This window comes from Lampris incognitus, chromosome 16 (assembly GCF_029633865.1).
Source record: "Lampris incognitus isolate fLamInc1 chromosome 16, fLamInc1.hap2, whole genome shotgun sequence".
Classification (NCBI taxonomy): domain Eukaryota; kingdom Metazoa; phylum Chordata; class Actinopteri; order Lampriformes; family Lampridae; genus Lampris; species Lampris incognitus.
In genome coordinates, this window is record NC_079226.1 from 29,652,699 (window position 1) to 29,755,198 (window position 102,500).

Consider the following 102,500-nt stretch of genomic DNA (forward strand, 5'->3'; position numbering starts at 1 on the left):
TGGATGAACATATTTGAACAATAAACTATACCAGCGCCCGCCGCCCCACCCCCCATCCCGTTGTCTTCCATATCCTAGGCTGCTGGGTATAGACAGGGTGGTGGTCTACAATACAAGCTGTGGTCCCGACCTCGATCGCCTCCTGCATAGCTACAGGGACGAAGGCTTCGTGGAGGTGGTTCCTTGGCCCATTGACTGCCATCTCAAGCCGTCCCGAGGCTGGCTCCACTCCGAGCATGGGGGCGACCTGCATTACTATGGCCAACTGACCACACTCAATGAGTGCATATACAGATACATGGGCCGGGCACGCTACGTCCTGCTGAATGACATCGATGAGATTATTGCGCCGTACCAACACAGCGGCCTAGTTCCTCTAATGGATGTGCTCCAGCGGCAGAACCCACAAGTATGTGTGTGTGTGTGTGTGTGTTGGAGAGAGAACAAAAGAGAGAAAGAGAGCAGTTACACAACACGTGAACTTGATTTAATTCGCATAGCTGTTGTTTGTCCTACCATTTATTTTCATCTTCTGTTCTCCATCTGTTCGACTTGGATCCCTCCTCCTCGCAGGCAGGGGTGTTCCTCATTGAGAACCACATCTTTCCCAAGAAGCACTTCGAACCAAGCGGAAAGTTCCACCTGCCTCAGTGGGAAGGGGTGCCAGGCATTAATATTTTGGAGCACATCTACAGGGAGGAGCCTAACAGACAAATATACCACCCCTACAAGATGATCGTTCAGCCAAGGTAGGGGACTAGTCTGACCCGGGGCCAAGGGTCTTCAACAGGATTTCATTAGCCTCCTTTGAGAGTTGCATGAAAATGTTGTGGAGGACCAAGTGAATGTGCGCCTCTGTAGAGCTTTTGATAATTTATTCAGCCTGTCTAAAATCGTACACAGAAAATGTGGAAGTAGAAAAGAGAAGTAGAATTAGAGAATTTCAATAGACAACCAACCATTGTTTATGTAACACACGTATTGCATTAAAACACAACGAGCTTATATAGGAGCAGGTTAAACCACGGAAAGATGGGAAAAAATGAAAAGTCAACTGTTGGTACTTCAACCCTGAAATGAATATATATATATATATATATGTGTGTGTGTGTGTGTGTGTGTGTGTGTGTGTGTGTGTGTGTGTGTGTGTGTGTGTGTGTGTGTGTGTGTGTGTGTGTCATAGCGCGGTGGAGCAGACCTCGGTGCACTCGGTCCTCAAGCATTTTGGAGAAGCGTTCAGGGTTCCTCCGAGCGTCTGTCGGATCATTCACGTCCGCGTGGCCCTACAGGGGGACTTAACCTTACAGCAGCTGCACGTTGACACGCGACTGTGGGACTTCCACGAGGAGCTGGTGCCCGCCGTGGACAAGGCCCTGAGGAGGGCGGGGCTGTTGAAGTGAGAGACGGACAAAGTCTGATGGTGCTTTGGGACAGACATGGGGCTGGGACACCCTGCTGCACTTGGCCTCACACTGAGTCCAATCACAGCGCACCCATGCCAGGAAAACATCCATCGCAGGTGGGTGGTGGCGGCCTAAATCTGGAAAGAAGACGGATTGCAGCGGGAAGTTCGCGGGTTCGAAATTCCTGAGCTGCTTGTTGGGAAACGCTCCCGGTGGAGCGGCTCCGCGATCAGAGGTAAAAACGATGCGGAAGCACTGGCCAGTCCGCTAATGTATGTAATCTCTTCTCTTGTCTCTGTCTACAACTTCCCCCGGCCGTTTTCATGAATATTTACTGGAAAATCACGTTCACTCCACAACCAACCACCCCCTCAAACAATGGGCACATCGCAATCATAATCAGTCGAACCGCCGCCGCCCCTTTCCCCATCCACACCTCACGCGTGTACACAATTTTATCTGTAACAAGCAGATGTGTTGCACACTATAGGCTGTCTCTTGTACTCACCCTTCCACCCCTCCTCCCCCGCCCCCAATCTGTCTGCTGTTTCCTTTATTTGAACGGTGTAATGTCCTCTCCAGCTGGGTATGAGCCGGTAGGCAAAGAAGAGACTCCGACTCCTGAAACGTTGACGCAGCCAAATCATCGAACGGACGGCTTTGAGAGGGATCCCATACATATCACTCGGGCAAGTGTCCCCCCCCCCCACCTCCACTGCGTCTCAGCCGCTTGTTGAAAGGCCAATCTGGTTGAGTTACATAATCCCTGGGGAGGGTTAGGGATGAGATGACCGCGCATTCCAGCATGGAAACAGACATGGTGAAATAGCCTCAGGGTTCGACAGGCCGTTTCATCGGAACCAGTTTGAGAAACAACAGGGTTGGAAGTTAACGGCTGCCGCCCCGCCCACCAGAATTGACAGGTTCTATGTCCGGTAAAGAGTTGCAAACAACAGGCACGTATTGGTTTGTCTTGTCTGCTTGGGAAACCAGCGGCCTCTCGGCCTCCCATGAGTCGAATGCATCTCAACGTCTTGGGAGAGAGATGCCTCCTCCGTTGCTCTCCCTGAGCTTTCTTCCTATTTTTTCACCGTGTTAAAGTTTTTTTTTTTTAGGGAGTTGTTCCTTATCCGATGCGAGGGTCTAAGGACAGGATGTTGTGTTGCCGTTAAGCCCACTGAGGCACATTTGGCTATCCAAATAGAAATTGATTTGATTTGTTTTGATCAAATCCTGGTTTGAATCCCAGGTTTTGCTATGCGGTAACATCTCTAATTTTAGTCCCCCCCTCCCCCTCCAGCAGGTTTACAGTAATTGTTTTACGGTACATTACATTTGTATTAGATTCAGTCGTGTACTGTGTATCCTACTGAGTCTTGGTTGGACTGGATGATGGAAACCTGATGACTCTTCAGACTCTGGCAAAGCATGCAAGGAATTAATGCCCCCGTTGCTCCTTTAAATCCCAGCCGTGTGTAATCTGTACTAGATAGTTCGTTATCACACAAAGCCTTCTCAAAGCCTTTTCTTTTTTTTTTTTTCATGCAGCAAGCAAGACTGATTGTGCTTACCTTAAGTTTGTTAATAACCGAGCTCTGCATCCACCGTGAATAATATTTAATTCTTTTCTCCCCTGCTAACTCATGCGGTAAACTTCCTTAAACGGAAATTTCTATGTGAACGAAAACTAAGGGAACTGGGGGGGGGGGGTCTTTCTGTGAGAAATCAAAACATCACGTAGAAGGTATGACACATGCCCACACTTGCACAATGTGTGATACTTGAGTCCCACTATTCAGCTTTGTTCTCATTGAAATGTGTTTTTATCTTAATTGGGCTACCCTTTACCACATTTTTTAACAAGTTGTGAATACATAAAAAGGATATTGATGAAGTGAAATCAATGCAACGGATTAAGATTTTCAGTGCAGTTTCAAGAGAAACTGAAGTCTGCACTTCAGACTGTAGACTGCACACCGGGGAGAGATTGCAGGGATGATATAAGGATTGAAATCAAAGTTGGAATATAAATACAGTATGCACAGAAACTGAAATGTACGGTCAAAGCCTTGTCAGAGGGGTAATGTGTCATATTTCTGATCTTCTGAAGCATATCCAAGGGCGCAGATCTCACAACGTACTTCTCTGAACCGATATCAAGAAATAACCACAATCCTAAAGTTCTCTTTAGGGTAACTGATTCTATTATTAATGGTCCCTCCACTTTTCTTTTCTTTTTTTAACCTGATGTTGAGTATTCTGAAAAATGTCTTGCTTGTTTTATAAATAAGGTGGAGAATATCAGGTCCCAAATCCAGCCTGGCTCGTGCATTCATCCCATTCCCCAGGTTAATTCTGCCTCTTTTACCCAGTTTCAATCAATTACAATGTCAGTGTTCGAGGGTACAGTCTCCAATATGACCTCCTCCTCCTGCATCTTCGACATCATTCACACTAAGCTACTCAATGAGTTATTTTCAACTATTAACCCCGTTATTCTACAAATTCTTAATAATTCTCTGGCCTCTGGTTTTTTTCCAGACGGTTTTAAGCATGCGATTGTTCACCCATTTCTGAAGAAACCTAATTTAGATCCCCTGCCCTTAAGTAACTACAGACCAATCTCCAAATTATCTTTTTTATCTAAGGTTCTGAAGAGAGTATTTTCATCTCAATTGATTTCTTTTATGCACACTAATAGTGTTTTTAACAGTTTCCAGTCTGGTTTTAGAGCACTTCATAATACCGAGGCAGCTCTAGTTAAGGTCACTAATGACCTACTGCTGACTGCAGACAGAGGTGACTGCTCGACTTTAGTTCTTTTGGACTTAAGTGCTGCCTTTGACACAGTTGATCACAACATCCTCTTACATCGCTTAGTGATTTGGGTTGGCATCAAGGGCTACTTGGCTCTTAGTTCATTACGCTCTTACCTCACCAATATAACTTTTTCTGTTGTTCTTGGTAACTCTACTTCCTCGATGACTCAGTTGAGTTGTGGTGTCCCTCAAGGCTCAGTTCTTGGCCCCTCAGTTATACATGCCACTAAAACCCACAGATCCTAGTGCACTAGCAAATCTCACAACTTGCCTCTCTGACATTAAATTCTGGATGTCCGAGAATGTTCTTAAATTTAATGATGATAAGTCTGAGGTCATTCTGTTCAGTCCCACAAATTCCATCAGCCCTTTTGTTATTAATCATGGTCTGTCAGGTAGTCTTAAGCAGGCTGCTAGGAATCTTTGGGGGTAATAATAGATGCTAACCCCGGTTTTGATAATCAAATCAAACATGTTGTTCAGTCATGCTTTCTTCAGCTCTAGGTAATCTCCAAAATTAGATAATTTTTATAATTGTTATCAACTGCCGATCTGCAAAAGTTGCACATGCTTCTATCTATTCTCGGCTTGACTATTGTAATGCACTTTACTTGGGTGTCAGCAAGGGCTCTCTCCACCATCTGCAGTTCATACAAAATGCTGCTGCTCAGCTCATACTGAAAAAAAGAGGCATGACCATATCACTCCTGCACTTGCCTCCCTACACTGGCTCCCTGTTATATTTCAAATTGATTTTTTTTTAAAATTATTGCTCAATTTTAAGGCCTTAAACGGTCTTGCTCCTGCATAAATTTCTGATTTATTGACCTGGTATATGCCGTCTCAACCATTAAGATCCACATATGGAACCTGGCTGGTTATTCCTAAGTCTCGGTGTGTTACAAAGGGTGATCGAGGTTTTGTTGTTAGAACCCCCACACTGTGTCGTGAACACAGAGACTGGCGGACGCAAATGCAGGCAGGCAGACAGACAGTAACCAGTTCTCAGGGTCTTTAATTCGGTCCAAGGGTCAAAATCCAGAAAGGCAATCAGACACGCAGAGGTACAAAATCGGCAGGCAGAAGACTTCAAGAACCAGGCGGACTAACACACAGGCGACGGTGCCAAAACAGGAGACGGAGACTCGGAAACCAGGAACGAAACAGTCAGACACGGGGAAACTCTCTTACATGAACCGCTGGAATGCTGCTCTAGGAGACAAGACAATCTGGCACTGACACTCAGGGGAGCACTGGTCAAATACACACAGGAGGGAGGGGATAACAAGGCACAGGTGAAACACATAAGGGCGGGGACAGGTAGTCACATGGGGAACGGGACGTGAACACAGAGACAAGACTATCAAAATAAAACAGGAAACTGACAAATGACAGACTCTGACACTATGGACCTCTACTCCTACTGCACTAAGACAAACAAAATATCTACCTTCTTTTAAATCTCACCTTAAAACTTTTCTTTTTTTTGAAAGCGTTTACAAATGTTTGATATCTGTTTTTCTTTTTTTTCATACTGTTTTTATTTTGCTCTTACTCATTTGATCTTATTCTTATTTTTGCCTTGTCTGGTTTTATTTCTTTGTAAAGCACTTTGTAATATTGTTTTAGAGAAGTGTTATATAAATAAAGTTATTATTACAACTTGGAGGGAACTACAAACATGGAATTTTCTCAAGAGTGTTTTCTGGCAGGAGCATTAATAATATCACCAATGCATATCAAATTATCTGCTGTAAGGGGCATCCGGGTAGCATAGCGATCTATTCCATTGACTACCAACACGGGGATCGCCGGTTCGAATCCCCTGTTACCTCCGGCTTGGTTGGGCGTCCCTGCAGAAACAATTGGCCGTGTCTGCAGGTGGGAAGTGGGGAGCCGGATGTGGGTATGTGTCCTGGTTGCTGCACTAGCGCCTCCTCTGGTAGGTCGAGGGCGCCTGTTCAGTGGGGAGGGGGAACTGGGGGGAATAGTGTGATCCTCCCACGCTCTACGTCCCCCTGGCCAAACTCCTCACCGTCAGTTGAAAAGAAGCGGATGGCGACTCCACGTGTATCGGAGGAAGCATGTGGCAGTCTGCAACCCTCCCCGGTGGAGCAGCAACCGGGACGGCTCAGAAGAGTGGGGTAATTGGCCGGATACAATTGGGGAGAAAAAGGGGGTAAACATATATATATATGTGTGTGTGTATCTGTTATATATAACAGACACAGCCATTAATAACAGCTTAAATATATATATCAATGAATCACTTTTAGGCCATCACTATACATATTTACCTATTTCACAGAGACACACATCCACAAATCCAACATCATTCATTCTACGATCTGTCTACTCAAATGACAGGGCCACTCTACTACAGCTGTGAAACCTTACCTGAGGCTCCCCGTCTCTGTCCCTCTCTGCTGCTGCCCTCCACAGATTGTTTACCGTTGTTGTCTAATGGCACGATTGTTGAACATTTTTATCAGCCCGTCATTAATTTTCTATGAGGACTTTATCAACTAGTATTTGTAATATTACAGGGGTTTTCCTACTTTCAGTGGTGTTTTGAGCTTACAAAAGTGTCCTGATGTCCACCTCTTTCCTTTTCTGTCTGCCGTGTTTTGATAAACCCTGACCTGGCTGACACGCACACACACACACACACACACACACACACACACACACACACACACACACACACACACACACAGGATGCAGGTTAATTATGAAAATAATTAATATACTTCAACTTCACTACTACTACTACTACTAGTACTACTACTACTACTACTACTACTAGGGGTCACCATTAGGGGTCACACACAGCAATCATCTGTTTCCATTTCTTCCTGTCTTCTACATCTTCCTCTGTCACACCAGCCACCTGCATGTCCTCCCTCACCACATCCATAAGCCCCCTCTTTGGCCTTCCTCTTTTCCTCTTCTCTCTTCTTCCCACACTTCCTCTTCTCCTTTTCTTCCCTGGTAGCTATACTTTAACTTAACTCCAATATAACGTTGATATATGCCAAAATGGGCGGCACGGTGGCACAGTGGTTAGTGTGATTGTCTCACAGCAAGAAGTGTCCTGGGTTCGAGCCCTGGGGTAGTCCAACCTTGGGGGTTGTCCCGGTTTGTCCTCTGTGTGGAGTTTGCATGTTCTCCCTGTGTCTGTGTAGGTTTCCCCCGGATGCTCCGGTTTCCTCCCACAGTCCAAAGACATGTAGGTCAGGTGAATCAGCCATACTAAATTGTCCCTAGGTGTGTGTGTGTGTGTGTGTGTGTGTGTGTGTGTGTGTGTGTGTGTGTGTGTGTGTGTGTGTGTGTGTGTGTGTGTGTGTGTGTGTGTGTGTCCTGTGTGATGGCCTGGTGGCCTGTCCAGGCTGTCTCCCTACCTGCTGCCCAGTGACTGCTGAAATAGGCTCCAGCATCCCTGTGACCCTGACAGCAGGATAAGCAGTTCGGATAATGGATGGATGGATGGATGGATGGATGGATGGATGGATGGATGGATGGATGGATGGATGGATGGATGGATGGATGGATGGCTATGCCATAATGAGCAATGGGTTTTAATGTGGGCTACTGGAGGCTATGACATTAACATAAGTTCACAATAGCTGGCTAATGTGAGCTGGCACTCATTTAAATAGCTAAGTAAGCATTTATGTTAGCTAGACGATCGTTACCATGTAAGATGTAGCTCCTCCACATCCACGTTCAACACTCATCATCAGACACCAGAATGAGTCTCGGAATTTAAAATGTAATGTAACTACAATATACCTGTCTCACATAACAGCCTGTCTCTAATAAAGGCAGGGTGTGCTACGCTGTTCAAATGCCCAGGCTATTTTTGCCAGTTGTAAGGGTATAATCAATGTAACATTAGCGATCTGGCTAGGGATAAATTAATTCACTTGAGGAGGTAAACAGTCTGGTTACGTTTTTAACCCTTTTATTCAGTTGATGGGTAAACTTCATCTTTGCTTGAAAACTCAGAATCAAAATAAATCATGTTTTTTGGCCATGTAGGTTTGCACATACATGGACTTTGACTCCGGTTTTGTGGCTCTCAGTGTACTTGACATTGAATAACAACACTACAACACAGCAAACTTCAGATACTATATACACAAGGATTGACTTATACAGGTAAAATAAGAGGCGATAAAGTGCAATGGTGCAGAGAATATATCAAAGAGGCAGAAATGGATGTTCGCAGGTTACTAACATACATGCCTGAGATAGATGGACATGACAAAGTGTACCAGTATGTGTACAATGTACAGTACAGTATATATGAAATGGTTGGATTTACTTGATGATGTTAAGTGTTTCTTGTGAAGGACAGCCCATGGAAAGAAACTGTTTTTGTATATCTGGTTGTTTTGGGGTACAATGCCCTGTAGCGCCTTCCAGAGGGGAGGAGTTGGAACAGGTTATGACCAGGGTGTGATGGGTCTGAAGTGATGTTGCCTGCCCGTTTCCTGAGTCTGGAGGTGTATAAGTCCTGAATGGAGTGCAGGTTGGCACCAGTGATTTTCCCTGCAAACCTAACTGTCCTTGTAGTCTGTCCCTGTCCTGTTTGGTGGCCGAACCAAACCAGACATAGATGGATGTGCTGAGGACAGACTGGATTATTACAGGGTGGAACTGAATCAACAGTTCCTGAGGCATGTTGAACTTCCGGAGCTGGCGGAGAAAGTACATCCTCTGCTGGGCCTTTTTTGATGATTGTGTCCATCCATGTTGGATGCCCACCTTAGGTGCTGAGAGATTGTGGAACCCAGAAATCTGTAGATTTCCGCAGACACCATGCTGCTGAGTATGGTGAGGGGGGGGCAGTGTTGGGGGGCTCCTCCTGAAGTCCACTGTCATCTCCACAGTTTTGAGCATGTTCAGCTCCATGGTAGTTATGGTCGCACCAGAGGGCCAGCTGATCAACCTCCCATCTATATGCAGACCCGTCACCATCCCGGATGAGGCCAGTGATGGTTGTGCTGTCCGCAAACTTCAGGAGTTTAACAGATGGGTCTCCTGAGATGCAGTCATTTGTGTAGATGGAGAAAAGTAGAGGGGAGAGCACACATCCCTGGGGGGTGCCAGCGCTGATTGTCCGGGTGCTGGATGTGATTTTCCCCAACCTCACCAGCTGCCTCCTGTCTGTCAGAGATTTTTTTTAATCCACTGGCAGATGGGTGCTGGTACAATGAGCCAGGGGACAAAATTATATATAGGGCATCTGTCACAGGATTAGCCTGTGGTCCTAGTAGTCAGCAGATACAGCAGTGACTCGCTCACTGAGGACGCAACTCTGATGTGCTACAGAGATGCTACAGAGATGGAATCTGGGAAACATAGTCCAATAGCAAGCAAATGTATCAGGACGAAGTAAGCAGTTAACTTCATTTTCCAAATTCCCACTTCGTTTAGTACATGCAGTGGTTCAGGCCACTGAGCAGAATACTTAGGAGGGGGGGGCATAAACAAAACCTTAAAAAAGTGTTGTGTTTCTCTACCAGAAAGTTGATTCAGTTCATCTGGACCCAACGGTTGCTGAGAGAAATATTTCATCACCCATCCAAGTGACCTCTTCAGTCTCAACTGACAGCAGGTATCCCCACCCTTATAAACAACACAGCGACATAACGACTGCAACCAACAATTGGCTTTATGTGTAAATTGCTGTAACCATTAACTAGAGTTGCGATGGCCATGTGTACTATTCACAGAGGATTGGGGAATGGTTGCATCACAGCATTGTAAAATGGCAACAGATGTACTCTTAGTCCCCCCACCCCCGTTCAGGGATGGTCGTTCCCTCGTATCACAGATGGCCTCTTTAACTCCCCATTCAAACCAGTGTTCCTCCCTATCAAGGATGTGCACAACCTCATCCTTGAAAGTGTGGCCTGTAGGTGGGTGTAGACTGCGGAGTCCTGGCCTGATGCGGTAGCTCGTCTGTGCTGAGCCATCCTCTTGGATACCTGCAGTCAGTTGAGACTGAAGAAGTCACTTCGTTACAATGTTACAGTTTCATTTAGTAGACGCTTTTATCCAAAGCGACGTACATCTGAGAGTTAATATGACACAAGCAAGGATCTAGTCAGGGAGCGACGACGCAAGTAAGTGTCAAAAAACTAGGTTCAAGTCCGATGGGACACAGGTGTCAACAGGTAGTGCACGAAGGCAATGCATAGGGTGCATAGAAGCAACTTTTTTCTTTTGAATATTAATACCATCAGGTGTGGAGGTGTTCGAGAAAGAGCTGGGCCTTTAGCGTCTTCTTAAAGATGGAGAGGGATCCAGTGGATCGGATGGAGTTTGGTAACTCGTTCCACCACCGGGGAACTACAGAAGAGAAGAGTCTAGCTAGTGACTTTGGGACCCATTGTGGCGGAAGTGCCAGGCGCCTTGCATTGGCACAGCGTAGTGAGCGGGACTGAGTGTAGACCTGAATGAGGGAGTTCAGGTAGGCGGGAGCCGTTTTAGTTGCTGTTTTGTAATAATAATAATAATAATAATAATAATAATAATAATAATTTTATTTATATAGCACTTTTCTAAAACAATGCCACAAAGTGCTTCACAAAAAAACAAAAAAACAAAACAAAAAAAACCAGACAAGGCAAAAACAAGAGTAAGACTGAACAAGTAAGAGCAAAAACAGCATAAATAAAACAAATATCAAACATTTGTGAGCGAGCATTAAGGTTTTGGAATTTGATGCAACCGGGAGCCAGTGGAGGGATATGAACAGCGGCGCGACGTGTGTTGCTCTGGGTTGTTAAAGACCAGACGCGCTGCCGTGTTCTGGATCATTTGCAGAGGTTTGAAAGTGCATGCAGGGAGACCTGCCAGTAAGGAGTTGCAGTAGTCAAGTGTGTGATAAGAGCCTGTACCAGGAGTTGTCCTGCATGCTCAGGCAGGTAGGGTCTAATTTTCCTGATGCTGTAGGGCAAATCGGCCCAACTGAGCACTCGTGGCCACGAAGGTTCACGTGGCCTCGAGTGCTCAGCCGTGATGAGGGATGAAACGTTTCTCCTCAATAACCGTCGGGTCCAGATGAACTGATTCAACTTTGTAGTAGTTCCTTACCTGGATTATTGAGCATGCATCAAGGCGTTGTGTTTATCTGTGAATTATTTCACAAGTGGAGTCAGATTCTATTAAATACATATTTTAAATTATATAATGTATTTAGAAATAATTTATAGGAGGACAACTTCATGTTTTTTTTAGAAAGTCCCCTCCACCCCCCACTGCACCCAAGCATATGACTTGGAAATAGGACTTGGAAATATCAGCGGGGGTTTCTGACTGAGTGTGAAACAATGTAAATGACTCACTCACTGACTCTCTCTCTCTCTCTCTCTCTCTCACACACACACACACACACACTCACAAACACACACAAACACTCACTCCCCAGAGCGCTGCATTCAAAAACACAGGTGCTGGGCGTTTTCATTGCGGTTTTAAGGCCCTCTTGGGGAAGTACCAAGCCATGCATTTAGTTGGTATCTACTTTGATGAACACCAGTCAGCATTCGGGGAGAAGTGGCACATTGCATTTTCAAATGTCAGGAATGTTAACACACGTCATCTCCCTCGTGGGACTGCTGTGTGGTATACTGTAGCTCCGTGCCAGAGCTGTATCGTCTGTGGTTGGTGAGGGATAAGGTCAGTTTCCAGCGGCCAACAGACGAGAGGCCGTGAATTTGACTCTCACATACAGAACTACTTCATGTGTTGCCGTATGATCGCAGCTTGATTTGGTTTTTTTTCAAAACCCAAAACAGAATTGTGTATCTGACAACTCTGTTATAAGTAGAAAAAAAAACCCACATCTGGCCTGATCACTTCAGACTTGAAATTGTATGACCAGATCGATAAAATAACGTAGAAAAGGCCCCGATTTCAGCTTTAAAGCCCCAATACAGAATTTATCTAGTTGCAGAATTTATTTGGTATGGTTAAATGTTAATCCATTAAAAAAAAAGGATCCAGTGTAAATTAATTTTTAATCATCCAGGCAAGACATCAAGAGTTAAAATTCCACATTCAGTATTTAAGCAGAACAGCGTTCCAATATACTTTGAAATACATTAGACGTTAGCTTTGTTCAGAGGACGCCGAAGCACAGAGCTGACGGCACAAAGGCAACATGGCCGTTTCACCTTGTTTGTAGTTCTCCGTTTCAAGGGGAGGGACTGATCAGGAAAACCACGGCGTTCCGCTTTCAAACCTAACATGCAAATCAAACCAGTAAAACCCTACAAGCTGCAGAAAACAGGAAGGCACAACATTATTCCCTGCCCCCCCCCCCGGGGGGGGGCATTGTTATACTGAAGATTTCTTCTCCTCGGCATCCACCAGGCAATGCTGTAACACACGGCCTTCCTGTTTCCAGGCAACACTGGAAATATTGTTATAGTGTCCTGGACAACAGTGCTTCGGCCAGCAAGAACGGTACGGGACATGATCTGACACAGGAAACATCTGCCGCTAAAGTGCCTGGAAATCCATGGCCCCCGGCCCCTTCGTTTTGTCAGCGATGGCCGGGGTCACACTGTGCTCTGCTGGGCACTGCACTTACCCCACAGGAACCCTGATGGACTGTGTTGCATTGTCTGAGCGGTGCACCAATTAGCAAGATTAGCTAGACAGCATTTCATTTATGGAAGAAGGGCTATTATAAGAGTTGTCTAGAATGTGGTTTGACCTTTGTAATCAAGCTTGAATGTAAAAATAGTACTTGCAAAATGGAAACTATCTGAATGTGAACGAAAATAAAATCCTCATTATCCCACTCTTTTGAACATGTTCTCTCTCTCTCTCTCTCTCTCACACACACACACACACACACACACACACATAACCACACACACAAGCTAAGAAAAAAAAAAAGCTGTTTCCTTCCTCTATCCCATAACCCTTACATATTGGACTCAACCATGTTTAAAAAAACATCATCATTTGGAAACTATTTATTGAACATTTGCAACCAGTTATCAGTTAAATACAGGACTTTTGACTTCTCTCTCTACATCCCCAAACAACAGGGACTGACTCCACTTAGTTACACTCTGAGGGAATGTTATAGGACTTGGTAAGGCGCACACTGTGCTGGAAGTCTTTTGGCTTTCTGTCTTCTGATAAAGAGAAAAAGAAGTCAGAGGGTTGCATCCCAAAACGTCTTATGTTGCTTCCTCTCCTCTCCTCTGCCCCCTCACCCACAGCTGTATGCTGACAGCAGACAAAAGCGTGTTAACAAATGTAAGGTGGTTGCAGTTACTTTCATCTGTCCTACACAAACAGACCATGGCAAAAGGAGAAAAAAAAAAAAAAAAAAGAAGAGGCGTGGAGAGGAAACCAACAATGAATGCAGTCTCTGATGTGAAACCATGATTCAAAAGCTAAAAGTATAATGTTCAACATGAATATATTAGAAAAAAATGGCAATTAGTCTTTAATAAACACCTTGCCTCACCTACTCCCAACAAGACCAGGGTTATAAATTAAAACTGTCCAAATAAAATCAATCAACCAGACTTTGGGCCAATTCAGTTCCATTTCAAGACTGGAAAAATCCTCATCGAAAAAAACAAATGGCACTTTTCAGTCTCTTGAATTGGAAACTAAAATCTCGACTCGGAATCGAATGGAATTGACCCAACCCAACCCTAAAATCAACTCTAATTTACATATATGGGTCAGGTGCTCTTCAGCTGTCCACCGTCCTAGCGTCTCCCCCAGGGTGGGGGGTTGGGCTGTGGTCCTCCAGGGCTAGGCCACAGTTTTGAAGGTCTGCAGTATGAGGTTGGTTTGGTGAATCAGTCGGTTCGCACTGATGAAGACGTTTATCGCCCTGGAAACAAAGCACATCGAAACTCAATTAAAAAGCCAGAGTGGATTAGCTCTGAAACACACTGTTCAAACAACTGGCCGGTTGTTAGTGGCTGATATAGTGGAAAGGGGCCAAGCAAGTACAACCAGGACATTCAATGTCATACAGCGGGCCAATGCATAGATAACAGATGACTTGTCCAACCCATTCCAAACAATATTGCTGCTGTTTGCTTTCTGCTACGTGTTGCTGTTGCTATTTTTTTTTTATTAAAAGCCATCTCCCCTGTCGTTTGCCGCATTTTGCTTTAGTTCTGCTCAGTATGGGTACCCACAGGGAAAGGTTTTATTTTGCTCAGCACTTGCTTATTTATGCATGCCTCTTATGCTTAGCTTCCACAGCAGGGAGCACCTTAATTAAGTACAACAATAACAGTCAAGCCTGGCTATATTACCATTTCATGCATTAAATGAATGAGGTTATATATGATGCCAGTGATCTAAATCCTTTACATCTACACTGCATGGAGAATGCGTGTAATTAAAAAAATATTTGGACACTAAATTAGTCTGTGCTATATTCAAAGTTTCATATTTGCAATGTGTTGGTATGACATTAATGGAAAAAAAAAATCATCTTAGACCCCTTCCTGAGAAGGTCAAGTAAACAAGACTTAGCTGCACATAACAGCTGAGGTTACAAACAAGGAAAAGTCTGATTAGGTTTTTTGGCATTTCATTTTATGCTAGTTCCTTAAACATGCACAGCATTTACCTCTGCTCACCACACACCGAAAAAGTGGATCTCTTGTGTTAGCCAGGACAACCTCTAAGAGACAACTTCTCAATGATGAGCACCGTGAAGGTTAACCAAAGCTTAAACACTGTGACATGGGATGTTTTAGATTTACTCACTTTCCATCTTTGAAGTATGTTTTCAGGGTGTCACTGAAGCTTTTGGAGTACTTCACAAACTCTTTCTTCTGATGCTCCAGGGCCTTTAATACACAAACACACACAAGAACTATACTTTTAGCAAAATGTGATTAGACCGTGATTTCATTTATGTGTGCGTGTTTGTATACGTGTTTACTTACTCTGCGATTCTGGTACTGATACTTCTTAATGACGTTGTTGACTGTGTCCAGGAGCTCCTTGATTGCGCTGGCTATGTCTCTGCAGGGAATCAATAGCAGCACAAATCAGAACCCAAGCGTTCAACAACAAACACAGTGTTGATGTTGGGACGGCAAGGATGAATTAGCCAATGTCTGAAATGCTGTCTGGCAGGTATTTCTACCTATTTTAACTGTCACCTTTCACAATGGGTTTTTTTAGGGAGTTGTTCCTTATCTGATGCAAGGGTCTAAGGACAGGATGTTGTGTTGCTGTAAAGCCAATTGAGGCAAATTTGTAATTTGTGATATTGGGCTATATAAATAAAATTGACTCGACTTGACAATGGCAATGTATGGGACACAAGGTAATAATGTGCACAACACAGTGCAGTGGTAAGTAGGGTAGACCAGACCAGTTATAATGTCTGGTAATTTATTTATGACTGCCTTAAAGCTCACACTTCATTCCCAGATCAGCTTTTCAGTAATGGGTTTAGACTCCGTTCCTTTCTGAGCACCCTCCTACTCACTTGATGGTCTGTAGGAAGCGTACTCTGTCGTTGATTTCATCGGGGATCTTGCTGAGGATGTGTTTCAGAGCCCTGGCCTTCTCATTTAGGTCCTGGAACTCTTGCTCAGGCCTTTCAATCATGAACTCTGTGGGGATAGGGGAGGAGGAGGAGAAGATGGAGGAGGAGAAGGATGTTATCCTGCTTCATACTCAGCAACTCAATAACTCAGATAAATGTAAGGACATATTAAAGGACACAAAATACATCACAGTGGAGATAAATTATGACCCCAGCGCCGAATATCCCTGTATTCAGGACAAGCTGAGTGGAGCATGGACTACACGCAGACATCCTCATGCATGCACAAGGTGGCCCTCCACTGATGGAAAAATGCAATTACATGGAAAAGTCATAATGCGTGTTTAATACTCAACTGGTCTCAATAAATCATGTGTAAATTATGTATATCTTTATTTGATACAGTTGCAGTTATGGTATGATTGTTGATATGTAGAGATATGAATATGCCCATATGACATGTACAACACCTACTGAACAGGCCCAAAATTGATCCTGTGTCTCAGAAACACATTCATCCACAATCCACAATCATCCACTTCTACAAAAAAAAAAAAAAAAAAAACTCTCCACTGACAGACACACACACACACACACACACACACACACACACACACACACACACACACACACACACACACACACACACACACACACACACACACACACACACACACACACACTCACCTTCTACATCATCAGCTGCCATGCGCAGTAGGGATTCAGTGAAGTTGATCTGGACATTCTTCTTCTCCAGGATCTTCATTATAATGTCCTGAGTCAAGCCAGGATTCTCTCTCTCAGCCTGGCAAAACAACAAAGCAGCACATTCACCAAAAATTCAGCTCCATCACCCCATATCATATACCCTTATGTCAGTGTAGTGGGCATCCTCATAGCACTGACAGAAGTCCTCACCCTGAAGAGTGAAGACTGCAAAGGGAAATGCTGCATGAATGGAACTTTGTGTTATCTTTGGCTTGGATGTGACAGTGATGAGTACATAAGTTGAATGTGACAGCACACCTCAAAAACAGAGTGGGCTGACGGGAGATGAGGATTGTAGGAGTGTGCAGGCGCACCTCAGCCAACTGATGTGGTAAGAGAATTTGCGAGAGTCACCTGGCTTGCAAGGCAAATTGAGCCCCACAAACATTGCCTTTTAAGTGCAAACTTGAGTAAGTGTTGATAAAAAACTGTTATTTTAATGTGTACCCCTGGGTCATTTATAGTTATTCCTTACGTAGCATATTTCAAACACTAAGTTTATGAGATTCTTCATGAAGATCACAATAAAAGTGCATTAACAATATAATAAAATACTAAAAAGTATAAAAACAGAATAAAGAGAGAAAGCCTACAAACAGAACAATGTGATTACAAAAAAAAACTAAAATAAATATAACCAATAAATAGCCATGGTAAAAGATGGCTTAAGACGCAATTTAAAATCTCCAACTGAGCTGACAGCTCTTACGTAAGAGGAAGACACTATTCCAGGGCTTGGAAACCGCAACAGAAAATGCAAAGTCCTCTCTAGATTTTAACTTGCACCAAGGTACAGCCAAAAGCACTTGGTTGGAGAACCTAAGTGCTCTTGCTGAATATGGGATAAGCAAATCACAGATGTCATTAAGTTCATCACCATGTACAGCTATGTAAGAAAGTAAAAAAAATATATATCTTAGGATCAATTCTAAAATCTAAAAATCAACACAGGTAAGCCACTGGACTGATATGGGACATACATGATGCCCCCTGTCAATAACCTCACTGCTGCATTTTGGACTAGTTGAAGCTGATTGATGGTTGCTTAGCTTAGACAAGTGAAAAGGACATGTCCACAGGACATACAATATAGACCAAATGAAAAGAGACAAAGGCAACGACAAGTTTTTATGTATCTGGAAGGACACATAGGAGTGTATTTTTTGCTATTCCTTGGTTGAAACACACGGGACTGAAAATCAGCAAGACCTATGCTATGGTGTAGTTAAATTAAAGTTACAATGTGGTGTTAAGGTTAGAATTTCACAACTTGGGGCGTCCGGGTAGCGTAGCAGTCTATTCCGCTGCCTACCAACACGGGGATTGCCGGTTCGAATTCCTGTGTTACCACCGGCTTGGTTGGGCGTCCCTACAGGCACAACTAGCCATGTCTGCGGGAGGGAAGCCGGATGTGGGTATGTGTCCTGGTCGCTGCACAAGCGCCTCCTCTGGTCGGTTGGGGCGCCTGTTCGGGGGGGGGGGGACTGAGGGGAATAGCATGTCTTTTCTCTCTCTCTCTGAATAATGTCTTCTCCTTTCTCTTTTTCTGTGTGTGAATGGTGTCATGTGAGTCTCCCTTGTGTGCCCATGCAGTCAGTTCTCCTCCCAGGTCTCCGTGGTGATGGTGGTCGCTGCTTGGATTCTGCCTGGCATTCCCCTCATCAGATTTTCTTTTTATATATCTTATAAATCCATATAATTTTTTTTTACATGATGAGGCTGGTCATGTGGCTTGGGTCCTGGACTGTTCTGGTGGCATCCGGACACTGCTTGGCATCCTGCGCATCATATTCTTCATAAATTTTATAAGTCCATTATAATTCTGTTTATCCTCTTTCAATGTTGTATTGTGTAAATTATACAAAGACAACATACATTGCACGTTGTCCGTCTTGGGGAGAGATCCCTCCTCTGTTGCTCTCCCTGAGGTTTCTTCCTATTTTTTCTCCCTATTAAAGGGGTTTTCTTAGGGAGTTGGTTCTTATCTGATGATAGGGTCTAAGGACAGGCTGCTGTTAAGCCCACTGAGGCAAATTTGTAATTTGTGATATTGGGCTACACAAATAAAATTGACTTGACTTGATCTTCCCACGTGCTACGTCCCCTTGGCAAAACGCCTCACTGTCAGGTGAAAAGAAGCAGCTGGTGACTCCACATGTATCGGAGGAAGCATGTGGTAGCCTGCAGCCCTCCCCGGATTGGCAGAGGTGGTGGAGCAGTGACCGGGACAGCTCAAGAGAGCAGGGCGATTTGGCAAGGTACAATTGGGGAGAAACCCCCCCTCCCAAAAAAAAAAGAATTTCACAATTTGACAATTAGTCCATGTTATTAATTAGAACATGGTCAACAAAGCAGACTTAATTTGTAATGAATGATTTTCTTAAGTACTGTAAACTGTCATAACAAAGTTGTACAGTGCACAGGTATAAACGAGGTGTCAGCCAGGCTGACTGACCCTTCTGATCACCTCCCTGTAGTATGGATGATAATAAAGCTGCCTGTTTTATTATATGTTCTAACACAAAGGCTCAATAACAGTAGCGTGGAATTAGTACATGGGAAACCCATATTCAATATCCCAATTCAATCATATGAGTGTTTAAACGGGGGACAGGTTCAAAGAAATGGCTGGGACCAGATTCTGAAAGGCGTGACTGCAACTACCCATGTTTGATTCATTTCCATAAATTCAAATTTGCACTGGGTGATGAATGGCAGGCCATTGACCAATAAGTTGCAGATTTGACCACTGCATCAAACGATGTTTGTCTGTTGACAACTGTCTCTCCTGACAACGTGCCTTCAAGCAAGATTCTTAAAGGCAAATTCCAGTTTTTACAACCTGGGTTTTTATTTTATTTTTAAGGCAGCATGGTGGCGCAGTGGCTAGCGCAGTTGCCTCACAGCAAGAAAGTTCTGGGTTCAAGCCCTGGGGTAGTCCAACCTTGGGGGTCATCCCAGGTCATCCTGTGTGGAGTTTGCATGTTCTCCCCGTGTCTGCGTGGGTTTCCTCCGGGTGCTCCAGTTTCCTCCCACAGTCCAAAGACATGTAGGTCAGATGAATCGGCCATACTAAATTGCCCCTAGGTATGAATGTGTGTGTGTGTATATGTGTGTGTGGGCCCTGTGATGGCCTGGCAGCCTGTCCAGGGTGTCTCCCTGCCTGCCGCCCAATGACTGCTGGGATAGGTTCCAGGTTCGGATAATGGATGGATGGGTTTTATTTTCCTAGTTCTTGCCATTGGGTAAATCAGTTACAATATCATTTTTACTCACTGGCTTCATTTTGGAGATTTTGAACTCAGGGCAATCCCTAGACAAAGCCTTACAACAATGTCCTCTGAGGCAACTGAACACGAACCTTAAACCTGTTCTTTCAATTACAACAACAAAAAACCCTAGTACCCAAGAGTGTGAACATAATTTCCCATTATCTATGACTTCCAAATTCCACTGGCCAGGAAGTTAATCGATGAGAGGTACTACCTACAGTAAGTAAGATGGTCATTCCTGTAAACTGAACCAGGAAGTAGCTCAACAATGTGACTTCTAATTTGCACTTTTCCTTTGAATTCCAAATAAGTGGTTTAGAGATGGTAATAAATGGAATTATCCTTTAAGCACTGCAAACTCAATCATTACAAGTCACTCTGAATAATGCAGGTGTACTTCCCAGAAAAAGTACAATCTTGACTCAAGCACCCTGATCAGTGAATGGATTCATGAATAAGCTTACCTTTATGAAGGCTGCTCTGAGTGTCTGAGCTGCTGATAAGTTGATCCTCTCCAGCTAAAGAACATGCAGAATAAACACAACATCAGTGCAAAGCCTGGATGCACTTGCTTACTGACTTATGCTCAGAAATGCACCCTCTCTCTCTCTCTCTCTCTCTCTCTCTCTCTCTCTCACACACACACACACGTTGTATCTGTAATGTGTGTGGAAGAACAAAGAAATGTAAAACTTTATTTAGGGTTAGTTTTCTAGGTCTGAGAAGTAAATGTAAACATGAGACACATGATGTTAATGACCCTTCCAAACAGAATAAGAAAACATTGCAATCTGTCTCAAAATTACAGAGACTGGATTTTTGTTTCATCAATACCTTCATCCATACCAATACCTAGACCGGTCTAATTTTATTAAGGCATGTAATTAACAAGTAAGTAACAAGTATGTAACACGGTAAGTGATACGGGCCGGAATACACACATAATACAGGTGAAAAAAAAGGCTGTGAAAGTTACTGATATTGCCGACTGGGAGGGGAGTAAAACTATTAGTTTACTCCAATAATGATTGCATTACACAACTCTTACCTAATGCTGCCCGATTACTGCTCAAGAGTGTAAGACCAAACAAAATCCCACTTCATAGCACCACATACAAACAAGATACAACAAGAAGACAATTACTACTGAGATTTTTTTTTTTTACCTCATTGAAAACGGGATACATCACAGCATACAGCGTCATTGATACCATGGAGCTTGTCTCCGCTTCATTCTTCATCTCCTCCATTGTCATCCTCCAGGGAGGAGCAGCTCTCGGTGAAAAGATGCAGCGGAGGTAGACAGTAGCTCACACACACTCACACATACACTCACCCACTCACACACACTCGCTGGAAAAGGTCTCAAGCCCCAGAATGACAGAAGTCTGTGGGGGGGAAAGAAGAGCAAGAGAATTTATTTATGAAGAAATGGCTCGCTGTGCTCTTCTTTGCCTTGTTGCATGACATTTCTTTGGGCACCAGGCTACGTTTAGACTTTAGTAACAACTGTTAAAGCTGCTCTGGCTTTGCGATTACCAAACGATAGTGTCTTTGGCAATGGCTGAATGTATGTTTCTACTTTAACCAGAAATAATACACTCGTCCAACTTCGTAATTTTTATAGCGTACTGCGTTGACGTGTTAGCTGGCTTAACTGACTGGCAAGTTGGATGAAGTCAGTACAACATAACAGCGAGCAGACTAGCTAACTACTCATCTGGTTAGCGTAGTAGCTGGTGTAACGCTAGCTGACGTTAAATGTATTGTTAATGGTGACAGACTAAGTACTGTCATGATATTGGTATCGACACGGTGTGTGAAGTGCCAACATTTTAAGCAAATGCAGCTCACGGACGTACAACTGAGGCCTATGGACGATGTTAGCCTAGCCTACGTGCTAGCTAACGTCAATGTTAGATTTATATGCAATTACAGTTGAACTAAATCACGTCACCAACCAATCTGTGGAATATGTGTCACTCGATAGATGAGTGGAAAATATCTACCTATATCTGCCTTCGATTTGACTTCTTAAAGAGCCTCGTTACGCCGTCGATCGCCTTTCAGCAGCTATGTTTTCTTTACAACTTAAGGCGGAAGTTTTTCAGGACAAGCCTAGGCGACAGCTTCCGTTTGATGACGTAAGATACACCGTCCAATCAGAAGAGCGGTAACTGTTACGTAATATCGAAACTAATTCCACAAGCTATGCAAATGTTCGGGCTGTATTTATTTTACTGTAGCAGTTTTGTGATTGTTGGTGAGAATTTGAGCAAAACTTAATGAGTGGATAAAGACAAAAATAATGTTGATAAATTATGAAATTATCCCCAATCTGAAACCATTTGAGGTTGACCTCACATAACATCCATCCATCCATCCATTATCTGAACTGCTTATCCTGCTCTCAGGGACCTATTCCAGCAGTCATTGGACAGCAGGCAGGGAGACACCATCGACAGGCCGCCAGGCCATCACAGCCCCCCCCCCCCCACACACACACACACACACACACACACACTCATTCATACCTGGGGACAATTTTTTTAGTAGTCAGGTGAATTGGCCATTGACCACACAGTATGATAAAAAAGGGTTTTGAAGTTGATCACACGAGGAATCATATTGAAATGTTACAACCTTCTATTAATATCAATAAAAACATATTGGGCCCAATGTTTGCTGTGCTTCATCTGCTGCCTAAACCGTCTGCAAACCCAACAATAATTTTGTAATCAAATTTATGAAATGCAATGTTGAGGATGAGTTTTTTTTACTAGTTTTACTCATCTTTTTCAGATGAATGTGTTTTACAGTTTGCAGTGGTATCTTAAATTAGCCATCCAGCTTTTAAGCCCTATATTTGTCAGGGCAATGGATTCAGTCCTTATGCCAAGAGTTCATCCTATATCCCCGCTTCTATAAATTTCAATAAAACAAACAAAGGGACAGCACTGAAGCCTACTCACAGAAAGTTGGTTCAGTTCATCTGGACACAACAGTTGTTGAGAGAAATATTTCATCACTCATCCAAGTGACCTCTTCAGTCTCAACTGACTGCAGGTATCCCCACTCTTATAAACAACATAGTGGCATAACAACCAAAAACAACAATCCATTTCATATGCAAATTGCCGTGACCATTAACTAGAGTTACATTGGCCATGTGTACTATTCACAGAGGATTGGAGAATAGCTGCAGTCACAGCATTGTAAGATGGCGACAGATGTACTGTTAGTCACCCACCCCCCTCGGTTCAGGGGTGGTCGTTCCCTCTTCACACTGATGGCATCCTAAGAGTACATGATGACGAGTGATGAAACGTTTCTCCCAATAAACGTTGTTTCCAGATGAACTGATTCAACTTCCTGGTATTTTCTTACCTGGATTATTGAGCATGCATAAAGACATCAAAGCCTACTATTCTCAGGACATAGATCTCTGTATTTATTTGCTCAGTGTCTCTGTAGTTCTCAGTTGCACTGCATTACACTGTGGTATGAGACAAGTGTCTAATTTTCTCTATATTTTTGGAAGTATATAGTAGACATATTCTTAACCTTCCACTAATGTATTTAGTAATATAATGATAAAGCCTAGAGGCTGCTATCTGAAGCCCTCAAGCATGTCAGCAATTTACTGGTTAGCAAATCCCACATTAGATGATTGAATCTACCTGGCACAAGATTCTGGTAACATATTATCTCAGATTTATAGCAATTAATGATTTCAATATAACGATTTATGGATCAACGTAACTGTGGGCCCTGATATGGTGTAATTGCCTAGACTGGCTAAGTGTGTAAGGTTATCTTTCTGCCAAGACTGGATGGACAGACTTTGCCGTAGGCCATCGTTTGCCAACCTAACTTAGTTATTATTCATTTCATATTTTCTCTAACCATGAAACATCCTTAAGCCTAACAAACATAAATTACAATTAAAACAGGCTTGTTTTGGGTTTAAAAAAAGTTTTAATGAGATGGCCAAAAATAAACCAGTGTCTTTGGGGGTCTGGCACTCAAATCGTTGGAATTCTTCTTGCTCTTTTATTCTTTTATTTTCTTTTTATAGTCCAGCAGCAGCCATATAGTTGTGCAATCAAGAGGATGAGGAGATATAATTTGGCAAATTAATGCAAATTACTCTTTGGATAGAACAGAATCAGAAACCTGTTTGAAGCCATAGAAAATTAAAAAGATTGTTCTCAGAACATCTTTGCAGTCTCCTTCAATACTGTAAGGTAAATTCAGTATTTGCAGACGGCATTATGATGGAGTCATGAAATGTCTGGAAACAAGCTCAGACCTTGTAACTGTAAGAATTTTAGGAATGCTGATCTGAGACTGATAAAGTTATCAGTTGCTTGTCACGGGACCTGATGATTAGCTCAAAATCAGCATGTAGTTTTACCATGGCGCAGTGGGGTGTAGCCGTGGGCTTACAAACCAGTTATTCGGGTCAGGAAGTCAGACAGGCAGGCAGGCAGGCAGGCAGGCAGGTAGTAACTAGTTTGACAGATGTCTTTATGCATGCTCAATAGTTCAGGTAAGAAAATCAAAGGAAGTTGAAGGTAGTTTGACAAATATATTCAGTTATGCCCATACCAGCTTATGTGCTGGGTGAGCAACTTGTGAACCTGATCAGCTCCCTGTAATTGGGTGAACTAGGCAAATGCCAAATGCTGTGGTCATCCTGGCCTCATAAAAGGACATGTTTAAGGAAAGCTAATGATTTTTGTGTAGCCTATTTATTCCACCACCTCATCAGCTGTATACTCCTGTTGGTCTGTACAGATTCGGTGTTTGTTTAGATGGTAGGGTGGCATCGGGGGGTCCAGGTGGTCTCGGACACCCGTGGTCACCCCTTATACCCGCCCTTGTGTCACAGCTTTTATGATGTGGGTCTAACTCATATTGCCCGATCTGCCACATCTACCTGTGTATATCAAAACAATACCAAAAGTGGCTCATGAATCACAGAAACAACGATATGGGCCCCCGAAGCTTCAGCCATTTTCTTTTTCCAGAGAACTTAGCAAACTGCTGCCACCAGCAACAAATCCCACAAGGATCCCCCTTGAGACAAAGGAGACGTTTAACCAACAAAGATCTTTAGACAACCATTGGTAGGTTTTTGTTTTTGTAATCTTGCTCAATATGGCCATCACTGGGCGAGAGGATGACTCTCTTGGAGAACTAGTGCACATCCATAGGGAATTATTAGACTAGCTGTATAAAGTAAACCTTTAACAATTATGTCTTGTTAAATGATAAATAGAATAAAATCGATCAGAACGAAGAGAGATAAGACCGGATGTGCCACTTCCTCTTAACGCTGAGGTTTGGGTCGGTCCATACCATGGATGTACTATAGACGTCCATACTGGGCAACTCAAGCGTAACGCGTTTCTCGCTTTGGTCGCAGTCACACGTCGTGTCAGTATGAACAGGAGGTCTGCGCACGTCTTGTTTCCGGGGCACTGATGAAATTCGAGTCCGGGTTAAAGGCTCGAGAAAGAAATATACGTATTTTGATACTCTCTCTCTCTCTCTCTCTCTCTCTCTCTCTCTCTCTGTCTACCCCGTGGCGCGTATCATTATTGAATTGGTGTAGGATTTTAAACTGACGTTCCGCGTGTTCACAAGGTCATTTAAAATATCTTTTTCAACGTCCGTGTCTCAACAGATGGCCGCTGTAGACACTCCTCTCACAGACCCGGGGTGTTGTGTGTGTGTGTGTACTAGCAGTAGCAGCAGGGTGTCGGGAAATCAGCCCGAATCTACGAGACATCAGCGTCGTTCGCTGCTGCTGTTGCGTAAGGGCACATGTTCGCCTCGGCAGCTTGTGTGAGGAACCGGCGCGGCTGAGTGAGGAGCACCGACGGCAGATATCTGGCGATTTTCCTGACTTATACCAATTTAAACCGTCAGCGAAACACACCGACTTCATTTTAAGTTAAGAAATCTTCCGACGTCAGACACGGGGGTGAGTAGATTTCTCCTTCTTCTTCTTTTTTTTTCATCCATTTTCTTCCCCGTGAGCATTTTTTCTTTTGTTTTTTTTTGTTTGTTTTTTTGTTGTTACCTCATTTTGCTCCGTGACCTCGACGTGGCGAATCACGGATGCCACAGTTCGCCGTGTGTAACATTTGATCGGTGTATTATGGACGTTTCCAGGTGCTCCTGCTTCCCATACGAAACGCGTACCACCTCCTCCATCCGCTCGTATGACGACCGGTGAAGTGCGCCGGTGGAAATGCAATAATGACCATGTCAAAGGACTGCACACAGAATGCGTAGGCGGAATAAATTCATTCTCGTAAACACCGATTCGTGTCTCTGTCCTCCTCCCCCTTAGCCAGACTGCAGCCATGTCGGAGCACATTCAGATCAGCAGTCCTAATGTGAGGTACGCAGAAACGCACATTGAGGCTCGGTATTCGTACCAAACCACAGCAGTACACAGAAAAGGGGATATAATTACTGTAAGTCAGATTTTATTTTATTTTATTTTTTACTTTTACCAAAAACTCTGGTGTACACACCACCCCACACGTTGGCAGTACGATTATATATTAATCCACAAAATTTCCCTCTTCCCAATCTTGCTGTGGATCAAGGTGACCCCCTCCACCTGTGAGCTGACATTCCGCACCCAGAGATGCGTGCCCCGGCTTGGTGTGATGCTGGTGGGATGGGGAGGCAACAACGGGACCACTGTCACAGCGGCTGTACTGGCCAACAAACTGGGCCTCACCTGGAGGACCAAGACTGGGGAGAAGGTGAGTGGCACAGGTGCATGCACACAGCTTTGTCTCCCTGTATTTGTCGGGACCCTTCATTGACCTACATTCGAGCCCTAACCTTAACCCTTACTGTAGTTTTAACGTAATGCTAATTCTAACCATAATCCTAAACACAAATCCTAACTCTTGGAAATTGTGGGGATCATCAAAATGTCCCAGGTTAGCACATATGTCCCCACTTGATGAATAGTCGCACACAATACACACCAACGCACACCAACAATGAATGTTAGCCTGTTATTCACTGTTTCCAGTGTCAATTTTGATATGCCGCAAGCATTTGCTGTGTTTGGTTCGCTGTGGAAGATGGCCTGAGATAATTTGGGAAGCTGCCATTAGGGAGCTTACAGGGCGCTAACAGAGGAGCATCTTGCCCCATTTTCTAAATATACTCTCCATCCCCTGATACAATGGCAAAGGGATGAAGCTTCATTATAACAATGATGTGCTGACAGGTTCAGCAGACTGTTAAGAGCTTTGCTGACTGGCCCAGCAACTGTGGGACATAACCTTATAAGGCCGTTCATTCTCACCTCTCTGTCAGATCCTGTCATGTCCCTTTTTTTTCTCATACCTTTGATTCACCTAACACATTGTGTTACTAAATATAATTGAACATACAGCCAGGGATTATTAAATTTTGAAGAGAATGATTGTACAATTCTTTTTCTTCCTCTCTCCTCCGCATTCTTTAGAAGGCGAACTATTTCGGCTCCCTCCTGCAGGCATCTACTGTTTGTCTGGGAATGGGACCGGATGGAGAGGTCAACGTGCCTTTCCGTGACCTCTTACCCATGGTGCAGCCTGATGATATTATCTTTGACGGTACGCTTGATCCTAGACAGCAAGGTTAAAGGTCTGACCTCTCACTAAGAAACTGTGCAGGATTATTGTGTGTGTGTGTTTGGGGGGATGGGAGGTCAGCATGATTTTTAAAAAAATAGATTGAAAGTTAGCCCAGGCTGGCTATTGGGACCAAGCGGTTGCCCTGTAGTTGCCCTTCTCAACACACACACACACACACACACACACACTCTCACTCTCACTCTCTCTCTCAAGGAGACAGCCAGGGGATCTATGTATGTTGTGGAATGTCTTTATGTGTTGACTGTAAGCGTTCATTCTTTGGGACAGGTTAAAGAACATTTTACTTATGAATGAGTTTGCAGAGAAGTATTTGTAAAGTTAGCACATTTTGTATGGACAATGAGAGGTTGAAAAGTGACATAGCACTGAGTTGCGGGTATATGTGTGTGTTCACATGTGTCCTCATGTGCATTTACTTATGTATGCCTGTATTCATCTGCACATGTATTGCTGTTAGGATGGGACATCTCATCAATGGACCTCGGCCAGGCAATGGAGCGAGCGCAAGTACTTGACTGGACATTACAAGAGAAGCTCCGCCCTCATATGAGCTGCCTAAAACCCAGATCCTCTATCTACATCCCAGAATTCATAGCTGCTAACCAACAGAGTCGGGCTGACAACGTCCTGACAGGGACCACGGCAGAGCAAGTAGGTCAACTGACCAGCAAAGCTTAAAAGGCAGAGGGGGCAGTCTATTTCGTTGCCTATCAACACGGGGATCCCGGTTCGAATTCCCGTGTTACCTCCGGCTTGGTCGGGCATCCTTACAGACACAATTGGCCATGTCTGCGGGTGGGAAGCCGGATGTGTGTATGTGTCCTGGTCGCGACACTAGCACTTCCTCTGGTCAGTCGGGGTGCCTGTTTGGGGGGGAGGGGGAACTGGGGGGAGTAGTGTGATTCTCCCACGTGCAACATCCCCCTGGGGAAACTCCTCACTCAGGTGAAAAGAAGCGGCTGGCGACTCCACATGTATTGGAGGAGGCATGTGGTAGTCTGCAGCCCTCCCCAGCTCAGCAGAGGGGGTGGAGCAGCAACCGAGACTGTTCGAAAGAGTGTGGTAATTGACCAAGTACAGTTGGGGAGAAAAGGGGAAAAATCCAAAGGAAAAAAAAGCTTAAAAGACGGAGATGCACCACCTTTTAACAGTCCCTCCTCCTCATGAAATTAAACGACGTATTGGTGTCTGAAAGTGATTTCTGTGTCGATGAATGAAGGGTTAATGCTTCTGCTATGGTGCTCCAGGTAGACCAACTCAGAGCTGATATCAGGGACTTCCGTCAGTCAAGTGGTGTAGATAAAGTCATCGTCTTGTGGACTGCCAACACCGAGCGCTTCTGTGATATTATACCCGGGGTCAATGACACCGCCCAGAACCTACTAGCTGCCATCCAGGTAAGGGAAGGGATGGGTGAGAAAGGTTTGAGTGTGAAAAGGTTTATTCAGGGTTCAGCTGAAAGCAAAGGTTTTGTTTAGTGACGTATGGATGCAGTAGTCACAAAACTCGTCTTTCTCTTGGAAAGGTGCAGTTTAAAGGGATCATTTCATTGACAAGTTCTGATTTAGTAGAATTGGCCAGTAAATAGTGTTGTAGGGTGTAGCATAATCTGTATTTGTGAAATCAATTTAAACTGTGTTTTGATGTCCTGCGGCTAAGGGTTACCCATTCAACTTCCAACTCTAAATCACACTGTGTGATTATAAACCTTTAAAGACTAAAAGATACATCCTTTACACTTTACAAGGCACATTCAAAGGCCACAGTGACTATGAACCACATTGCTATCACTAATCTCAATTGAGGAGTACAAAACTATGATTTGCTCTTGTTGGTGCTGGTGGTTATTTTATATTTAGTCTACATTATACATCTACTATTGTCTATTTCACAAATATATTGTCTTCCGAGAGTTATGCAATTGTAAACAATCACTGCAGTCCATTGTATACTTGTACAACAGAGATGATGAGAAGACTGCCACAGACAATGTAAAGCCTTATGAGCCAGGTTATGCACATGGCGCTGTGACTGTCTTGCAAAGTAACAATAATATCTATACTGTACAATGATGAAATGTTGTGTCGCAATGAAGATCTCATTTTTGAATTTGCAGTCTGGTGCAGAGGTTTCTCCCTCCACTCTTTTTGCCGTGGCCAGCATATTGGAGGGCTGTGCCTACATCAACGGCTCCCCGCAAAACACCTTCGTTCCCGGGGCTGTAGAGCTGGCTGTGCAGCAAGGAGTGTTCATCGGTGGAGACGACTTCAAGTCAGGTCAGACCAAGATCAAGTCAGTACTGGTGGACTTCCTGGTCAGCGCAGGCATCAAGGTGAGAGGGAGGGATAATCTGAAGGAGGAAAGAAGGAAGGAAGAACACTAACCAAATGATTTGACACTGATCCCACCGGATCAGACCTTTGACTTATGATCACATACGTATGTTTGTATTATGCATAAAACTATATGAGAGTCAGTTTGCAGTAATTGAGCGGAGGTCAGTGAGGTTTGCTGTTGTGTATATGTGGAAGGTTCTCTCAGCCAGAACCAGGATTGTGCTGAGATTTTAATAGGTCTCTTTCGGCATGACAAATAAAACTGACATTAAAAGTGTGAAATCTTAGTGGGCGTCTGGGTGGTGTGGTGGTGTATTCTGTTGCCTACCAACATGGGGATCGCAGTTCGAATCCCCGAGTTACCTCCAGCTTGGTCAGGTGTCCCTACAGACACAATTGGCCGTGTCTGCGGGTGGGAAGTCGGATGTGGGTATGTGGCCTGGTCGCTGCACTAGCACATCTTCTGGTCGGTCTGGGGGGAATAGCGTGATCCTCCTACATGCTATGTGCCCCTGGTGAAACTCCTCACTGTCAGGTGAAAAGAAGCGGCTGGCGACTCCACATGTATCGGAGGAGGCATGTTGTCATCTGCAGCCCTCCCCGGATCGGCAGAGGGGCTGGAGCAGTGACTGGGACAGCTCGGGTAATTGAATGGGGTAATTGGCCAAGTACAATTGGAGAAAAGGGGGGAAAAAATCCCCTCCCCCCAAAAAAAGTGAAATCTTAATCTCTATAAGCAATATCAGCGAGCATGTTGATTGACAATTCCACGTGCAAGCATTTTCAAATGTTAATATTCTTTATCACACGATGAAGCCGGCAGAGTGAATAATTTTATATTTAAAAGTGTTTCCTATGGAATACTTGTCTGATTTCTCCCTGTGACGGTGCATTTGGATGATTTAAAGATAAGAGTCCACACACACCCACACACTTTTTTTTTTACATTTTCTGAATAAAAGAGATTCTAAATGAGCTGCCTGTCTCCATGACAGCCAACCTCCATTGTCAGCTACAATCACCTTGGCAACAATGATGGGAAGAACCTGTCGGCTCCGCTGCAGTTCCGCTCCAAGGAGATCTCCAAAAGCAACGTGGTGGATGACATGGTCCAGTCCAACCCCATACTGTACCAGCCCGGAGAGAAACCTGACCACTGTGTACGTGTGTGTGTGTGTGTGTGTGTGTGTGTGTGTGTGTGTGTGTGTGTGTGTGTGAGAGAGAGAGTTAGCTAGAACAGGTAACACAACTTCTACAACACAAGAGTCAGACCTGATCGCTCAGCTTTATGTTGTTAAGTCGTACAGAGAAAGGTAGTAAGCCAAAAAGCAGCAATAAGTGTAGGAGCACCTTTGTCTCTATCACTGTGCCCTTGAGAGGAAAATTGCTCCTTTTGAGCACAGTATCAAAATTGAAAAAGGGTCACCAGGACATGCAAACGGAAAAAATACCACAGTTGGCATGCTATAGAGCCAAGAATATTGGGGCTGTAACCCTCAGCATTTATTCTTCAGGTTTTCGTTCCTGCTTGAAGATGTAAATGCTGATCTACGTATATAGCTAAGTTTTAAAGACCCAGTCTAATTTAAACACAGCACTCGATAGACAGAGAAGAACAAGACCTGTATGGGGTTTGACTATATGAGTCAAAACATTATGGCCACTCACACATTAATGGAATGACGTTTATCATCTCCAAACAAGGGCACTTTTCACGGTCGGGGTAGATTAGATGGTAAGCGAAGAATCAGTTCTCGTAGTCAACGTGTTGGATGCAGGAGAAATGGGCAGGAGTAAAGACCTGAACGACTTTGACAAGGGCCAAATTGTTATGGCCAGACAACTGGGTCAGAGCATCTCTGACACAGCAGGGCTTGTGGGGTGCTCCGGGTCAGCAGTGGTGAGTATCTACCAACAGTGGTCCGAGGAGGAACTAACCACAAACCAGCGACAGGGTGTTGGGCGCCCAAGGCACATCGATATGCGAGGGCAATGAAAGCTATCCCATCTGGTTGAACCGACAGAAGGACTACTGTGGCACAAGTCACAGAAATGTTTAATGATGATTACGGGAGGAACGTGTCACAACACAGTGCATCGCACCCTGCTGCGTATGGGGCTGCATAGCCGCCAACTGGTCAGAGTGCCCATTATGACCCCTGTCCTATGTCAAAAGCATGTACAATGGGCATGTGAGTGTCAGAACTGGACCTTGGCGCAGTAGAAGAAGGTTGCTTGGTCGGATGAGACCCATTTTCTTTTAGATCGCGTGGATGGCCCTGTACGTTTGCGCCGTTTACCTGGGGAAGTGATGGCACCAGGATGCACTGTGGGAAGATGACAAGCCAACGGAGGGAGTCTGATGCTCAGGGGCAATGTTCTGCTGGGAAACCCTGGGTCCAGCCATTCATGTGGACATCAATTTGACATGTGCCACCTACCTAAACATCATTGCAGACCAGGTACACCCCTTCATGGCAATGGTATTCCCTGATGGCAATGGCCTCTTTCAGCAGGATAATGCTCCCTGCCACACTGCACACATTGTTTGGGAATGGTTTGAGGAACACGAATAGTTCAAGGTGTGGCCTTGGCTTCCAAATTCTCCAGATCTCAATCCGATTGAGCATCTGTGGGATGTGCTGGACAGACAAGTCTGACCCATGGCGGCTCCACCTCACAACGTACAGGACTTGAAGGATCTGCTGCTAATATTTTGGTGCCAGATACCACAGGACACCTTCAGCAGTCCATGCCTCGGCCTGGTTGGAGCTGTTTTGTTGACACATGGAGGACCAACAGCATATTAAGCAGGTGGTCATAATGTTTTGGGTCATCAGTGTATGTACTGACTCGGAGAAACGGAGAGATTAGGGAGAGACTGTCAAGCCATAACAAATATAGTAATTGCCCTTTTATGTCATTATGTTTGTGCACGATTTCAGGTGGTAATTAAATATGTCCCATATGTGGGAGACAGCAAGCGTGCCATGGATGAATACACCTCTGAAATCATGATGGGGGGTACCAACACAATCGCACTGCACAACACCTGCGAGGTCAGTGGTCACTTCATCTGGATAGGATGGGAATGTATTTATCTGTGAAATTTAAAGAATGCAGACCTAGTGGGACAGTTTCCAAATGTAAGGTCAGGAAATCCATCTGTCAACATAACCTTTCTAGGCTTTTGTCAACTTGTTGCACTCACTCCTGGCTTAAAACAGACATGTTTTTTAAGGCCTTTGTTACACTTGTCATCTCAATGCAGCCTTGGGCCATAAAAACATAGCAGACCAACAAGTCTGCCATTAACTGACAAGTCTGAATGCTTAAAAATCTAATTGAGCTCACATAATGATTGAATCAGCTGGGCAATCTCACGAGGTGGCTGAGCTCAAATTACGTGCACAACTCTGCAAAGTCTGGTCTGGTGGTTCTCAAACTTGTTGGGCCAAGCACCACCTCTGATCAAACCAAAGCATCCAGGTACCATCTACAAGCTGCCAATTTGCTAAGCCACAAAAGAAATCCTAATGACTAACATGAGTACGCACAAATACACACTCATGAACCTCCAGCATACTACAATCTTTCAGCATGCCAAAAGTAAAAAGGAAACCTGTAAAGAGATTTCTTTGGCAGATACAATCACACCTCCAATACTATACTATGATAATAAGATCACACTAGAATTATACTAGTTAAGTAAATCACTAATTTGGTATGTTGCAATATTTTAGTGATTTTGATTAGGTTTTGTGAATTTCTCAGAGCATACAATACATTTCCATAGTAATCTGGCATGCCATAAGTAGTACACATACCAGTTTGAGAACCGCCAGTCTAGACGCCATCTAGCACTTGAAAAACGTATACAGCGAAAACTCATCAGCAAACTACAAGAATGCAATGGGCACTTATTTAAGCACAGACATGGAGACTTAATACTATTTATGCATTGTGACCAGGGTTGACCCAAGACCAGTCTGTGCACATAGCCTTTCTACTTTATAGTCCCTCATTTTTCCTTTTATCTGTTCAGTAAGATATTCTACTTCCTCCATGTAGATGCAAGTATATCACTAAATGTCTTTATTTGCACTAATTTGTCCCATTTCACTGAACCACGCCATCATACTCTGTTCTGAAGTAACTGTGTGTTGCTCTTGCACAAAAAGGACTCGCTGCTGGCCAGCCCTATTATTCTGGACCTGGTGATCCTGACGGAGCTGTGTCAGCGTATAGCGGTCCGTCCTCAGGGAGAGGAGGACTTCCAGTCTTTCCACAGTGTCCTAGGTCTGCTGTCCTTCCTCTGTAAGGCCCCGCTGGTCCCCCCAGGAGCCCCGCTTGTCAATGCCTTTTTCCGCCAGAGAGCCTGCATAGAGAACATCATGAGGTCTGTACCAATTCAACTACATAGGGGTTGGGTTTCTTCATTGATGCATGGGAGGGCTAGATGTGAAAAATCTGAGGCAAATACACGTTCTAATATTCAAATCCTTGCCACATTGTTGAAAACCACCAAACATTAGCATCTTTTGTATTTTGTGATCAAGTCCATAAATTTGACATTTAAATATTTTTTCTTTGTCTACTGTAGAAAGTTGATTTAAAAAGTCAAAACTCAATAATACCAAAAATTCAACATTGCCACTCAAATAAGGCAACACTTAAAAGGATGAATCCATATTTACAGTGAAACCTTATATGAATAAATACAGAGAACATGATATACACATGATCATGTCTTACAAACAAGTACTGTAAACCACAAGTGTCTTTTCCCAGACACAAATATTTATCAATTTGTATCTGAAGAAAATAATTCCACAAATATATTTCCAAATATGAATTATATTAAATTAGTACATTTGTGATGGGCTGACAGCCTGTTCGGGGTGTCTCCCTGCCTGCCGCCCAATGACTGCTGGGATAGGCTCCAGCATCCCCACGACCCTGAGTGCAGGATAAGCAGTTTGGATAATGGAATAGAATGGAATTAGTAAATGTTTCACATGTAAAGCGTATGTTTGCACAAACTTTCAATTATGCTACAGTAAGCAGCACTTGTTCCTTTCTTTGTACATGTTGGTCACTTACTTCAGTCAGCCTTGTTTGTTTTGCCTCATCCCCTCGAGTGAACGTGGTGGTAATTGACAATGCGAAACAAATTGTTGTGATTTGCTGAAGTGACTATCCTTCGGAAAAATGTATACTCGTCTTTATGACATGATGGGCATATGTAAATCACATTTTCCACATTTTTCCTTTTTTCACTGTAGTTATTGATTTTTGAAGCAAATCTGATTACAGATTTAGTAAACTCCGGCATCCCCACAACCCTGAGAGCAGGATAAGCGGTTTGAATAATGGATGGATGGATGGATCTGATTACATAAAAAAGATGGCACTTGATCCACTTTGTGTGTCAGCCTACGGTTTGAGAAACTAGAGATTAGACAACACATTAAAGATAATTGCAATCAAAGATGTTTTATGGAAGTAATGCATTGGTGAGCATGTTGTTTCGTCATGGAATTTTTAAGACAACAGCTTATCCACCATTGTCCAAATGACAAATGCTTTTGTAAGTTGCTCATTTTAATAGTGCCATGTTAATGGTGCAGGACTTTCCTGTGGAAAATGATTCAGCACATATTTTATGGCTTCACCATAACAGCCAAAGGCTGAAGAATAACACAGAGCAGTGAGTGGGAAGAGGAAACTTTTTGTGGCTAACGGATATGACAGACCAAACTCTTAGAAGACCTTTACCAACAGAAAGTACATCAACAGTTAAAACGTATTATTTTGACAATGTAGCTGTTGCTGACACAACAGCACTGGCTACTGGCTCTCTGGTATTTGGAGTAATTAAACATCAGTACAGTATCACTTTAGATATGAGTAAGTTAAGAAAAAGCAACAACGCCTAGCATTGTAGCTTTAATTACACAAGTTCTTTCTCCTGATTCTCTGTTTCAGGGCTTGCCTTGGACTGCCCCCTCAGAACCACATGCATCTGGAGCACAAGCTGCAGAAAGGCTTTCTGCCCCTCCACAGCCACCACATCCACAGCGAAATGACTGCTAGGAACAAAGCGGCTCTTATCAACAGGAACCACGTACCTCTAACCAATGGAGTCAGTCCACATGTCAATAAGGCAACGCTTGAATAGTGATCTTAGATACCTATCCCAGGATAGAACAGAAACGCACATCTCTCAGTTGTCACTGTAATTCCATTTATCAGAAATCCTAAGGCATGTTATTTGGTTTAAACTGACATTGATATCTCTGATGGACCCCCATGAATGTTTCAGAGAATCCTTGCATGGTATAGGCTGTTTAAGTCTATGTAAAAATAATCATCAACGGACTTGCATTGGTGTACCCTAACACTACGATTCTGTATGATCGTCAAAATGAACTACCTATAGATGCTAATAAAAACTTGACAGTTATAGTTTGTACTTACTGACCTGATCGTTATTTTGTATTATGGCCCTGTGATGGACTGGTGGCCTGGCCGGGGTGTCTCCCCACCTGCCGCCCAATGACTGCTGGGATACGCTCCAGCATCCCGCGACCCTAACTAGGGTAAGCGGCTTGGATAATGGATGGATGTAGTCTATCTCTCTGACAGGAAGTGTGAGGCAGAGGTGAAATTTTTGTGTCAAGTCCTCTGCATTTTTCAAGTCACAGTCTTCAATCGACGGATGACTTTTTGTGGCGTCTTTGTAGACAGTACGTGACAGCATGGACCAGGGCGACCGAGTGAAATATGAGGGGTGGATGTTAAAAAAAATTAATTGAAAACATCAATTAATAAATGCAAATATAGATAATTTTTAAGAGTAATCTTGAACCAATTAGCTTAATTGAATATATGCTTTTGTTTCGGTGTCAGTCAGTTTTAAGTTGAAATGTTGTGATTAACACTTCTTTCTGTGGATATTTCAATAAGGGCGAGCTTTTATTTTAGTGCTTTGCAGTTCCATTCGCCACCATTTTCATTTAAGAAGCGTTTGGTTTTGGAGTAGAGAGCTGCCTTTTCCCGTCTATCATACGCCACGCCCATCAGTGAGATCTGGGCTCGATTCCTTTGCCTTCATCTCCTTTCCTTACTTCGTTTGTGTTGCAAGTGCAAGTGAACACGGACTGGGAATTGCCGTCTCAACATGGCGGATACAGTTGCGTATTCACACAGTTTGGATGAAACAACTCACATCATTTTGCTGAAACTGTTTTTTTGCAGACATTTAGTAGAAAACTACTAACGACGATGCTCTGTTTCATCAACCGGAGGGGCTATTTACCAAAGGACCGAGAAGATGAAGGCAAAGGAAATCGAGCCCAGATCTCAGTGATGGGCGTGCCGTATGATTAACAGGAAGAGGCTCTCGAATCTAAAACCTTAAATGAAAATGGTGGTGAATGGAACTACAAGGCGCTAAAATAAAAGCTCAAATTTCCACAGAAAGAAGTTCTAATCGCAATATATCAACTTAAAACTGACTGACACTGAAACAAAAAGCATCATATAGTTAATTAAGCTAATCAGTTAAAGCAAGATTACTTTTAGAAATGATTTATTTTTTTATTTGCATTTATTTCCCATGCATTGATACTTTATTTTAAAATCAAATGCATTTTATCACGAGTGATAGATTTGTATTAAAAGTTACACTGGATTCAATTCCCATGCAGTGATACTTTATTTTAAAATGAAATACATTTTCATTTTATTCAAACAAGTATACTAATTGATCACTGTTAGTTTTCAATTATTTTTTTTATAACATCCAAGATTCAAGATTGCATAACATTCAAGAGGCAAGATTGAGATGGCTTGGACATGTGTGGAGGAGAGATGGTGGGTATACTGGGAGAACGATGCTGAATATGGAGCTGCCAGGCAAGAGGACAAGAGGAAGGCCAAACAGGAGCTTTATGGATGTTGTGAGGGAGGACATGTGACAGAGGCTGGTGTGACAGAGGAAGATGCAGAGGACAGGAAGAAACGGAAACGGGTGATCCGCTGTGATGACCCCTAACGGGAGCAGCCGAAAGTAGTAGTAGTAACAGCCACCCCCCTCGTAACGAAAAGACTACATTTTCCAACGGTACCGGAGGAGCAGAGGTATGAAGCACTTCCTCCGCCGTTGCCATCACGGATAACAATGGCGGAAAAGCGCAGGAGCGGGACTACATCAGGGATGTCCGAAGTCAAACCAACTAAATCGGACGGTGACAGAGAGTTTCTCACGCAGACGGGAGTGGGAGAGCTGATCCGCGGAGCCCTCCTGAAGATGGTCGAGGCCAAGTCAGAAGACCCCATCGGCTTTTTGGCTGACCATTTCTGTAACTTGGCGTCCGTGTCAGACGCCGGAACGGCCGGATGCGGCGATGGGGACCAGCTGAATGACTGCGCAGGCGCACAAGAGCAGCAGCAGCACCTCAACAGGGCGCTGTGGCATTTGCGGCTGGCGCATCACTCGCAAAGGTGTGTGGAATTACGAAATTATTTAGGCAACAATTTATAGTGTTACTCGAAGTCTTTGCCTGCTAGAACATCACATCCACATGCTGTGGTACCCAATGCGTCCCGGAGCCAGTTGTACGTAGGCTACAAGTTTACTCAACATGTAGTGATGCTGATGTTGGTTTTTCATCTAAGATGCGTTTAATTTATACAGGTCTTTTGTATAGTTAATCTTAACATTTGGATTTAACTAATGTGCACAACCATTTTGGCTGCTCTTTTTAACTGCTCGAATTTCAATTCTAGATGTGCCTTCAGTAACAATGTTCAAGTTGCATATGACCTTCTGAGTCATACTGGGCCCCGGAGATTTCAGAGCGGAATTTCCGAGGGCTCAGAAGGCTCCTGTAACAGTGGCCGCACTGGTGGTGGGGTAAGAGGGAGCCTCTATACTCAGACACTGCAGTGCCTTTGCAGTGAAGGCGGGGTTCCTGCCTCCACATCTGCTCCTCTGCTTCGCCGCCTCCACTGCCAGGACCATGAGGCTGTCCCCTATGATCTCTTCCGACATGGTGTGCTGACATGTGCTGTGTTCTCAGACTACATCCGCCAGGCACAGAAACTTTATGCTGAGGTGTGCTGCCCAGCTGAGAAGCCTGCGTCACGGGCACTGTGCCTAGCTGTGCTCGGCACCCTCCAGGAGGCCCTGGAGACATCCAGAGGCTGTGATGCTAGCCACTGTGCTAACGCTAACACTAAGGTCAACTCCTGCCTGGAGACTAACCTGAAGGCAAGTCGCTACCTGGAAGCAAGCGCTAAGATTTCCCCCTACAAGCTGGCCCAGGCCATGGCCGGAGCAAGGACAGGGGGACCAGGTGGAAACATGGATGCAAAGGAGTTTGAGAATGCAGCAGCAGAACTCTTTATTACCCGTGTTAGAGTTGTGTCCTAGGTTTATATCCTGTATTCTAATAAATATATAAATATGTACAGCCGTTCATAGCCGGAGCTGGTGACTAGTTAGCTAATCCTAGTAAATTAATCTAGAGTTTAGAATTAGATATTACCCATGAACACAAATATATATATAAAAAAAATTTCAATTTATCAGAATAGTAAACAGTGGCACAAATTTATTTCACACACACCAACAAATTCCCACACAGCTAAAAGTATGCATAATATCTGGTTTTGTTTACACTTTGTTCAGTAACTATTTTATCTTACTCCTAATCATTAATATTACACCAAGGTACAGCTCCATATATACATAGATGTAGGGAGAAATTGAGAAATCTGTCAGAAATAACATAGAAAGTACAAAGTAGCACTGCTGTGTCAAAGAGAGTGGAGAAAATTAATTCTCAGAGAATTTTGATAAACTATTTAATACATAATAAATACATGGAATTTAAATATTGTGTACTATAGTATTGAGACAGTGATATGCACACAAAGGCCAAAAGTAAGTGACTGTGATTGATTCGATGGTAAAATTTGCACTTTATTATTATTATTATTATTATTGTTATATTCACTGACATATACTTGATGTTGCTTGGGGGTGGTTGGTTCCTGGGTGACGGTGAAGGGACTGGTTGCTAATGGTTGCTCCACTCGAATAAAGTGGCACTAGCCTGTTTCAAAGAGTGTTCTTCCAATCTATTCTGTGAACCAGTGCACTCATGTTTCAATGTATAACTGAACTCCATTAAAGTTGACAATTACTTTAGCATCCGATATTTTCCCCAGCGTATTTTTTTCATTGGTAATTCCCCACAGGGTGTTTGAATTCAAACTTAAATAAATCTCTCGTTTCCAGTCTCAGTCATTGAGAGTCGGTTGGTATTTTTTCTGAGGTTTTGTTTTGGGAAGTTTAAATTTGAATTAAGTGGGATAGGCCACTGGTAGTACTCGTATGCGCCATCGTTGCGCCGCGGGGAGGCAGCGCGGCGCCTCCTGTCTACCGAGTAGTCAGACACGAAGAAGAAAAGCGGAAGCGATTTGTTGATGCGAGGCGATGTATTTTATGTGTAAATAATTATCCTCTCTAGTTTTCCTCGGTTGAGGCTGTGGGAAATGGAAGAAGAGGACAAAGTACGGTCTCTGATGTTTCTGATGACATACATGCTTATGAAGCGCAGGAGGGATATAAACAACGCGAATGTTCAGAGACGCAATGAGGTTCAACGGCGCATCCGTCATCGGCAGTACTTTTTCCAGAGACAGAGGAGGATGCTCATGGTAAGCCCCGCTGGAAGAGGGGAGTTATTTTTACATGGCTTGGCTTACATAGCATGAGCATTTCCCTTCCGACCCCTCTTTCTTGACTGACAGTATACTCTGATCACTTTGCAATTTATTTGTCTAGATCATATAGTACTGCTAAGGTTATAATGTACAGTTTTATTTAATGCATCAGGGATGGCAAACAACTTCGTTGTGCTTTGAGCAATGACAGTAAAGGCAATCTCTCAAATATACAAGCTTGTAACCACTGACGTCTTTGGATCCTTAACAAGAGTTTTTTTTAAGTAGCTGTGGAAATTGCAAGAAAACAGAGACGAACTACTTCTCTCTTTGACTACACCAATGCGTGTATCATTTATTGCTGCACTAACAACCAAACAGGGCAATGGCGCTGCCCACAACAACACTGAGAGCCAAATTACCCGTAATGTCCCGCGTTACCATAGCTATGCACTGAGCTCTTAAAGTGAGCAAGTCAACACAAAAAGTCACATAACATAACTGTACATGTTGAACATCACAATGAACAATAGGCTATGGTGAATTATGTCCATAAGTCCATGGAAGTATCAACTACCCCCCCCCCCAAAAAAATTCACCATAACAGGAAGAGCTAACGTGGTGGGGGGCCAGATGGCCCGGCTGGAACAGCCCGGCTGGAACAGCTCGACTGAATGGGGTCAGCGGCCAGGGTGTCTGCTGGAGGAGCTTTAAGGGGCCTGTGGCAGTGTGGGAGCAGGGTAGGGGGGGTGCCCCCATCATGCTGGCCGGGCTAGTCCAAGGCCGGGCTAGTCCAAGACATCCACCATGAAGTGTTTGTCCCCAGGACACAGAATGGGCCATCATAGGGAGGTTGAAGGGGTCCATGGTGGGCATTGTGGAGGGTGACCATATACTCTACTGCCTGCAGGCTGGCCAGAACGCTATACTGTGGATAACCATGCTGCAATATGGGGACAGGTGCGAAGACTCTAGCACTGTCCAGGAGCATGGACTGCTGTTGGGTCGCAGACTAAGGGACCGTAGCGTTGGGGATGAAATCCCCCAGGAACCGCAGCAGTCGGCTGTAAACCAGTTCCGTGGACGAGGACTACCGGTCCTCCTTGAGAGTGGTCCTGAGGCCCAGCATGACCCACGGGAGCCTGTTGACCAAACTATTGTCCCTGAGGCTGGACTGAAAAGCAGCCTTAATGGAGCGATGGAACCACTCGCACAACCTATTAGCCTGTGGGTGGTATGTGGTGATGCAGTGGAGCTTCACCTCCAGGCTTTCTGTGACTTCGTTTCAGAGCTCGGATGTGAACTATGGGCCTCGGTCGGAGGAGAGGTCAGATGGGGCGCCGCACTGGGCAACCCAAGTTCCGATGAACGCCCAAGCTACCTCGGTGGATGTTGTTTATGACAGCGGGATGGCTTCCAGCCATCGAGTGAACCTGTCTACCACGGTGAGGAGGTATGTGAAACTGTGAAAGGGAGGTAGGGGGCCCACCAGGTCCACGTTAATGTGGTCGACCCTCCTTTCGGGTACTGAGAACTGCGCCAGGGGGGTTTTGGTGTGGCGGTGCACCTTTGAGCGCTGGCACTCCATGTAGTCATATGCCCAGTCTCTCATGTCCTTTTTGAGCCCGTGCCAGATGAACTTAGCTGCCACCAGTTGTTGAGAAGGCTTCCTGCCTTGGTCAGCATCGAAAACCTGCCACTTACACCTGGTGGTAACGATGGGCCGGAGCTGACCTGTACAGATGTCGCACAGGAGCACAGTGCCAGCATAATCAGAAACCACGTTCTTAAATGCAGTGCTGCAAGCCTGCATGCTCAGGTCATAGGCCTGATCAACTGCCATGCAGGCATTGTCAAGTCCCAAGTGGACGGCCCCTGTGAAGGCCCAGGAAAGGCAATTGGCAATGAGGTTGTTTTTGCCAGTAACAAGTTGTATGTTCATGGTGAACTCAGAGATGAAGGAGAGCTGTTGCTGCTGGTGGGCGGACCATGGTTCGGCTATCTTAGTCATAACAAGCGTGAGCGGTTTGTGGTCCACAAGCGCCGTAAACTGCTGGGCCTCCAGCAGGGAACGGAAGTGTCGGATGGCAAGGTAAAGGCTGAGGAGTACTCAGTCGAAGGTGCTGTATTTCTGTTTGTTGGGGCGCAGCTGTCAGCTGAAGAAAGCACGTGGCTGCCAGGCACTGTTCACCTACCGCTTATGCACTGTGCCGACCACATGATCTGAAGCGTCCGTGGTGATGGTGATGGGAGCCTTGGGTGATGGGTGAGCCAGCATTGCCACATTAGCCAGAGCAGTCTTGGCATCCGCAAATGCCTTGTCCCTCTCCATGGACCAGTCCATGGCATGCTTGGCGGCTTTGCCTTTCAGGGCCTCGTAAAGGGGCCATATGAGTTGAGCAGCCCGGGGAATGAAATGGTGGAAAATGTTCACCATGGCCAGAAACCCCTGCAGGGACTTCACCGTGACTGGCCGTGGAAAGGTTGTAAAGGGATCCACCTTCGATAGGACAGAGGCCACCCTATCTTTAGTGCCACAGTGAGGAAGTCAATGGTAGTCAGTCCAAACTGGCACTTGACCAGGTTGATGATGAGGCTGAGTTGGTTGAGCTACTTGAAGAGATTACGGAGGTGTGACACATGCTCTGCCCTGGAGGTGCTGGCAACAAGGATTTCATCCAGCTAAAGGAATAGGAAAGGTAGATCATGCAGCACAGAGGCCATGAAGTGCTTCAAGGTCTGCACTGTGTTTTTTAGGCCAAACAACATGCTCAGGAACTCGAACAGGCCAAACAGGGTGATCACCGCAGTCTTGGGGACATCCACTGAGTGGACAGGCACCTGGTGGTAACCACAGACGAGAACCACTTTTGAGAAGATGACCTTTCTCACCAGGGGGGAGGAAAAGTCCTGGATGCATGGGACTGGGTAGTGGTCAGGTGTCGTTGCGTCATTGAGCTGGCGGTAATCACTGCATGGGCGCCACCCACCACCAAGCTTCAGAGTGATGTGGAGGGGTAAAGCCCACGGGCTGTTGAAGTGGCGAACGATGCTGAGTCGCTCCATGCTCTCAAATTCCGCCTTGACAATGGCAAGCTTGCTTGGGTTGAAGTGTCGAGCCCAGTGTAGACAGGCGGGCTGGTGGTGGAGATGTGGTGTTCCACCCCACGCTTGATGGTGGATGATGAGAAGGTGGGCTGCGTCAGGCTCAGGAAATTTGTGAGGAGATGGAGAAACTTGTCCACGGCTATGAGCAAACTAGACAGTCTGGTGAAGTCTGCTCCACCGAGTGTACATGGGTACAAGCAGAAGGTTACAGCATCTATCAGGTGGCGGTTTTTGACATCCACCAACAGTCAGTCCTTAGGCGCACAGGAAATCTGCGCCGAGAGGATGGATGGTCACCTTTCCATAACAAAAACCCTGCCCCCCAAAACACAAAACACAGCTCCACATGCCGCCTGCCTTAAGTGCGGATGGGGTTGCTGCTGGTGGCATGAAGGGGGGGGGGTCCTTCAGCCAGTATGTCCACTCTAGATGCGGGCAGGACGCTCCTTTGCGCGCTGGTGTCATACAGAAACCACCACCCGGAGATGGTGTCACAGATGCACAGCAGGCTGTTTGCTCGGCCGACGCTCATGCCCACTATTGAATGCCAGCTCTGGTGTTTCCCACCACGCTGAAGCTGCATGGAGGGGGCAATTATTGGCTTTACATTAAAACCAACCAACCATTATCCAAACCGCTTATCCTGCTGTGCATGGTAAAAAAAACACGCAGGTTGGACTGCTGCTGCTGTTGAGTCACTGTTGCTGCAGCGGCAACAACCACTATGTCCCCCGGTGGCAATGAGTTGACTCAGCCCGGGTCCAGCACGACCATGCAGCGTTGCTGACTGGTGGGAGAGAAACTTGCCAGCTTCCTTGGCCAGAGCAGTGCAGTCCTTTGTGGTTGTGTTAGCCAATGCCCCGTGTACCTGTGTTGGAAGCTGTTGCATGAACAGTTCAGTGAAGAGGAAAGATGGCCTGTGGTTTCCCAGAGGTGCTAACATGCTGTCCATCAGTTCAGAAGGCTTGGAGTCACCCAGGCCACGCAGAGAGGAGCTGATGACCGTGCTCGGCTTCAGTGAGGCCAAAAGTATCAAGCAGGTATGCCTTCAGCGCCTCATATTTGCCTTGCTCTGGAGGGTCCTCAAGGATACTCATGACCCTGGCCACTGTTGAGCTGCTGAGCACCGCAACAACATAATACTTTGTGGCATCGGCGGTGATCTCCCTGAGCATTAACTGCATTTCTGTCTGAGCAAACCAGGCCACAGCTTGCGCTTCCCAGAACTCTGGTAGCTTGAGCGAAACTGCATTCATTGACATGTTCGAGAAGAGAACTTCTCTGGAAACATCCAGTAGAAAGCGGGGTCACCAGTGTGGAAGTTGTGAGAAAACAGAGACAAACAACTTCTCTCTTTGACTACACCAACGTGTCTGTCATCTATTGCTGCACTATCAACCAAAAACACAATAGCGCTGCCCACAACAACAAAAGACTGAAAACCAAATTACCCAAAATGTCGCCGCGTTACCATGGCTACGCACTGAGCTCTTAAAGTGAGCGAGTCAACACAAAAAGTCACATAACATAACTGCACATGTCAAACATCACAACGAATGACAGGCTATGGTGAAATCCATTAGGTGTCCAGTGCATAACTTTATTTAATGTAACACTATAGCCATAACCATCTATGAAAGTGTAATATTTAGATCAACAAGTTGATATATAACATATTTGTTTGTCTTTGACTCTAGATAATGATAGCAGGAGGTCTGCACTCCAACATCCGTGTCCGTACTCGACCTTGGACCAATACACAGAGCACCGATTGGTGGGAGCGGGTGGTGATGATCGAGTTTCAACCCTCTGATTGGCTTGACAAGTTCCGGATGAGCAGAGAGACGTTTTTCTTACTCTGTGACAAACTGAGGCCCCGCCTCGCTCGACAGGACACCAGCTTCCGGCTGGCCCTTCCAGTGGAGAAACGCGTCGCTGTGGCTCTTTGGCATCTAGCATCCAATGTAGAATACCGCACCATTAGCAGTCTGTTTGGTGTGGGTAAATCCACAGTGTGCAGGTGTGTTAGAGACATGTGCCACGCCATTGTGGTGCTTCTCAGGCCGCTGTATCTGTCTACCCCAAATGACCAGGAGCTAGAGGAGTCTGCCCATGTCTTTCTGTCCAAGTGGGGTTTCCCTCATTGTGTGGCTGCTCTGGCAACACTCCACACAGCCATCATCACCCCATCATCTAATGTGTCTGACTATGCCAACCCTGCTGGCTGGCTCTCAGTGATGTCCCAGGTGAGGGAATGCAACTTTCTATGATGTTCCAAATACACGGTCACATTCATTTCCCTTAAATAAATGACACAGGGTTTGCTTATCAATATCCTCCATCACATGCCTTTTTAGCACCTGAGATGCACATTTGTTTAGTTTTGTAACTTCTCTTCTTTCCTTCTGGTTTGGTTCAGGTTGCTGTCAATGGCAAGGGGCAGTTTTGGGATGTATGTGCTAGTTTCCCAGGTGGGACTGACCCGGCCGACATCTTACAAAACTCAACACTGTGGGCCACAGCCTTAGAAGGTGGACTGTCACCTGACCCCCCTCCCACCTTCATGGGTAAACTGCTCAGGTATATTTCAAGCCAAAAGCATGACTGTTGAATCACGGTCAGATTTTTTCCATAATACACTTAGTAGGACTAGGAAATTGAAATCTGTGAATCATTTACTGATTGGTTACTCTAATATGTTTTCACTTGCACAAGGGGCCCAAAAAATTTTAAAAATTAGTCTTGCAAAAAACAGAGAAAAGCCTAGGTGCTGTGCTTTGTGCCCCTCATGTCTAAATGTCAGGTTTTCAGTAGATGGGGTTTTGCCTTGCGGACTGATACACATCAATTCTGCTCGAAAGGCAATGAAATAATTGCTGTTGTTTTTTTTTTTGGAATTTTTCCCCCCTTTTTCTCCCCAATTGTATCCGGCCAATTACGCTGCTCCACCCACTCTGCCGATTTAGGGAGGGCTGCAGATTACCACATGCCTCCTCCGATACATGTGGAGTCGCCCGCCGCTTCTTTTCACCTGACAGTGAGGAGTCTTGCCAGGAGGATGTAGCGCATGGGAGGATCACGCTATTCCCCCCAGTTCCCCCTCCCCCTGAACAGGGACCCCGACCAACCAGAGGAGGCGCTAGTGCAGTGACCAGGACACATACCCACATCCGGCTCCCCACCCGCAATTATGGCCAATTGTTGTGTCTGTAGGGATGCCCGACCAAGCCGGAGGCAACACCGGGATTCGAACCACAATCCCGGTGTTGGTAGGCAACAGAATAGACCGAATAGACCACCAATGAAATAATTTCTTCCAGTAATTTGTAAAGGGATGGTTATTACCCATCTTATTTTACATTTTTTGATATGTAAACATGTCAGTATTTTCATATGTCTTTTATGTCAACATCAGAAAGTAATATTAGCACCTATCAGTTTACCAGGTGAACACCAATTGCTGATGTGAATTGAAAGAACAAAGACCCTGGTAAGCCTTTCAAAAAGAAAGACAAGATTTGGTACTGAAATGCCGTAATGCAACATAAACTAAGTAGCAGGAAATTATTTTGCACACCTTGTTTGAGGGTGAAAAGGAAATGCAGTGGTTTTAAACAGGAGGACTGAGACAATGGGTAGAATCTAACCAACCATCATCCAACTGTGAACAATAAAGGTGCTCAGGACAGATTTTAAAATAGGAGCAAAATGTGATTCCATTTTCTCGTTTTGTTCAAAAGAAGAAGTTCAAAAGAATTCACTGTCTGTCCAAGACATTGTATTGTATTGTAGTGCACCATAAGAGTCGATATTTTTATCTATTTCCACAATGTCAACTCAAGTGACAGAAGCCATATGTCCTTTCCAGGTATGTGCTTCTGGGGGAGGCTTGTTATCCTCTGCAGAGCTGGTTAATGAAGGCATATCCTGAAGAGGAAGAAAAGAAGACCAACTGGGGGGCACTGACAGAGCCACAGCGGGTGTTTAACCTGCGGCTCGCCAAGGCAAGGCATGTGGCAGAGGAGGCACTGCTGAGGCTGAGGGCTCGCTGGCAGTGCCTCAGCAAGAGGAACGATTGTGGACTGGATGTAGTTCCCACTATGATTCTGGCCTGCTGCATCCTCCACAACGTGTGCGAGTCCCATGGGGATGCCTTCAAAGTGGAGTGGCAGGAGGAGATTGCCGACATAGAGAGCCCTCAGCCCAGCCACAAGCTGAACCCTCCACTCAGTGCTGAGCAGGCCGAGGCAGAGGATGTCAGGCAGCTCTTCTGTGACTATTTCCAGCAGCAGGGCTAAATGACTGAGGAGGACTGAGGATTTATTTCATTCTAGTAAATTATTATGTTTATAATAGATCCTTTTTACATTTTATATTTCCATTTATTATATGACTATGCTGTTTTGTACTGTGACAACTTTTGTTTATTTTTATATGGTGTCATTGTTTCTTCCAAAAAATGAAAATAAAAAACTGTTCAGTAAGTTTGGGAGCTTGTCCACAACAGCTTGTGTGACACTGATAGCCAGATCACTCAGGCCTCATGACAGCATCCCAACTGTGAGGCTGAATGGCTGTTCCCATAAGGCCTGAATCATTGTTGGAGACAAGCTCAACCACATCTTCTGACAGATGTGTGCTGGAGCTGGGCTGTCAGGACTTCTCTGTCAGTGTCTGTCGCTGCCTGCTCAGTTGGTTGAATGTTCTCCGACTTCCTGTAAGACTTTAAAACAAAATTGAATTCAGATCAGTTCATCAGTCAAGGATCAAGACTTACTATTTCACATCTCTTTCTTAGATTTGTCTTATTACTTAGTAATATAAAACTTATTACTGACTGCCAAGGAAGGCTGTCCTTTTTGGTTGATCTGAGTCAGATTCAGGCCTCAAAATCCATGTCACTCATTTTCATTTTTATGTTGAAGTCCCAGGAATGAAAAAAGGAAATAGAATATACTTTACAGTATTTTCATTTTCACTCACAAGATTTGGTAATGTGACGATGCCTTCAACAGATTTTTACCTGAAAAAAAAATAGAGTGGTCTTACCACCATAAGGAGAGAGGAACGCTTTCCTCAAGTCCTCCAACTGTCATCTTCCTTGCACTTCAAGTAAAAAGAATAGAAGTAACTTATTTCATATGCTCTTAACAAAAGTATGCTGCATACTAGACATGATTGGAGCATGATTTAGTATTGAGTTTAGTGCTATAGGTATCTCTCGCTCTTCAGTGAAAGTCTGCGAGATTGGTTCCACCAGCCAGTCTGCTATGTCCTCATGGTGGTACATGGGCGGCACGGTGGCCCAGTGGTTAGTGCTGTCGCCTCACAGCAAGAAGGTCCGGGGTTCGAACCCCCAGGGATTGTCCAACCTTGCAGGTCATCCCAGGTCGTCCTCTGTGTGGAGTTGCTCTCCCCATGTCTGGTCGGTTTTCTCCGAGTGCTCCGGGTTTCCCCCACCATCAAAAAAGACATGCATGTTAGGGTTAGTACTCCTGTCTGTGCCCTTGACCGAGGCATGGTAAGATGAACTGGAGTTGGTCCCCGGGTGCTGCCCACTGCTCCTAGCTACACAGTAGGATGGGTTAAATACAGAGCGTAATTTCCCTATGGGGATCAATAAAGTTGAACAAGTTAAGGAAGGCAGATTGCTGGGGGTTACAATAGATGAAACACTCTTGGGCTACTGACATTAATAATATTGTAACAAAAATGACCAGAAGTATTTCAATCATTAGAAGGAGTGCCTACTTTCTAACTAACGCAACTACTAAGCAAGTCATACAATCCCTAGTCTTGTCACGTCTTGACTACTGCCCAGCAATCTGGTCAAATGCGTCTAAACAAGAACTAAATAAAACCCAGCTTACCCAAAACAGGGCTGCAAGACTCGCTCTGCATTGCTCAATTAGAAAAAGTGTTGGAAAAAAAATGCATAAAGAATTGTCATGGATGAGGGTCAATGAGAGACTAGCTTGTAGCCTGACTCTATTTATGAAAAACCTTTATACGCTACATAAACCTGCATGCCTCTCCTCTCAGATGTTGCTTACTAGTGATGGTCATGACTACGGCACTAGACATGCGGGGAGGGATCATTTCACTTTGCCTCAATGCAGAACTGATGCCTTAAAAAAGACTGTAATGTACAGGGCAATTACCTACTGGAACGGATTTCCACAACATTTGGTTTCAGTTACCAGCAGAGTTGGGTTCAAGAAGAGGCTGAGAAAATATGTAATGCAGAAAGAAATTGTTTTAGATTAGGTCTATTTTTTACATCTGTTTACTTTATTGTTGAGAGTTATGTCTACTTTATTTTGATTATTTTAATTAATATTGTTTTCCCTCATTTATGGTAATTGCTTTTGTTTTTGTCTAATTGGGTATGACGGGTATATAGAATTTCGTGTAGTGCTCAAAGCTGTTTGATAAGTTTAGTTTTGTTTGATGTTTCTGGTTATTGCTGTTGTATTGATATGTGTTCTGTTTTTGCTTGTTGACTTTACAATTAACTGTTGTACTGTTAGACCCCAAGAAGAATAGTCACTGCTGAGGCAGTGATTAATGGGGATCTGAAATAAAGAAATAAAGTATATCAAAATTTAAAAAAAAAGTCCTTTAAGAGGACGAAAACCTCTCATTAAAATATTTCACTACATCCTTGTCACAATTTATAACGTTTGCCATTATCTGTGATGAAAAAATAAATCAGATACTGAGCCTTGCTGGTTGTCCATCGTACCCGATGATGACCATCTTCTCCTATTTGTGGGTCCTTTGGTGTCTGAATAGTCCGATCCTGGATGCACAGTTGCGGTTGCTGACCGGGCATGTAAAAGTGGTGCTGGAGGGGGTAGGGGTAGCTTTGCGAGCATGCCTCTTCGCACGCTTTGCTACACGGTGTTGTGTGCGCTGGTTTTCCATGTACTTAACTCCCTCTGAGATGTGAGAGCGCCAGGTTGTGCGGCAGAAAGCAAGTTCCTCCAAAGAAGAAGGGTTGATCGGACATCTTTTTAGTGTGGTCTTCATTTGGTCTTTGAACCGCTTCTTCTGCCCACCAGCAGTGTGTTGGCCAAGGCGTAGTTGGCCGTAGAGGACTTTTCGTGGGAGTCGTTCGCTGAGCATGCGAATAACATGCCCAAGCCACCTGAGTTGATGGTGTTTTAGGGTAGACTCCACGCTGCAGCTGCCTGCCCGCTCCAACACCTCTGTGTGTGGCACTCTGTCCTCCCAAGTAATGCCGAGGATCCTCTGGAGACATTTTACATGGAAGGCCTCCAGGCTTCTGAGATGGTGGCTGTGGATGGTCCATGCCTCACATCCATAGAGTAGTGTGGAGATGCACACTGCTCTGTAAACAAGCACTTTGGTGTCGAGATTGAGGTTGCTGTTTTGGAAAACCCTTCTCCTTAGACGGCCAAAAGATGTTGAGGCTTGTTTGAGGCGGTGCTGAATCTCATCGTCCATTGTGCAGGTGTCGGATAGCATACTTCCCAGATATTTGAAGGCAGGAACAGTGGCCAGTTGTTGCCCTTCTGCTGTGAAGGTTGTTGGGTGGTTTGGGAGGCCGGCAGTCAACTGACAGATTACCTCTGTCTTTTGGGTGTTAATAGTCAGTCCCATTCTCCTGTATGCAGTTACAACCGCCGACAGAGTGTTTTGTAGGACTTCTGGTGTGTGAGCTACCAGGGCACAATCGTCGGCATACTGTAGCTCAATAATGGTCTCAGAGGTCAACTTGGTGGTTGCCTGAAACCTCCTGATGTTGAATAGGTTTCCATGGAGCCTGAAGTCAATGGTAACTCCAGCCTGCCAGCCTACTTTTGCATAGCTGAAGGGTGACAGTGGGAGAATTCTGTAGTTTACAGAAACATGGTTAACATGAAATTTAAGCTTGATTTACCACAAATATATCCATCCATCCATCCATCCATCCATTATCTGACCCGCTTATCCTGCTCTCGCGGTCACGGGGACGCTGGAGACTATCCTAGCAGTCATTGGGCAGCAGGTGGGGAGACACCCTGGGCAGGCCACCAGGCCATCACACAGGGCCAACATATACACACACACACACACACACACACACACACACACACACACACACACACACACACACACACACACACACACACACACACACACACACACACACATTCATACCTAGGCGCAATTGTAGGTACATAATAATCAAATGTATCAGATGCATTATTTCCATATACACATGCCAGTCGGTGGTTATTGTGTTCTCTTTCCAGGTAGTAACATTCTCTTCTCATCTTGAACATAAACATGAATTATTCATATGTGATGTTGCTCTCAAGGCAGAGCTGCTTTATTGAAAATATCATCAAATTAAGTGTAATAAAGACTGGTTTGACAGAAAGTGGGCGGCACAGTGCCCCAGTGGTTAGTGCTGTCATCTCACAGCAAGAAGTTCCTGGGTTCGAACCCGAGGGTTGTCCAACCTTGGGGGCCATCCCAGGTTGTCCTCCGTGTGGAGTTTGCATTTTCTCCCCGTGTCTGTGGTGGGTTTTCTCCAGGTGCTCCGGTTTCCCCCACCATCAAAAAAAGACATGCATGATAGGGTTAATACTCCTGTCTGTGCCCCTGACCAAGGCATGACAAGAAATACTGGAGCTGGTCCCCGGGCGCTGCACACACAACGGCTGCCCACTGCTCCTAGCTACACAGCTAGGATGGGTTAAATACAGAGCGTAATTTCCCTACAGGGATTAACAAAGTATATAATCAAGTATATCAATTTGGTATGGCTGATTCACCTGACTTACATTTACATGTCTTTGGACTGTGGGAGGAAACACATGCAGACACAGGGAGAACATGCAAACTCCACACAGACGACGACCTGGGACGACCCCCAAGGTTGGACTACTCTGGGGCTCGAACCCAGAACCTTCTTGCTGTGAGGCGACCGCGCTAACCACTGCGCCACTGTGCCGCCACCACAAATATATATTATATATTAAGTCAAACCGGAATAAGATTTAAATTTTCATGTCTGAAAGTGTTGAGTACAGCATAATAAAACATTCACCAATCTTTTTATTTGTAAGTGGCTAATATTGTGTTTTTATACCTCTATCCATAACTGGTCTCGATTGTCTGTGAGGGCGTAGTCTGGTCCTAATTAAGCCTCTAGTCCTTATTAATATTCACGAGCTGACCTTTGAGTGACAAGTACAAACAAGGATAGGCGGGGTTTCATAATTTGATGATTTGATCTGATTGGTTGTATGTAAATGACTGTGTCTGATGACATCATGACCATCAGAAAAAAAGATTGGCGAAGAGAAGCTGAACTGTGGGAGCTCATTTAAAAAGAGAAAAATAGATAAAAATGAATTCTATTTTTATGCTTATATATTGTCTCATCAGAGAGAGAGCGAGAGAGAGAGAGAGAGAGAGAGAGAGAGAGAGAGAGAGAGAGAGAGAGAGAGAGAGAGAGAGAGAGAGAGAGAGAGAGAGAGAGAGAGAGAGAGAGAGAGAGAGACAGACAGACAGACAGACAGACAGACGGTACAAAACATGCAGATCAACGTAAAAGTGATGTTGGAAAATAATATTTAAATTTTGGTCCGACTTATAAAAAAACCCCCTATGTGCTGGAGTCTTACCTTAATGTTTTGAAGCGAGTGTTGCGAAGTCATACGAATACTCGCACAACAGTTGAATGGGCCATGTTGGATGTAAGACGGTTGGAGTCCTAGAGATCACCATCTCTGGACGATCTTCAATCCAAAACAAACAAACAAACAAACAAACAAACAAAATGACCTAAAACCACAATAAAACAATAAGCTGAACAGTCCTCCCCTCCGCCCGATTATGCTGTTCTTCTACGTTTGCACAATCCACGATGTGTGTATTTCTCATCTTGAATAAGAACTAAATCCTTTGTGTGTGTGTGTGTGTGTGTGTGTGTGTGTGTGTGTGTGTGTGTGTGTGTGTGTGTGGCCCCAACCGCTTGATCTTCGCTTTTCCCGCCAGTGCCAAAGTACTACTAGTGCTGTTACTGAACAGTCATAACTTAGTTATAAGAAGGCAGGCTGTTCGCTACACATGACGTTGCTTTTTCTCTGTTCACCACAGCAGTAGTTGCGATCAGTCAGTCATATTGGATGTAGGAGCCAGTAGGAGACAATACACATACATGTACGCTCATGGACTTGATTAATTGGGTTTCTTTATGAACCTATTGTGAGCAGAACCGATAAGCAATTATACCCTTTGGCCACAAGATGTCACTGTCTGTACAGCACACAGAAAGATTTATGTTGGCGTTGTACTTCAGTTTACTGACTGAATAATTCGGGAATGTCCTCAGACTACATCTTGAAAATAATAATTATTTCAATAATCAAATAAATTAACAATTTCAGTGATATTTCATAATCATTGCCATGCTGTGTCGAGGTGTACATCTGGATGAATGTAATATATATATATATATATAAAACAATAGTACCTAAATATAAACAGTATACCACTATTTGCCTTCAAATGGCGATGATAGTCAATCCACAGCTTGTTCGCTTATGTAGACTGCAAATCTTATTATTGTTGTTCATTTCTCTTGTTGCACAGTTTCGGATTTGCGCAGAATAAATCATCTCACTGCTTATTGTACTTGTACATTAAGTATTTGACAAGTAAACCTTTGAATCTTGAAATGACAGATAACGAAGTTGAATCATTAACCCCGTCAAATGCTAGAGTCGTTCCTTATCCCATGCGAGGGTCCAAGGACAGGATGTTGAGTTGCTGTAAAGCCCCCCGAGACAAATGTGTGATTTGTGATCTCGGGCTATACAAACATAATTGGCTTGCCTTCCCACCATCGCGAGGACCCCCCTCATTTTTCTAACTGGTTTGTCCCCACCAGTTCCGCCACAGCTGCCCGTCAGGCTGTTTTGCTGTGTTGTGTACTCAAGATACCTCACGTTTAACATTTTGGGGCTGCATTTTTTTAAAAAATTATTTTATTTCTGCAAAGGTGTCGGACACTAGCTCTTTGACCGGGTTTTCGTTTTTCTTTTCTTTTCTTTTCTTATCTTATCATATTTTACGAACCAAATCCTCGGGGATGTAATGTAGTTCTCTCCAGCCAGACGGTCGAATCATTGCTCCAGCCCGCTGCCCTCAATCATTGCGGGTGGTCGCTGGCGGAGGAGGCGTTGTGAATGAAGCTAGCCGGCTAAGCTAGCCAATGTCAAGCTTTCCTAGCCATTCCGTCTCGTTTAAGCTAGCCAACGTTGTCATACCCGGACAAGCGGACCAAAACTACAGGCGTCTAATTACGGCGTGAGCAGTGCAATAGCGTTACAGTGTGCATATATATATATATAATTACAAATATATATATATATATATATATATATATATATATATATATATATATATCCGTGTGCGCTCTCTAGCGGTTTTCCTATCGAGCACTAAACATTTCAGGGTGTTAAACTAATACATTTGATAGACCCGCACGTAAAAGAAAAAAAAAATCCGCCGTTTTGTCCGCATTTGGATGCCGCGACTCCGCAGTCCGGACGGGCTCTTTTTCTCCCCCCCCCCTCCCCTCCTCACAGGTGGATTATGAACAGAGACTCGGACTGAATTAACAGACCGGAGGATCAAGGAACCGAGATCTCCACCGCTTTGCTCTGCGGCATTCGTACTGATTTGAATCGCCGTGTTAACGGCTGGGGAGCAGATCTTGGGAGAGGCGGCCGCCGACTCCTCCTGACTCCCCGACTCCCTGGCTCCCTCCCCCCGCGTGAATCTCCCGTGAGTCGCAGAGAAGACGCGGGTGAAGTCGCAGTCGTTCTCGGCTGGGGGACAACTTGACAGCGAGGCCCTGAGCTCCCCCCCTCACCCCACCCCACCCCCTCCCCGATCCCATCCATCGAGACAGCCCCGCCAGCCAAGCCAGCCAGCCAGCCAGCCAGCCGCCTCCTCCTCGCCCGAGATCCAAGCGAGGACCGGGATATTTCTTTCTTTCTTTTTTTTCTTCTTCCAGGGGGGACATTAAAGCCGCGGACGGTGTTTGTCGGGTCCCGTGTAAAACCGGGCTGCCAAAAAAGCAGAGGGGATGACTCTGGAGTCCATGATGGCTTGCTGCCTGAGCGAAGAGGCGAAGGAGTCGAAACGAATCAATGCAGAAATTGACAAGCAGCTTCGCCGAGACAAACGAGACTCGAGGAGGGAGCTGAAATTACTCCTGCTAGGTATATGGCTTGCCCTTTTTTTTAAACCACCATTCACGCATTTTGCCGTCTCGTCGTCGTCGTATGCTGAAAACTAACCATTCCTGGGCCTTCTTGGCCATGCTAGCGAATGCTACTAGTTAAGGTTAGCTAGCTGGTCAGCCTATTTTCTGTGTGGCATCATGTTATCAAGTATCGTCTCTTGGCTGGTTTAAGCGCAAGTTATCTCGTGTAACTAGCTGACTAGAGAGTTAAGCCAATTCTTTTTTTAACTGACAGTTGTATTTGCATGTTGGTATGTGGACAGCAGATCACTTGGCATCCAAGTTATCAGGCTACACCATCGTTTACCAGCTAACTCACAACATGCTAACCAGTCAACACAGCTGGAAAGCCATAGAGCCATAGCTAAACCAGTTGAACCAACTTGCAACTAGCCCCAGTTTGGCTAGGTGCTGTTTAACGTGGTGGTGGATCCCGATCTAGCTTCGTTGGAAGGTAGAGGATGGTAACATTGGAAGAATTGAGGCCACAGCGTAGGCAGCCTTGGTTGCTTTTGCTGTTCCTTGCTGCCTGCTCTTAATGGATTGCATAACATTCGCACCATTGGATAGCTCTCTGCACTCCATGTCCAGGTATCTGCCAAAATTAGTTGTACTTGAATCCCATTCATTTGTCTTTTGTATTAATTTATTAGTCTGCATCAAGTGTAAAATATTGTCTCGGTCCATTGGCCAGAGATGCTGATTTTTTTTTCCTCCACTCAATTTGGAGTCCAGCGTCGTTGGTCAGCTATTTTAGCTTGAGTGAGCAGGTGGATGCTGTTGTTGAATATGTAGGCCTATTTTGCACTGATTCATAATTCAGTAAACACAAACGTACAGTTTGATTTTTGTGATAGAAAATTGGATTTGCCTCCCCTTTTAATAGCAGTTTGTGTGTATATTGCACATTATGACCCACTATCCATTTAAAACACGCTATATGTAAGATTGTCTTTTGGAAAGATAGTTAATCCCTTTGAGGACAGTTGGAATTATCTAGGTTGCCTCCCGTGTTTCAAAACGTTTGCTCCCATTTCTTCCCCACCTAAAGCAGCCCAGGTTATTTGACATGTGTGGCTTTCACTTCAGTCATTTCCCTGCTGACTACCTCAGTTCAGAAAAGTAGGCCACACCAGAGCCATTCTGTAGCTGTAGCAATCATTTTCACTTATGATATTTAAATCATTTTCCAAGCATCTAATTTTATTCTAATTAGTTACTGTAAAGATATGTTCTTTTGTGCATCCACTAGGCATTTACTTGCTATGAAAATGTGCTTTTTGCTGATAAGTGGAATGAAACTTTTCTAGCCAGACTTTTCAATTAGGGTTGGCTGAGCTCAGTGGAAATTGTTCAGAACATATGGGTATTCTGGTGGTCAGTTGTGGTTTGCCTTTAATTGAATATTTGATAGCTTAGCAAGACATTATATAAGTTGTTGAGGGCGTGTCCCTGACCTCGACGACAAACTTGGTGGAAAGCATTGTGAGAGACTGAGCATGAGTGACAGCGACACAGTGATTTTGTGTGTGAGAATGGGAGACAAAGACGGAGACCTGCGATCATTCATGCTGTAAATGGCCTACCCTAAGTGAGTTAAGGCTGTCAGTGGGAGCCTGGATAAGGACGTGTAAGGCAGGATTAGTCCTGGTCTTAATAAGCTTGGTTAAACACAGCCACTGCTCAGACTTTGAGATGTCACTGACTCCCATTATCCCCCAGCGTTACTCTCAGGCCAGTGGCCCCCAGCAAGCCACCTTCCTCTCCCCACCTCAATGGAACAAGGTGGTCCTGTCACTTGCTACACTGCAGTTAAACCACAAAGACCCTTGGAGTGCTCTGTGGAGCTGCGATGTAAAGTTCAGTGATAATTAGAGGACTTGAATATCACCCTACTTCTCAGTGGCAGGATGTCAGAGTTCTTCTGTCACTAGCTACCTGACAATCAAACTAAAGGTTATGGGGAGGAGATGGGTCATAAGTTAAAGCTTACCTTTGAGAGGTAGCTGCTCCTGTGGAACTCTGTGATGCACCACAGCACAGTGTGACAGTTTGTGTCATATTATTGCCAATATGCTTTTATTACCACCAGGGGAATAAAAGCATACAGCTTGGAAATCAAGAAATGCTAGTGCAGTAGTTCCAAACAGCTTTTGCTCTCATTTCAATCACTTATACCCTTGTCAGCATCAGATGTTGTGATTTGGTGCACTGTGAAAGATGCTGGGATTTTATTTTATAGTTTGATTAATGCCCCTCCTACTAATACTGCCACTTCTAAATGTAGCTTAACCTAGCCAAAGAACCTCTCACTATATGGTCCACTCTTCTCCCCTGCCCTTTTTTTTAAAAATTTGTGGGCAACGTTAAAACAGTACAACATCAAAGAGTCTTTATAAGAACATTAATGATTTTGTTTAGGTCAAATGTTAGGTGAGGGCAAAAGTTCTTGAGTGAGGATAGGTTTGGGGTAAAGGTGAGTGTTTGGCTTGGAAATGGTTTTTTGGAACAAAATTTCCCCTGGTTCCAACTTTACTGTTGAGTAAGAAATTTAACAATCCTGCCTGGGCTGCAGCAGTGCCCAGGGTCAGGCTGCTTGTCTCCAAGGGCCATATCAGGCCATACGCACAGCCTCCTACTCCACAGATCAGTGGTTTGCCTCTACTTGGTCAAAACACAGTATGCTCGGAGCTGTGGTCTTGCTGCGTAGGATAAATTAACGCTGGAGTGAACGGCTGGTCAGTAAAGTGAACGTTAGGGCAGCATCTGACTGAGGTGAACCAACTGGATGTACCAGCTGGCACATGCATTTTTTTTCATAAAAAAAGTGTTTCCCATTTGAGATATGAACAATGGCAGGTCCAGCAATCAGTTTTAACATCCTGACATTAAAGTCAATATGGCATGCTCTGCCATCTGAGTATTTGTTGCGTTCAGAAATATGCACCATATATGACAGCATTTTTGAATATGCATTTGATTGAGTCAAATGCCCGTTCAGCAGCCTAAATGTTTTTATTGGCTGTTTGACAGCACATCATTCCCCAAGTCGATGGTCTGTGTGCCTGTTGGAGATAGGATCAGAATTATGTTTATTGGCCATGTAGGTTTGCACATACATGGAATTTGACACCAGTTTCATGGCTGTCACAGTGTATTTAACATAGAATAACAACACAGGATCTTGACTTTCATGATGTCTTAAAGCAAGACAAGCTAAGTTTACTATATAAGTATTCAAGTTTGCAAGGTATGTGTCGACCATAACTGAACCGTTAGCAGTTGCTGTTCTTTTTTTTTTTTTTTTTTTTTGTACCGGACCAGGTAGATACACCACAGCACCAGTGCTTGTTACCTGAGCCAGTGAATCTTTAGTGAAACAGTCTCTGATTGAATCAGGAAGAATGTCAGGGTAAGGCCGAGGTGTTAATTGCTGACCTCCACTCCGCTGCCAAGTATTCTTGTTTTGATCATATAAGGCAATGTGGGCTCTTAAACTCTACCCTGTGTGTGTGTGTGTGTGTGTGTGTGTGTGTGTGTGTGTGTGTGTGTGTGTGTGTGTGTGTGTGTGTGTGTGTGTGTGTGTGTGTGTGTGTGTGTGTGTGTGTGTGTGCTTCTAATGTTGGAGTGCAATGGAATTACTTCTGATCATTACAGTCCTATTTGTCTTTGTCAGAGCAGTCTGTTAAATGGATGATGATCAAAAACATTAAACGGGTCCACTAGGGTTGTCACTTTTGTCGTTTGAATATTTGGAATGGAAAGACCCGTAGTGAAAATCCAGATTTGCATATTCAGCGTTTTGTTTTGTTTTGTTTTTTTTTTTTTTGTAATCCAATTTTGATCTTGTAACTCATCAGTTTCCTTCGTTGGCATACCCCCACCAATCCATCTGCACAATTGAATGCCTGTTACAGTTTTTATGAGTATAATGACAATATATTGGTGTCCTTCAACAAATATGATGCCTAGCCAGCAAAGGTATGCATTGGCTTAAGCATTACCGCTATGAATGAATATGTGTGAGCGGAGCACATTGTTTCTTGGAATGCCTCATTTAGTTCAGATTTAATATCAAAAGTCCGTGTTAGGGAGGCAGGGAATTTTCTTGGTATTGCTTGTAAGAGTTTGTAAAAAAAAATATAAAAAGATACCACTTAAATTAAGGATGTATTGATTGGAGCAGCTGTATGATAACACAAAACTGGTAGTGTAATACCTTCCTGTATTTCACAGTTACATTCCGCTAGATTATCTTTTAGATACAGAGTCAGGAAAGTCAGTGGTACACCAGAAATGGACACAATCTGTCTGTTAATGTTAGGTGATTTGGTTTTAATAATGAAGTAGCTTTTCCCATTATCCTTTCATATGAGCAATCAATCAAGTTGCATTTTATATATGATGGCACAGTGCTTAGCGCACTCGCCTCACAGCAAGAAGGTCCTGGGTTTGAACCCCGGAGTAGTCCAACCTTGGGGGGTTGTCCCGGGTCGTCCTCTGTGTGGACTTTGCATGTTGTCCGCGTGTCTGCGTGGGTTTCCTCCGGGGGCTCCGGTTCCCTCCCACAGTCCAAAGACATGTATAGGTCAGGTGAATTGGCCATACTAAATTGTCCCTAGGTATGAGTGTGTGTGTGTGTGTGTGTGTGTGTGTGTGTGTGTGTGTGTGTGTGTGTGTGTGTATATGTCAGCCCTGTGTGATGGCCTGGCGGCCTGTCCAGGGTGTCTCCCTGCCTGCCACCCAATGGCCGCTGGGATAGGCTCCAGCATCCCCGCGACCCTGAGAGCAGGGTAAGCGGTTCGGATAATGGATGCATGGATGACGACCATAGGTCCTTATTTTAGCAAAATAAAAAGACCTGTATTTGGTGATTTCTTTTTAGATGTTTCAGAAGAGCAGTATGCTGTGTGCTGTGTAGCAAACTTTAAAACCCAGGTAAAATGGTAGTGTTTTAAATGTGATACAAGAGTTTGTTATACCTAAATGGTTACTGAAGAGGCTATCAGGGTACACCTTCAGAGATCAAATGGCCCATCTCGCAGGGATCATTATTCACTACCCCACACGATCTCAGTGTTACCATGTTGAGGGTGTGTGTGAGTGCAAGCTTGTCATTGGGGTTTTTAAGTGGGTACCTTCCTTCTCCAGTGTGTCATTTTAGTTAGGCCCAAGACAAGGCAAGAAGGCATAAACACCACATTCCAATGTCTTGGAACCATTCCCTTCTATTGTGGCTCAACATGGCTGTGCCACTGCTACCTAAGACCTCATATGACTAACATCCCACCTAAAATCGACGCATTAAACCAAGGTAATACGAATTCCCACCTAGGGTTGGGCGATATGTCAAAATCTTCCCAGCGGTCACTGTCAGCCTGGCGATTGCCGATGTATTCACCCCCCCCCTCCCCTCGCGCTCCTGCCAGCACATTTTCAGCAAATGCAATCATGGAAGAGCTCGTTGCGAAAAAGAATACCAAATCCCCTATTTGGGATCCCGTATTTGGGATGGATTGTTTTGGTTTTAAACCAGACGCAACCGGCAAGCCATAGCACCTAAATTTAGTAATTTGTCGTCTTTGCAAACGAGTAGTGCTGGCAAAAGATTCTAACTACCACTTTGCACAAGCATTAATGTGAAAATCTGATTTTATTGAAACATTACAGCCTATAGGCTACTCTTCTTCAATTAAACAAAATAAACCACCTGGTGATCTTTGCTAAGCAATAAGCTGTAAAGGCATGCTGAACAGCTGTACAACACGATTTGAGGGGGGGGGGGGGGAGAGACCGATGGTGTCAGAGAAGGACACCTCCGCTTGCAGCCTCCAAATGAGCAAACAGGTGGAGATAACATAACTATGCTATTAGTTGACCAGGGTGCACAACTGAATATACAGTTTTTGGTTTAGTTTTGAAGTATGATTTCTGAATTAAGGTTGCTCTTCACCACTAATTGATCGGACAGCAACCACTAAAGATGGCTTCATTGTCATTTAGTCACTGCAGTCACTGCCCTGTTTTGTGAAAGACTCGTTGGAAGTCAGTGCAAGAAGAGCATGCATATGGCCCAACCCCAACTGCGAGTTCCTATTCGTGCACACTTTGAATTGCGCTTTACAGCTTAATTATTTACCGAGTTGAATTCTCGGGGAGGCAGACCATTAAACTAGCAAAATAAAAGGACAAAAATCATCAAAAAAAAAAAAGACTGCTGATTGGACTTAGCCAATTGCCAATATATTTGTCCAATCGCCTAAACCTACTCCTGTGATTTACCCAACATCCACCCAACAGTTACAAGATATACTGTATAGATGTGTTGTATCCCTCATAAGCACAGGACCCATTTTATGACATGAGATCAGCCAAGCAAACAATCACTGAATCAATATAATCACGATATTGTCTTATCTGTACTCATTTGGAGCCTAACCAATAGTTGACCTAGATTTCATGTTTGGAGGAGCATTTCAAAAGTGCAAACGTTTAAATGCGTTTCCCTAGATGAGGATTTCAATTTGAAATGGTTTTAGCAAAAAAAAAAGAAAAAGTTAGCCTTGGTCAGTAATTTGAAATGGCAAATCGGCACACATGCAGCATAGCACACATCTCTTCCAGGTTTCACTGTCTCTCTATAACTCTTATCATTATAAAAGTTACTCATGTTGTACATTGGTCCATTGACAAACACACGTATATGACACACACTCCCAAACGGGGCCACGTGTGGTTCCCTGATGATATTAGGATGAATGATGTAGAATGGTGACCGCCCCACATTCTATTGCTACCCTGGACCCTAGACAGGGCAGACATGTACACTTGTTCTCAGTTCACCACCACTGGTTCTCAGTTTATCATCATGCCATCACATCTGGGTGACATGTTTGTCCCTGTTCCCCTCAACCAAAGCCTATACTTATACCTTAATGCGTTCAACTCTTCTCCTTTTTTAGTCTCACTTGTTGGGGAAGGAGACATGGTCAGGTTGCAGCTGTACTTGATGTTCCCAGTGCAGTGTTTCACATCAGATGACAGCCAAATGCATCAGGTGACTGGTCTGGATGCAGAAAACTCAAGTTTTGCTTACATGGTTTCTTGTCCTCTCAACCAGAATGGGAATGTGGCCATCCTTGCGTTGTGTTTTTGAATTCTACGCAGTCAGGATGTGGGATAGCAATGTAAAGTGATGGAGTAGAAGAGAAGATGGGGAAAAATACTCCACAAGTGAATGTGCAACATTATGAATTCCTGAAATTGGATCTCAAAAATCCTATTGAAACAATACCGTCCTGTAGGATTTCTGTTTTTGGATGGTAGCAGCCCAGCACATATTGATGCTAGCTGCGGCCCTTTTTACAAGACCAGCATTTCATCTGCTGCTGACCCACACCCACTCAAAAAGAGCAGCACTCGGCACATACTCGCTGACAAACGGACAAAGACATCCTAAGGTGGTCAAATTAAGGTGTGTGAGTTTGCAAGTGCGTGCTCATGCATGCATAGCACTATAGTGTGTACTATATGCAGTTTGCTGCTCTCTCACACCAAAGTACACTGAGCACTCACCAGATGCTAGAGAGACATGCAGCATAAAAATGGCAGTTTTACCCAGAGACAAGTGGCAAGCAACTGTCCCTAGAAAGCTGAAATAAAACCGAGAATGAAAGTCCATTCTAATGTGTATGTTTGTGCGTTCGTTTATATTTCTCTTAAGTCTGCTCTTACTTCTTACTGTACCTTGTACCGAAGGGAGGTGGGGATGGAAGTGGGCCATTACAGTGGAGGGTAACGTCCATGCCTCGAGGTTGACCACAGGATCCCTGTGTGTCCACAGTTTGGTAGGGTGTGTGTGTGTGTGTGTGTATGTGTGTGTGTGTGTGTGTGTGTGTGTGTGTGTGTGTGTGTGTGTGTGTGTGTGGTAGCTCCAGGCTGCTTTGGCTCAGACTTGTCCCTTTGTGCTCAGCTGAAAGAGGCTACCTCTCAAGTTGAGTTTCTTGCTAAAGACTGAATCCCACGCCGCATTTTGGTTTCCCATGTGACTGCCTTTTTTTAATTTGCAAGAACGCTAGCAGTGGTTTTGGCGCTTTGTGAATCAGGGTTGGAAATGAACTTGTTTGCCCACCTGCCATGCTGGCTTGTGGTGGGATTCCAAAATCTACCAGCCACTCAATTTTTTTACGAGCCACATTCTTGTTTTATCTTGCAATGTGCAAATGCATGTGAAAAATAATACAACAAGATCTACTGGGCTGCACTATCCTTCTTACCTGGATGTGGCGTTTGGATAATTTGTGGTCTTTTATGGTTTCCAATTTTAGGTTTTTAGTCCCAACAATAAAACTGTTAGTTCTCTTATTGGCATCGGAAGCGTGTTGATGACATACTGAACAGAACATTGTCTGGCTTGTCTCCTCGTAAACTCACCAATCAGGGGACTCTTCATCGTTGGCTTTTTTCCACTTCTCATTTAAAAAAACAAAACAAAACGTTTTTTGACCTTCACCTCTTTGGCCTGTCTCTCCTCCTGCGAGGTTTCCTCTGCAGACCTCTTAACCCCTGTGATGTAACGCCACATTGTTTTGTTTGTTTGTTTTTTTACTACAGTGTTACCCTAGGTTACTTAACCTTAGGTGATTCTTTTTGACATTGGTCGCTAGTTAGCGTTCTATGCTCATGCCTGGGTAAAGCGCTGTGTCTCTTGGTTAAATTGTCCATGTGAAACAAGCAGACTCTAAATTCAAACTGCTTTGTGGAATGTCACAAATCGCTGTGTTACATTTGCATTATTTGTTTGTGTGTGCTGCTTTTATTTACCCACCACCGTGGCTGGTAGGTTGAGCCCACATCTGGCGGGCGCTAATTTCCTGCCCTGTTGTGAATGCTTACCTGAGCTAAAGTCATATCATTTTGGCCTTCAGGCTTAGATTGAATTGCAGAGCAACGGGCCAAAGCAGTTCAACAAGGCTTAGCGGTGGCCATAAACCCAGTGAGATAAACTACCACAGTTTATCATAACTGACCACTTATATTTGCATGTGGTTTTCCCATGATGCAAATAACCCACCTCAGGATTTCCCTTACTCATAGAAAGCTGTCGCAAGCACTGCAGCGAGAAGCAAAATGTGGCACTACTTGTGTGTGCATGTGTGCACACCTTAGAGCTTGGCAATATAAATGTAATATCATTTTCATCATATCTGTGAATGTTCTCATTCATCCAGGTCATGGTTATCCAAAGGAGTTGAATCAAGTGCAACTGGACTTGGTATATATCCGTGAAGACGTATGAGATGAAATGTTTTTAAAATTGTGTAATAACTTAAATGTTGTCATTCCCTGGCCTTAAATACTGCATTTCAGTAAAGTGATTACATTTTCTGAATTTATTAGGCCTCAGTTACGCTCAACGTTAAATATGGGTACAGAGGGAGCCTTCTGTCCCTATTCTGCATTCATTTCGTCCGTACTTATGCACATTTTCTGGAAGTTTACGGATATGAATGAAACAGAGCAGTACCACTGGAAATCGTGGGGGCAGTGTAGTCAATAGTTCAAGCGAGACATGATGAAGACATTCAAAAAACGGCAGAACTGGGCATCCGGGTAGTGTAGCAGTCTATTCCGTTGCCTACCAACATGGGGATCGCCGATTCAAATCCCCATGTTACCTCCGGCTTGGTCAGGTGTCCCTACAGACACAATCGGCCGTGCCTGCGGGTGGGAAGCTGGGTGTGGTATGTGTCCTGGTTGCTGCACTAGCGCCTCCTCTGGTCGGTCGGTACATCTGTTCAGGAGGGAGAAGGGGAACTGGGGGGAATAGTGTGATCCTCCCACACGCTACGTCCCCATGGCAAAACTCCCCACTGTCAGGTGAAAAGAAGCGCCTGGTGACTCCACATGTATCGGAGGAGGCATGTGGTAGTCTGCAGCCCTCCCCGGATTGGCAGAGAGGGTGGAGCAGCAACCGGGATGGCTCAGAAGCGTGAGGTAATTGGCTGGATACAATTGGGGAGAAAAGGGGGGGGGGGTCCCAAAAAAAAAAGGTGGTGAAACTCTTTGAGGAGAGGTTGTGCGAGTTGGTGAGAAATGTTAAATATATCTATGAAGTTACATCACCCAGGCACAGGGACAAACAGTGACCTCCTCCACCATCAATATGTTGTTGTCAGAAACTTTTGACTCTGAACGTTCTCTAGTGGATGTATTCCCTGCCAACGTAAAGGACACATATGGGCAGTGACAGTTTGAAATGGATGTATTTATTTTCATACGTAAAAGGAGCATAAATTAGCCTTTAGATTATTTTAGCTAAGTGAAATATACAATAAATGCGTCTACCTGCTTGATCATCCTATCCATATTACTAATGATAATTTCTTAAAATATTCTTGTGTGTAAATATCTTATGAAAGCATCAACAGCCACCCCCAAACTAGTCTCATTATCTATATTGAGGTATGTTGTCAAAAATTTTGTGATATTTGACTTCATCCATATTTCGCAGCCCTCTCTTTGTTACCTAGCGTGTCTCTTTGTTAAAGGGATTAGATGTTCTACACAGGCCTCTCTCTCTCTCGCTCTCTCTCTTTTGTCTCTCTAGTCTCTCTCTGTCTCTGTCTCTCTGTCTTGTCTCTCTAATCTCTCTCTCTCTCTGTGTCTGTCTGTCTCTCTCTCTCTCTCTCTCTCTGACAGTCAAAACTATACAGACTGGCAGGTTTGCAATCCAGGCATAACTAAAATTGCTTTACTAAGGCCTTGTTCAAACTGTCTGCCCAAATCTGTTTTTGGCATATCCAAATTATATCCAGATTGATTTTACAAAGTCTGGATGGCAAATAAAAAACAAAAAACTCCACGTTAAATTCGATTTTATTTTGCAAATCGTGACCTAAACCACATTTGGAGGTGGTTTGAAATGCGATTCTAATCAGATTGCTACAGATATGTCTCAGTCCAGACACTCTGGCTGCCCAAATCAGATTTCAGACTGTCTTTTGTATCACCCACAATGCAAAGCCACTATTTTGCGGATGCCACTACACCTCTCGCTGCACAGTGAAGCCCGCCATGACTGCAGCACGGAACATTGCAATGTATACCAGCCTCCTCCGTCGCTGAGTTTTGTCTGGTGTGACGGAGGAGTCAGAATCATGTTTATTGGCCATGTCAGTTTGCATACGCATGGAATTTGATTCTGGTTTCTTGGCTCTCACAGTGTACTTAACATAGAATAACAACACAGCAATCTTCAGATATGTACCATAAGGCTTGACTATACGTGAAATAAGAGGAAATAAGATGCAACGGTATAGAGAACATATCAGAGATGCTGAAATAAATGTTAGCAGGTTACTTGCATACATGCCTGAGGTAGCTGGAGTTCTGCACCGCGACTTGGACAGCGCGATTGTTTGGAGGGCGAGGTGATGGATCTCCATTTCTCATGCTTCCGCATTGGTAAACTGCGTCACCAGTGTACATAGTTACTCACACCTACGTCGTTACTACAGCAACCCATGCAAATAGGTTGGTGATGTTTGGACACACAAATCCGATCAGATCACTTGCAAATAACAGTGCGGACAATCTGTCTTAAATGTCTGATTTGAGAAGCAAATCCGATTTGCTTGCAGTCTGAACAAGGCCCTAGACTGTCGAGCCCATCAGGTCCTGTGTTATGAATCACATCGGTTGCGTTATGTAAAGTCTTACGTCTGGCAATGATGGCTTTCAGGTGAAGTGTTGGGCACTGTTACATGATGGATGACTATTGGTATGTAAACACTTTTCATTTCACCAGCAAGTGTCCATGGTCTTGCTAAACAGTGCAGTATTTACTTGTGTGGTTTTAGGTTATATTTATACACGTTGCAGTTGGGTTATCCTTGAGCCCACGTGACTCTTATCCAAGAAATAATATGGCACTGTAGAGAGGACCAGAGTCATAGCATGGGCAACATGGTGTACCTTGCTCTGTTGTGTTAGGGTGTGAAATGGTTTGTTCAGTTTCTCTCCATTTGTTTTAAGCTGGAATAGAAAGCGTTATCAAGCCCAAGTAATGTGTGCGCTATTAAAAGCTGACCTCCTTTTTCTAGGTCATCGCCAAAAAAGAATAGATTCTAGTTACGAATATCCAGAATGTTTGACATCGAGGCATGGATGAGAATGGGAAGGCATATCACTAGCCAAAGGGAGGTTGGTGGGGTGGAGTGAATATATGCGTTTGTGTGTGTGTGGGGCGATTTGGGGGAGGAAGAGTGTGTGTGAGGGCATGTAGTGGTTTATGTCTTTAGTTGGTGAATTGAGAAGAGGGGGAGCAAAGAGATGGTGGAGACAGAGGCTGGCAGTGTGTTGCCTGCTTAAAGAGAGAAGCGACAGTAAAGCACAGAGTGGAAGGAGATCTTGTGACGGGGTCACGAGAAATAAATCAGACATTTTAGCTGGAGCGATCCTCCCGCTCTGTCTTGCCAAGGCAGCACACAGTCACCTCCAGGACACCACCGCCAGGGCCCAGCACAAAGCCTACTCTCTGTTTTCCTCCTCTGCTCTTTTGTTGGCCAGACAATTAGGTTTTCTCAGAACCAATACCTAGTGGGCATCAGTTGGCATCTGCATTCACAGTTGTGTATTGACTCAGTCACTTTCTCTCCATTCATGTTTTTTCCCCCCTGTATTACATTTATATATTTATTTTAAGAGATGAGAAGCAGGTTACATCAGTCATAGAAAGTAGACCGTTTTTTCAGTTTGCTTCCATTCTCCAAGATTGACATTTGTGTTGAAAGATAATGAGGGACAGTTTCTTTCTTTTTCTTTCTTTCTTTCTTTCTTTCTTTCTTTCTTTCTTTCTTTCTTTCTTTCTTTCTTTCTTTCTTTCTTTCTTTCTTTCTTTCTTTCTTTCTTTCTTTCTTTCTTTCTTTTTTCTTTTTTTCCTTGTCTGTTCTTTTCTTTGTTTCTCATGTGTTAAGAGTGTGTGTTCGGCATCTGAAATGGAAGTAGTGTCCCTGTACCGATACAGAAACACTTGCCTCCCTTCACATTGTAACTCAGTCATTGGTACCAGTAACTACTCCTGTGCTAACCCTAGACCGGTGTGGCCCTCTCTGTTCTGCTTCTTGTCCAAGAGAAGGAAAGAGAGAGGGAGAGGGGGGGGGAGATTCATCTCTGCTGCAGTGAAGATGAAGAGCACAGAGCAAGCCTGAGGGGCTCACAGTTATATTTACTATCTGCTAGGAAAGAGGAGAGGAGGGGTGGATGGGATGACAGAAAAAAACATTGGAACGAAAAAGAGAGGGAGACAGAGGAGGGGTTGCTATGGTAACGGAAATATGGCTGCTCTTCAAAAACACTGAATGTAGGTGGTGTTGATTTTTTTTTTCTTGTCTTTCCCTTTCAGTTTGCAGAGATTATGGATCAGTGTTAAAGCCCTTTTGGTATGGTGAGAGTTAAGGACTGAAATGCCTTTTTTTTCCTAAAGGAGGCAATTTCTGGGCATACGGGCCAGTGAGGGTTTGTTTGAAATGTGGTTTGGGACCACTAACTCCAGTCGACAAGTGGGCATGTAATGCTGTAAGTACTCTAGACTCCTAAGTATTTTCAGGGGTTAAAAACAGCTGTTAAATAATAGTTATTGTTGATAGTCCCTTTCTTGCCCTACCTTCAGGAGTGAATTGAATCTGTTTAGCTGAGTAAGTAAGTTTGCTCATATGCACAATTTGACCTCGGTTGCCCACATAGATCACATTCAACATAACACAATTATCAAAGTAGTTTGTATTTGTAAAACAAAAAGTGAGTAAGCACTTAAAATGAAAAACAAGTAGAAATTGAGGAAACGGGATGCCTCTTCTAGTGTGGTGAATTGTTTGTTGGCTGGACCAGCCAGCAGGCCAGTCCTACCAACGGGACTGTCCCTGACTGACTGAGTGATCATGTTTAGAGTGATTGACTGAGTGATCATATTTGACACGATTGGGCCGCTGGTCAGGTGACCAACAACGTCACCGAAGTTACACGATTGGTCAGCCGAGTGCCGAAAGGCATGAGGGAGAGCACACAGTTAAAGCAACCCAAATAACAATATCTCTGACAAAACACTCACTGGGGAATTCACAAAAGGATTGCGTGGCTTTTGTGGACCCTAAACCTTCAAAAATAAGGCAAAAAGAACCTGTAATTCTCAAAGCACCCGCAAAGGGTGAAATGCACCCCTAACTGTGCTGCCAAGCAAATCGTGTCTTGGTGCTCCAGTGCTATTTTCACATATTTAAATTAGGTAATATGCATACATTTAGGGCAAAATTGCCTCCTTTCTATGCAAATGAGCCTCATTGCAAAACAAAAAAGTCCCACTCACAAACACCAGCGCTAATAGCCCCATGCAGTTAGAGGGAAAATTAGTAGCATCCTCAGAGAGTTGGCAGTAACTGATGCCCAGACTTTCCAGTGATTGCCTGTATATAGTCAATCCTTGTGTATATATCTGAAGATTGTTGTGTTGTTATTCTATGTTAAGTACACTAAGAGCCACGAAACTGGAGTCAAATTCCATGTGTGTGCAAACTTACATGGCCAATAAATCTGATTCTCATTCTGATCATGGTAGCAGTGATTGTAGCCAGACGAAGGCATCGTCATAGCAGGCGTGCTCGTGAGTGGATATTTCGAAGGAGACTATCACTTTTTGATATAAGTGAGACCGAAATCATTTGCAGATACAGGTTGCCAGGTCTAATAATTCTTGCTATATTTGATGACACCCAAGGATGACATTGAGCATGCCTACTGTGTTCTTGTCACAAACCCACCATTTATATTTTGCCACATGGATAATTGCAATCAGACACAAAACAAGGGCAAATTGCCCTCGGCTGCAAAACTTCATGGGCATGTTTGTGCTGTAATATCATTAGCGCAATATGTTTTGTGAATCGGAACCTGAGACAGGGCAGATTAGAGTTGCAAGTGATGCACAATTCATAGTGCTATCAGCGGCTGCTATCCATTCTTTGTGAATTCACCTGTCAATACAGAGCGAGTCTTGGAAAAACGAGAGAAAGCCACAGATAGAAACAGATGAAAGAAGAGGGGGAGTTAACATGGTTGAGCTTAACCATGCCATGTGATGCTACTTCAGTACACTTCAACAACAAATATTACAGGGACCACTATAGAAAATTGCAGATGAATATTTGATATTCAGGAATTCCCATTATAGACACTACCACTGACTATCCCTGTAGCAAATTGGCCACAATTTCAAACATTGACTATGTTTAACATATACTACATATGTTATATATGTTATATGGGTATATATGTTACATGTCTATATAAACATACTAGGTTTTGACCTAGTCTTGTTTTGAAGACTACCACGTTGTTTGGAAAACTCTGGAGACAGTGGCGGTACATAACGTGGGAATGATGATGTGATTCACTTTCTAAAGCATGAGAAATAACGTTATGGTCCAACCAGACAATACACAGTAGAGCAGGAGAAAAAAACAATGATGACAGAGCAGCTTCTTTTGGTCACTCTTCCAAAAAGGCAGCCGAGTGGCAGGCTAGGTCTAGAATGCAGGGCAGGTTGTCCTTCCCTGTTGATCGATTTAACTGTCTGAAATTAGTGAATTCTGATTCCACCGTATGAACAACCAGATCACATTTGTTCTAATCTCACTTTGGTTGGCATCAAGGTTGTAGGTCATTCTTGTCCTTCGTGTAGCATCTGGGGCTTATTGTTGTCATCGTGACACTGCAAAATTTACCACGGAAGAGTTTTGCTCCAATTTACAGATTTACAGCATTTGTCAAAAAGAAAACAAAAACTCCTACTGATATAAAATACTGTCCAGGATTATTCCTTCATAGAACAGTTTTTGGCGGCTGCCAAAATTATTTAATGGGCCCTAATGACAAATCAACACCAATAATTGAGACAATACAGCAACTAAAATCCTCTCAGAATCAGAATGAGATTTTGGCCATTGTATATTACTGCCAGCAGGGGGCGCTCTAACTAATAGTGGCACCTGGCAAAGTAGAGGATGAACGGAATTAGAAGCACTCGAATTCAAAGCCACTGAGCCCATGGGATACACCCTAGCCATGCCCCTAACAAAAAAAAATAAAAATCAAATGATTTGTAAATCCGTGTGCGCAGGCCATTATCAAACTCCGTTCATGTGCAGAGAAACACAGATCATTCATTCAGCAGGCCTTCCACAGCAGAGATCACCACTTGGTATTGTTATTCAATTCATTTACATGTACTTATTTGAGACTTTTTAATTCAAAGTGACTTATGTGAGAGAGGGTCTAAGGGCAGGATGTTGTGTTGCTGTAAAGCTCCCTGAGGCAAATTTGTGATATTGGGCTATATAAATAAAATTGAATTGACTTGACTTGACAAGAGTCCAGAGCCAGGTTATAAGCTGACGTCTTGGTGACTATTGATGCCGTGATGACTGGGAATAAAAACCCTCATAATTGCAGCACTGTGTGTGTGTGTGTGTGTGTGTGTGTGTGTGTGTGTGTGTGTGTGTGTGTGTGTGTGTGTGTGTGTGTGTGTGTGTGTGTGCGCGCACAGGGATGGTGGGGTGGGTACCAGCTATGAGTTTGACGAATGCCAATCAAATGTTAAAACTAAACTGTCCTCCCTTCTCTTCTCTTCTTTGGTAAGGAAGTCTCCTCCTCGCTTCTTCTTTCTTTGTTCCTGCCATTTTATTTTGTTTTGGTTTTTTGTTTTCAGCATGGGTGTACATCATGAGTTTGCTGCTCTTAAGTATTAAGAATTTCAGTTTACTTCAAGATGATCTGTGTTCCTACTGTGTGCAGCTGTCTTCTCCGAGTATCTCCGTTTCCTGTCTCTTTGCTTGCCCCTTTGGCAGTTTATAATACACTGAGTTGTCACTTTTTCTTGTAGTGTGCTGCCAACATAACCATGGTCTGTCTTGTGTCTCACCCAACATCTCTTGACGTTGCCCTGTGCTCTTTGTCTCCCTCAGGTACAGGAGAGAGCGGCAAAAGCACCTTCATCAAGCAGATGAGGATCATTCATGGTGCGGGCTACACAGATGAAGACAAGAGGGGCTTTATCCGGCTGGTTTACCAGAACATCTTCACCTCCATGCAGTCCATGATCCGCGCCACAGAGACCCTCAAGATCCCCTACAAATATGAACAGAACCGGGTAAGATCCACCTAAATGACAGCAGGTCGGGGACGAAGTGCCTTTGCTCTTGCAGAGCCCAACAGCTTGTTCATCCCCGTACAATTTTTTAACATCCTAGAACACATGAGGACATGCAAATGGTGATAGTTCACCTGTGAAAGTGGCTGATAGAGTAGAACAGTTTGAGAGCCAAGGCCAAACTTTGGCTGACTGCTTATGTTTGTCTTCCCCACTTGAATGTAATGACTGACTATGTGTGGTTAAACTGACTTTGGACATAAACACATATGGAATCTGAACAAGGGAGTGGCAAGTGCTGGCTGCATGCTCTTGGTAATTGTGATCTAAATTATTAATCGGCCCTGTGATGGTCTGGCGGCCTGTCCAGGGTGTCTCCTCGCCTGCTGCCCAATGACTGCTGGGATAGGCTCCAGCATCCCCACAACCCTGAGAGCAGGATAAGCGGTTCAGATAATGGATGGATGGATACATTATAAACCAACACATTGGGCTCCTCATTCGTGTTAAAATATTGAAGAGTAAGTGGACACTCAAAATCCTATAATATTTTTCACTTCCTTAATGCCAGACATGTTTGAGAATATGAGGAAAGCAGTTAGATGCATACCACAGAAAAAAAAAGTCATCAAAGAGTGAGAAACCAATCCCCAAATTCAAAAGGGCTGGGTATTGGCAAGGACCTCACGATATGATACGTATCACAATACATGAGTCATGATACGATTGTATCACGATACATTGCGATACGATACATATTACAATACATTGTAATACTCTACATAATTTATTGAAAATTTAAAATTAAAGCTGAAAATACGACTTGCTGTGTACCACCTGGGTAGTCTAATATTTACATCACTTTATATTTTGATAAGAAATGAGTCAAAACTATTTAATTCAAAATGTCTTAATTTTATCAGAATGGTATTTGCATTGCACCGTGCACACAAGTTCATTTTAAGTATTTTTATTGTGTCACTGAACACATTGAACTGAAATCCATTTAAAACATGAATAATTTTTTAAATGTATCGATACGAGGGGCTGGAAAATCGTTAAAAGTATCATGAAGAAAAATATTGCAATAGTGAACTGTATCGATTTTTTTTTTTTTTTGCGCAGCCCCATCTGTCACATACTTCAGATAAAAGTACACTGAGCAGTGAAATGCCTTTTTTGGTAAACTCCGAAACTGTCTAACAAGAAGTAGAAAGATCACCAATAAATAAATCCCAGTTGAAGTGGCAATTTAGAAGAATGTGGAGTGGAGTGGAACATGGAGCGTTTGTCCTGCCTTTTCCCCTCTGGTGGACCAGCCACTGCTGGATGACATAAAACCTGTGTGATGCCAGGGATTTTTGGCGGGAATGTTGCCACAGACACATGTTTGTATTTCTCTGTATTACTGCAAATGCAAATCTTTTACTATTACCATTACTGCAAATGAGAATCTTAAGGACATGAAGCAATATATATGTTGCACAAGTTTTGACTGCACTGTAAAAATACTGAAACGCTTAACTAATCTTGTGTTGGGACTGTGTTGCATTGTGGTTGGTTGAGGAAATACTTTTAAATTGAGTTTATCCTGCTTGACTGAAAATCCCTCATTTTGTTTAACTCGTTCATAAGTAGCTTAAATATCTCAGTTCATTATATAATTTGGTTCATTTTAATTTTTTTCCATTTCAACGTGTAAAAGTTAAGTATCTTGGTACCTCGTAAAATCAGTCCAAATAGTACAGTCAGAGCACTGTACACTAATAACTGCCTATGTAGGTACTTTGCATACAATTTTTTTACACCTTTTTCTACATCAATTTTATTTAGAATTGTAGGATAATGACTAGCATGATGAACATCATTATGGTCCATGATGTAAATTATATCGTAATATGAATCTCAGGCCCTATCGCCCAGCCCTATTGGATGTTAGAAGATGGAGAGACATAAGGAATGAATCATACCACCAAACTACTCTTTACTCTGATTCTTTTTGTCTCTCTCACTTCTGTCTCTTCTCTAACGTACCCTATACTTCCCCTCTGTTCTCAGTCCAATGCTTTGCTGGTGAAGGAGGTGGACATTGAGAAGATCAATGGGTTTGAACAGCCTTACATCACAGCCATCAAGACTCTGTGGGCTGACCCAGGGATACAGGAGGCCTACGACCGCCGCAGGGAGTACCAGCTCTCCGACTCCACCAAATAGTATGTCTGTGTTTGAGCATACTGTATGTATGGGCATGCATGCATTTACCAATGGGTACACATGCAGTTCTCTCTCTGCGTGGAGAACTTGGTTACTGTTGTGAATATTTGTGACACAGTTTGTGTGTATAGTAATGAAGTGTCAATGTGTATGTCCATAACTGTGACTCATGTAATCTGTGTGGGAACCTGAGAGTATGTGTTTGTGTGTGTGTGTTGAGGTGTGCTGGTGCGTTTGCGTCAGTATGTGTCATTGAACTTGTGTGTTTGTACATGCAGAAGTTAATTTAATGCATGTCAAAGAGACTGACATGTTGTCAAGTGGAATCAGATTTCCTAATAATTAAGGTGTGTTTTTCTGTGTGGGTGGCAGTAGGGTGGCTCTGTATGTAGGTCTGTGTGTGTATGCTATTGTGACAGCACCATTACAATGTGGTTAATATAACTTCCTATAGCCATGGTGATTGATAAATACTAGCATTTACCAGCCACTTTTTTTTCACCATTTTACCACAAATATACGGCATTTGGAATAGAACAAGAATTGCAGGATGATGTATGATTACTGCCAAAGTGGCAGGGTAAGTACAGAACCACAGACATAATACCTTTTTTTGGCTAGTGGCTGGAGTCATTGTTCTGCTCCGTTTGCCCATATTGTAATTCATCTGCGTTATTAGTGTAGTGTGATAGTGTAGTGGGATGTTGGTGTCCCAGAGAGCTGAAGTGAGCCAGAAATAGAGAGATCCTGAGATTGCCAGCGCAACCCGGACACCAGAGTTCATGCTCTCTTACAAATCCAGCCATTATAGCTAATAGAGCACAGAACAGCGACTCAAAAAGCACCATCTTGCCCTTCCTTTTGCTGCTGGGTTTAAAACAACTTTCGTTTACTAATGTTCCTTCATACTAAGGTGCTCTCAAAAATATTGGCTCAAGACTTGTGTCAATTTACCTGTCTTGGGTAGCAGCAGTGTGTCAAATTAGCATACACAGGTGTGTGTGTGTGTGTGTGTGTGTGTGTGTGTGTGTGTGTGTGTGTGTGTGTTTGTGTGTGTGTATAGATAGACAGATAGAGACATGGATGGATATATAGATATAGCTAGAGAGAGAGAGAGAATGTTGAAAATATCGTTTCCCTTTAAGAGGATGTTACTATAAAAAGTGTCAGTTAGGGCTCAGCTGTATCAAGCTGGATGTCTGTACTTGCTGGAAGGTCCAATATAGTAATAGATTAAGTATATGTAAACCTTTCATGCCTTGACTGATATCGCAACTAAATCCTTTAGCGTGTGCAGGAAACACCTGATTAAAAGAAAGAATAGGTAGGTAAACTCCACATCATCAGAGATTACGAATGAGAGGTTTCTATTGTAAGATAAAGACTATTTTTATGTGAAAACCTTTGGCCTTAGAATAGAATGGATTGGCATTTCCCAACTGAAATCTTTTTATCCTCATTTTTCTGTTAGCGTAATAGATTGCCGCCCCAAGCTAAATCCCTAGAGACGCAATGTGTTCCACTCATGTCACACTGCCCCCTGGTTGTGGCTATAGTATAATACAGTCCAATGCTACTCCCTGTGCCTATTCAGTGTATGAGGTGTATATGTGTGGGTGTTCTTGTAATGTATAGGATGACTGTGTGTTTGCATTCGAGAGAGAGAGATATTCTACTGTTTCCCACACTGTGCATGTGTGTCTTCACTAGTTACCTTAGTGATATAGACCGTGTGACTGCGGAGGGGTATGTTCCCACCCAGCAGGATGTGCTGAGGGTCCGTGTTCCTACAACAGGCATCATTGAATACCCCTTTGACCTGGAGAACGTCATCTTCAGGTACCCACCATGGTACCGGGACCACAGCAGCTAGAGGCTGAACCAAACCACTGATGGTTGTTAGGATTTTAACACATTCTCACTGCTCGCTCAGGAGCCTGCATCACCCACAATAGTCTTTTTAATCCAGTCTTTCCTATAGAATTTTGTAGATGTGGGGTCGTTTTGGTTCTGCAATAGGTTTGCACCTGATCCCAGTCTAGTATAATTTCAATGGTTTCTGCACTCTGAATTCCTCACATTCTGATATTTGTATCATGATTTGTACAAAATAGTACTTATCTACAATATGTTTTTGCTATTCTCAGTTTTTCTATTGAAGGGTACTACAACTAAATTAGTAAAAAAGATACACTGATTTGATCAGGTTACAGTTACCATATATTGGTGCTGCTTTTCTAGTAATAAGTGCTTACCAACATCATTCAGCATTCTAATCACAGATTACTTGGCAAATGCAGGTGTGCCAAAATAAAGTTGATTGTTCTGCATAGGAAAAAGACAGATGAGTTGGTCCTAGATCAGATGAGCCAGGGTGGCAGGTGGGTTAACCTGATAAACCGTCAATGGTTTGGGTCTAGGCTTATGTTGAGGTTCTGGTGCCAGGATAGAGACCGAGGCCGGACACTCTGCTGAAGCGTGAGCGGAGCTGCCGTTGAAGACCAGGTGATGAAGAAGGATTAGACAGTGATGTCATGTGTTCCTCAGGAAGTAGTCCTATAATCTGAGAGACCATTGGTGCTGGAAACCCCGTTCTGAAATAAGATGAGTCAAAACCATTTGGAATTTAAAATTGAAGTGGCTCAATTGTTTTCACTTTCAGTATGTGGGGAGTATGCTTCCTGGTATCCTTGACATGACGACTGTCTAAAACTTCTTTATCTCATTCCAGGTCACTGCTATTTCTGCTGCTGAGACCACCACCTCTACTGTCATTGCTGCCTCCAGCATACTCCACAAAGCACACTCTCTGAGAGCCAAATCATCAACAAGACGGCTCACTCTGAGATTGAACTCTCATGGCTTAATCCAAATGAGTCAAATTATAACAATCCAAATTGCTAATTTAGATAACTTTACATGGAGAAGAATGTGCTGTATATCTCAGCTAATCTCTTGAGAGTTGTCAGTGGTTTGTGTATGGGGAGTTGTGGTGCAGTGACACTATCTGAATTCCTTTAATTCTGAGATGTGGTATTTTCTGCAGAGCCTTCTCCACAGGACTTATCTGTGCTTCCTGGAATGGCAGGGGGGTTGTTGTTATTGCCTGTCACACTTCATATAACTGTTTTTCCTGTCTCTCTCCCTGTCTCTCTTTTTCTCTCTCCCTCTGTTTTTTTCCTCTTGTCAACCGGTCTGCCTGTAGTTACCTTTCTGATCTGGATCGTATCGCAGATCCCAACTATCTTCCCACCCAGCAGGATGTGCTCAGGGTGCGCATCCCCACCACAGGAATCATAGAGTACCCCTTCGACTTGCAAAGCATCATCTTCAGGTAGAAAGATGCCTCCGTTGGCTTCAGTGCTTAGTTCCTCCGTACTGTTAAGTGATATCTTTAACTCATACATGTGTCTGTCCCCAAAACCATGTTTTTTGTTTTGTTTTGTTTTTTGTAACATTGTCTCCCCATGCCACTAATTAAGAGAACTTATCAAAGTACCGAGCTGCCCCCATACTGCACTGACTTCAGTGCATTTACGACATAATCGCACACCTGTTAGCTCTGGCTAATTATAGATAAACACAGAGAAACACAACCACTTGTACTTTCGTAGTTTTAAAATCTCTTACCGCCCCCAGTCAACAGCCATATCGTAACACATACATAAAACATGCTCTCACACATCTTCCAGTGAGCCTTAGGTCCTACATTTTGGAACCCAGTCTCTTTAAATGGGTCACCTCGCTCCTCTCCCTTCGCCTCCTCCTCTCCTCCTTCCCTCTCCGGCTGGCAGAGGAAACGAGGTCGTCCTCTCCACGGTGGAGGACTGTTATTTTGGGCCGCAGGTCCTGCAGGGCCCTGATTGGCCCTCAGGTCCCAGTGGATTGCAGTAGACTGGGCCAACGCCAGGGGGCGCTCTCACATAGTGAATTGGATCAGACCTGTGCAGCTCAATGAGGGACAGTTTTTGCACCCTGTGCACGCTATTGTTCAGTGAAGAGCAAAACATGCAGGGCTGTTGGTCAAATTTCAGGCTATATCTTGTGTGCGCACACTCGATTACAAAAACTTGTTGGTGCTGAAACGTTTTACTGAATCAGTTGTCACACATAAAGGCTTAATGAAACTGGGACTTCAACTCCCAGACGAATGGAGGGTGACCTTGTCAAAGAGAGACTCTATCAGGAAAGCTAATACCCAGTGAGGAATCGGGACAGCTATAGCTCACAGTTGCAGACAGCGTTGCTCTCAATGAATTACTGCAGCTACTGCTGGCCCATCCATCTCCAGACATAGGTGAGGAAAGTGAAACTTTGCGTGCCGAGAGAAAGAGTCGGTGTGTAACTTCATCTCTTTTTTTTTTAAGTCTTACATCTGAGATGGATATTTCTCAGCTTGTAGCTTCCGGCCGGATAATGTAGGGATGCGTCATCCTACCTCTGGAGGGGATCTCACCATCGCAGGTGCCCTCTGTGCCCCTCACTGTCATTTCTTCCCCTTCTTCCCAGCTTTTCTTTTCAGTTTTTCTTTTTCTTGTCTTCTCTCCCATTAGTTCTTAACCTGTCCTCCTTTCTCTGTGTTCTGATTGTGCATTTGTCCCTCATTTTATTCTTTCTTGGTTTCTCTGCTTATCGCCTCCACATGGGGTTCACAACTTTGCAATTGCTCTTGCCTGGTGCGTTATCTCACAAACAACAGGGAAAGATGGGAACGCCATCTGCTTGAAAAATGGTTCCTTTACATCCTTTCTCTCTTAACACATGAGATTGATCAACAAAAAGTTACCCCCAATCAGATCTATGTATCAGATGTAATACTGACTCCATGTATGATCATGGGAGGTCAATGAAGGAAGCCACTCCGCTGAAGAATTCCTATTTATCATTCCTATGGTCTTGTACAGACCAATTGATATTTGTAAATATGGAAAACTTGCAAATCTATAGACTGAAGAGTCACTTTGTTAGCTGCTTCATCGCGAATCTCCAATCAGGCTCCCCTTCGTTGATGCAGCTCCAGACTGAATGCAAGTTTGAGTCTTGGTTCTCTGCTTTTTGACTTTTGAAAAATAACTTTATATATGTTCTATTCAAAAGAGAAAGTGTATCCCAGCTAAGAGACAAAGAACAAAAAGGAAACTTAAAGTAATTGGAGATCAACGTAGTACCAGATGAAACACAATCAGAGGATAGAATAAAGACATAATTAGAAGGATGGCTGTGAACTTTACAAAAAAGGAAATTGAAAAAATTGTGTTTCAGGAGTGATTTTACAAGATGACACAGAATGAGCTTTAGCTCCTTAGTAAGGCTATGGGCTCTATGGCAAAGACACTGCCTTTCCTTGGAAGATTGAGCCAGGCCTGATCTGGGGATGATAGGCTGGCATAACCGGCTAAATTAATCTTAAAAAAAAAAATCCCTAAAGCAAGCCTAAAACTTAGAAGTAGTCAGCGCAGGGAAGATTAAAAAAGGAGAGGGTTCCCATTTCTTAATTTTTAGTAGTTATATGAGCCTCTGCATTATGAATAATTTGCAAATGAATAATTTGTTCACAAATATTAATTGGACTGTTATGGACCACGGAACCAACATTAATAGCTCCTTTAAAATTGAGTGGTTTTCCTTTTAAATTGATCCTAGATTTGTGCTTAAAGGGGAACTTAAAAGACAAGGAACTTAGGGAATGGTGACGGGCCCAACTCACTTACTCACTTTGACAAAAGGCATATCGCAATATCACTTGTGCCAGTCTCCTCTGGGTCTGTGTAGTCAGTTTGTGCAAAGTTTTCCCACACAAACAGAGTTCAGCAAACTGTCCACATTATTGCTTCCAAGTTAACAGTCCTGCAATGCAGTTCATTTATGTCATGGATGAGTTTGCTAAATTCTCTTTTAGGCTCTGGTCTAACCTTTGTTAGTTTTGAATTCATCAGTACTACTCGTTTTGCCTCAAACAAGTTCATTGAAACGTATTGCTTCAGTATACTTTTCTCAAACAATGGGTTGGGGCCAAAATGAACCATAGGCCTAGTTTTGATGTGTCCCCACATGACAGTAAATATTTTCTTTTATATGCGGGTCAAGTGCTGAAAATGTGTAAGGAACACCGATACTAGCATTAAGTCATGACGATTCCTGTACTTGAAACAGATCCATCTGTTCCATGATGCTATATATCTGTATGAATACCAAAACATCATTACCTCAAATTAAATGATAAATATTTCAGTCAGCCAACTCAAGTTAACTTGGTTGTCCTCCTATCTTTCTATAGTAATAGCCTGTTTGAGCTGTTGATGATTTTCACATTTTTACAAATATCTCATCTCTCATTTTGAAATTAATCTTTGAAATATACCTTGATAGATTCAAAACCAGTTAGAAATACCAAATAGTAAGGCTCCTTTAAGTCACTACAGGACAAATGGAGTATTGGGAACTTGTTTGAACTGCATGGGTTTTTTTTTCTGCTCTTGAATCTGACACTTAAATGAACATTTAAAACTCCTGACTGCTCTTTGTGCACAAACCAGGACTATATACTGAATGTGTTGATCCCCTTTCTGTAATTTTACACTCCTTTCTGCTCTGTGTTCGCTCTCACCCCACTTCCAGGATGGTGGATGTAGGAGGTCAGAGGTCAGAGAGGAGGAAGTGGATCCACTGCTTTGAGAACGTCACCTCCATCATGTTCCTGGTGGCGCTCAGTGAATACGACCAGGTCCTGGTGGAGTCAGATAATGAGGTGAGGGGACATGCGCAAACTAGAACTGCGCTATAACCGCTATAAACCATCCTGTAGCATTTTATTCCAAATGACTGTGTTTATGTAGCTTCAGTGTAATATTCTGACCACAGTATTGGATAAATACATCCAGGGTAAATACACACGAACGCAGAGCCATGCTTGTTGTTAACAGAGTTGAGTCACGTGTAAACAGAACTGATTTTAGGGACATGTACAGACAAATAAATGCAGATAAATTATATAAAGGGTTGGCACCACAAGTTATTACTCCGTTCTCATCGATGTTTTTATCATGTCTCTGCATATTAGAATCGTATGGAGGAGAGCAAGGCGTTGTTCCGGACCATCATTACCTACCCCTGGTTTCAGAACTCTTCTGTCATCCTTTTCCTCAATAAGAAGGACCTGCTGGAGGAGAAGATATCCTACTCCCACCTGGTGGACTACTTCCCTGAGTTTGACGGTGAGACTATCTTAACTTTTTGGCATGTTCATTCATGTAGATAGATGATCATGTGAGGCCTGGTGTCAAATGTAAACGTCGTTAAAGCAACATTCATGAAAAATTTCTGAGAGTCGCTACTTCTGCTACATATGGTAGAAATGGCAAAATCACCTGCTCTGAATCAATATAAAGCACTATTCACAACATCGCTCATTTAAGTTAGATTGAACCTTTGCTGTTTAGCATTTCAAATGCATATTTGCAAGTCAATCGTGTTGCTAGTGAGGGTAATAGAAATTGTTATGACATTGTTACATTTCATTTGTTTTGTTTTTATCATGACACTTGCAAATCCATTTAGACTTGAATTAAATCATTCATTGGGCAAGCACACCAGAAAAAAAACGATTTTCGCACTTTAGATTATAAAAAGGTGATTTAGTTATTAGCGCTGCTGCAGTGGAGTGTGATAAGTGCACTTGTGTTGGTGCAACAGGGTTATGCAATTAGTCACATAAATGTATTAACCATTAATTTTGGTGTTTAATATTTTAAAATTAAAATGGTAAAATTGATGGAACAATCAAATCAGTCTCACAAAATCAGTCTCATGAAATTATTAACCATGAATTTTGGTGTTCAATAGTTATAATAATCAATGTTGCACCAATTTGAGTTCTTCACTTGGCAGAGGATGGCTTCAGTGATTAGTCACAAAACAGGTGGGACAACTTACTTCAATGAAAACAATTTATTAGAACAATCAATTAAAAAAAGGAAATTGACTGATACTAATCAGTTACAATCAATAACTGAGCAGCTATGGGATGATCCAGGCACAAAAGGTGACATGAGGTTGCGAGGCTGTGCAAATAGTGTATGTGTATGCATATGTGCACTGAAAGGAGGAGTACACATGAGACCATATGTGGGTATGTGTGCACACAGGTGCTGCAGTGCACTGAAGAGAGGAGATGTGTGTATGTATGTGTGTGTCTGCACATGTGCGCATCGAAAGGAGGAGGTGTTTGTGAGAGAAAGGTTGCATGCAGCCGTGCAGGCGAGATGGTGTTGGGATAAGGTTAAGACAAAGAGAGGAGTTAGAGAGAGCTGGAGAGAGAGAAGGGGAGAGCAGCGCGTGTGCGATCTACCTGAAATAATTTTGCAAACAAAGAAACAAAAATGAAAGAAGCAAATAGAAGAAAGTAGATGATCTGTCTAGCAAACTGTGGGTCAGTGTGCACAACTGAATGCGAATGAATTCAAACAATAGTACTTCTCTCAAGTAACAAGGGAAGATTCAAACAATGAAAAAGGGAAAAAAATTAGAAACTAACAGTCGGTCTATGTAATACTTCCTATGTGAAGCACAGTGTGTATTTAGATCATGAATTATTTCAATTTACATTTTTTTTATGTGAGATGATTAGACCAACTGCTAAAACTAACTGCCACTACACCACTAAGGCTAAATCTTGCCCAGTTAACAGCCTTACTTAAGATAGCTCTTTTGTGGCGATCAGAGTCCTTGTTGTCTGATGAACAGCTGGGGCTTAGGTTTGGGAAAACTGTTTCTTTTCCTAGTTGTCTGGCGTCAAAGCTTGGCTCCATGGGAAAACAGTTTCTTTTCTTTCCCAGCTCGTCAGCTGAAAGATCTTAGATGCTCCATCGGTCATCGGATGATCTTGGAGCAGTCTAAGTTGCGATTGCGTCAACGTTAAAGAAATGAAAAGGGATCCAGTCATCTTCTCTTTTTGTGAAAACTGGATGGCTTGCAATAAAAGTTAACCAGTAATCACAGCCAGCTAGTGGATAAACGAGACTAGGTTATCTTCCAATAAAACCAAGGCCAGCAGTAATGTGAAGACACCTAGTCCTTTGTTCCTTGTTCTTCTGCAGGAAAGGGTACCACAAGGTGCCTGTAGTGTGCACAGTCCACAGTGGGAGAGCGAATTTCAATTCCGCCGTTATTTTTAAGGGCGAAATTGCATTGGCGTATACAGTATTACTGTAACCAATACTTAGCGCAGTAAAGGTGAGAAGATAAGTAGAGATCACTTTGTGAGGTTGAGCAGGGAGTTATGGGTATTGCAGGCTACAGGCAGAGTCAGCCCCGACACTTGTTTGTCAGTGGTATAGTTCAAACTTGTTAGAAATTATCAAAAATAAAATGGAGCCATTGCACCTGTCATCATGAAAATATAGCCTGTATACTTAATCAAGTTTTTATTGGAGGGGTGCAGGTTACTGTGTACATTGCACTGCTTGCCTTTGCAGCCAGTTCCAATAGAAGAGTTCAACAGACGCAATAAATGGAAACTAAATAGTGTAGTTTGGATTTACACACCAAGCCAGGGCGTTTTCTCACGAAATTAAAACTGCTACAATACTAACATGAAAATCCTACCTGCCTGTCAGACTGTCAAGTTACCTGCCGGTCAGACTGATAAGTTAGTATTTGAGTAATTATCAACTACTCAACATCCCCAAGCAGGGAAATATAATTTCCATCCATCCATTCCTTCATTCAAAATCATTTGTTTTGCTCATTTCAGTGTATAAAAACCACGAAACAGTAGTTTCCCATGCAAATGACATCATTTGCATTTATGATCCATGAGTGGCACTGAATTTAAATACCAAATGTTGATCTATTTCCATTCTCTAACATTATTCCAAATGACTGTTGGCACTGAATTCTTCCAATTGCTGGTACTCACGTTGCAAACTTCTTTAAGCTAGTGTTAGCATCTAATGGTAACCAGTTAGCTACAATGATCATCCTCTAACCTGAGAGATGCCCAGCTTCTGCAGTGTGGTTGATGATGTTTTGTTTCCAGTGTTTTATCGGGCAGTAATATAGACTGAATGAAGACATTTTAAAAGTCTCTCTTAGCCCAAAGTCCTAAATCCCATCTGATGCTCCACAAGGTTCCATCTCTAACGTGTGCTCCGCATAGAACTGAGTGTTGCTCTTGGACTGAGGTCTTGTACTTTTGACAAAATTCACCCGAGCTTGGAAAGCTGGGCTCCTTTTCTTTGGTAAAAAGTGTACTCTGTCCAGAAAGGCACACGTTTGAACAACTTGGACAAACGCAACTGTTAACCATTTTCAACTTGTGTGAATGATAAACACTGTCCACTATATGATAAACACTGTTCATTAATAAAGTGCAGCGGGAAACAAAAATATCTGGACAAGCCATGGATCACTAAAGGGCTACAAAATGCATGTAAGAAGAAAAATACACTATAAGGAGTTTCTAAAGTATAGGATACAAGAAATCAAGTATAAGATATATAAAAATAAATTGATATCCTTAGTGAGATCTCAAAAGAAAGAACATTATAGGAAATTACTAGGGGTTAATAGAAACAATAGCCAAGGAACATGGAGAGCGCTCAATATCATAATCAAAAATGGAACCGGAAAATCAGAATACCAAAGTTATTTTAGTAAGAATAACAGTGATATCACAGATAATATAAACGATATTGCTGATGAATTAAATAACTGCTTTGTGAATGTAGGTCCAACCCTAGCAAATGAGATCAATGTCACAAGCTATGAGGATGGTTGGGGAGATATGTACTTTGAAAATAAAAATTCAATGTTCCTTACAGGAGTTCATGAAAGTGACATCATTGAGATAATAAATAAATGTAAAAAAATTCTATAGACTTGAATTCTTTTGATATGATTCTTATAAAGGATATAATTGAATGCATTGTGAAACCATTCACACATTTGTAATCGATCTTTCCAGACAGGCATTTTTCCCAACAAAATGAAAACAACCGAGGTAGTCATACAAATTTGGGATATACATTTATTTTCCAACTATAGCCCGGTTTCTCTGCTTCCTCAGTTTTCTAAAATATCAGAAAAATTGTTTCTTTACTAAGTGATCATCAGTGTGGATTTTGGTCCAACAGTTCCACTTCACTGGTAGTAATGGAATTAGAGGAGGAAATATCAACAGCTATAGACAACAAAGAGTATATATGGTTGTTTTTTTATTGAATTAAAAAAGGCTTTAGCATTGATCATGGTCTTCTTATGAAGAAGCTAAAAAATATGGGATTAGAGGGGTAGCATACTCCTGATTGAAGAGCTTTCTTGAGGATGGGCATCAATATATACAGATAAATAGCACTGAGTCTGAACTCAGAAAGGTTACCTGTGGGTTGCCTCAAGGCTCTGTACTGAGACCCAAACTGTTTATACTCTACATGACATCTTGTAAGGTGTCTGAATTATGAAAGTTTGTATTATTTGCAGATAATACCAATATATTGTGCTCTGGGTAAAACATGACAACTTTTGGAAGTAATCAAAAGAGAAATGAAATCTTTAAAGAAATGGTTTGACTTTAATAAAATATTAAATTTAAATAAAAATAATTAATTGTGTTTGGTAATCGTAGAATCACTTTCGCTATTAAAATTGCGATCAATGATGTTGAAATTGAAAGAGCTTATGAGAATAAGTTCTTGAGAGTGATAACAGATGATAAACTCTGTTGGAAACCACACATGAATCATTTTAAACCAAAAATGTCTAAATCTATTGCATTATCATATAAAACTAAATGTATATTGAACCAGAACTTTCTGTATATACTGTATTGTTCTCTTATAGTTCCATGCATTACTTACTGTGTGGCGATATGGGGAAACATGAAACCAACACAAATGCTATTTTCATACTAGAGAAGAGAGCTATAAGAATTGTACGTCAAACCGGTTAACTTGAAAACTGCACAAATGATATACAAAGTAAAAAAAAAAAACTTGCTTCCTGACTGTCTACAAAACATGTTTGAAATCAGGGAGAGGAGAAGAATTTGCAAATTAAAAAAAACAAGGGCTAGGACAAATATAAATAATAGATGTATAACTCTTAATGGGGACAATTTATGAAATAACTATGACCAGGAATTAAAAATGGGTACACTTTGTGAATTCAATTTTTTTTTCAAAAATAACATAATAAACAAATATAAAACGGAAGTATGGACATAATGGAGTGACATATGACAAATGAAACATTGCATTTGATTTTGTATTTGGGGACTGTTTGTTTGAATTTTTTGTTTTTGTACCTGGTAAAAAAGGTAGGCATAATAAGCTAAAGCTTCACCCGACACCTTTTGTTTCTTTCTTTCTTTGTTTTATATAATTTGTTATGATTTATCTATGCATATGTACATTCTTTTGTAACACTGGTAAAATAAGAACTGAATAAATATAGTTGGGGGGGTAGTTGAAAAATTTGCTCTCCAATGTGTTTGAACAGAGGACAGGAAGTTGAATGACAGCAGTTTATTTATCTTGACACTATAAAACATCTTAAGTGGTTGATTAAACTGCTTTGTGGCACAATTTATCCTTTTTTATTTAAAAAAAAAAATTGTGTTGCAGAGGTCCTATCCAAATTGTTTATTGTGCAAAAAACAAAACAAAACACAAGTTAGACTTTAAATGATTTCAGACCACAACATTAGGGTATTGTGAAAGTGACAGTGTCTCACGTGACAAATCAATACCCACTGATCCAATGAGTGCATGTACAGTTCCTTTATGTAGGGCTTTCCCACTGCTGAATGCGTTACCGTCCACTGGTGAACGCATTTAGATGCTAGTGAACACATCCGGATGAATAGTCTGTACGAGTGAACGGCCCGGTTTTTTGATTTTGATAATATCAACCCAAACTGGCGGCTGTGAACATAACTTCATTTTCTCACCTTCAAAATCTGGTTGTTCCTGCTAATCTTTGGTCCCAATGTGTCGTATGGACATTTAAAAGTTAACTGACTCGTCCTGAAATTATCCAACTAGTCTTTCTTGCTAAAGACAGTGTTAACTATGGGCTCCTACCAAATGGAGGATCACTCCTTCACACACAGTGCTCTGTCTACATGGGCACATTTTTTTCCTCCTTTTTCTCCCTAGTTGTACCTGTCCAATTACCCAACTCCTCTGAGCTGTCCTGGTTGCTTCTCCACCCCCTCTGCCGATCCGGGGATGGCTGCAGACTACCACATGCCTCCTCTCACCTGAGAGTGAGGCGTTTCGCCAGGGGGACACAGTGTGTGGGAGGATCACGCTATTCCCCCAAGTTCCCCCTCCCCCCTGAACAGGCGCCCCAACCGACCAGAGGAAGCGATAGTGCAGCAACGGCCAAGTGTGTCTGTAGGGACACCCGACCAAGCCGGAGGGAACACGGGGATTCGATCCGGCGATCCCCGTGTTGGTAAGCAACAGTGACCGCCACCCTACCCGGACGCCCCTAATGGAAAAATTTTGAACAAGAATAACAACCTCCCCTTCGACCTTGCTTTTTGGATTAGGGCCTGGGATCGGTGCCATGATGCATCCATCCATCCATCCATTATCCAAACCGTTTATCCTGCTCTCAGGGTCGCAGGGATGCTGGAGCCTATCCCAACAGTCATTGGGTGGCAGGCGGGGCGACACCCTGGACAGGCCGCCAGGCCATCACACAGGGCCGACACGCACACACATTCATACCTAGAGACAATTTAGTATGGCCGATTCACCTGACCTACATGTCTTTGGACTGTGGGAGGAAACTGGAGCATCGGAGGAAACTCACGCAGACCCGGGGCGAATATTCAAACTCCACACAGAGGACGACGCGGGACGACCCCCAAGGTTGGACTACCCTGTGGCTCGAACCCAGGACCTTCTTGCTGTGAGGCAACCACGCTAACCACTGCGCCACTGTGCCGCCCATGATGCAGCCATGTTTATGAAATTGATCTAATGAATAACTGTTGGCAATTGCGGGTGCTGTTTTTGGTAGTTGCAATGTTGTATCAATTCAAGTGATTACAAGGAAGCAAGTCACTCTCCATAATTCTCGAAATAAAGTGACTGGCTAATAGTGTGAAAACTCAGAGGAAAAATATGATGCTCTCCATCCGGAAAAGAGAGGACAAGTGAGGACAAGTGTGAAAGCCCTAATACACTGAACTTAGAATGGTGTTTGTATATTTTGTGTTACTTTTGTCATGGTGACAAAGGCACCATAACCACAGTAACAAATGACTAATCTGCCTGAGTATGCTAAATTTTAATGTGTCTGTTGTATCTGTGTGTGTGTGTGTGTGTGTGTGTGTATGCCTGTGTTTGTGTGTGCTTATGTGTTTTTCTCAGGTCCCCAGCGGGATGCCCAGGCTGCGCGGGAGTTCATCCTAAAGATGTTTGTGGACTTAAACCCAGACAGCGACAAGATCATCTACTCCCACTTCACGTGTGCCACGGACACTGAGAATATCCGCTTTGTGTTTGCAGCTGTCAAAGACACCATCCTACAGCTCAATCTCAAAGAGTACAACCTGGTCTGAGGGCTCACACGACAATGCACACCTCCTCCTCTGCATTGCACAAAGGCGCACCTCTTTTGGGAAGTGTGCACTCAACTCCACACACATCACACAACATTCTACACCTGCACACATACATACACACACACACACACACACACACACACACACACATACTTACACTAATAGAACGCTTTTCCCCCCCATGACAGTGGATTTACAGTCGTCCACATACCTAATTCCCCCACCCTCCACCCCACCATGTCCTCCATCATCCCATTTTCTTTCACCGAAACATGCCCTCTTCCTCCTTTTCTCGGCAGCTTGTTGTGTCAGAGTCCTCGCCCCTCCCAAATCTGGTCCATGTGTCAAATTTTGCCCTTGGCTGTTGGCTCTGACACACTGATCTGGCACACAGACCGTGTCCCACGGGCTGTACAATGACTACGGAGGGGACTTTAGTGTTTGTGTGTGCAGGTGCGGGCATGTATGTGTGTGTGTGTGTGTGTGTGTGTGTGTGTGTGTGTGTATCCTTGTTGTATGTTTGGGGCAACAAGGATTAGCGAAGAGCTGTGTCTTTGTGAATTGTTGGGTTCATGCCTTGGCCCTTCAGAGTTGACCTTTGCTGGTGTGAGATCAGATCCTGAGATTCGTCTCTTTTCTGAGCTCCTCGCGGTGTAGAGAGAAGTGCACATTGCGGCCAATAAAACCACCCAAGTACCAGTGATGCAGTACCCATGCATATGTTCACAGCTGGGTGAAGCGGCATAACCCAGACAAGATGTGAAGTCCCATATGGGAAATGAGGGGGCGGGGCAAAGGATTCTATCTCCACCTTGCACCCTATGAATGTACCCTCCTGTGTGAGCATTGCAATTGCAAAAAAAAAACAGTAGAAATATTATTAGGTAGATGCATATGTTAACACTAAGACAAAAACACGAGAGGGGAGGAAAAACTAATTGAAATCTCTGTTGCCGAGATTTTTTAAAACATTTTTAATGATAGTAATTTGTTGCTATGTCTACTTCTATTTAACAAGTAATGGCAAAGTGAAAGGTTGATTATAACAAAGGATAAGAAAAATACAAAAACTTTAAAAATGTGCAAAAAAATGTATAAAAACAAAGTGATCAGAAATTTACTTGACATAAGTATCCTTTGCAGATTTTTTTTTTTTGTGTTAATCACATCACTTCCCTACTCCAGATGTGTTTTTTTTTTCTTATATGGATTCACAGAGACAATCTGTAACCTTCCATTTGACCTGCACAGCACCTGGTTCCATTGACATACGCACAGTACATTACACTGGGAGCGAGTGAGAAGACTACTTGCATTTGACACAGGCTCTGCGCTGATTATCACTGGCAGTTGATGAAGGGAGCATGATGTCATCAGTGCGCATCAGCCTGTCCGGCACAGGAAACGTTAAGTCTTAGAGCCTGGACGGATACAGGTTGCACTGCAGAAAGCTTAAATTGACCAATCAAAGCCATCAGAAACACAGTGGTGCCTGGGGTGCAAATCAAATTCAGGCAGGCAACATCTCTGATGACATAATAGCTCTTGTCACTCGGCCGTCCAATCAGACATGCACCCTGACGGTGACATGGTGGCATCCATTATATCAACACAGGAAGTGCTTGTTTACCTTTTTTTTCTTCTTTTTTTTCTTTTTTTACTGTATAGTCACTTTGTTTATAAAATGATTGCTTGCTGTTGAGTGGTGAGAGGAGGAAGACTTATATGATCCTTCTGTCACACACACACACGCATTCTAAAGTCTGCAAACATTCTTGTTTGTGTATATTTATGTTTGTAAATACATATACACAGAAATGCTCCTGTACAAAATGGCTTTGTGGTACACCATCCTCAGCAAAAACAAAACAAACAAAAAAATCCACTTCTTTTGATAGTGTACTGTTTGTTTTTGGTTTTCCTATGAATTTACAGTATTAACTATACTGTGATTATGGATTTTCTTCACATGATTATTAAAGGAACACACAGAGCTGTGCTGAGTGGTGTTAAGGAAGAGCTAGACAAGGAGCAATAGTCTGAGAGAAGGTTCCTCAGCAGAGAGCTTTTTGGACCCTCACAACTCCACAGTACTGCAACTGCTCCAGCTCCATACTAATACTCACTAGAGCTGGCGAGATAGCTTCACCATGTGGTGATGACATGAGTATAAAGAGCGTAAAGATGTTTTTTGTTTTGTTTTGTTTTTTTGTTTTTTTTTACATTTTTTTTTATTTATCTAATTTATGGACCAGGTTTGAAGGTGTTGATAATTTGACTGCTTTTGATTCTGTCATGTTGAAGTGCTCCTTTATCATGGCTGGAGCCTACTTGAGTCTGAACTGCTGTAAAGACAAAACGTTTTGGTATAGTAATGACTTTATCTCTGCTTTCTATTTCTATAATGACATTTCCACGTGTACTTGCCATCACATCTCCATCCATGATAATACTGTATTGGTTTCTTTAGCGGCCCTCACATTTGTTTTGTTTGATGATTTTTAAAGAGAAACTTGTATTTCCTCTCGGTTTCTAGATGCAGCGCTGTAATGCATACATAGAAAATGTACAATATGAAAGTAGGTGGAATTTTTATCAGTGGTTGAAGACCTCCGTGGTCCATGCTTGCTATTTGTAATTTTACACAGAAGTTCTGTCGTTGGGTTTCGCATTAATTTCAAGTTTTTGAAGCTTGCTTTGATAGTGCCAGTGATGTGCAGATATACTTTGTTTGGTCTCTGACCTTTTCTACAGATGACTTCTCCTTCATTCTCATTAAGGGCTATCACAGTGCATCAGGCAGACAGTGGGGAGTGGAGCGTAGGACCACAGTGAACCAAGTCACTCACTAATGCTTTGTTTGTAAAATGGACATTACTTTTGTGTTTTAAGCATTTTAGGCAGCGTGTTAATGCAAAGATAAGGCGTGTACAGAGATGACCAACACTAAATAGTCTTTTTCCATGTTTTTCCTCTTTGAATGCCCCAACAGGAAATCAAATTCACAGTCTACGGCATCCCCCCGGTGACCTCAGTCCCTTGTTCCCCTGATTGTATTTGTTTCATTGTGTTAACCTTCGGCCAGAGTTGACTTCATGCATTATATAAACACTTAGAATAAAAAGACACTACATAGACGCAACAGCAAAGTATTGAGTTTCCCCCATAGTGTTTGAGCCACAGTCGATGGCCCACGAAACTTGAATTTTCCGTGGACAAAATAAACGTTAACGCTAAACTAGTATGGAGCAAGTGGAAGGCCAGCGGAGTCAGAGTCGCCTGTCATAGAGAGGTTCTTCCTGGCTCAGCATGCCAGTATTAACGTGCAATGGATGATGCCCCGGTGTGAATACCCAGGTATTTTAAGAGTTTTGCAGCGGTGTGATGTTTTACCATGTGTTCTGTACAACTCGCTGTAGTCGTTAGTGCAATCCGAGAAACGTCAAACACGTTTATTTTCCAGTCACCTAAATACTTACTTAGCACTACAAATCTACGGTACATGGTTAAGGGCTGACTGGCTGTTATTTTGGGTTCAGCGGTTTGGTATAGCCCTCTGATGCACAATGTGTTTCTGACACTTCTCTGCCTCATGTCGGGGGCCCCACATAAATCTTGATCCACTTTTCATTTATCTATGACATCCTAGGCTGCTTGTCCTTATGAGCACTGACCAGAGAAAAGACCAGGTTGGTCGCTTCTACTTTCCCTTTTATTGCCTTTTTAATTTATCTCCATGAAGGAACTGAGACTAAGTGATGAAGGCTGTTTTTGGACCAGGTGAGGCCTGTAGCAATATCTAGCATGCTCTGTGGCCATTAGCATGACTGGGGTTGAATGATGGACCCTCCTGTGGGCTAGTTGGTACCCTAAGATGGAATAGGTGGAATCATACTTACCTTAAAGAGGTCAACATGGAGTTAGTGTATATTCATTGCTTCAAGCTTAATTTTTTTTTCTGTAATTTTCACACTCTCCTTTGTATTAAAAGACACTTACCGAAACACTATTGTACTTAGGACCACTTGATATGTTTTTTTTTAAGTCTAATGAAACCTAATGGTCAGATGTGTAGTGGTGTATAAAATGCTGTTTTTTTTCTTCTTTACTTTGTATGTAAACCAAATGTAAATGATGTATTATACTGAGTGTGCCAACCCCACTCTCTGTAGAGCCAGGCTCTCTCTAAGTGCCAACGCTGTGGTCATCATCAGAGGACCGCCGCCCGAGATGGGTCCCCTTTTTAAACACATAGGAAACTAAACACACAAGATAGATGATTAAGTACACATAGAGACTTTATTCCGTATTTAAAATCGAAGATTTAAAAGATAATCTGCTGTTTGTTTTTTTCTTTTTTGTTTTTGTTTATTTTTCTTTTTTTTGAGAAACTACTTTTAATTGCATGTGCTGTGTAATTTGTGTCGGAAGTGGGGGCTCAGATGTATTCATTTATGCAGAGCCCTTGATGAAAGGGTTGAATCAGTTGGTTATTATTGGTTATTGATTTACATTACTCTTGCCATATTTTTTTTTAAATGTTTCATGTATTTGTTTCAACCACTGTTGCCTGATCCTCATTCAAACATGAACATGACTTATGATCATTGCCGCCTTCTAAGAGAGAAACATAATGACAAGGTATCTGTTTTAAATTGAAATAAATTTGTTCCTATACTTGCTGATAATGTGTGTGTCAGTTGTGATTCATGTTTGGCATCTTTTAGTTTTTTAGCCATCACATCAATCTCTATGATAGTGATCTGAGAAGTCTGGGTGTCACGGATAAAAAGTGAAGATGCATGCTAAAATTACAGCAAATACAAGTTTGTATTTGTTTATAATTCCATGGTGAAGAAATTACATATTGCAGATATGATCAATACAGGAATTTGGGTTGTTGGATAAACATTTATTGATCCCTTGCCAATGAAGTTTTCTGTTTTGCTCCGTTTTTTTATTTCTGAACTGCAGAAATATTGTGTCGTCCCAACAGGGCCGATGCCCCAAATCCTCAGATAAATGGCCACCTTGACCAATCCAAATCACCCCATTTTGTGTAGTTTATCAACTCGGGTTAGGGTCAAGCCGCGGGTGAACAATGTGGAGCATCCTAAATGAGACATGGGCCCGTGTCTTGGCTGTAAAACGACAAAGCAGTATGTCTCCATGATCCTGGGATTTTTTTTTGTTGTTGCACTGAATAACCTTTTTCTTCTTCTTTTTCCTGGGTTTCTCTGATGAAGACATTTTATGTCACCGCCCGATTGGGGGGGGGTATGTGTGTCATACACATCACTTGAACTTGTATGGCTCTAGCCACATCTCTTACCAGGTAACAGAATAATTATGAAAGTGTTACCTTTTTGTGATTTAAATGTGTTTTATTTGGTTTCTTTAAGGGACATTAATAAAAATGAAAAAGTGCAAAAGACAAAAAAAAAGACAAAGGTTTCGCACACTTTTTACACTGAACTACAGAGTTTGCAGATTTGGTGAAGGTAGTCCGTAATATCTCACACCGGAAATGAGTGTGTATTCTGCATGGTGTCGCGCGGGGCGCCCGTTCCTCGGCCCGCCGTGCAGCGCTTCCTCCCGGCCAGAGGAATGTCCGGGTCTCCGGTGTCAACATCCAGGATCTCTCCGGAGAGACGTAACACACCAAACAACCCGACGGCACTTCGATAACGCCTTATTTTGCTATCTCCGGGGACAGCGATTATAATGTCCTTTGTGTGTATGCGCAAAGATTGAGAGACGATTTTACTGCGGATGCATTTAGTCAACGACCGCTGTTACTTAAAACGATGACCGATTTCGGAGTGAAAACGGCACTTTCAGTCATTTAAAAAAAAACAAAAAACCTGGGGTTCGGTTGGTTAGTTAGCTTAGCAGCGACATAGCCTGTTTTATTTTGTTAAGTTAGTCCAAGGATCAACGGGTGAAAATCACAGTTGACATGATGTTTCCACAATCAAGACACTCGGTAAGTGGACTTGTCAAACATGACTGGAAATCGGAGAAGCTAAAATAAGTTAGCCGACGTTAGCCCTCTCCAGCTGATGCTAGCATTGCACAGCAAAGATGTGTTAACTGTACTAGCGTTAGCTTCCTAACAACCACCTCGCTTGCAACTTCACCCGAAAAGAAAAGTCACCTTTAACGGCGTAGCTAACTGTTATGTAGACAAAGCCTTTCTTTTAGTTGTTTTCACACTCCATCTAAGTTAGTAGCTGTTACCTGTTATGCTAGCCAATATCGATCATTTAGGACGGTGTCGTGGGTGCTCGTGTGGAAGCGCGTGTAACGCGCTGGCCTCAATCAGGTCCGCCGGGACCAGCAGTATTGCTGTTTCGTTAGTCTGCCAGGTAACTACCTACATTCGGCGTTTGTTCCTGGTCTAACACATCCCTGATCGGAGGCTGGAACAACAGGTGAATATAGGTAATGTACATGGCAGAGTAGAAAATCAGCTGTACTGGTGGTCTCGGCGAACCTGCTTGAGAGCCGCGGCGTTAACTCAGTGGTTCTGAAGTGACCGAGCTCGACTCTGGATCTCAGTGATCATTATTAGGGCCCGACCTAGGTGATAATGATATAAAGAAGTATTGAACAAATGGTCTGTCTACAGTACACCGTTCACATGGTATAAGTTTAACATATTCTCACCACTTTCCCCCATGACCCTTCTGAGACAGGATACTTATTGGTATTTACTGCGATGAGTAGTTAACAACAAATTTCATTTTGGCCCCAAATTGTTGTGTAACATTGAGACTATCTGTGTCGATTTGTGATTGTTGAGGCACAACACTCAGACTACATTTCACATATACTCATAGACTACATTGCAGTCTTGAATTCGTGCTGTCACTGGGCTTCAGATGCAGGGCTCTGACCTCTGTGTAACCAGCTGACTGGATCTTCTCCCTCAAGTCCCGTAATCCGACTGGGAACCACTTGCCCTTATGCCACTTGTTTAGAGAGTAATACGGTTAGGGGACCAGATTAAACATTGGATTACTGTGTTAGGCAGACGGCTTTGAGTGCTAGTCTGTTTCTTTACCCAACCTGGAGCCGTCCTCTAAATGCCTCTCACATATGGTCAGCATGGGTTCACTTTAATCTAGTGTTGAGTAAATACATTTCTCCAATTGCACACTTTTATTCCTGAAAGCCCTATGGATGCTTTTGCAGTGACGGTAAGATATTCTTTGTTGGTCAGGTCGTGACCATTGTGGAAGGAATCATTAGTTTTCAATGTTTTTCTGGTCCATTTTATCTACACATATTGCCTCCCTCTCCCTAACTAAAGCATACTGGTCATCACTCTCGCTCTCTCTCTCTCTCTTGCTCCGTCTCTCTCTCTCTCTCTCTCGCTCGCTCTCTCTCTGCCCCCCCTTCCCTTCACACACATGGGCATAACGCCCTATTTAGGCTAACCTACATCTTTGCTATCCTCTCAAAGGGTTAATCTCGGAGGTCAGGTTATCAAACAAACCAAAATACATACTCAGCCTCAAGTTGACTTGAGGCAGTAGGACAGAAAAATGCACCTCAGGCCTTTGATGGCTTTTTATCCTTTGTCAATAGTTTCGGGAAAGTAATGTTATATGTCGGGTCTCGCTAAACTATGGGTTAAAGCCTGACATGGGTCTGCTAAACCTGTGTCTAAGAGGTGGTTGCTGATTTTCTCAGTTTGTGCATGTATGTTAATTCTCAGTGATGGCCTTTATGATAGACATCCATGTTGTTCTGCTGTTTGTTTTTCAGGCATCCTCTCAAACCAGTCAGCCACTGAAGTTCACCACCTCAGATTCCTGTGACCGCATCAAGGACGAGTTCCAGTTCCTCCAAGCACAGTACCACAGGCACTAAATAAAGCACACACACACACACACACACACACACACACACACACACACACACACACACACACACACACATAATCAAAATGTTTTATTTAGATCCACCAGCTGGAATTAATATGCGATTAATCAATTGCCAAGCGTCAACAGGGCTTAATGATTCTCGGTGGTACAAGCAAAAAATGTTTCGGCCACTAGGTCTGGCTATTTATGACTGCAGAGACTTAAAAAATGTTTTGCCAGTCATTTAGCACTTTATCAGATGGGCCCTTGATACGTGCATCAGTAACATCAAGTTTGAGAACAGGTTCATTGCTGGTAAATTCCAGCACAGGGCACAGCACAGCACACACTCACTCAGTCACTCACACAAAAAGTAAAGGTGGCCCCAAGTGTTTATCGTATTCTCTTTGTGTTTTCTGTCTCATCAGTTTGAAGTTGGAATGTGATAAACTTGCCAGTGAGAAGTCGGAGATGCAGCGGCATTACATTATGGTGAGTTGCATAATCTCTCCAAAGCAAGACTCTTCTTCATTCCCATCTGTTTTTTAGTAAATACCAGAATAAAGGTATATAGTGGTATTGGCCCCTGTTCTCTCTAATAATAGTAATAATAATAAATTAAACTTATAGAGCACTTTTCTTACACTCAAAGTCACTTTACAATAAACAGCGGTGAAACAAGACAACAGATAAACATAACACAGACGCACAGGGGTGGATGGGAAGGGAGGCTACGAGAGGGAGAAGTGGCAGCCACACACAACGCCAGCAGTACTCTCAGACAGATACAAAAGGGGAAGAAAAACAAACATGAATCACATAAATCTCTGTCACTGTGGTGGTTTTGCTGACAGTTTAGTTTCTTATTTTGGACCAAGCACAGGCTTGCAGCAATGGCATTGATTTTATTTGGATATTTCAAAATAATGAGACTGCAGATTTTGAAAATCATACATAGACATGTGTTTTTCAACTGGGTATGTGCGAGAAAGGAGTAAGGATTGTGTCTTGACAAATGCCTTGCTTTGTTTTGTATGCATGTCTTTGTGTGTGTGCATATTCCAAGTGCACTTTAGTATGGCTTTGGCATATTGTGACTTCTCTCTCTGTTTACTGTAGTACTATGAGATGTCCTATGGGCTGAACATTGAAATGCATAAACAGGTAAACAATGATTTCTATCTCTTCTGTAATAAAATTAACCTGGTCTTTTTAAGTATAACATCCTCGCTCTACTATGGAACTGTATTTGTGCCAGAAGGAAAAGCAGTTGACACAATTGAACATTTTAAAATGCGTTGCACACGTGATTGTTTTCCATCATGTGTATACAGTAACAATGCCTCAAGTTGTATAAAAGCAAAACACACATGTCAGTGTTTTAGTTTGAAGTTTCACACACATTCATTTACAAATACGCCAATATTGCTTTTCCTAAATGAGGCGTGGTTTTGTGCCATTTTTGAAATCCAATCCAAACCTTTCAATGAAATCTGTAGCTTCAGCATTTCATTCAGATGGCATTATAAAAGTGACATAATTGAATGTAAAGCATGTCAATGTATGTCTCCCAGGGTTTCCAAGCCAAGCACAAAATCTCACAAAAGACTGCGATTATAGTGCCACAATGTGATCAGTCATTCAACAATTTTCAGTAATGGTGTCTTGACCGAACTAACACATTTTTAACAGAAAAAAGTGTCAAGTAATATTTTTAAACAGCATTTTATAGATTGTTTTAGCTTATTTAGGTGCCAGATGAGTGCACGTTTTCCACAAAAAAAAAAAAACCAACAAAAAAACCCAATATTTTTGCAGCCATAAAGTTGATATAATCATAAGGAAGTATTACATGGTTTTCGGTGATGAACAACTTATCTGACACATTGACACCTATCTGACACCAGTGGTGCACCCAATTATGTTGAAACAAATGTAAGAATTATTTCTAAATAGTGTTTTGCCCTGCGCAGACTGTCTGTTCGTCTGAACCAATTTTCCATCTATTTTACAGGCTGAAATAGTGAAGAGATTGAATGGGATCTGTGCTCAGGTGCTACCCTACCTGTCACAGGAGGTAATGACACTGTCATCTTCATGAATAAATCCAACCCAGTGGTTCTCGACTCTGGTCTTTGGGACCTCCAGTAATGGAAAACAAACAGCACTCACATTCAGAGGAGCAGAGTTCAGAACCAGTGTTTCAAACTTAACACCTCTTAACCCACACAAACACATTGTTACTTCTCCGAAAAACGTTGAAAACATTAGAAGCTCACTTGGTATAAAGTCAGACCCCACGTCCCTAGTGAACTACATGTAGACCATACAGAAATTTTCACTGAGTTCTTGACAACTTAGTGTTTTTCCTCTTTAAATACTTAGAGTCGCATATAAATCTAAATTTCCAACATTGATCCCGTTGAATTATTTTTTTCACCTGTGCCATATTTTGCAGCCACCAAGGACTCTGCAAATTGTGTTGGTAAACCATTGGAAGTTAGCCTCAGTAGTGTGTGTCTGACTGTGTGGTGTGTTTACTCCAGCATCAGCAGCAGGTCATGGGTGCCATAGAGAGAGCCAAGCAAGTCACACCGCCTGAGATGAACTCCATCATACGGGTACATGGCATACTTTGTATCTGTGACTGTCCCTGATGTCTCCTGGTGTCTCAAAATAAAGAAATTATTAGTGAGAAAGAGAGAAAATGTCACACAGAAAGTAAATTTGTGCATGCTTGTATTACATTATGTATCAGAAATGAAGTCATTTATTTGTATAGACCAAATTCACAAGGTAGTCCCAAAGGACTTTACAATCAGTACAATATTCAGCTGTATACAACATATGATACCCTCTATCCTTGGACCCAAAACCAGAATGAGGAAAAACTCCACAAGAAAAACACCTTATTACCTTAGATGAATATTTTTTTTTAGTTATAAAAGCACAAGTAGGTCAAGACATTTGCTTTTGTGTGCTTTTTGTTGTTCAAAAATTGGTTCGGTAGTCCTTGTGTTTCTATCATAAGCAAGTGGTATTTATGCAAGAGCACACTTTGTGTGCATAGCTACTTATTGCATGAGCCACGTTAATCCTGCATTACATGTGGACTTCCATTCACAGTTAACAAGTCAATCACAGCATGCACAGTATACACACTCAGTACTGTCCCATGTATATTATATTATATTATTTATTTTTTATTTTTTTGTTTTTACAGCAACAGCTTCAGGTGCACCAGCTGTCCCAGCTCCAGGGTCTGGCCCTGCCCATGACTCCACTGCCCCTGGGTCTCACTCCCCCCACTCTGCCTGCAGTCTCCTCCAGCTCAGGCCTCCTCTCCCTGTCTTCCATCCTGGCCAACCATTCCCATGCCCAGGCCCAGCTGGCTAAAGAGGACAAGGCCCGGGACGCCTCAGAGAGGGAGCAGAGAGGGGAGGAGGATGGGGACAAGTCGGACTAGTCCCAATGCAGAAAGGGAGAGATGGGGTGAGAACGAGAGGAGGAGAGGTGGGGATAGATATTTGTCTAACTGTAAACTGAGACGGGTGCATGTCTGGCTTGCTCTCTGTGAAGGGGTGGAAGTCGGGGATGGAGAGGAGTAGTGATAGGGATGACATCAAGTTGCACTGGTAGACAAGAGCACAGAGTTTAACTTTTTCATGGTGGGGGGAGGGGTGTTGGAAATGGTTTGGAGAATGAATAAATGACAGAACAGAAGCAAGTGAGAGTAGGGGTTGATTATTGATATTAATTAGCGATAATAGACTCAGTTCAGGCTTGTAGACTTAAAGTAGATGCTTTTTAGTGTAAGCCAGTTTGTAAGGCTCAACCAAGATTAAACCATGAGTTTTCACTCGGGAGTTTGGAGCCAGAGTGAAGGTTGAATACATGAATTTGAACAACAACCTCTCATGCATGGTTGCTCTCACAGAATTACTCCCCCCCCCCCCAGACTGCTACGCTCCGATTGTTTTGTAATTTAATTTGCAGTTTATCAATCAATTGTCAAAATCAAATCTATTTTACGTAACTTTCTTTCGTGTGTGCGTGTGTGTGTGTGTGTGTGTGTGTGTGTGTGTGTGTGTGTGTGTGTGTGTGTGTGAGTGAGCGATGTCTGGCCTCTTTTCTGTCCCGACGTTTGCAGTCATTCACAATGAGGAGTGTGGACCTGAGTAACATTCTTTCCCCTCGCTTACTACCTTTTCCGCCATTGCTACCAGGTAGCTTTGTCAACGTTTTTCTTCAGCCTCTCACTCAAACATTGACTTGAGCTCATTGTTTCCGATGCATTTCTGCAAAAGGAGCCAAAATATTTCAACTTTTTCCAATTTAAGTGGGACCTTTCTCTCCAAAATCATACTCATCAGATGCATTTAGAGCTCAGTGGTCCAGTGTGTGTTCGTATCGCAGACCACTGGACTCTTCAGTTGAGCTATGTACCTCCATCCCAATTGAATGGGATTTTTTATCTTAATTTTTTTTCCATTAGAGGAGTATACTAGATAAAAATACAGTCATGTACCTTGGCAGGAGCATCATTTGCGTTTAATGGACCTTCGCTTGATGGGATGGGTAGTCTGCTTGTTCAAATTTGATGACATTTAAGTTTTTGAGACTGACTTTTTTGGCATTTGATTTTCTTTTTTAATTTAGATTTTTTTTATTTGTTCAT

At 43.2% G+C, this 102,500-nt stretch overlaps 6 protein-coding genes across 9 annotated transcripts in view; 5 read left to right on the forward strand and 1 right to left on the reverse strand.

Annotated features, from left to right (window-relative positions):
* Positions 1-13,206: 13,206 nt before the first annotated feature.
* LOC130126316 (programmed cell death protein 10) lies at positions 13,207-21,942 on the reverse strand. Its single transcript, XM_056295776.1, has 8 exons — positions 21,838-21,942; positions 20,995-21,216; positions 20,293-20,346; positions 16,476-16,593; positions 15,729-15,855; positions 15,178-15,256; positions 14,996-15,078; positions 13,207-14,102 (listed from the first exon to the last, which is right to left on the reverse strand). Exons 2-8 carry the CDS (start codon positions 21,082-21,084, stop codon positions 14,021-14,023), a joined length of 633 nt encoding a protein of 210 aa, XP_056151751.1. The 5' UTR covers positions 21,085-21,216; positions 21,838-21,942; the 3' UTR covers positions 13,207-14,020.
* A 3,458-nt stretch (positions 21,943-25,400) lies between these two features.
* On the forward strand, positions 25,401-36,318 carry LOC130126388 (inositol-3-phosphate synthase 1-B-like). 2 transcript variants are annotated; one of them, XM_056295876.1, is made up of 11 exons: positions 25,401-25,820; positions 26,193-26,319; positions 26,455-26,616; positions 27,336-27,465; positions 27,965-28,158; positions 28,755-28,904; positions 29,624-29,839; positions 30,839-31,003; positions 32,789-32,902; positions 34,025-34,242; positions 35,832-36,318. In XM_056295876.1, the coding sequence occupies exons 2-11, from the start codon at positions 26,206-26,208 to the stop codon at positions 36,022-36,024; spliced, it is 1,656 nt and encodes a 551-aa protein (XP_056151851.1). In that variant the 5' UTR covers positions 25,401-25,820; positions 26,193-26,205; the 3' UTR covers positions 36,025-36,318. The 2 variants fall into 2 exon arrangements, with proteins under 2 accessions (XP_056151851.1, XP_056151852.1); XM_056295877.1 differs by having other exon boundaries at positions 26,197-26,319.
* Positions 36,319-37,937: 1,619 nt separating this feature from the next.
* tpgs1 (tubulin polyglutamylase complex subunit 1) lies at positions 37,938-40,052 on the forward strand. Its single transcript, XM_056296389.1, has 2 exons — positions 37,938-38,351; positions 38,637-40,052. The coding sequence occupies exons 1-2, from the start codon at positions 38,029-38,031 to the stop codon at positions 39,280-39,282; spliced, it is 969 nt and encodes a 322-aa protein (XP_056152364.1). The 5' UTR covers positions 37,938-38,028; the 3' UTR covers positions 39,283-40,052.
* Positions 40,053-45,520: 5,468 nt separating this feature from the next.
* LOC130126040 (uncharacterized) lies at positions 45,521-47,986 on the forward strand. Its single transcript, XM_056295414.1, has 3 exons — positions 45,521-45,934; positions 46,108-46,268; positions 47,557-47,986. Exons 1-3 carry the CDS (start codon positions 45,521-45,523, stop codon positions 47,984-47,986), a joined length of 1,005 nt encoding a protein of 334 aa, XP_056151389.1.
* Positions 47,987-55,637: 7,651 nt separating this feature from the next.
* Positions 55,638-90,052, forward strand: gna11b (guanine nucleotide binding protein (G protein), alpha 11b (Gq class)). Of its 2 annotated transcripts, none has more exons than XM_056296169.1 (7): positions 55,638-55,936; positions 72,978-73,162; positions 75,221-75,375; positions 77,087-77,215; positions 81,995-82,124; positions 82,437-82,590; positions 89,758-90,052. In XM_056296169.1, the coding sequence occupies exons 1-7, from the start codon at positions 55,801-55,803 to the stop codon at positions 89,946-89,948; spliced, it is 1,080 nt and encodes a 359-aa protein (XP_056152144.1). In that variant the 5' UTR covers positions 55,638-55,800; the 3' UTR covers positions 89,949-90,052. The 2 variants fall into 2 exon arrangements, with proteins under 2 accessions (XP_056152144.1, XP_056152145.1); XM_056296170.1 differs by lacking the exon at positions 77,087-77,215 and adding an exon at positions 78,582-78,710.
* Positions 90,053-95,512: 5,460 nt separating this feature from the next.
* LOC130126225 (TLE family member 5-like) overlaps positions 95,513-102,500 on the forward strand; it is a 10,263-nt gene continuing 3,275 nt past the window's right edge. The window contains exons 1-8 of one of the 2 annotated variants that reach the window (XM_056295639.1): positions 95,513-95,937; positions 97,725-97,822; positions 98,251-98,314; positions 98,942-98,986; positions 99,837-99,899; positions 100,369-100,443; positions 101,046-101,335; positions 101,973-102,500. The exon at positions 101,973-102,500 is cut by the window's right edge and continues 3,275 nt beyond it. In XM_056295639.1, coding sequence (XP_056151614.1) covers positions 95,911-95,937; positions 97,725-97,822; positions 98,251-98,314; positions 98,942-98,986; positions 99,837-99,899; positions 100,369-100,443; positions 101,046-101,288 — 615 coding nt within the window. In that variant the 5' untranslated portion in view covers positions 95,513-95,910 and the 3' untranslated portion in view covers positions 101,289-101,335; positions 101,973-102,500. Of the gene's footprint in view, positions 95,938-97,724; positions 97,823-98,250; positions 98,315-98,941; positions 98,987-99,836; positions 99,900-100,368; positions 100,444-101,045 lie in introns of both variants that reach the window. The other variant, XM_056295638.1, reaches the window with a different exon arrangement.

Excerpts from the sequence above, each read along its gene's own strand:
- LOC130126316 (XM_056295776.1), bottom strand. The coding sequence starts at position 21,084 with ATGACAATGGAGGAGATGAAGAATGAAGCGGAGACAAGCTCCATGGTA. Across the intron at positions 20,347-20,994 it reads TGTATCCCGTTTTCAATGAG|CTGGAGAGGATCAACTTATC; the intron begins GTAAAAAAAAAA and ends CATGTTCTTTAG. Across the intron at positions 15,079-15,177 it reads ATCAGTACCAGAATCGCAGA|GCCCTGGAGCATCAGAAGAA; the intron begins GTAAGTAAACAC and ends TGTGTATTAAAG.
- LOC130126388 (XM_056295876.1), top strand. The coding sequence starts at position 26,206 with ATGTCGGAGCACATTCAGATCAGCAGTCCTAATGTGAGGTACGCAGAA. Across the intron at positions 26,320-26,454 it reads GAAAAGGGGATATAATTACT|GTGACCCCCTCCACCTGTGA; the intron begins GTAAGTCAGATT and ends CTGTGGATCAAG. Across the intron at positions 26,617-27,335 it reads GGACCAAGACTGGGGAGAAG|AAGGCGAACTATTTCGGCTC; the intron begins GTGAGTGGCACA and ends CGCATTCTTTAG.
- tpgs1 (XM_056296389.1), top strand. The coding sequence starts at position 38,029 with ATGGCGGAAAAGCGCAGGAGCGGGACTACATCAGGGATGTCCGAAGTC. Across the intron at positions 38,352-38,636 it reads CTGGCGCATCACTCGCAAAG|ATGTGCCTTCAGTAACAATG; the intron begins GTGTGTGGAATT and ends TTTCAATTCTAG.
- LOC130126040 (XM_056295414.1), top strand. The coding sequence starts at position 45,521 with ATGAGCAGAGAGACGTTTTTCTTACTCTGTGACAAACTGAGGCCCCGC. Across the intron at positions 45,935-46,107 it reads GGCTCTCAGTGATGTCCCAG|GTTGCTGTCAATGGCAAGGG; the intron begins GTGAGGGAATGC and ends GGTTTGGTTCAG. Across the intron at positions 46,269-47,556 it reads TTCATGGGTAAACTGCTCAG|GTATGTGCTTCTGGGGGAGG; the intron begins GTATATTTCAAG and ends TGTCCTTTCCAG.
- gna11b (XM_056296169.1), top strand. The coding sequence starts at position 55,801 with ATGACTCTGGAGTCCATGATGGCTTGCTGCCTGAGCGAAGAGGCGAAG. Across the intron at positions 73,163-75,220 it reads ACAAATATGAACAGAACCGG|TCCAATGCTTTGCTGGTGAA; the intron begins GTAAGATCCACC and ends CTCTGTTCTCAG. Across the intron at positions 77,216-81,994 it reads CTGGAGAACGTCATCTTCAG|GATGGTGGATGTAGGAGGTC; the intron begins GTACCCACCATG and ends CCCCACTTCCAG.